This window comes from Crocuta crocuta, unplaced genomic scaffold (genome assembly GCF_008692635.1).
Source record: "Crocuta crocuta isolate KB4526 unplaced genomic scaffold, BGI_CrCroc_1.0 scaffold147, whole genome shotgun sequence".
NCBI classification, from domain to species: domain Eukaryota; kingdom Metazoa; phylum Chordata; class Mammalia; order Carnivora; family Hyaenidae; genus Crocuta; species Crocuta crocuta.
The window spans coordinates 4,070,805-4,180,718 of record NW_027532594.1 but is presented as its reverse complement, the minus strand read 5'-3'; the positions used below and the strand labels follow the sequence as shown (position 1 = coordinate 4,180,718).

The 109,914-nt window shown below is 37.6% G+C and overlaps 1 protein-coding gene and 1 pseudogene across 4 annotated transcripts in view; both read left to right on the top strand.

The window, feature by feature from the left end:
* Window positions 1-3,660, top strand: part of LOC144244632 (ferritin light chain pseudogene) — an 18,926-nt pseudogene extending 15,266 nt beyond the window's left edge. For all 3 annotated transcript variants that reach the window (XR_013339004.1, XR_013339003.1, XR_013339005.1), the window contains exon 2: window positions 2,799-3,660. The product of XR_013339004.1 is annotated as a ferritin light chain pseudogene, transcript variant X2 (transcript). The remainder of the gene's footprint in view (window positions 1-2,798) is intronic.
* A 45,087-nt stretch (window positions 3,661-48,747) lies between these two features.
* Window positions 48,748-107,817, top strand: SEC63 (SEC63 protein translocation regulator). The gene is made up of 20 exons (XM_077779984.1): window positions 48,748-48,863; window positions 53,916-54,030; window positions 55,534-55,646; window positions 62,885-62,946; window positions 63,548-63,606; window positions 65,833-65,883; window positions 66,880-66,988; window positions 69,684-69,778; window positions 69,881-70,013; window positions 71,650-71,742; window positions 72,531-72,685; window positions 74,467-74,614; window positions 77,644-77,726; window positions 80,473-80,532; window positions 80,718-80,891; window positions 85,263-85,421; window positions 89,720-89,821; window positions 93,838-93,936; window positions 105,633-105,737; window positions 106,731-107,817. Exons 1-20 carry the CDS (start codon window positions 48,808-48,810, stop codon window positions 106,872-106,874), a joined length of 2,115 nt encoding a protein of 704 aa, XP_077636110.1. The 5' UTR covers window positions 48,748-48,807; the 3' UTR covers window positions 106,875-107,817.
* The last annotated feature ends 2,097 nt before the right edge of the window (window positions 107,818-109,914 follow it).

The following is a 109,914-nucleotide window of genomic DNA, read 5'->3' as shown; positions in this document are numbered from 1 at the left end:
AACAAGAGAAAAAAAAAAAAAAAAAAAAAAAAAAAAAAAAGAAAGTCATAAAGACCTCTGGGATCATTAATTATGTAAACTCACACTGGCTAGTTAATAATCATAATAGTTAATTGGAAAACTTTGTTTCCAGTCACTTTAGTAACTCAGACTCTTTTTCTTTTTCTGCCTGTTCCCTAAAAGTCCTAAACTATTTCCAAAATGGTATTGCTTAGCTGAAAGGAAAGAAGCCCAAGGGCAGGGATGTACGTATGCATGTATGTGTTGTATGTATATATTTATTAATTCGTAGATTCACTCTGATATTTTTTATTGTGTAAATTGTTTTTTTAAAAATAAACTTTTTTTGGGCACCTGGGTGGCTCAGTTGGTTAAGCATCTGACTTTGGCTCCAGTTACGATCTCACAGTTTGTGGGTTCGAGCCCTGTGTCGGGTTCTGTGCTGACAGCTAGCTCAGGGCCTGGAGCCTGCTTCCAATTCTGTGTCTCCTCTCTCTGACCCTCCCATGCTCACGCTGCTTCTTTCTCTCTCTCTCTCTCTCTCTCTGTCTCTCAGAAATAAATAAAACATTTAAAAAATTTTTAAAAAACGTAAATGAAACTTTTTTGAGGTACACTTCGCACACAATAAAACACCTCCATTTAAGTGTGCAATTTCTGGGGTTTTTTTTCCCCCAATTTTTATTTAAATACTAGTTAATTAACATATAGTGTAATCAATGGGTTTTGACAAATTGCCCCTTATAAACACCACAATCAAAACATAGAGCATTTCCATAATTCTCCCCAATTTTTTCATACCAGCAGCTATCTGACACAAAAATTAAAAGGCTCTAAAATGTCCACTTTCACGGATTTCACTTTCCTTAAAGCCCAATTCTGGCTTCCATGGGCAAATTGAGATAACTATAAAAACATCACTTAGTGGTTTCTTTCCAATAGGTGCCAGACAACACTTACCCAATATGCTGCTTTTAGTTATTGGTGTCAGGAGTATAGGTGTTTTTAGTAACTGCTGTCAGCCTTGCCTTCTGCTGTCATCTTGAGAAATGGCCCAATCACGGTTCCTGCACTACTTCTTCCTACTTCTGGACCCTCAGCCATGGTCGGACAGGATGCGTGACTGCCTTTTAAATGCAACACATATAACACAAAACATAATGCAAACTCCATGCATTTGTTCACATGAAGTCCCAGTCTGTAAAGCCCTTTCCAGGGACTAGCTCAAGCCCTGCCTCTCTGAGAAGCCTTTCCTCACCCACCCACACTTTTGGAGCTCCCCTATATCCAGAGTATCCATACTGTGCACTGTTTAGCACACATGGTTGGTGTCAACAGTTTAGTGTCTAACACATGTCTGTCTCCTCCATAACTGGGTAGTGGACTCCTCAAGGGCAGGGACTTCCTTTCTGAATGGCAATGTCCAATGCCCAATGAAGAGTCACTGAATGACTGAGCTCTTGAGACTTTCTTTGGCAGAATACATTATATTTGAACAGGTCTCAAAACACTTTTTGACTCACAACAGATAATTGGATTTTTATCCCATGCCGTAGCCAATGACCTCAAAGGGACAAAATGGGAGTGCTGGGTTCTACACTCTGATATAGAGGCCATTCTGCCTTAAGGAAACCTGATGTGTGACAATCCAAACTTACAGAGGGTATAAATCATGCATATTTTGTTGGAGAGTAGAAGAGGTTGTAAGAAGGGGAGGGAAAGGAGAATATCCATGATTACTTACGAAATATTGTTTCACTGTAGGGAAAGCAGTCANATGACCTCAAAGGGACAAAATGGGAGTGCTGGGTTCTACACTCTGATATAGAGGCCATTCTGCCTTAAGGAAACCTGATGTGTGACAATCCAAACTTACAGAGGGTATAAATCATGCATATTTTGTTGGAGAGTAGAAGGGGTTGTAAGAAGGGGAGGGAAAGGAGAATATCCATGATTACTTTACTTACGAAATATTGTTTCACTGTAGGGAAAGCAGTCGTCACAGGGTTCCTTGAATGCTTGATTTCTTCCTTCTTTGGTCTCCTATGGGACTTCCCTTCATCATGCATCTTCTCTCTCCCCAATTCCTTCAGATTTCTCCCTTATGCCATGAACAACTCCAGTTTTCTTTAATTAAAAATAAAAAATATATTTATCCTTCTGAGATCCTTGATCACCCACAGCTGTGACTATATCTCTCACCTTCCCTTCTCTTACAGTGTTCAGAGTCACCTACATTCATTATTTTCACTTTCTCTATCTTTTCACTCCTTTTTTGAAATAGGTTATTTATTTATTTTGAGAGAAGGAGAGAGACAGGGAGAGAGAGCAGGGGAGGGGCAGAGAGAGAAGGGGAAAGAGAATCCCAAGTAGGCTCCATGTTGTCAGCAAGGAGCCCAATGCAGGGCTCCCTTCTCATTCTGTGGAGGCTCAAATTATTATATATTAATCATTATATAATTAATATAGGCTGCAAATATAACATACAATATATTCATATTATAAAATATGTATATATTAATCATTACATATTAATATAATCTGTATATACAGCTGCTTTAAGTTGTCCCACAGATTACTGATGCACTGTTCAACTTTATATTTCTTTTTTCTCTATATATTTAATTTTGAATGTTTTCTTCAATCTCACTAATTTGCAATGTCTAATCTGCTATTAATCTCGTCCAGTGTATATTTTATCTCAGACATTGTAGCTTTAATCTCCAGATTTCGGTTTTTAAAGATATCTTCTAGTAGTATGCCTGCCAGTCACAGGGATCTGTCTCTTGCTTCAACAGTGTTTGAATGGGACAGACCCGGGGATGTCTCTTCTACCAGCCTCTGACCACCCTCCAAACTTTTTCTAGTCCCAGCTTTCAGAGTCATCTTCTTGGCCACCCTCTGCCTCTGGGAGCAGCCAATGTCCTATTTTGAACTTAGCTCCTTATTACAGATCAACAATGAGCTGCCACATTCGTCAAAATTATTCCACTGAGGTGGAGACCGCCATCAATTGCCTAGTCAACATGCATCTATGGGCCTCCTACACCTACCTCTCTCTGGGCTTCTATTTCAACCGTGAGGATGTGGCTCTGGAAGGCATGAGCCACTTCTTCTACAAGCTGGCGAAGGAGAAGCACAAGGGTGCTGAGCATCTCTTGAAGATGCAAAACCAACGCGGCGGCCACGCCCTCTTCCAGGACATGAGGAAGCCATCCCAAGATGAGTGGGGTAAAACCCAGGATGCCGTGGAAGCTGCCCTGGTTCTGGAGAAGAACCTGAACCAGGCCCTTTTGAATCTGCATACACTGGGTTCTGCCTGCGCAGACACCCATCTCTGTGACTTCTTGGAGAACCATTTCCTAGATGAGGAGGTGAAACTCATCAAGAAGATGGCTAACCACCTGACTAACCTCTCCAGGCTGGCTGGCTCTCAGGCTGGGCTGGGCGAATATCTCTTCGAAAGGCTCACCCTCAAGCACGATGAGGAGCCTCTGGAGCCCAGCAGCCTTTGAGGGGCCCCTTTGGCATCCCTTTGGCTCCAGGGCTTATGCCTGAGCCTCTCCCTGCAGCACTGGGCAGCTTTGTAACCACCCTGGAGCCCTCCCCCAAGCTGTGGACCAAAAGGAAACAATAAAGCGTTTTGCAGCAGCTGGTGAAAAAAAAGTCTTCCATGTCTCTACTTAACTTTTTGAACATATGGAAAATACCATTTTAATACTGTTTGCTAATTACATCATGTATAGCAGGTCTGGATTGGCTTCAATTAATTGATTGCTGCAAAATGGTACATACTTTCTTGCTTCTTTGTGTACCTAATAATCTTGACTAGATGGCACGCTTTGTGCACTTTACCTTTTAGAGTGATGGATGTTTTTGAATTTTTATAAATATTCTTCAACATTGTTCTGCACTAAAGTTATTTGGAAATCATTTGATCCTTTTGGGCCTTGCATTAAGAGGGTATAGAATAAACTAGAATACTGTTTAGATCAGGGGTAATAATCATTCTCCATTGTTGAGGCGATACCCTTCTGAGGATTCTACAAATGCTGCATGAAATTATGAAGTTTTCTAGCCTGGGTAGTGCGAACAAACACCATTGTTAGCCCTGTGCAAGCATCAGGTATTGTTCTCTGTGATATATTTTTTTTTTATATTTTTATTTATTTCTAGGAGAGAGAGAGACAGCGTGAGTAGGGGAGGGTCAGAGACAGAGGGAGTCACAGACTGAAACAGGCTCCAGGCTCTGAGCTGGCAGTCAGCACAGAGCCCGACGCGGGGCTCGAACCCACGAACCGCGAGATCATGACCTAAGCGAAAGTCAGACGCTTAACCGACTAAGCCACCCAGGCGCCCCTCTCTGTGATATTTTAGATAGTTCTTTCTTGAGCCTGAAGTCATAATTTCACATGCCTGTGCTTATAAATACTCTTGAATATTTGAAGGTGATTTTCTGCAAATCTCTGGAGTGCTCTCTGCACAGTCTCTCTTCTCTGGCACTTTGTCCTATGCACCTTAGCCGCTTGGTCTCCCCAGGTTCTTAGCTCCATGTCCTCAATTCAGGAAGTTCAAAAAGATCCACCTGAGTTCTACTTTTCTTTTCTGTGCCCTGGAAACTTTCAAGGCAGAAAGCTGGAGCAATCTTGGGAATTACTTCATTTGTTTCCTCTCTTATGGATTACTGTCCTTCATTGCCTGATGGCCATCGTTTCATACATGTAATCTGATTCATTGTTATTGCATCAGGTAGGATGGTAAATGTAATCATTGTTACTTCATGATGATTGAAGTCAGAAGTCCTAAAGGCTCCTCTAGATCTGCCTTAAAAAAGCTTAAAAGAAAGGACGGAAAGAATCAAATTCAAATAACTTAGTTACATGTCAGGATGAAGCTCAAACTCTTTAAGAATATAACAAAACCCAGTGTCCAACAATGTAAAATTCACAATGTCTGGCATTTAATAAAAATTACTATGTATACAAAGAACTGGGAAAATATGACCCACAACCAGGAGAAAAATCAAGCAATAGAGACAGATCCAGAAATGACAGAGGTAATAGAATTATCAGACAAAGAATTAAAACATTTATTCTAAATTGTATAAGTGTATTTGAGGATGTAGAGAAAACATGAGCATGATGAGGAGAGAGATATGAAAGATACATATTTTAAAGAGAATCAGAGACTTGGACTGTAGGATTGATGCTTCCACAGGCTGGCTGTATGACCCTAGAAAATACTTCTACCCTCTCTGGGCTAATGACATCTCTAATACTCTCTTCGTCTTCGTCTCTTTCTCATACCATAAGCTCTGCTTCCTAAATGTCTACCTGTCTCCATGTCTACTTCCCAGTCATCTCTCCCCTAGACTATGGCAAACCTCTCATCCCAACTACCACCACACCCAATCTTTTTGTCCCACAACATAGCCAGAGAGATTTCTCCAAAATGAAAAACCATGCCTGTTTTCTGGCCTTTCAGTGTCCTTAGGATAAAGTTCACAGTTTACATTGCAGACTCAAGGCCCTTCTTGGTTTGGTCTCTCCCGGCTTGCTCTCTTGAGCCTTTTGGGAAACCATTCTGGCCTTTCCCTCCTGGCTTCACTCCTACTCTTTCATCCTGGGGCTTCCTGCCTGGAACATTTCCCCCAGTGACATTTCACTCAGTTCATGCCTGATTCTTCATTAAATTCTCAGCTTAAATGCCACCTCCTCAGGACCCTCCTGTAACTCAGGTGCTGCTCCTGCTATATGCTCTCATATTTCTTGGCTTCTATCACAGCACTTATCTCACTTATCATTATTATAATATTATATAATATTATAATCATATCATATTATATTATTCTAATTGCTTAATTGTCTCTCTCCATCCCAACCTCTGTGCCTGGTCCCCGTGGTATCCCAGCACCTAACCCAGTGTTTGGTTCTAAGAAGAACGAATATTTATCCTCTATAACATACTGTAGGTCTGCTCTTTGCATCCCTGTTCTGGCCATGCCCCTGTAACCCTGGATTCCTGACCTAGCCTCAGATCGACCCCCCTGCCCAAGGGTCTCCTTCATTTAATCCACCCTGCTCACAGCAGCAAGAACCATCGTCCTCAAGCATCATTTTGATCATATCACTTCCCTTCTTAGAAGCCTACAATAGCTCCAATTGCCTCTTGAATTAAATTAAAACTCCTAATCATGGGTCTCAAGGGGCTCTACCAATTAGCTGCCTCCCTTCCCCCACACCTAGCTGCTGTCATCTTTTCACAAACCCTCCACCATGGCTTCCCCTGCTGCCCTGCAAATCTGCATCGTGCCCACCTCCTCTGTGAGCTAGTCCTATGGCACTCTCTCCTCCTTCCTGAGCTTTTTCTCTTTCCTTCTGCCGTATCATATCCTTTCCTGCACTTAAACAATATTGTTCAATAATCATTTCTTTCATGACTGTTTCCTAAATCAACTCCAGGTGGCTTTGTCCTTTCTAGCATAATCTATTTTCAGGTATGTAGAATATTTATGCTTATATGTATGCCCTATGGCTTCTGCTAACTTATTTTTGGTACTGTCTTCCCAGTTAGGGTTCAGCAACTCTAAGGACAGGGACGATGTCTTTTCATCCTTTGTAACTCCCTGTAATCCCCAGGCAGGTTCTGTGCCTGAGGTCCCTGCTTACCTTTGCAACAGAGATTGGGGGGGGTGGGGGTGGTGAGGGGAGAGACTGGAAAGTGGGAATTCCTTAAAGAAACCAGTTTTTCTTCAGGTTTGCCAGACCAGACTTTAGTCAGCCTGATGGGTGCAGACCCCCTCTACCCCGGCTAAATAGCAGATAGTTTGTGCTCAGCACCCCCACCATAGGGGGATCTTAGTGTGGTAGTGAGAAAGAGAGACAAAAACAAACTTTCCTGGGTGCCTTGCCCTGTGCCAAACACCGTGCTGGGAGCTTTGTGTATTTTATTTCATGCCTTCCTCCCAATACCCTGACAAATTAGGGATGATTATTCCTGACTTACAAGTATATTAAGAGTCAGAGAGGTGGATATAATCTGCCTGGTCACTGATTCAGGTCTTCCTGATCCCAAACACATGCTCCTGTTTTCATACCAAGAAAGACGTATTTCTGGACAAGTGGACTTTCTGCAGAGTGGCCCTAATCTATTTTTTAAAAAAATTTTTCTTATGTTTTTATTTATTTTTGAGGGAGAGAGAGACAGTGCAAGTGGGGGAGGGTCAGAGAGAGAGGGAGACACAGAATCCAAAGAGAGGCTCCAGGCTCTGAGCTGGCTGTCAGCACAGAGCCCAGTACAGGGCTTCAACCCACAAACTGGGAGATCATGACCTGAGCTGAAGTCAGATGCTTAACCAACTGAGCCACCCACGCGCCCCAGAGTGGCCCTAATCTAAACCACAATTAGAACACACACTCTGACGGGGCACCTGGGTGGCTCAGTTGATTAAGCTTCCAGCTTCAACTCAGGTCATGATCTGGCAGTTCATGGATTCGAGCCCCACATTGGGCTCTGTGCTGACAGCTTAGAGCCTGGAGCCTGTTCGGATTCTGTGTCTCCCTCTCTCTCTATCCCTTCCCTGCTCACTCTCTGTCTCTCTGTCTCTCAAAAATAAATAAAACGTTAAAACACCCACTCACACAAACTCTGACAATGTTGTGTCCATACAACATATACGCAATGTTGTCTATCACTTGATGTCTGAAGAAGATGCTCACCAAGGCTGAACCACACGGGTCTGCTCACCCTGTTTGCTTGTCTAACCCTGTGAAATAAGATTCACCCCATAAATGATGACCTCTTAAGTTCTAGTCAAAGATTCCTTTAAGAATTAGGTAAAAGCCATGGACTCCCTTTCCAGAAAAAATATATAAACGTATAACTTACATATAATATCAGAGTGTTCACAGACACACCTTACTTCTGGCCATAGGTTAGAAGTAAGGCCTCTCTCAGGCCTGAGGAGAAAACTACATGTTCTCCTAATGCCTTTCCTACTCCAGACTCTGAAACCTATTAAAGGTCAATGTGTGAGGACTCTGGGTCAATGTTATTTATGTACATGTTTCAAATGATGTTCTCCAAAAGTCTTGAGTTAAAGATGCAAAGCCTAGCTTTGACATGGAGACCTATGAGAAACCCTAGGGATTGGGAAGTTAGAGAAGGGGATTTTGTGAAAATAAATTTTGGGGCACCTGGGTGGCTCAGTTGGTTGAGCGTCTGACTTCAGCTCAGGTCATGATCTCCTGGTTCATGGGTTCAAGCCCTGCATCAGGCTCTGTACTGACAGCTCAGAGCCTGGAGCCTGCTTTAACTTCTGTATCTCTCTCTCTCTCTTTCTCTCTCTCTCTCTCTCTCTCTCTCACTGCCTCTCTCTCTCAAATATTAAAATATTAAAAAATTTTTTTAAAATTAATTTCATGACCCTGCACAAGGTGGGCTGTGCCTATATTAATCTGTGGTCCCTACTGTTAGGTTTTATTTCCAGATCGGCTTTCATCATGATTGTAGACAACACAATCATTCCATTTCAGCTTAATTTTTTGGAGTTCGTGCCAAAGTCTCCTCTATTTACAAGGGGAAGTTCCTTCCCAAACAGTAAACTCATTTTCCTGAGAAACTCTTCCCTTTGTAGTTGAGGAGAAAGGAAAAAGAAAAAAACTGTAAGTTTTGGGGAGGATGTTTGAGGCTGAAGAGTGACATCTCTCGGTGGAGAGATGGAAGGGATTTCTAATTAGGCCGTTTTTTACTGGGACATGTAGGAAATCGAGTGTGCATAGCTTCAGAGTGTCCATGAAGCCCTTGAAGTCATATGCAAAATTTGAGGTGTAGAATGTGTATTTTTCTGAAAAAATGGTCCAGAGCTTTCATCAGGACCTCAAAGTGTTCTTTGCTTACAAAAATTACAGTCCACTGGGATGGGCCTGTAGTTTCTGTGTTTGAGGTCAGAAGATTACCTGCAGCAGAACCACAGCAGGGTGCTTGTTGAAAAGTCAGATTCTGGGGGCCCCACCCCCAATCTTCTGAATTACAATCTCTAGGGCTATGACCTGAACACTGAATCTTTAACAACCTCCCCAGGTGATTTGGTTAAATTTCTGAATTTTCTAGGAGGTTTCAAATGTTTAACATCACTTTTTAGAATAAGGCCAACAGTTACAGTGTAGGAAGTGATTACATTCACCCAAATAGGCCTGGGTTCAAATCCCAGCTCAGCTACTTACTAAATGTGTAACCTTGGCAAGTTATGAATCTCTCTGAAACTTAGTTTCCCCAACTATAAATATGGGGCTAATTTATCTGTTTTGAGATAATATTGCTTAATACGTAGTAAGAATCCAAAAAGTATTTTTCACTGTTAATAGCTTCTCTTAAACATTGAATATTCCCCCAAACTCTCTAGGTCTAATGTGTATTTTTATATGCTTTGTGAGACTTTTTTCATAAAGATATTGTCAATACACAAAACAAAACAGGTTAATCATTTTCTACTGTATAGAGAGGTGTATAAAGGGGCTCTGTTATACCAGCAAATACTCCTGAACTGTAAACTATAAACTGAAATTTTTTTTGCCTCAACTTAACAAAGTAGCAATATTCATATTTTGCAAGCTCTACCACACTGCAACTCTCTCTGTGGACTTAGTAATTTTAGCAAATGTAAGACATACATATCAGAATTTACCAACAAGGACAAAGTCTTCCAAGCCTAATAGTCACAGTGTTGAGAATATTTGGTTTAATTGAGACTCTACTCACTAGTACATCTCCAGAAGCAAACAGCAAAAAGGAGAAAAGAAGAAATTCCTATTGTACAACCAGTGCTAAAATCCTATTTGGGGGGCGCCTGGGTGGCTCAGTCAGTTAGGCGTCTGACTTCAGCTCATGTCGTGATCTCATGGTTTGTGAGTTCGAGCCCCGCGTCAGGCTCTGGGCTGACAGCTCAGAGCCTAGAACTTGCTTCGGATTCTTGTCTCCCTCTCTCTCTGCTCTCTCCTGCTCACTCTCTGTGTCTCAAAAATAAGTAACTGTTAAAACAATTTTTTTAATCCTATTTGGTAAGAACACCTCCCCAACCCTCCACCCCTGCCCAGCTACACTCCCCCCACAGCCCTCCCACAAACATTGGATTGTTTCAAGCAATTCCTTCCCTTCGGTGATTTTGTAGCTCTGTTGTACTCCAGCTGTATCTCTTTATTTATCATTTGAAAATAATTTACACAAATATCCATTTTTACATACTAAGGAACATTTATCCTCGCTCATGATGTAAACAGAAAATTTAAAGGAAATATACTGTCTCAATAAAAACAACAAATTCTTCTAATTCATTTTCACAAAGAGTAACCAAAGTTCTCATCTGATGAACTAAGAAATCTAAGAATTGGTCCCTGGTGCCTATTTTTGAGGCTAGACATTTATTTCAGTCACTGGTGGAAGAAGACTCGTTTGTCTGGAGCATAAGAAATTATGCCTCTGTAGAGAACTGCTTATCCAAGAGGTGGCCTACAGTGGTCTACTTACCTTAAATTTACCATTTTACCAATCTTAAATCTATCAGAATTTTCTTGTGGAGGACAGGCTTAGGTTTTGTATTCTTTGATTGCCATCTGCTGGTGGCCCTCTGTACTAGAAAATAAAAATTCTCAGAAAGATCAGCAACAACTTGATTTGAGCATTTTTAATGTCCTATGATGGCCATGATGACACCAGAGAGTCATGCCAAAGTTCCAGAGACCACGTCTCTCAGAAACAGACCTTGTGTAGTTGTTTCTTCTTGGAAAGATGGTTGCATAGTGACGAGGCATCACTGTGAAGGGCCAGTTGCTCATTCTTTTAAAAAAAAAAACACGCTTTGGGGACCACAGGGGCTCAGTAACTTGAACATAGCAGTCTTGGTTTCTGCTCAGGTCATGATCTCATGGTTCATGAGTCCCGCATCACTGACAGCGCAGAGCCTGCTTGAGATTCTTTTTCTCCCTCTCTCTGCTCCCTCCCCTCTCCCACTCTCCCTCTAAATAAATAAATAAATATTTTAAAAAACCCACACACTTTAGTTTTGGGGTTCACAGTAAATTGAATACAGAATATAGAGATTTCCCATATATCCCCTGCATCCACATGTGCACAGCCCCTCCCACTATAAACATCTGGCACCACACTGGTACATTTGTTACAACTGATGAACACCAACATGCCATTATCACCCAAAGTCCATAGTTTGCATTAAATTTCACTTGGCGAAACTTGGTGTTGAATATCCTATGAATTTTTGACAAGTGTGTAATGATACGTTTCCACCATTATGGTATCCTACAGAATAGCTTCGCTGCTCTAAAAATCTTCTGTTCTCTGCTTGTTCATCCCTCCCTAACCCCTGGAAACCACTGATCTTTTTACAGTCTCCATAGGTTTGCCTTTTCCAGAATGTCATATAGTTAGAATATTATAGTACATACATAGCCTTTTCAGATTGAGTTCTTGCACTTAGCAACATGCATCTAAGTTTCTTCCTTGTCTTTTCACGGCTTCAAAGCTCATTTCCTTTCAGCATTAAATAATATCCCATTGTCTGAATGTAGCACAATTTATCTATTCACAATTTATCTATTTATCTATTTATCTATTATGGAAAGACATCTTGGTTGCTTCCAAGCTTTGACACTTGTGAATAAAGCTGCTTTAGGCATTCTTGTACAGATTTTTGTGTGCACACACATTTTCAACTTATTTGGGTAAATGCCAAGAAGTGCAGTTGCTGGGTGGTATAGTAAAAGTTGCTCATTTAAAATTTTTAAAAATGTTTTATTTATTTCTGAGAGAGAGAGAGAGACAGAGAGAGAGAGAGAGAGAGAGCGTGAGCAGGGAAGGGTAAGAGAGAGGGAGATATGGAATCCGAAACAGGCTCCAGGCCCTGAGCTAGCTGTCAGCACAGAGCTCTACACGGGGCTCAAACCCACGAACAGTGAGATCGTGACCTGAGCGGAAGTCCGGTGCCTAACCGACTGAGCCACCCAGGCGCCCAAGTTGCTCATTTTTAAAAGGACCAAGTGGGCAGAACTGGCTGTGAACATCTGTGACAAGAATGCTCTGGGTCCGTGGTGGGCTTAATGTGTCCAGGAATCCTGCCAAAATCACACACAAGCTGTTGGGTAATGCACATTTCCTGGGGAGCTAGTTTACTGTTTTCATTAGGTGTTCAAAGCTGGCTGTGGCTCAAGAAATGCAGCTCCCTGGAAACTTTGAAAGGAGTCTAGGTGAGGGGCGCCTGGGTGGCTCAGTCACTTGAGCGACTAACTCTTGATTTAGGCTCATGCCATGATCCCAGGAGCATGGGATTAAGCCTAGCATTGGACTCTGTGCTAGGCATGGAGCCTGCTTAAAATTCTCTATCTGTCTCTCTCATCCCCTCTCCCCAACCTGCACACTCTCACTCTCTCTCTAAAATAAAAAAATAAAAATAAAAAAATAAAAAATTAAATTTAGTTGAGTTGGAGTTAGAAAATAAGAAAACGAGCATTCTTTGAGAACTTAACATGTGCCTAATACGCTTAGACAGCTCTAATTTAAAAAAAAAACAAAAAACAAAAACAAACAAAAAAACCAACATAATGCTATAAATAAGAGCTGGATATATTGAGAATCCACTAAGTTAAATAGTTTATCTTTGTTACTCTATCTCTAAACTTATAATGACCCCATGCTTACAATTTATTTCCATTTTATAAAACTGATGAGGAGGGCACCTAGGTGGTTCAGTTGATTGAGTGCCTGACTTCAGCTCAGGTCATGATATTGAAGTTTGTGAGTTTGAGTCCCATATCGGGCTCTCTGCTGTCAGTGAGTCCACTTCAGATCCTCTGTCCCCCTTTCTCTCTGCCCCTTCCTCTCTCTCTCTCTCATTCTCAGAAATATAAAAACATAAGAAAAAAACAGTTCAAGGATCAGAAGTATTGCATTGCCCATGTTTGTACAGCTAAACATAGGGCTTAAACTCAAACACATACCAGTTTAGACTCCATTCGCCAGTAACAAAGACAAAAAATTTTTCTGCCTCCAGTGTTTTCCATGAGGGAAGACAGAGCTGCACACCATCTGTGGTGAGGAATGGAGACCCCAAAGAGGAAGAAGAGAAATGTCTGAGCTAAGTCTCAAGGGGCAATAAAGACCTGGCTAGGCAGAGAAACTGAGGGCAGAGACAGAATTCCAAGAAGGAAACAGCCCATTCCATGGCATAGAAGATGAGAAAGAGGCTGAGCAAAAAGTTCCAGAGCTGGTGCTGTGATGCTCAGAGAGAGCAAATCCTTGCCAACTCTTGGGGTAATAGGACAAAGACTGATAATCTGGTCTTAAAAAGAAGAAACTTCAAAAGTGAATTTAATTTAGATAAACTGGACTTCATCAGAGTTATAAACGTTTGTGCTCCAAAAGGGCACTATCAAAAAAGTGAAGAGACAGCCCACAGAATGGAAGAAAATACTTTTAACTTCCATATCTAATATAGGACTTTCACCAGAGTATATAAATAACCTTTACAACTCAACAACAAAAAGGCAACTAAATTTTTAAAAGGGCAAAAGTTTTGGATAGACATGTCTCTAAAGGGGACATACAAATGGTCAATAAACATGACAAGATGGTTGACGTTATGAGTCATTAGGGACCTGCAAGTCAAAACTACAATTCAATACCACTTGAAGCCCAGACAGACAACAACAAGACAGACAACAACAAATGTTGATGAGGATGTAAAGAAATTATGACCCTCACACATTGCTGGTGGGAGTGTAAATGGTGCAGCTACTTCAGAAAATAGTTTGGCCATTCCTTAAAATGTTAAACATAGCTACTAGATGACCTAAGAGTTCAACCCCTAGGTACATGCTCGAGAGAGAACTGAAAGCAAACATCCACACAAAAACCCGTCCATGAGTGCTCAGAGCAGCCATTATTCAGTTCAACAGTAGAAACAACTCAAATGTCCGGCATGGCCATATTCCAGAACATTATTCAGCCATGAAAGGGAATGAAGTGCAGATGTGTGCTACAACGTGGATGAACCTTGAAAACATTGTACAAATTGAAAGAAGCCAGTCATAAAGGACCACGTTACATAATCGTATTTATATAAAATATCCAGAATAGGCAAATTCACAAAAACAGAAAATAGATTAGTGGTTGGCACAGGCTAGCGGGAGATGAGGGAAAATACCAGAGGCTGCTACTAGGTACAGGATTTCTTTTGGGGGTGATGAAATGTTCTTAAATTAGGTCATGGTGTTGGTTGCACAACTCCGTGACTATATGAAAATCACTGAATTGTACACTTTAATAAGATGAATTTTATGGTATTAACTAACTTTGTGACCTGCCCAAGGTCAGCAGGTCACAAAGTTACTTAATGGTATTTTCAGAACCAGTTAATGGTATGTGAATTATATCTCAATAGAGCTGTTATTCAAAAGTGGGGAGGGAGGAACCATTCCTGAAGCAAAGTTGTCCTATGCATGGAGCTGTATCAGAGCGGGCAGAGTGAGGGAGGGACCTTAGGTAATGACAACAATAACAATTATAACCCCTAATTTCATTCACTTAACAAATAGTTGTTGAATGCCTACTACAGTCTAGATGTTGGGGATACAGAGAAACAGACAAAATCTCTGTTTTTAGGGAGATCCTATTCTGATGGGGAGATAGCCAGTAAGCAATAAGTTGCTGTGATATCAGATAGTGCTAAGTCTAACTCAGAAAAAGAAAGAAGGGCAAGGGCAAGAAAAGAATGGTAGAAGGAGGCACTATTGTAGATAAGAGGCTTGGGAAGGCCTTTAGGGAGTGACATATGCGCAGAGACATGAACAAAGTGAATTTTGTCAGTATTTCTCCTATCCTCTCAACAACCTCTGAGGTATACCATTATCTTAATTTTACTGATGAGAAAGTTGAAGTAGAGGGAAATGGAGCTGGTGTTCAAATCCAGGTTTGTCCTTTTAGGGCACTTTATAACTTTTCAAAGCTCTTTCATGCAAATGGAATAATATATGCAGAAGTGCTTTGTGGATGATAAAGTACTATGCAAATGTAAGTAATTATAACTCTTTTAATGTAATCTGGTTTGACCTTCACGGCATCACTGTGAGGGAGATAAGGTGTGCAATATTATACCGTTCTTAGACAAAAACAAACACACACAGCTGTGAAGTGCAAAGTAAAGTAACTTGCCCAAGGTCACAAAGTTAGTTAATGGTATATTCAGAACCAGTTAATGGTATTAATGGTACCAAAGTTAATGGTGTATTCAGAACCAGTACCTATGTTTTTAAAGTTTTGTATTTGTATCTCTTGGGATGATAAATTCTAAGTATTTTTCTTGCCAAGGATATTTATAACTATGTTAATTATTAGAGTCAAAAACAGTCTAGGATTCCTAAATAAATCTGTGGATGATCCCTTCTTCTGTATCTTCGATTCCACTCCTTTACAGACTCCTTCCTTTTCCTCCATGTCTTTTCCCATTCCCTAATTTTCCAGACACCAACACCCTCACATACTTACTCCAGGAATTAGGGAGAAGCCATTTAGACTTCCCATATCCCTTAATTAGCACAGGGAAGAGACATTTATCCTCTTAACTGAATGAGACCAAATCACTAGCTCTCAAGATAAAGAGTGTAGTTACTAAGAGAGATATTAGTTTGTTAAGGTGACTACACGGGGTTTCAAAATCACCCTTCAAAGTGATTAAATGTGCTCGATTTTAGATGCTCTAAGGGGTGCCTGGCTGGCTCAGTTGGAAGAGCATGTGACTTTTGATCTCAGGGTTGTGATTTTGAGTCAAATGTTGGGTGTAGGATTGCATAAATAAAACTTAAAAAAAAAATAGATGCTCTAGATCAGAGGGAATTGGAAACATTCTGAAATGTAAGATCTATTAAGAACAGATAGTAGCATTCATCATTCCCTTCATCCATTGGACCAGAAATTGGCCCTTTGCTGGCCATTGAGCCAAAACCGGAAGCTTTGAGACTAAGATTTCAGAAAACTCACATGGGGGATTTGGTTTGTAAATGGTGTCTTGGAGCAAAGTGGCTGGCTAGAGGCCTCAGGATACTTACCATAACTAACCCCCTCCCCAACTCCTATCCTCTGTAAAGCTTAGTTCTGGACTGCTTTCCTAAACTTTTGAATAAATTGCTGCTTAAGCCTTCTGTAGAGATTGGAGATATGGCTGTATCTAAAACTGAGAAGGGCTCAGGCCCCTTCATAGAGGGCATAGGAACCTCATGGCTGACTAGGAGGAGTCCCCAGTGGAGGGCAACAAGAGTAATTTCTATTATGTTCCACTGGGAAAAGCAGCTAGAAGCATCCTATGAGGAAAAGAAAACAGAGGGGCTGAGAGCATGTTATATAAACATGGTAAAGTCATCTATATTTAAAAAGAAAAAAACCCCCACAACCATTGATTCTTCCTTGATGCTGCACACTTCTCCATCCTGTGCCTTTTCTTCCAGCTCTCATTTTCTGTTCCTTTTCTTCCTGAAAGAGTGGTCCAGAGGCTGAGCACCTTCTTTGTCTTTCTTTTCCCTTCTAATCCCTACACACCAGCTTCCCTCACCAGACTATTCCATTGGAACTGCTCTTGGTAAACTCATCCATCAGTGGCAACCATCTTGCTATAAATACTAGACCAGCATTTCCCAAAGAGTGTTTCTGCAGACCCTTGTCATGCTCATTTTTTAAAAGGGGGAAATGGTCAAATACTTTGGGAAACTTTACACCTTCTATTTTGTCTTAGAGATTTACATTCCTATTAACATATCAAGGATTTGGGGCTGTGTTTCAATTCCCTCTCTTCTTCTCTCTTCCTTTCAGATTCCAGTTTAGGACACCTTTACCTGACATTTGCAATTGAGGGGTGGTGGGTCACAGTAGCTACAACACTGTATGTGTGACTGTTGAGAAGACAGCCCAACAGCCCTTAACTTGTTCTTCTAGTCACTTATTGGACATGGAACTCTCCATCTGAAGCGTTGGGGCTTCCCTCATCACTAGCCTTGGAACCCAAATCTGAGTCAGTGACAGCCTGAACAAATGAAACTGAGATTAATTTTTTTTCTTCTGCACTTTTTAAAAATCCTCCTTACCCCCGACATTATGTTAATGATATAGTCTTAGTATTTGACTATAGATTAAAGTACAGATTCCTTATTCTGATCTTCAAAGCCCTTTACAAACTGACTCCAGTATTGTCATCTTAATCCCATAACCAGATGACTTTGCTGGAATAGACCTAAGGTTAAGATGCGCTAGGAGAGTAGATCCTGGTGACCCTCTGTATTTTATGGCTGTTTGCATTTACTCACATGCATCAGAACTAAGAAGCCTGCTGGATAAAACACTTAAATCCTGTCCACAATTGGGGTAAAGACATGTACAAACAAGTCTGCTTGACTGGGATCCCAGGTGGAAGCTGGGAGAGCACATTGGTAAGAAGAGTAATCTGGTGCAGGGAGAAGGGTAGAGAGCAGATGCAGTAAGGGACATCTCTGTCCTCACTCAGACTGCTTGGCTTCCAAACTTGTCTCCACTGCTTACCGTCCATATGTCCCTGAATACATTTCTTCATCTCTCTAAGCCTTCTCTTCCTCATGGTGAAAATGGGTGCAGTTCTGGTACCTAATTCACAGTATTGTTGGGAATGAAGTGAACTAATATGTGTACTCAGCAATTTTTCCTGTTATCAGAAATAAGGCTTTAGCATCAAGGAGTTTGTAGTGAGCAGTTCAGATTAGAGTGCAGTTGACCCTGGGACTGCACTTCATTTGTGTGCTCTGGGGAGAAAACGCCTTTGTGTATGAACAGAAGGTTCTGTGATTCTTTGGCATTCAAAAATCCTTTCTGTGGACTTCTCAATTGCCTCTTCTATCCCCCTATACCCAGTATCAGAAAACAGTCTACTACCATCACCAAGCAACATAGTAATATAATATTAGGGTATAGTCTTTTTGCAAGAGCAATGATGTAGACTTCAACAATCCATGCAAAGGCTCTAGCATTTAAGCAATGGCAAAGGTGGTGAAGGCTGGGCAATGGCCTTCTCTGGGTTCCATTTTAGTCTGAGCCTGCAGGGCTGTAACCTCATTAGCTGTGGCAGAGACCAATTTGCAAGTCCAAAATTGGCACACAGGAGAGCTCCCCTGGTCATTTGAGCAACTTCTGGTGAGGCTGGATTTCCTGCAGCCTGCCAAACAGGGATGGAGAGCCATCAAAATTGAATGAATGAACCTAAATCTGGGGAAGCTGTACACACTTGGGCTACATTTACACACTAGTAGCAATCATTTATTGAGAATCTACTGTTGCCAGGCCCTGGGTTGGGCACCTTTCATTACCAAGCACACATGAAAAAGTTATTCGCATTTTACAGATGAAGTGAAGATATTTGTCAGATGTCACACAGGTAGTAAGTAGTAAAGCCAGGTTTTGAATTGTAAGCTGATTTGAAAGTCCAAACTCTTCTATGCTAGTCTGCTTTTCTCTATCTACACTTTCAGCCATATTTTCCAGTATTGCACACACTCTTTGGATTAACTTTGATTGTCTTAAATCAATCTTGTCAGTTTCATCTATAATTCTTCCTACTTTTGTTTCCTAAAGTACTGCCTTTTATGATGTTCAGCAAGCATGTGGTGTCCCAGGCCCTTCTATCTCAGCCATTGCTCTATACTTTTGTAGCTTTTATCTACAGACAGTGGATTTGGGGGACGATCTACAGCTTTGCTACTCAAAGTGTAGTTCATGGTCCAGCCATGTATGCATCACCTGGAGTTGATTAGAAATGAGGAACCACATATCCCACCCCAGACTTACTGAAATAGAACCTTCATTTTAATAAGGCCCCCAGGGGATTAATATGCACACTAGATTGAGAAAGACACTAGCTATACCTTTGAGCAGAATCTTTGAAGCTACCAAGCTCTGGGGTAGTTCCCAACCCAGTACAGAGCTCTCTAAAGCTAATACACTGCTGGCCTTAGCAGATCAAGAGCCTTCAAAATCGCTTGATGGGGTATCAACTACTCCACTTAAGTCCCCAGCACTTAAGCAGATTTTCATGTAGTTTGGAGGCAACTACAATTGTAAAAGATGGTGAAAGGTGCTTCAACATGAAGAGGGGCTTAAATTTTATAAATTATTGTGGTCATTCTAAGATTTGGCAGCCAATTGGAATCATGGTGGGAGATGGGGAGGAAAAATTCTGATGTAATTAGTAGAGAATGGCCTGTGCATTGGAAATATCTTTTTTTTTTAAGTTTATTTATTTATTTTGAGGGAGACAGAGAGACAGCTTGAGTGAGAAAGAATCCCAAGCAGGCTCTGTGCTGCCAGTTGTGGAACCCGATGTGGGGCTCGAACTCATGAACTGTGAGGTATATCCTGAGCTGAAACCAAGAGTCAGATGCTTAACCGACTGAGCCACCCAGATACCCCTACACTGGAAATTTTGTAAGTTCCCCCAAGTGGTTCTTTTTTTTAAAATTTTAAGTTGACTTATTTATTTATTTAGAGAAAAAAATGCAAGTGGGGGAGAGGCAGAGAGAGAGCATCTCAAGCAGTCTCCACACTCTTAGTGCTGAGCCTGATGTGGGGCTTGATGTGCTCCTTTTCAGAGTTATTTGAGTACCTGTGAGATCATGACCCAAGCTGAAATCAGATACTCAGTGACTGAGCTACCCAGGTGCCCCCCCCCCCCGAAGTGGTTCTTATATGCAGTGAAGTTTGAGGACCACTGAACTACTGTGAATATATTCTTTCAATTAATATAATTTTTGTGGCCTATGTCGAATTCAAAGATGGCTTAACACAGGATTTCCCATACAGTAAAAACTTGGTTTGTGAGCATAACTCATTCTGGAAGCATGGTTGTAATCCAAAGCACTTGTATATCAAAGTGAATTTCAAGAACCATTGGCTCAGTTGTGATCATGTGATGTTCAGCATCACAAACTACTCGTATTGCAAGATATCGCTTGTTTATCAAGTTAAAATTTATTAGAAATGTTTACTCATTTGTAGAACACGAGCAAAACAAGTTACTCACAATCCAAGGTTTTACTGTACTTGATTTTAGGATTTACCTGGAGTAATTGCTAAAAATACAACAATTGGGCCTCATCCCCAACTCAATGAATCAGAATCACCAAGGGCCTGGGAGCTGTAATTTTAACTAGTATCTATGTTCTGTGCTCCTCCTCATAGAGGAGGTTTGGGAAATACTGCTTCCAAAGACCAGTGGATTAGAAGCTCTAAAACCTGCATCAGGGGTGCCTGGGTGGCTCAGTCGGTTAAGCGTACGACTTCAGCTCAGGTCATGATCACACGCTTTGTGGGTTCAAGCCCCGCATTGGGCTCTGTACTGACAGCCAGCTCAGAGCCTGGAGTCTGCTTCCAATTCTGTATCTCCTTCTGACCCTCCCCTGCTCACGCTGTCTCTCTCTCTCTCTCTCAGAAATTAATAAAAACATTAAAAAACTAAAAAAAATAAAACCTGCATCAGTCATATGCTTTTATCATCTTCTTGTTTCTGGAAAGGCACCTGAGCTTCACCCATCAGGAACTAATTGGGTTTAAAAGCACAGAAAAATGGTCTTGGCATCGTTCTACAGCTTTCTAAAGGGAAATATTTTCTTATAAAATGCTCAAGCTGACTGTAATCTAGAGCTTAGCACAGCTTTTGGCAAAGGATCTCAAATACTTGTTAAATAAATGAGTGGTTAAATAACTCCGAAAAAGAGCACCACAGTGGCTGAAAGAAGGAACCAGCAAGCAGACTATCTCTCTTAATTCCTGACTTTAGATCTCCCACTTGTACCCAAATTACACACACATCCAACCAGTACAACATACTTTATATACTTTGCTTCAGTAAACTTGACATACGACAAATGGATAAATTAGGAAGTGGTTATTCAATGCACAAAAAGGTGATTTGATTTACAAATACGATTCATTAGAGCACTGTGGTTCTGAGACTAACAGAATCAGCATCACCTGGGAACTTATGAGACTGCAAATTTTCAGGCCACTCCCTACAGCCTGAATGAGAAACTTTGGGGATGAGGCCTAGAAGCCTGTGTTTTAACAAGCTTTCCAAGTGATTCTCTTTCAACTAAAGTTTGAGAACTGCTGCACCAGAGGAGTTCTTTAAATGAGACATTCTACACCACAAATGAGAAAAATGACACTTATTGTCAAAGGGGACCTTATCCTTATTTGATGATCAAATATCCCTATGCATCTTCAGAAAGCTTCCAGATAGTAGCTGAGTATTTCTTTAAGAAAGCACTTAATGTATAAATAAGTATACCTTGCTTATATTTAATATGAATTAGTATATAGCATAAGATAGAAAAATATCACAGCACGTCGTACACGATGACAGTTAAGTTCTTTTTTGACGTTTTAAGTTCTTTTTTTGATGTTTTTCAATAATCTGCTGAGCCATAATGTAAAATATATTTCTTACTATGAATGATGGTCAAAAACAGTTTGAAAAGCATGGCTGTATATGGTATAAGATTTGGTAGTTTCTCATCCATGTGAACAGAGAATGTCATGTAAATAGGTCTGCAGAAGGGCTCATTATAAGGATCAAGTCAGTAATCCCTGCTAAGCAAGAACATTCCTTACGTTCTAAAAAGGCTTTTTATTTCTGTGGTCCTGCCTCAGATTTCAAGCAGTTAGCTGGGTTCTCAGGTAGGCTGGTTGTTTTTCCCAGAGTGTCCAGGGTTTGGTGAGAGGAGATTCAAGCACTATGCAGATAATTAAGACATGTATGCTAGATTATTAGTATGTGTGAATACTATACCTAACAACTGTTAACAGTAATTCATTTAGGGGCGCCTGGGTGGCTCAGTCGGGTAAGCGTCTGACTTCGGCTCAGGTCATGATCTCAGTTTGTGGGTTCGAGCCCCGCGTCGGGCTCTGTGCTGACAGCTAGCTCAGAGCTTGGAGCCTTCTTCAGATTCTGTGTGTCCCTCTCTCTCTGACCCTCCCCTGCTCATGTTGTCTCTCTCTCTCTCAGAAATAAATAAAACATTAAAAAAAAGTAATTCATTTAGCATTTGCCTAATGCGGAAATGAATGGAGATCATCCAAATGAAGAAAAACAGAGGTTATTTACTCAGAGCTTGCTCTAGCGAGGGATTCTGCCATCATCCCTTGTGATTGGCAGAGACCCAAAGCTAGGCAGAGGAATGGGAAAGCTTTGTAGTGGAAACAGGGGAGGTTTCAGGTATGCTCTGATTATAGGTTGTTGGCATGGAGAAGATGGAGACAGGTTAACTCAGAGCAGGTCATCTTGTGTGATTGGTTTAGCAGCATATTTGGTCGGTTGAACCTGGTTTGAAAATGGGGGCAAAAAGCTGGGAAGCTGTCAGTTGACCTAGTCCGGATGTTCTGGGGTGATTGCTGAAGCGATTGTGTTTTGGCTTCCTAGATTGGTTGCTGTAAGGGTTATATGTTAGAGTTCTACAGTCATATAGATCTAGCCTGTCTCATTACCTATCAAAGCAAGGCAACAACCTCACCTGTTGGGCAAGTTTATTAATTTATTTAACACTTAGGGTTTCCTGCCAACTTGTTCAGTGAATCAGAGTTCGAAATGCAGGTTGAATCTGATTAGCCTATAGGTCAAAGTTTCCCTCCCTCTGTTTGAGTAGTTAGTGTTGGCAGGGATGAACCATACAAATGTGCTTTGGGTGAACTGGAAATGCCCACTGATGCTGAAGCATCTTGGTTCATTATCAATCCGCTCAAGAGTGGCTACTCTGAGTTTGTGCTAATCTGAGTGAACCATGAGAGCTGGGGACCCCATGGTGATCATAAGCACTTATCCCTCTTCAGCCCAGCGACAAAGCAGGCTCCCAAACTAGCTAGGCTGGGTGGCCGTGGATGCTTCCATTTGATTCTAAAGTGACTCAGCACAAGTCTCCACGGTGGGTGGGATTGTTGCAACCTTAGCAACCCACAGAAGTCAAACTTCTACTATCTTCTTCTCTCAATTAAAGGTCTGAGCCAGACCTAACTGCAGCCCAGGAAGTAATGGCTAGAGGATCTCACCATTTAACTGCCCAGCTTCCATGGATCACCAATATTCTTAGTGGCATCTGCACCCCTTCCAAAGTTTGGGAACCTCCCATCTTGTGAGGGAGAACCTTCATCTCACTATAGAAGATACTCACTTTCTTATCTCACCAAACACTCGCTTTCCCAGTCTCCCCTGCAACTATGGCATGGCTGTGACCCATACTCATGGATTGGGCACACCTTTATGATTTAAACTTCCCCTCTATACAAATGCAAAAGTCCCGCCAGTTACACTATTTCTCATTTTCTACCTGTTCAGCTACTCAATAGTGTGAACCGGGTAAAGTGGGAGTAACAGGAAAGGAAGAAAAGGGGGGAAAAGTGGAAGATTTTGACCAGGCTTTTGCTCAAATTTAAGCAGAAGGTACAGTTTTTGAGATTGTAATAATTAACATGAATTTACATAGCAGGTAAGAAGATAGAATATACAGAATATGACTAGTTTAAAACAATTATGGGGTGTCTGGCTGGCTCATTAGAGTATGTGACTCTTGATCTTGGGGTTGTGGGTTCACACCCTACATTGGGTGTAAAGATTACTTAAAAATAAAATCTGAAATAAAAATGGAAAGAAAAACAGTTATAAAATGATATATCAAACAATAGGATAGCATAAACTGAACATTCATTCAACAAATAACTTAATGAGCCTCTCCCATATGTCAGACACTATTTTAGGCACTGGCAGCACAGCAAACAAAACAAGATTCTAACTTTGTGGAGTAGTGGGGAAAGAAATTCAAAAATTAAATCCATATAGAATACATCACTTGGTGACAAATGCTCTGGAGAAAAAGAAAAACAAGTAACAAGACAGAAAATGAAGGAGGGTACTACTTTATAAGATCAGGAAAGGTCTCCCTGAAAGACTAATATTTGAGCAGAGACCAATGATGAGGGCTTCAAAGGGGACCACAGGGAGAGCTGAGGGAAGAATATTCCAGACAGAAAAAACTCACTATGGGTGAAGGCCCCAAGAACAACAAGGAGACCAATGTGGCTGATGTAAGTTAATGAGGAGGCAGTGGTAGCAATGGACTCAGAGAGGTGAGGGGTAGAACACATGACTTAGGACCTTGTAGACCCAAACCCTTGGCTTTCATTCTGAGTGAGATAGGAAGACTACAGAGGGTTTTGAGGAAAGTTAAATGATCTCTCAGAAGCTTTGAAGGATCTTACACACACACGCACACCCAGTTGTGTGTGTATGTAAAACTGGTCAATATGAATAAGATCTATAGATTGTACCAATGTCAATTTTCTTATTTTATTTTATCATAGAGAGGGAAAGAGAGAGAGAGAGCATGAGCTGGGGAGAGGAGCAGAGGGAGAGCACAAGAGAGAGAATCTTAGGTAGGCTACAGGCTCAGCAAGGAACTGGAGGGAGGGCTCAATCTCAGGACCATGACCTGAGCAGAAATCAAGAGTTGGATACTTAACCAACTGAGTCATCCAGCACCCTTCCAATGTTAATTTTTCCTCCTTCCTTCCTTCCTTCCTTCCTTCCTTCCTTCCTTCCTTCCTTCCTTCCTTCCTTCCTTGCTTTCTTGCTTTCTTTCAGGGAACACAAGTGAGTGAGGGGCAGAAAAGAAGAGAGAAAATCCTATGATGGGCAGAGAGAGACAGAGAGAGAGTAGAGGGAGGGAGAGAGAGAGGAAGAGAGAGAGAGAGAAAGAGAGAGAGAGACAGAAGTGGTGCTCACCCCAAGCTGGTCTTGAGCTCATGCCAAGCAGGACACAAGCTCACTGGAAGTGGGACTTGAATGCATGAACCCTAAGATCATGACCTGAGCTGAAAGTCAAATGCTTAACCGACTGAGCCACCCAGGGGTCCCCAATGTCAAATTTCTGCCTTTGATATTGTATTTTAGTTATATAAGATGTTACCATTGGAGGAGACTGAGTGAAGGGTATATGGGCCTCTCTCTACTTTTTGCAACTTCTAGTGAATCTATAATTATTTCAAAATCGAAAGTTAAAAGAAGGGAAAAAAAGGATCACTGGCTGCTGTGTAGAGAACAGATGTGAGGCAGGACAGAGGTGGGTAGCAAGATAGGAAAGAAAGAGCAGAACAGGATGTGAAATATAGGCACCAGCAAAGTGAAGTAAGATATGTCAAACAAGTCTTTTTGGGGACATAACTTTGTATTAGATCTTAAGATTTGATTGATATCAAAGAGTGGAAACTATATTCTGGGTGAAGAAGAAAGAAGAAATAATAGAAATGGTGACCTACTTCACCCTCTTGTTTCCTGCAGGACCATACTTAAACCATACTAGTTCAAACCATTTTTTTTTCTTTCTTTAAGGCCTCCCAAGGGGATTGCAATGTCTCCCACTCATGCGCTCCTTTAACAAAGTTCATTTTAAAAGCAATATTGCCAAAATGTAGCTGGTAACCTGGAAGCTGGACTTAAAAGTCTTTTTTTCAACTCTGTTAGTCCTGTTCACAAACAGACTGAATTTTATGCTATTCTCCAAATGTATTTTGAGCTGATTCTACCTGGATTTTTAAATTCAATTTCTATTTAAGTTTCCAGGCCTAGCTCAATGGTGCCTCTTCCTTGAAGCCCTCCGATTTTCTCTAACTAAACAAATGCTTCTTTCCTATGAACTTGCAAATATTTTTACCAGTATACCTCTTATAGCATTTATCAATTCCTTCCTTGGGTTTTTGCTACTTATTGATAGTATATCATCCTCGTTAGATTGTAGGTGAGTTTCCAGAGGTCAGAGACTCTCTTAAACATTCTTGTACTCCCCACACTGGCTACTAGTGTGTGAACTCTCTGGATGTTAAATGTGGAATGACTGAATTTGTTTTTCAATCCATGTGTTTGGAGGTTAGAGGGTACATTCATTTTGGAGTTAGGGAGGCAATTTTATGCCGTGTAGAGGTACTTCTGTGTATAGTTGTTACCACCTCCAGGAATATTCTTTCTACTTCACCCTCTGGGCAAAGTCACTCAGTATTATAACATGAAAAGAATGACACATCCTAATTTAGGATATGAATATATCCCAGGAGGCCTGGCACCTGCAGTATACAGATAGTGGAGAAACATAGTTTGAAAGGTACAGAGTCAGAAACTACTCTGTGAAAAATTCTTCCACTCAGTAGGTATTAAAATTGTAAGCAGAGGATTGGGTTCTCATTGAGTTTATCAAAAAGGAAAATGTCTCTTAGTAGGAAGACACTCAATATGCAATGTATACAATTATAAATGTACCACAGTTTAAAAAACTACTGATGGAAATCATGCAAAATAGAATTTATCAGATTTCTTCAATTTGTAGAACGCAAACCTATAGCAATTATAATTTTTATAAATATTAACTCTTTTTAGTAGACTTTATTATTTTTTTAAGAGCAGATTTAGGTTCACAGCACAATAGAATGGAAAGTAGAGAGATTTCTGATATAATTTCTGCCGCCACTCATGCATAGCCTCCTCCATTATCAACATCGCCCCTCAAAGTGGTACCTTTGTAACAGCTGATGAACCTACATTGACACATTATTATCACCCAAAGTCTATAGCAAAGGTTAACTTTGTCTTATAATCATAATTTTATATTCTTTTTCCTAGAGTCCCCCAATTTTTTATGCTTAAGTACCCACAAATACTTGTTTTTCAACAAGATTATTTATATTTTTAATGTTTTTTCCTGAAGTTCTGATCTCTAATGAGAATTTTTTTCTTCTTACTCACATATATACCTTTGAAATTGCCAATAGTGCACTCTTCTGTTTATGTATGGCCATTCTTCCAAGCTGTATTTCAATCTGGGTGGGAAATTTTATTAAGTGCTCTTTTATGGCTTCATAGGCAATGTCATTCATTATTTTCTTAATTAAGCAATTTGTTGATGTTACTATTGTCATTACTATGGGGGTAACTCTTCATCTCTATTAAGGACAAATAAAAAAGAATTGGTTAATTTGTATTAGAAGAGATTTAGCTCTTTTAAAAAAGTTTTTTTTTTAATTTTGTTTTTAATGTTCTATCCATTTCTAGGAGAGAGAGAGAGAGAGAGACAACGTGAGCAGGGAAGGGTCAGAGAGAGAGGGAGTCACAGACCGAAACAGGCTCCAGGCCCTGAGCCGGCAGTCAGCACAGAACCCGACACGGGGCCCAAACCCACGAACCGCGAGACCATGACCCAAGCGAAAGTCGGACGCCCAACCGACTAAGCCACCCAGGCGCCCCAAAAAAGTTTTTTTTTAATGTTTATTTATTTTTGAGAGAGAGACAGAGCGTGAGTGGGGGAGAGGCAGAGAGAGAGGGAGACAGAATCCGAAGCGGGCTCCAGGCTCTGAGCTGTCAGCACAGAGTCCAGTGCAGGGATTGGACTCACAAACCATGAGATCAAGACCTGAGCTGAAGTTGGCTGCTTAACCAACTGAGCCACCCAGGCACCCCAAGATTTAGCTTTTAATGGAAGAAAATCCTAACTCTGAAACAAAGTAATAAGGGGTTTAATATTAAAGATGAATTGCTAGGCTTTGTCAGTGAAGATTATTGGGGAGGAGGGGGGAGGGAGTAAAAGACTGGAAATATTGTATGTACCAACCTAATAATTTTGTTCTTTCCAGTCTTGTTGAGGCTAATTCCATTAAACAGAAAATTAAATAATATTGATTATGGCCACACAAATGTATTTTGGTATGTAGAAATGTAAGTCAACCCCATCAGTACAAGAAGGATTTGGAATGAAGCAAAGATTTGCTCTAAGGAAAAAGTAAATTATTAAGAAGAACCTAAAATAGTCAGGCTTTCTATGCTTGAGAGGAATTATCTTCCTAGCAATTGAAATGAAATTGACTAAAATATTCATTTGTAGATACATAGTGAGAATACAAAAATGCCTTTTATAAAGTGCTATTAGATTAAGACAAAATGTGTTTGTAGATCTGGTTCTACCATATTCACTTACTATTACTAAGTATTTCATTAAAATGATCTCTCGAAAGAAACTATTGGGTTAGTTTAAAAACATCAATGAATCAGAAATTATAATTAATTAAGGATATCATTCAGATTTGCTCTGGGGAATATTTTGGTGATCCAAGTTTATCTATGTTCAGTAACATTAAGTTCTAGGATAACTTTAAAAAGAGAGGATATTATGAAAAGAGAGGACCCAGAATACAGACCTATTCTCAATACTAAAGGACAAACCACAGCCCTCAATTTCTCGTTGAAAATTTTCATGATTTTGAAGTTGAGCATAATCAAGCCCTAATGTCTTCCCAATACCTCCTTTCACATTCTTTAATCTGCTTTGATGAGAAAAAAAATTCATGTTTTAGATTGGTCTGGAGTTTAGCAAATGAATGTGATTTGTTCAAAATATTATTTCCTGGTTCAGTTCTGTTCAAGCCATTCTTATTCATGACCCCAAAGCTGCAGTGAAAAGATTACTCCTGCAGAAAAAAGTCGGAAGGGGAATATTTATCATCAATAATTTATATTGTCACAAGGCTATAAAACTGATGTATTATCTTTACACAAATGCTGAGTAAAGTGTATAATCAGAGTAATAAAAAATAACCAGCTCAGCATTATTAAAACCTGGAAAGACTTAATAACAAATTCAACATAAACAAAAGAAACTTCAGGAAACTACTCACTTCAGTTGAGCCAGTTTTATGGTTAATTTGTTTCTGAAGCAAGGCAAATTGCTCTGGGCATATCTGCTTTGGGGAAATCAAAGTGCTGTGCTCACTTCATATTTCAATCCTCTTCCCCTCACTTCTTTTTTATTCCCCCCCCTCCTGTGTAGTCTTTGAAAACTTTATATAGAAAAAAGTGAGGAGGGAAATGTAGGGAAGATGATTTTTTAAAATGTTTTACTTATTTTTTGAGAGAGAGAGAGCAAGCGTAAGCCTGGGACAGGCAGAGAGAGGAGACAGAGGATCCAAGGTGGGTTTTGCACCAACAAGATGACAGCAGCGAGCCCGATATGGGGCTTGAACTCACGAACCTCAAGTTCATGATCTGAGCCAAAATCGGCTGCTCACAGACTGAGCCACCCAGGTGCCCCAAGAAGATGATTTTTAAAAATTTCCTTTCAAAACGGTAGGACATTTGAAAGGGAAGAGACGATACATGTGAACATAATCCATTATGAAGAAAAGCATTACTGATTATGATAAATGCTAATTTTAAGGACATAAAATACAAGTCATGTGGCCAGATTTCTCTTCCAACAATGGAGGACATATTGAAAGGCAGTCAGTAAATAGACTATAGTCTTAAAATGTACTAATTTTTTTTAATGTTTATTTATTTATTTTGAGGGTGCGGAGGAGGAGGGCAGAGAGAAGAGACAGAATCCCAAGCAGGCTCTTCCTCATCATTGCAGAGCCTGATGTGGGGCTGAACTCACCAACTGGGAGATCATGACTTGAGCAGACCTAGATCAAGAGTGGGAGGCTTAACCAATGAGCCACCCAGGCACCCCTTAAAATTCGTTTTAAAAAATAGTGTAAGAAAATGTAGTATGTGGTATTTGGTTATTTCGTAGTTTTTCCTTTGTAAAGCATTTTCATTATAATTCCCTTTAAATCTTCACAACCACTCTGTGAGGTAGGTCAGGTGGGTCTTTCCTTTTGATCCCACCTGGAGGATCAAAAGAGAAATGGAGACACTAGAATAGGCCTCAGCCAGGACTGCAGTGGGACCCTGTGGGTCATTTTCAGATCCGGACACCAGTCCTCTCCACTCCCAGCACAGCTGACTCCGGCCTCTGGGACCTCACAGCCAGCCAAGTTAAGAGTCTCCTGAGAGCGACTGCTTCCCTAGGTATCCCTCCTAGAAACACAGATTCCTGCCCACACTTTGTAAGGAGTGCCAGCGGCTCTCTGGAAAATGTTAAGGTCCACCACAAGGTAGTGGCCAAGGGAATTGGCTTTGTGGCCTCCAGTGATCTGAATTTGAATCTCCGGACCTTTTCTTACTATGCATGACTTTGGGCAATCTCTCTAAGCCTCAATTTCCTCATCTGGAGAGTGAGCATGCTTTGATTTTTTCCCCAGGGGGTTACTGACGATTAAATGATATAAAGCAATAAAAGTGTTGGCCTACAGCCTGGGTTGAAGAAAACACTGGTGACCTGGTGTCCTCAAATATTACCTCTGGGATGTGTAGGCCACCATTTCTATCGGCTTGAAGAATCTCCATCTGCAAAATGGGCACAGCATAAACCACAATCTTTTAATAGCAAACATTACTTTGCAAATAAACCACGACAAAACCCCTACGAACTCCCCTGCGCTGCCCAATTCTGAATGACCCGTGTTTTCAAAATGTGGGGACTGGAGGGACAGGTCTGTAACATAAAGAAACATTATTAACAACCAGGGAAATTAAATAAGCAAGAGGGCAGACAAGGTGAGGTAAGGATGGGAGAAGGGAGAGGCAAGGAAGCCTCAGATCTGCTCCAAATAGCAGCGACTCCAGGGGCAGTCAAGTGAACCGCACGCACTCACTGCTCCGCGAGTGTTTGCTGGGACCCCCTAAAATGACCTCCAGACAGCTACTGGGACGCTGGGTAAGGAGGCGCAGGAGAAAGGGCACGACCGGTGACTGGAAGGCTGGTGGGGCACCAACAAGCGCTCGAGGGGCGGGCTTCTGGTTTGGGGGCGGGATCAAGGGCGGGACCTCGCCGAGTTCTTCGGCTGCGCGCGCCACGTCTCCCTTAGCGAGTGTGCTGGGGAGAGGCAGAGGGAGGGAAAAACCGAGTGGGGCGGGAACTATTTCTTCTCGCGAGAGCTGGCGACGGCAGCGGCGGTNCTCCCTGTCCGGGCTCCTCTCCACCCCTGTTTCATTGTCCTTTTCAGGAGTTTCGCTTCGCACCCTCTTCCCCATTGTTCTGGACGCTCCTTGCAGCCTCCTCCTGCCTCTTTGTCTTCTCTGCCTGTGATTTTATTGGTTATTTTTCTTTATGGAGGGAGCAGAATGTGTTGGGGAGGATGGGTAGTGGAAGGCGAGAGAAGAGTTGGCAAAGGAGGAAGCCGAACGTGCGGGCACAACTCTGAGCCCCCAAGCCACGGCCCTCTTCCCGCACACCCCCGTTTCTCTGCTGCAGCTGTCGTTACAGATGTTTTGGGCACTGTCGGAGCTGGATGGCATGTTTAGGACTCCTGGCTGAGCTCACCGACCGCCCCTCCCCCCGTCCCTTTCCCCCTGTTGCTTTTTCATTTGTTCACTCACACTGTGGGGTTGGAGACGATGCCCGTTATTCCCCTTAACAAAAATAGGCCGTTCTCTGTTTCCTTCCCTTTGGAGCTTCCTGTTTATGGAGGAAAAAGTACAAGAATGAAGGATTAAGTGTTGTAGGTAGTTCATCTCTTAGGTGGTTTTGAGGGAGCTGGTCCATTTGGGTTTAGTTCTGAATCTTTTCACATTAAGCACATGGGATTAGAACACAGAATAATAGAGATTCTTTTCGAGGGATTTTATGTTGCACTGTACTAGGATAGATGCCAACTGGTATTCTTAAAGCTGATGGAACTGCCAGGCCCTAATAGGTTATTTACCTGTAACTAGTAGTTTTTGAGTATTAACATTTAGGGAAAGCTTTGAGTTTCACAGGAGCTATGCTAACTTGTTTAAACCTTTTTTTTTAAGTTCAGTGTGATGGAAGTCTTGGTTGTCCACGTTATATACTGTATTTGGGGGCAGTTGTTAACAGTGAAGCATTTAATCCGCTCAGAACTTTTTATGCTTTAAGACTCACTCTATGTTCTGTAAAATTCTTGAGGTACATAATGGAAATAAGTTGAATTTAGGATAAATAGCAAAGGATTCCATCTTTTTGTACATTTGATGGTAAGTTTAAATAAGTTTAGGTGCAAAATCTGCCCAAAGTTACCAGTTTTCTTACTCAGTGGGTAGTTTATGAAAATTGGATTTTGGACTGTTGTGCCTTCTTTTCCTATGTAAATTGTCTGGGTTCTTTGGACAGTGGTTGTATATAAATGATGAAGTCTTAATACTGTAATGGTTTCCTTTACTTGCAAAACCTAGGCCAATCTATTTTTATTTTGAGTTAAAAGTGCACTTTTGAATATAGTGGTTTATTTTCACTTATTATCCCTATGTGTGTGCAGCTGGTTGTGTGGAAGATGAAAGGGTATTGTGAGAGGTAGGTTTGGTTAAGAATGTGTTTCAAGAAGCTGCTCATTTCAGAAATTGGTCATTTTAATCTACACTGGACTTTGGAAATTTGAAAGTCATGTTTTCGTGGTTGGTTTTGTATTATAAAATTTGCCTGATAACTTACAGGCAAGTTATACTTGAGCTGCTTCAGCAACAGTTAGTTGGTCTTTGGGAAAGTGGTATGGAATTAATAGTGACTAAGTTATGGATTTCGGATGTCACTTTATTTAATCCTCTTGAAAATACAACGAAGTAGGTACTGTTATTATCATCTCTATCCTTTGTGAAGAAACTGGAGTTTAGAGAGCTTAAGTAACTTTCTCCTTTGTGGCGGATCCTGGTCTGCTTAGCTTTAAAGTCCTCTGTTGTCTCCAGGTTGCTAGAGAGAAAGGGGTTGATTTGCCCCTTCTTTACATCTGGCTCTCTGCCTCAGGCCTGCCTTAGTCAGTAAATGTGCACATGTTAATGTATTTGTTTGGTCTTGCTCAAAATTGCACTGTGAAAATTAAGGTGGATACTTAAAATGCTGTTATAATCATTCTGAAAATTGGTGGACATCACTTGGACTATTTTTTATTTTTGTATTTCTATCATAATTGAGTTGCTTCTCTAGAACTACAGTGATATTAAAAGGATGTTTTCATTATAGTGACTTTTTTCCTGAAGTTCAATTTGCAGTGTCTTGAATATCAAAGAGAAATCTTGGAATTACAGGTTCACCCAAAGCTCTGGAAGTTTTTCTTCAAATGTTTGCAGCAAAATAATTTGGTGACTTGTATCAACAGGTGGCTACTTACGATCTTTATTCTTTTCACTTAGCAATAGTTATGTTGATATGGCATGTTAATTTGGAATAATTTGCTTGATGATTGGTGCTATTATACATCCTCAAGGGCTTGTAAGGGTAGAAACAACTGTACTGTCTTTCTGAAAGCTGAAAAATTCTGAAATATGTACTTCCTCAAGGGTTTTGAATAAAGGATATTGACCTGTAGTAATATTTTTGATTAACACAACAGCATATTTTAATATTTAATTTTGAAGCTTACTGTATTTCATTTTCCTGTGAAACTACAAGTAGACAAATATAAAAATGTAGAGATAGAAGTTTGAATTTCAGAGTTCTTACAGCCTTTTTGACTTTTCAAGGGTACTTTCAGCAGGAAAGCATGAAAATGTGTTCTTTGCCAGCATTTATACATTAAAGTTCAGTTTAATCTTTGTTTAGTTTTTCAAGAAGATGACACGTGTGGGTTTCTTACGGTTGTTTCAGTGTTGCTCTTGAATTATTGGGCTCTTGAGTCCATTAGAAATTATGGCACCATTTCACAGATGGTAAAATCTAGGGTTTGAGAGATAGAAGTAGCTTGATCATTAGCATATTTGATGTTAATTGAAGTTACTCTGTGCTCCAAAACACTAATGGGATCATTTAGCCTTTATTTTTGTCTATTCTATTGGGCTAAGTACACTCATAATTAACACCCCTTTTAGTAGTTGAGGGGTCATATTTATTTTACTCTCCTGGTTGTTTGGAAATTGGTTGAATAAGTTGACTGAATACTTTTTCAGACCATTATGGACAAAACCTCTGGATGAAGTAGTAACAGAGGGTTTAGATTTCCTTAGAACAGTGGTCCTCAACCCTGGCTACACATTAAAATCACTTGGGGGAACTTTAAAAAACAAAACAAAACACTTATTCCCACCCCCAGATATCCTGATTTAATTGGTCTGGAGTGGGTGCTGTGTGTTGGGTTTTTTTTTTTGTTGTTTTGTTTTTTTTTAAAGGTCCCTCTATGATTGTAAACTGTAGCTAGCAAAGTGGAGAGCTTCCTTAGTACTGGTCTTTTGCTGGAGTTGTCATTTTGGGAGATGGTGTATTTCTTTTGATATGTGCTCTTGCTAAAAAACAAAAACCACTAATGTTTTAGCCCTTTTTATTTTACATAGCTAAGAAGCACTTACTGTAGAACAATGCTGTAAAGTTCTTGTAGTTGAAAGCCGAAATATTTGTTAAAACAATGTTAATGATACAGGTTTACAATGGTATTTGACAAGAGAAAATAACTGCTTGTAATTATTAGAATTTCAAATAATCAAGAACATACTTTTATTTATTCGGTAGGTGAATGAAGGTTTATTGATCCTATGAATTGAGATAAAATATATCATCTTTTCCAAGTTATTGTTTTTTAACTTCTTTTTTTAAACTTATTTGACTTTGTTTCTTGATCTTACTTTTTCAAAAGTGCCTGGTTTTGAAACCTGAATCTGCTGCTTTACTAACAGTGTGATCTTAGGCNCTTCTGAGTTCTCAATTCTGTTCCATTGGTCTATGTGTCTGTTTTTGTGTTAGGCAAGTTATTTAACTTCTATGTATTTTAGTTTACTCATCTGTAAAATAGAGACAGTAATTATTTATTTTACAGAATTAAAGTGAGTAGTAAACAGGTATACTGTACTTAGTTTTTTTCCCATGGTTTGAAAGGATTAATGAAACTTTTTAAAAAGTTACATTTCTTTATTTTTCTTTGCTTGCTCCCTTTCAGACAGTGTACAAGTGATTCAGCTCTCTCATTTAGGAATGTAAGTAAGAGTCCACTTTTAGTGCTCGGTAGTGTAGTAAGAAAACTGTGAATTTGGAAAGTTAGAAGTTCTGGTTTTAAGTTCTAGCCTCGTTCCTATTTTGTTATTTCTGAACTCAGCCTCATTTTCTAGACATGATAATATGCCCTGTAAGAAGTGATTCTCAGAAGCAAAGAAATAAAATGCATATAAACATGCTTACAAAACTAAACACACTGTAGAAATTCCTTCATTTAGTAGAGATTTATAGAGGATTAACTATATGCTAGATACTGCTTCTAGGTGATGGATTAGATTTTTAAGTGTATATAACTTTTTTCTTAATAGGTTGTATATACCCAGTACAGAACAGCGCGCGCGCGCGTACATACACACATGCGCACGCGCAGAACAAAAATTGCTTGTAATCTCATCACCCAAAGGTAATTAAACATTTTGGTGTGCGCACCTCTCCTTTTTCCCCCCCCGTGGGGATGACTGTAGACATGGTCCTTCCTCTTGTTGGGGAAGGCCCTATACCCCCCTTCACCCTGAGACAGATCATTGTGATTCTCCACATCTCAGCTCTGCTGCTGTTCATTTGAATGTTTGCTAGCCCAAGGTGGGTAGTGCTGAATGCACTCACAATAGCGCTTTGTGTTGGACTTAGGTTTTATCCCAGTTTTACTAATGGGAAAGCTAAGTCCTAGAGGAGGAAAATTTGCCTAAAGCCATAGAGCTTCTAGTTAGAAGGTGTTGGATCCAAAACTGTCTAGAGCTTCTTTTGTTAGCTATTAATTTTGTACTGCCTCCTGTAATTAATATAACATATCATAGTAAGTATTGAAATGGTAAGTGGAAAGTTCTGTGGGAGCACAGAGGAAGGAATGGATAATTCTGTTTCTGGATTTGGGTATTTCATGCAGAGGAGGTTATTTAAGATAGGTCAAAAGGTAAGTGGGGGAAGTGTATTCCTTATGTGGAGAAAGTACATGCAAAAGCATGGAGATGTTTAATAAGTGGTAGAGATTTAGTGTGCACTTAAAAGTAAATCAACCACTTTAGAAACCTTATACTTTATTTTGTAATTTTTTAGGTAAACAGTGGAAATTTTTAAGTAGTTCATGATATGGTCAGTTTTGCTATTTTAGGAAGCTTATACTTTATCCTGTAAGTTATTGGGTAAACAGTGGGGTTTTTAAAGTAGGGTAATGCCTTGGTCAATTTCGCTTTTGTGGAGCATTGGGTGGAGAATGATTTGCCAGAAGAGGGTGGGAGGTGGTGGTTGCTGGGTGGGGAAGAACTAGATAGAGAAGGAGACCGTTTCAGAGGCTAATTAGTCCCTTGCAGTGTCAGGATGTAGGGAATGGGCAGATTAGAAAGAGAACTCTAAGAACAGTTGGACTATTTATGGAATGTTAAAGTACCTTGGAGAGAATGAGAATGGAGTACAGATTTTGAATTTTGACTTATTTCTGTCTTTAGTTATTTCTCCCTCTCCCTCTCTTTTTTTTAAGCTTAATTTATTTATTTTGGGAGAGACAGAGACAGCACGAGGAGGGGCAGAGAGAGGGAGAGAGAGAATCTCAAGCAGGCTCTGCACTGTCAGCACAGAGCGGGACTTAGGGCTCAAACCCAGGAACTGTGAGATCATGCCCTGAGCCGAAACCAAGAGTCAGACACTTAAGTGACTGAGCCACCCAGGTCCCCCTGTTTCTCCCTCTCTTAAAAGCTGTTTGGTGGGCTGCCTGGCTGGCTCAGTTGGTTAAGCGTCTGACTTCCACTCAGGTCATGATCTTCCAGCTCATGAGTTCAGGCCCCGTGTCGGGCTCTGCTGACAGCTCAGAGCCTGGAGCCTGCTTCTGATTCTATGTCTCCCTCTCTCTCTGCCTCTCCCTGGTTCATGGTCTGTCTCTCTGTCAAAAATAAACATTAAAAAAAAGAAACTGTTTGGTGATTGGCCCAATAATAACCTACTTTTTCAGTTCAGTTTTGAGATTGAATGCAGGGAAAAGGGTGGGGGAGGTGATCATTTTTATTAAAATGAAATATTGGCCATATATATTGATTTATCTAGGTTTCTAATTACAGTTGAGCTGATTGAGTGTCTTGAGTGGATTTATTTATTTATTTATTTATTTATTTATTTTTTAAATGTCTTATTTATTTCTGACAGAGAGAGAGAGAGAGACAGCATGAGCAGGGGAGGGTTAGTGAGAGAGGGAGACATAGAATCCGAAACAAGCTCCAGGCTCTGAGCTTTCAGCACAAAGCCCAACGCGGGGCTCGAACCCATGAACCATGACATCATGACCTGAGCCGAAGCCGGACACTTAACCAACTGAGCCATCCAGTGCCCCTGTCTTGAGTGGATTTTAACAAAAAACTCGCTAATATCAGCTTTGTGTTCAGAGGAGTACATTTTATTTTCAAGTATTCATACTTAATTTAGAGCATAGAGTCTTTTTAAGACTTTAGATCTTGAAGAGATATTAGACATTTGGGAAGTTTGAGTCATTTTAAAATGAAGTCATTGCCTTCTGTTCTATCCTGACAGAAAGGGGAATCAGACATGTATGGTTAAGTCCTACACAGTAGAGGAAACCAGCTGGGACCTTGGCAGTATGAATTATAGGACAGCATTTAGGTTTGTAGATACGGAGACAAACATTGGATTAGTAAATGCATTGTGTTACAGTTGTTTTTATTTAAAGGTCATATTGCATACTTGCTTGATCTTGGAAGAACCTGAAGAACAAAGTCTTATTTTCATTTTCTCAAATTGTTTGTTCCCTTAGTCATACTATTTATTCAAACATAAAGGAAGTCACAACAAATATATCCATACTGTATTTGGACTTCCTTTTAGAAAAGGTTTTCTATTATCAGACTTTATCAATAGGAAATGTTACACATTCTCATCATCACACTTTCTTTGAAAGATGTTGTTGGCTCATTCTCTTAAAAAGGCGTTCCTTATACATTTTGAGATTGTGTTTGTGTCAGTATGGAGGAAGGGATTTTCATTTGGAATGTAGGTTTTTTGCTTGTTTACTTAAATCCAGTAGTTACTGATTGAGCCTTCACTGCTTCACTATTTGCCTGTACCAGGAGGGCAGAAGATAGGTATGAATGCAATATAAATATAGTCTTGTTTTGATGGAGTTTGTAATCTGGGTGGGAGGATTAGGATTAGACAAATCATGAATTATTACATCCATAGCACAACAAAGGAAATGTAAGAGAAGTGAAAACAAGTGCTTTGGAAGTTAGGTGGATAAATTATTTGCACTTAGTTGGTAATGATAGTGGGGATCTAGAGGTCAGGAAAGGCTCTTGCGAGTAGATCGATTTTGACTAAACTATTAAAGGATGAGAAAGATTCAATAGGTGGAATGGTGGGGGCGGGGGTCCGAAGAAGAAATCACATGAGGTGGCTCCTGACTGGCTCAGTTGGTGGACTGTGCGACTCTTGATCTTGAGATTGTGAGTTTGAGCCCCACACTAGGTATAGAGATTACTTAAAAATAAAATCTTTAATAATAATTTAAAAAGGAAATCACATGAGCAAAAAGTACTGAGGCTGGAAAGCCTGGGGCATGTTAAAAATACAGATCAGATAAAGCAGAAATCATTCATTGAGTAAGTGTGAGAAAAGGCCTGAAAAGTTGATTTAAGTCATATGGAAAATCTTGTATGCCTAGCTGAAGAGTTCATACGTTATTTGGTTGACAGCATGTCATTTTTGGACGTTTTAGAACGTATTTTTCAGTTGTATGCAAATTAATGTGATAACATTTCATAGAATGAGAAAGAACAGAGGTTAAGAAGCAGACTGGATAATGTGGGCCTGAACAATGGTGGTGGCAATAGGAAGAAGCAGGACATTCTTCAGGTATTGGTGAAGTGGAACCCTTCCTTCCTTCCTTCCTTCCTTCCTTCCGAAAATTTTATATTATGTAAATTACATACATTTATATTATGTAATTATATACTTTGGTAAAGTATATATAATGTAAAATTGATAGTTTTAGCCATTTTAAATGAATAATTGAGTAGCATTAATTACATTTACAACATTGTGCATTCATCACCACTGTTTACAATATTTTTCATCACCCTAGACAAATTCTATGTCAATTGAGCAATAACTCCCCATTTTCTCTTTCCTCTAGCCCTTGAAAAATTCTTAACTTACTCTGTCTCTATAAATTTGCCTGTTTGAGATATTTCATGTAAGTGGAATCCTATAGTATTTGTCTTCTTGTGTCTAGCTTATTTCGTTTAGCATAATGTTTTCAGACTCATCCGTGTTGTAGCATGTATCCGAACTTCACATTCTTTTTATGGCTGAATAATATTCCATTGTATGGATATACCACATTTTTATTCATCTGTTGATGAACACTTTTTGTTTCATTTTTAACTAGAGAGAGCACAAGCATGAACAGGGGAAAGGGTGGGGACAGAGAGAGAGAGAAATATTGAGCAGGTTCTGTGCTTAGCATGGAGCCTGATGTGGGGATTGATTCCATGACCCTGGGATCATGCATGACCTGAGTCAAAAATCAGAGTCGGACAGTCAACCAACTGAGCCACCCAGGTGCCCCTGTTGATGAATACTTGGGTTGTTTCTTCTCTTTGTCTATTGTGAATAATGGTGTAGTGAATATTGCCATATAAGTATCTGTTTAAGTCCTTATTTTTAGTTCTTTTGGGTATATATTACTAGGAGTAGAATTGCTGGGTCATAGGGTAATACCATGTTTAGCTTTTTGAGGAACTGCCAAACTGTTTGCCACAGAGCTGCACCATTTTACATTTCTTCCAGCAGTGTACACAAGTTCTAATTTCTGTATATCCTCTTCATTTGTTTTTCGTTCTTTTAAATTATAGCCATTGTAATAGATGTGAAGTAGTATTTTGTTATGGTTTTGATTTGCATTTTCCTAGTGGCTAATGATTTTGAGCATCATTTCATTTGTCTGTTGGCCATTTGTATATCTTTGGAGAAAGGCCCCTTCATATCTTTTGTGCAGAGCTTGATGTGTTGTTTAATCTTTTTTATTTTTTGTTAACTTTTAGGAGTTCTTCATACATTCTGGATATGAATCCTTGCTAGATGTATAGTTTGAAAAGATTTTCTTCCATTCTGTAGATTGTCTTTTCACTTTCTTATGTCCTTTGATGCACAAAAGTTTTTAATTTTGATGAAGTCCAATTTGTTTTGTATTTCATTGCTTGTGTTTTTGTTGTCATGTCTAAGAATCCATTGGCAAGTCCACGGTCATGAAAATCTATCCCTACATTTTCTTGTAAGAGAATTATGGTTTTGGTGTTGAGTTGCATAAATTCTTTTTTTTTTTTTTTCTTTTTTTAAGTTTTGAGAGAGACAGAGAGACAGTGTGAGCAGGGGAGGAGCAGAGAGAGAAGAGACACAGAATCGGAAGCAGGGTCCAGGCCCAGAGCTGTCTGACAGAGCCTTACATGGGGCTTGAACCTGCAAACCAGGATATCATCACCTGAGCTGAAGTCAGATGCTTAACTGACTGAGCCACCAGGCACCCCAAGTTGTGTAAATTATTTATATTTGGATATTAACCTCTTGTTGGGTATATCATTTGCAGATATCTTCTCCCATTCAGTAGGTTACTTTTCTTTTTTGTTGATTTCCTTTGCTGTGCAAAAGCTTTTTATTTTGGTGTAGTCCTAATAGTTTATTTTTGCTTTCATTTTATTTTCACACACACAGAGAGAGAGAGAGGGAGGCAGGGGCAGCGAGAAGGGGAGAGAGAGAATCTCAAGCAGGTTTGCATCAGTGCAGAGCTAGATGTGGGGCTCAGTTTCACAAACTGTGAGATCATGACCTGAGCTGAAATTAAGAGTTAGACACTTAACCTACTGATGAAGCCATCCAGGCCCCCCTCAAATTTTTTTTTAAGTATAATCCATACATACATGCCCTCGGGGAATTATTGGGAGGTCTAAATGAGAAAATTCATACATTCAACAAATATTTGTTAGGCACCTAATATTTGCCAGGCATTGTGTTAGGAAGAGGGATGTGGGGTAAGCAGTGTAGGCAGGATCCCTATTTTCTTGAAGCTTACATCCGAGTGTGGGGGAGATGAGTGACATACTACATGTAAACAATAAAGTCTCAGATAGTGATATGTACTGTGTAGAGAAGTATTCAGAGAAAGTCTTCCCAAGAATATCCCTTCATGCTGTGACAAAAGGAAGCCAGTGTTTAGAGGTCTGAATTGGGCGGGAAAAGCCTGTTATAGGCTGGATCAACAGTTGTGTGTGTATGAGGGCCTTTAAGGTAAGAAAGAGTTGGACATATTCCATGAACAACCAGAAGACCAAAGTGGCAAGAGTATGTCAGATGAGGAGAATAATCTGGGATAAAGTCAGAGAGGGAGCTGGGAAAGAAGCTTGGATTTTAAGTTTGATGGGAAGGCTGTTGAAGGTTTTTAAGCAAAGAAGTGGCAAGATCTTGACTATTTTATTTCTTAATGAGAGGAAAATTGGTTTTGGCCACTATATATATCCTTCCCCGGATAATGTCTTTTCTACTTAAAATGTTTACTTAAAAAATTTTAGTTGCATATTTAAAAAGTCTCATACTGAGAGTACTTGGGTGGTTCAGTCAGTTAAGTATCTGGCTCTTGATATTGGCTCAGGTCATGCTCTCATGGTTCATGAGATAGAGCCCCCAAGCAAGTCCTGCAGTTCAGACAGAGCCTTCGTGGAATATTCTCTCTCTCCCTCTCTCTCTGCTCCTGCCCTGATTGTGCTCTCTCCCTCTCCCCTCTCCCCTCAAAATAAATAAATAGACATTTAAAAAAAATTGAAAATCACATACTATAAGATATCCTGCAGATGCTCCCTGGTTATAATGGTTTGACTTAGAATTTTTGAATGTAAGGTATGAAATTGATACACATTCAGTGGAAACTTTGCTTCACATTTTGAATTTTGATCTTTTTCTGGGCTAGTGATATGTGGTACAGTGCTGTCATGGTACTGGGCAGCAACAGTGAACCACAGCTCCCAGCTGTGATCATGAGGGTAAGCAACTGATGCACTTAAAACAACTGATGCACTTAAAACAACTGATGCACCTAAAACCATTCTGTACCATACATCCATTCTCTTTTTTTACTTGCAGTACAGAATTTAATAAATGGGTTTTCTTCTTCATTAACAAAGTATGCATGGGATGTAGGTGGCAGATGAACCCAAGTTTATGAACTCTTCCAAGATAGATAAACTGTGATGACGAGTAGTGTTTAGTCAGTCCTCTGTCTGTCCCCAATTCCAAGATGGTTTTGAACTGGCTTTGAAAATGACACACTTGGCTACCTATTCAGATTCAAGTTAAGATCATACAGAAGCTTTAGTTTTTCTTAGTCTATTTTGGGATTAGGATGATTTAGGTGGGCTATAGTTTTGGTGGTGAAGAGCAGTGATTCCTAGTTTTTCACTAACAAATTATCATTCTCGTGCCTTTCCTAATTCGAAGCATTCTGGGAACCAAATTGCATTGTTATAGTAAAATGTGTTTTCTTATTTTTTTTTAGTTAATAAAAGAGCAAAATTGGTTGTCCCAAGGGTCAGTCTCATCATGGTGAGGTAGTATATTCTCAACTAGCTGTAGAATGGGTTTGGGTAGCTAGGAAACTGATGTATAATGTCTTTTAGACTTTTTGGATTGTTGAATATAAGCTTCTGACTCTTGGTACTGTTTTCTTGTACCCCTGAGGGATTTAGGAACCCTTTTAGGAGTCAACTGAATTTTTGATAGAGAAGTGTGTTACTTTTTTTTTTTATAAATAAATCATGCCATCTCTGTATCATTTAGCTTTATTAATTTCAGTGGTCTATATTATAATTCATGATCTAAAATGTATTTCTCAGTGATTTTTATATTATTCAGAATATCAAAATATGTATTGATACATTTATTTCAACTGAAAAATGAAGTCATACTTTTTTTTGTAACCAAGTTTGATTTGCCTAATTGATTTAACAATGAAGGCTGCTTTTGCCAGTTTGTTTGCATAGGTTATATTTTCTATAAATTGAATTATTCAAGGTAATCTGCAAGTATATTTTAACAAAATATACTTAAATTAGAAGATAAAGCTCTTTTGTCTAAAACTGTGTCCTTTTGGCAAAAATCTGCTTTTATTTTTATTGATTTTTTCTACCTAATTTTTTAAGTTTATTTTTTTAAATTTACATCCAAGTTAGTTAGCATATAGTGCAACAGTGATTTCAGGAGTAGATTCCTTAATGCCCTTTATCCATTTAGCCCATCCCCCCTCCCACAACCCCTCCAGTAATCCTCTGTTTTCCATATTTAAGAGTCTCTTATGTTTTTATCCGTCTCCCTGTTTTTATATTATTTTTGCTTTCCTTCCCTTATGTTCATCTGTTTTGTATCTTAAAGTCCTCATATGAGTGAAGTCATATATTATCTTTCTCTGACTAATTTCATTTAGCATAATACCCTCTAGTTCCATCCAGCTTTTATTTTTAAAAATAAGTTTTAGTATTTAGAGTTTTAACTTTCTTTGAACATATGGGATATTTACAAACTTATAAGTGGAAGCATAGCTGATATTTTATTCAAATTTTAGTAATTTATCAAATTATAGTATTTCTGTTGCCTTAATACCAAAAAATGTAGCATCAAATTTTAAAACATAAAAGCTTGTAGGTGTTAACCCTGAGTGTGTTAAACGTACTGATTTTTTTGGCAACATGAGCAAAAGGATTTATAGGTGAAGCATCTTGATATCTGCGTTTACTGGAAGATAGTTCAGATAACAAAGAATGGTTGGGGGGGCCTGGGTGGCTTAGTTGGTTAAGCATCTTACTCTTGATCTTGCTTGAGATCATGATCTCACTGTTCCTGAAATCAAGCCCCTGAGTCTGGCTCTGTGCTAACAGTGGGAGCCTACTTGAGATTCTCTCTCTCTCTCTCTCTCTCTCTCTCTCTCTCTCTCTCTCTCTCTCCCCTCCGCCCCCCCCCACTCATGGAAGCACACATTTTCTGTCTCTCTTTTCCCTGCCCCCAAATAAATAAATAAATAAATAAACTTCGGGAAAAAAAAGTGGGAGGAGAAAGAGGAAACTAGAGATAAAGACAAGAGTTGCAAAATGTTAACGTTTGGTGAATTTAGATGAAGGATGTTCATTGTAATATTCTTTCAACTTTTCTGAAGGTTTGTAAATTTTCAAAATAAAAAGTTGGGAAAAACAGTAGTCCAGGGAATAAAAAAATTAATATTTAGAGGTATATGTCAGTATTATAAGAAATGACTTAATATAAAAATATATTACATTAGGATAAAACTGTGGGGGAAGTAAAATGAAGGGCTGACTTGTTCATGAAGTTTTGTAAGTGAAAATTTTGTAACTGGTTAATGTATGAAATTGCTATGGTTTTTAGATTTCACTGGTGTGTTTAAAACTGATGGAACTATTTTATTTTAAAACGTCAACTTTGGGGTGCCTGGGTGGCTCAGTCAGTTAAGCATCCAACTGGCTCAGTTTATGATCTCGTAGTTCGTGGGTTCGAACCCCGTGTTGGGCTGTGTGCTGATAGCTCGGAGCCTGGAGCCTGCTCCGGATTCTGTGTCTCCCTTTCTCTCTTCCCTTTTCCAACTTGCGTGCGCTCTCTCTCTCTCTCTCTCTCAGAAATAAACATACATTAAAAAAATACTTAAAAAGATAAAACGTCAACTTCATGTCAGAAATGATCTCTTTTGTATGTACCTCTTCAGACTTCTGGTGAAAAATTTGAGATGCCAAATCAGAAATTTCCAAGTAGGTACATGAGTTTAAAAAATTCTTTTGTGGTAATCAAGCAAGCAGGTTTGAAGATTTAAGATCTGGCTAATACTCTTTCAGCTCTTTGTGTTCTAGGAATATGGTGCTAAGAGTTCATTCAGTTACACTGTACCCTGGCAGATCATCCTGGCATGGACAGATGGATGTGACTATTTTAGCAAAGGCATTGTATAGCTTATGAAGCACAACCATATTAACTCTCCCCCAAACCTGTACTGTTCCCACAGACGTAAAAACTTTATGTTCAGCTGCTGAGAGCAATCATAATATGTAATTATATAGTTTTTTAAGTCACAGAATTGTTTTATGACTTTGTAATTTCCCTTTTCTGTAAATGTGTATTGATTTTTTTTAATGTTTTATTTATTTCTGAGAGAGAGACCATGTGAGCAGGGAAGGGTCAGAGAGAGAGGGAGACACAGAATCTGAAACAGTCTCCAGGCTCTGAGCTAGCTGTCTACACAGAGCCCAACGCAGGGCTCGAACCCAGGAACCATGAGATCATGACCTGAGCTGAAGTCGGCGCTCAACCGACTGAGCCACCTGGGCGCCCCATGTATTGATTTCTTTAAAAACTGTATAAGTTAATGGTATTACTAACGTAATTTTTACTAGCTAGAACACTAGTATTTTTAAAAGAACTTAAAAAAAAAAATTCTATTGTTAGTTTCCTGAGGNTAAAAAAAAAAAATTCTAAGTGTCTTCTAAAAACCTACCTGAAGGACCTCATGTGTGGTAGTTACTTACTTTCACTTGAGGTCATTCATCTAGAGATTTGGAATATGTGCTTTGAATATTTAGTTGTGCTAGAAATGTAAATGCCAGTGTGTTACTGTGTAAACCATAGCTTGTAGTACTTATTGATTGACTTCAGTATTCTCCTGCAAGGTTAAGATTTAATTTTTGGATTGGAAGAGTGAGGCATACAAGGTACATGTATACGTTGTGTAAAACTGTGTAACTGAAAACCATGTATACTTTTTTTGGCCAGAGACATTGGGAGAATGTCATTGCTTTGAATAGATCAAGCTGTCTGGTTAATAAAGTGACTTCAGCATTGTTCATATAACCTTATCAAGCATTTCCCTGGCTTTATAGTTGAAAATGAGTGTGGAGGCTTAATGAAATACAGATTAAAAAATCACCAGTGGTATTTTCAGAAGTGTCTATAACTTAACCATGAAAATCAGGAAATTAACATTACTAGCATTTCATCCTCAGACCCCATTTAAGTTTTGTCATTTGTGTCAGTGAAGTTCTTTATAGCAAAAGATCCAGCTCAGATTCATACATGACATTTAGTTGACATGTTTCTTTAATCTTTAGTCTGATACAGTTCTTCAGCTTTTTGACTTTGAAGATTACAGGCCAGTAATTTTGTAGAATGAACCTGGATTTGACTGGTGTTTTCTCATGATTAGATTCAGATTTATATCTTAGGCAGGAATTTCACAAAACTGATTCTGTGTTCCTCTTATTGCATTCTGTCAGATGGAATATGATTGCGTTTTGTCCCATTGCTGGTGATGTTCATTGAGCACCTGATTAAGATAATGTCTGCCAGGCTTTTTGTATTTCTTATTGGTGCTGTAACAAATTACAACATAAATTTATTCTCTTACAGTTTAGGAGGCTAGAAGTCCAAAATCAGTTTCACTAGGCTAGTCATGGTGTTGGTAGAGCTGGTTCTTCCTGGAAGCTCTCAAGTAGAGTCTTATTTCCTTGCCTTTTCCAGCTTCTAGAGATAGCCTGGGCTGCTTGGCTTATGATTCCCCCCCCCCCCATCTTCAGAGGATATCACTCCAGCATCTCCTGCTGTTGTCATTTCATCTTCTTTGTCTTTGACCCTCCTGCCTTCTCCTTGTAAGGACCCCTGTGATTATATTGTAACCATCCGGATAACATAGAATAGTCTCCTCTCTCCAGATCTTTAATTTAGGGGTGCCTGGTGGCTCAGTCGGTTAAGCGTCTGGCTTCAACTTGGGTCGTGATCTCACGGTTCATGGGTTTGAGCCCCATGCCGGGCTCTGTGCTGACAGCTAGCTCAGAGCCTGGAGCCTGATTCAGATTCTGTATCTCCCTCTCTCTGACCCTCCCCTGCTCGCACTGTTTCTCTTTCTTTTTTGGAAATAGATAAAACATTAAAAAAAATTTTTTTTTAAAGATCTTTAATTTAGTTGGATCTGTAGTCTTTTTTGCTATGTAAGATAACGTATTCACTGGTTCTGAGTATCAGGATGTGGACTTCTTGGGTGGCAATTATTCAGCCTACCATACTTTCCCGCTGTAAAATTATTTTTTCCCTTTTGTAATTTGTGGGAAGACCCTTGGATCCCTTGCTCTTAGTGGAGAACGGTACTTAGAAACTAGATCTGGGTGCTGCTGCCCGTAGGCTTACTTAATAGACAGTGCTAAGGAATATATATGTCTATGTATAGGTCTGCATCTGTAATTCTATATTTAAAGATACTAGTTTATAGCAATATATTCAATTCCAGTTCAGTACCACAGGATTCATGCTTATTTTTTATTTTTTCATATACATAACTCCCTTCTGACTCCAGATATCCTTTGTATGTTAACTTATTTGATCAATCCCTTTGCATGCTACCAGTCTCCTTTTCTGTCACCACCCTTTTCCTATCTGGATCCCTCTTTACCACACCTGGTTCTGATACCTCCTGCTACATAGCTCTCTGCGTGGATGCTTTCCTCAAAGCATGGTGGTAACAGGGTAGCTGGACTTCTTACATGGAAGAAGCATGCAGCATTCTGTTGGAGCATTCTGTTATTGGCAGAGTTCTTTTACTTATTTAACATCTCATTTAAGGACTGTAGTTTTGTAGTTTTTTTTAGTATTGTGAAAAAATTTATATTTAGTATTAGCCAGCTAGACTCCGTTTAGATGATCTCAATTTTGTTGGCAACATCCAAAGCATTATAGTCAGGAGCCAGTGGACCATATGCCTTCTTAATCAGGCCTGATCAGAGTGTGAACCATGGCCCTTATCAATGTCATACAGCTTCTTCATAGTCTGTCTGATTTGGTGCCTGCTGGCCTTGACATCCATAATGAACATGAGTGTATTGTCTTCTGTCTTCTTCATGGCTGACTCATTGCTCAGGGGCAACTTGATGATGGCATAGTGGTCAAGCTTGTTGCTCTTCCAGAGAAAATATATGGGCTGCCTTTGGNGTTTTTTTTTTTTTTTTTTTTTTTTTTTTTTTTTGGTGGCTGTGATTGGTTGCCTTTTAGCACTGCCTTCTTGGCCTTACAAGCCTTTGTTTTGGCTTTGGCATTGGGAGGGGCAGGGTATTTTTTCCTTTGCTTTCTGCATGCCATCTTTGTGAAGAGGTACATTTTTATTTCAAATCTCAATTTGTTTTTCACTTGGGAGAGTTATTCAAGTGATTGGTAGTGAGTTTATTAGTAAAACAATATGTGATATTTTGGCTTGGTTTAATTCCTTTTTCATTGAATCGCAGATTTTTTTCTGAGGACTAAAATAATGCCTTTTATAACTCTTATATGAACATATTTAACTTCTTATGGGTTTGGGTGACTTTTAATTTAACATAATTATTTTCATGATTGAATAATACCATTTCTGCTTAGCTTCCTTAATAAGCTGCATGTTTCAACTGCTTTATACTTTTGGTACCTACTATAGCAGAAGGGAAAGAAAGAGAGCATTTCTCAGAAATTACTGATTACGTGACTAAGTGTTTTGGATTCAAGTCAGTTTTTTATATTTTTCGATTAGAAGTTATTTAAGTCTCACATGAAAGTGGTTGCCTTGTAGTTGAACAAAATTTTCCAGATAGATCATTTGTTCGGAGTGGCAGAAAAATTAACCTATTTTGTGACTTTTTCTTAAAGGTTATTTGAGTGGGTAATACTTTGGTGTTCCAACAAAATTTTAGCATGGCAATGAAGGTTAGTATGTTATTAACTGGTTTTGCCTTCACTGTGAAAAATGCTTTTTAACTGATCACCTTATTTATTTATTGTTTTAACAGAGCAAATTCGATTAAAGAATATCAGAAAAGTATATGGAAGATGTATGTGGTATCGTTTACGGTTATTAAAACCCCAGCCAAATATTATTCCTACTGTGAAGTAAGTAATTGGTTTCAGTTTAAAAAAATACTGCTTATTCTTTGGTAGGTATCATATAAAATATGGATATGATGATGAATAAGACATGTTTAAAGAAATTGTAGCCTTAGTAGGGGTAAGATATGAATTTGAGAGTTGTCTGAACAGAATGATTTAGGAGAGAGAATGTACTCTTTGTTAATGTTTATTTACTTTTGAGAGACAGAGCATGAGCAGGGGAGGGGCAGAGAGAAAGAGGCAGACACAGAATCTAAAAGAGGCTCCAGGCTCTGAGCTGTCAGCACACAACCCGATGCGGGGCTCAAACCCATGAACTGTGAGATCGTGACCTGAGCCGAAGTCGGCTTAACTGAGCTACCCAGGTGCCCTGAGAATGTACTTCTGACTTGAGGGAGGATGGGAGAAAGGGAAGTCAGATCTTGAAGGAAGACCTTGTGCCTCTTGCCAGGATTTGAATTTTGCCTTGAAGACTATGGGGAATCTTTAAAAGATTATCAAAAACAGGGAGGCGACATGATCACGTTTGCATTTCATATGTGATAATTAGGGTTTATTGAGCACATACTGTATGCCAGATGCTGTGCTAAGGCTTTATGTGTTAATTTCCTAATTTTATTATTATTAACTTTAAAGTAGATGTTTTTGTTGTTTTCTTAGATGAAGAACCTGATGAGACTAAGAAGAGGTAACTTTACCAAGGTCCTGGAGCTAGAAGTGGTGGAGCAGGGACCTAGTCACCTTTTATTTTGTACACCAATCTGATTAAACAGGCCATTAGAATGTTTAATTAGAGCAGGCTTGTTTGATTTTGTGAGGCTATGGGATCTGGGGTCTGCTGGTTTAGAGCCTAGACTTTGGACCTTTACCCTGAGTGGTCAGTTTTGAGGTAGTAGATGAATCTGATAGATGATGAATGACTTGCCATTATCGGAGGACTGTATCTTGTGAATTACTTATATCTGTTTATCCAGTAGATAGGAGGGGAAGAACTAGCAGAGGAAATTAGTAAAAGTAGAACCATGTATTTTTTGATTTTGGTTTAAATGATGATAATTTTCAACATACCGAACTTCAGGGATTTTATTTATTTATTTATTTATTTATTTATTTTTACAAATAGTTTATTGTCAAATTAGTTTCCACATAACAGTGCTCATCCCCACAAGTGTCCTCCTCCATGCCCATCCCCCCCTCCCCCCCACATCAGTCAGTCCTCAGTTTTTGTCAGCATTCAAGAGTCTCTCATGGTTTGCCTCTCTCCCTTTGAACTTCAGGGATTTTAAATAGTTTTTCTTTGTAAGGTTTGACTTTCCCTGGTTTAGTTCCTTTACAGAGGAAGGGAAATCTTGGCTTTGGTGTTAAGAGCTCTTCAGTGATGTAAAACTAAACCGCAAAGTTAGCATTTACAAGAGTAGTTTTATGTTCACTGTTGACTCTTTGCTTTTGCTTCTCATAAAGTTTTATGAGGCAGCAAGGCGAATATTTTTGGTCTCCCACTCTCTTCTTTTTTGGGCTTTGGTCCATACTTTGTTAGTATCTGAACCTCAGTTTTCAAGGAAAAAGCCCAACTGTGTGAAGTTCTCTTCAGTGATTAGTAAACTGATTTACTTAAATGGAAGTACGGATTAAAGGATGTTTATATAAGGAAGAATTAAATAGATAACTGGTAACAATTTAGATAAGGTCAGAAACCATCAAAACCTTTTTGCTACATAACTTTAAAGCATTCTTTCAAAATTATGCAGTCATTGTATAGTGTTCTAACTTCCGGAAGTTGGTTCCAAAATGACTTTTAAAATATGCTTAAAGAAAAAGCACAAGACGTCACAAGTTGATCACTGACCCTATATGTAGGGGAAAATGCTTATCTTTTCACAGGCTATGTTTATAAAATTTGGGTGTGGATCATGATGACATCCATTATGTTTCCACCTTTGCTTTGGCCTTTAGGAAATTAGAGCATAGTTTTATTGGTTGTTATAGGTTTCATCAGCCTGAGAGATTCTGTTATGAGCCTGTCTTCTTTTCCCTTTATATTTTGTCTCAGAGAGCCAGGTGCTACATGTAAAGCTATCATGGGGTATACATATCCTCGGTGTTTTGTGTCATTTTCCTTCTGTCCTTGCTTTTAAATCTTTGTTTTGGTTTTTAGTGGTTTTAATTTTACTTTTTATCCTTGTTTTCTGAGCTTTCGTAGTTGGCAGAACAAGATGTGGAATTACTAACTTGTGTGGGAATGAAGTAGGTTTTCAAGTGTTCTTTAGCCAATTGAGGGTATGGCAGACTTTGGGTTTAAAGTAAAAATTACTATTTAGTGGTACTTGCGTGGCTAAGTTAGTAGTGTCCAACTTCAGCTCAGGTCATGATCTCACGGTTCATGAGTTTGAGCCTGGCATTGGGCTCCCTGCTGTCAATGCAGAGTCCACTTCAGATCCTCTGTCCCCCTGTCTGCCCCTCCCCTGCTCACACTCTGTCTCAGAAATGAATAAACATTTATTTTTTAAAAATTGCTATTTAAATTATTTTCATTATTCATTAAATAAGTAATTATTGTGCCTATTGTGTATGTATCAGGTATGATACCAAGAGCTGATATATTGTGATTAACAAATAGATGTGGTTCAAGAACTTAAAAGTTGTGAGAAGTACAAGTAAACAGGTAATGGTAATAATAAGGGCTGTGAGAGAGGTAAGAGCAGAGGAAGGGCTCTCAACTCTGGCCTAGACAGAGAAGGCTTCTCTGAGTGAGGTCAGAGCTGAGATTTGGGTCAGAGATACTAAGAACAGCTAACAGGAACTGATTGTTTACTATCAGTGAGGCACCTTCTAGGTGTCTTAACATACCTAATCTCATTTAATTATTAAACCCACCCTAAAAATTGGAAACTGAAGTGTAAAGGAGAAAGCAACTAACTTTCCAAGATCTCTAAATTCATAAGTAGTGAAGTTGGGATTTGACCTCAGGTAGTTTTGTTCCAGAGCCTGTGTTCTTAATTACCTCTCCCTACATAGCTAGGTAAGAGTGAATGTTCCAGTTATGGCACCCTCTTTGTCTTTGAGCATTTAGGTAGTATGGAAAGTCCTTTGCAGTACTATATTTTGCCCTTAATAAGAATTAGAACATTATTTTGGCCAAGTGGAAAGAAATTTGCATTTGAATGCCATCTGCGATTAAGCTGCACTGGGATTAGTCAAAACTGAGTGAGATCCTGTCTACTGCTCAAGGAGCTTGCAGTGAGTTAGAGGAGCAGAGACTTGGTTTCTGCTTCTTTGTGACTGTTTCCTCATTGATCACCTTGGCAAAGATAAGGATTGCTTTGAGGTATGAGTCTGGAAGGATGTGTAGAGTTTGGAAAGGCACAGATGGAGAATGGGAATTCTAGGTAGAAAGATTCAAGAGCAAAAGCATGATGGTGGGGAAAGCTTAGGGAACTTGAGGAGATGGTGTGTTTTGAAAAATACGGGTGATAAAGGTCATTAGGTAGGTTGGAAGTTGATCCTAGAGGCTCATTCCAAATAAACATATTTAAGCTAGATTTCTACCAAGTGAACTTAAACACGTGGAATGTTTTCTGTCTTTGAAAACTGGTCACTCCAATTTTGTTTAATTAGGTTTCCTGTGGTTCATTTTGTGTGTTTAACAGTTCTACTCAGCGTAACAAATTGATATAAAGGATATAAAAAAAAACTTTTATTCAGTTTCACCACTTAAAGATAGCCATTATTAAGATGATTTACCTTCTATATTTTTATTTATAATAAACTTTTATCTGTAAAATAGCATTATATTATACATATATCTTCGAAAGTTGTTTTTTTTTAATTAAAAGTTTTTTAAGTTTATTTATTTTGAGAGAGACAGAGACAGTGTGAGTTGAGGAGGGGCAGAGATAGAGGAGAGAGAATCCCAAGTAGACTCTACACTGTCAGCACAGAGCCTGACGTGGGACTTGAACCCACAAAACCACGAGACTTACCTGAGCCGAAACCAAGAGCTTATGCTTAACTGACTGAGCCACTCAGGAGTCCCTCTTTTTAAAATTTAACAACAGATAATCTTCCACAGCAAATACCGTCTTTATTGGCTAAATGACATTTCACTTTTATGAATATACTGTTAATTTATTTGTCTACTATGTTGATGGACATCTGTGTGTTTTCTGCTGTTATATCTGTGGCCAGATTTTTATACTTTGTATACTTAATTCTAGTTTATTTCCTTCTAAATTTCTTGGAGTAGATGGTTAAAGGGTATGTACTTTAGGGTTTTTGATACCTTATTGCCAGATATTCCTTCAGAGTATGGAGTGTATGGGTGTTCCTTTTTTCTTTAGCCTCTCCAACACTAATACCAGTCTTTTAAATATTTGTACTAAATAAAACATTTTGCAGAGGAGGAATTAGTTTTTTTTCAAACCATATATTCCTTTATATCCTTTTTTAACCTATTATGTACACCTTTCTATATCTGTATTGGCTAATTATTTGGTTGTATCTTGGTTTATTTAGTCTCCTATAAATGATTTATTTAATTACTTCCATATAAATGGACATTTAGTTTGTTTCTAAAGTTTTACTGTTATAAACAGTGCTATTCATCATTGCATAATTGACCCATTTTTTTTTTTTGTAGTTTATCATAGTAAAAGTGTAATTGCAAGGGTAAGAGCAGCTCTTTTTTTTACATTACATGGTTTACTGAGTACTTAGTATTGATATATTTTGGTCTAATGTAATGAGACCAATAAGTTAGTAAGTTGAATTAAGTTCTATACATAAAATTCTGCAAATAGTAATTGAGGGAATATCACATGCAAGATTCTAGATGTAAGGCTATACTAGATTCTAGAGAATTCAGAGGTAAAAAAAAGACACTTTTTTCTGTAACAGGAGTTTACAACCCAGAGATTATAGACTTGAGTCCATAGCATAGTGATATAGGACACTTCACATTGTTTTATTGCCTTGATCTGCCATAACGTCTTACAGACTCTTAAAGGAAAACAATATAGATGTATGTATTTATACTTAATTTATCTTTTTCCTAAACAGGAAAATAGTTCTGCTTGCAGGATGGGCATTGTTCTTATTCCTTGCATACAAAGTTTCCAAAACAGACCGAGAATATCAAGAATACAATCCTTATGAAGTATTAAATTTGGATCCTGTAAGTAGTACTTTTATATAATGCACATTAGTTTATTGATATCACGAAAATACTGAATGTCTGTATCCTAAAAGAAAATGGATTGTGCCTAAAGGAATGAGGCTTTGGATATCTAATCTATTATTATTCTAATGTATGTATGTTTTTTAAGCTACAAATGTTGATTGCCATTCTAGTAAGGTTTCGTTTGTAATTGCTAAAATGTAAGAATATTTGAAGATGAGATGAGAAGTTAGTATATTTTTTAAAGACTTATGTAAGATTGGTTTAATGCAGAGTTAAAACCAGGAGGTTCATTTATGTTAGTTGGATGATAAAAACCTTATGACCCTTTGTTAGTTGACGCAAAGGCAGTGTGTTGTCTTTGTGTTACAAGGAGCTGGTTTCATTGTAACCTTGGATATCTGTGTTCTTTGGGTGACTTCTTGATTGAACCTGATGGATGGATCCCAGTAGAAAATTAGTCCTTTAGGTATATCAGTGGAAAGTTAGAACTGAAATGAATGCTAAAGATCCTCTGGCCTTTTTTCTCCAGTGGAAAAAACGAGGCCTGGAAAACTATGTCTTGCCTAGAGTCCTATAGCTTCTTAGTAGCCAAGCTGAATCTAGTGCTCTTTGTATTTTTCCCCCAAATCACTTTCTTTACTTCTAGTATTTGCTCAGTAGATGGTTTGATCCAGAGGTTCATATAATATAATATAAATGCAAAACATATCTTCTAGTTTTCTGGTTTGGAAAAGCAAAATTTGCTTTCAGATTAAAAGATTTGTGGGCAATTTAATGCCATAAAAATTAATATGAAAAATTTATTAATAGAAATTGAATCTGATTAGGAAACAGCTAAGGTAATGTTCTTAAGTGTTTATTTAATATTAAAGTATTGATAAGCAGATGAAACCACGTATTCTTCAGAGTATTTCTTAGAAGGAAAGTTAACCTTTGATTTGAGGGTTTCTTCAGACAGATTTAATTTACTGTGGTCATTCTTTGATATTTAAATGTTACTATCCTTTTATTTCAATGTGGCATTATGTGGTTTTACTCTTAAATCATTGGTGCCTAGCGTACTGCATGGCACATAGTAGGTGCTCAATAGAATAAATATATTGGACATAAGAAGTATATTTTTATTTAAAAAATACATGGGATGAAATTTAAGGGACAAGTATATAGGATGAAAGCATTTCCTTTTTCTGAAAATACTAAAAAAATTTTTTAAAATATTTTTTGAGAAAAAGAATGAGAGAACGTTTAGGAGAGGGGCAGAGAAGGAGACACTGAATTTGAAGCAGGCTCCAGACTCTGAGCTGTCTGCACAGAGCCTGATGTGGGGCTTGAAACCATGAACCACGAAGTCATGACCTGAGCCGAAGTTGGACCCTTAACCAACTGAGCCACCCAGTGGCCCCTCTGAAAATACTGAATAGTTAATATTTTAAGTTTAAAATGGGATGAATTTACAACATTGTGCTTACTTTTACTAAAACAAAGCTTTTCTTTTAGGGGGCAACAGTAGCAGAAATTAAGAAACAGTATCGTTTGCTGTCACTTAAATATCATCCAGATAAAGGAGGTGATGAAGTTATGTTCATGAGGATAGCAAAAGCTTATGCAGCGTAAGTATCATAGGACCCATTACACATTTTTAGAAGTGGTAAAGATTGTTCTTTATTTGAATGAAATAGTAAATTGTCAGGCACTTTTAAATGCTAAAAACCTCATATGTTGAATCTGTTATTTATGGAACTGCGTGACAGTCCTAAAGTGCTGATTTAACTAGAATTTTAAGTAAGTTAGAGTGGCTTTTGCCCTGTGAAGTTAGTTAAATTAAGTAGTAAGTTAATTAAGCTAATTTCTGCGTATCCTGATTAGAAGAGGATATGCTTACACCTGGTTTTCATTTCTAGGCTTTTGGTAAGCTAGATCTATTTCTCTTGTTTTGGAAATGTAGCTTGTCTCATTAAATTGTGTAAAGACTAGTTTAATTTTTGGGAAATAGGATAGAGTTTATAAAATTAGAGGTAGCTCTTCCTTGAGTGTTAATATTATGAGAGGTAACAGTTAGTTGGATTCTTCAGGACTCATAGGCATATTCCCATATAGCTCTTGTGTTGAATTATAGAGTAAAATATGGACAAGAGACAAGATATTGTCTGTTTTTAGAGAGCTCAGGGATGTATCATTTTGTAAGCTGATTTTAAAAATAGAAGTAATAGTATACTCAGATAAAATAGCAAACTGTGAATGAGGCATGTGAATTACAGAAGTTTGGGAAATATTCATTTTATGCTTAATGAAAGTATATTGACTGTGTCTCCTGTCCCCTCTTTTTTGTGAGTTGCATGTTATATATGTGAATATGATTCTGCAATAAAGCAATGCCATTAGGAGCTTCTGCAGTGTATACTACATTTTCTATAGAGCAGACGTCCTGCAGATTACAGTCTTTCAGTTGGTGTCTCCCTCTTTTTTTTATTTTGTCTCCTCCAGCCATTTACTCTTACTGCACAAGTGTTTCAGTGCCTTAGTTGCTGTTTTCAGGTAATTTAAGAAGAATTAAAGATACCCAGAGGAAGTCAGATAGCTAAGATTATTTAGTGAGTAGTTTTAATTTTAGATTAAGTTTAGTTTTCAGGTCTTGTAACATTTTTTTTTAAAGTTTATTTCTTTATTTTGAGAGAGAGAGAGCTGGGGAGGGGCACAGAGAGAGCGGGAGAGAGAGAAAAGCCCAAGCAGGCTCTGAACTATCAGCACAGAGCCCAGTGTGGGGCTCGAACTCACAACCGTGAGATCATGACATGAGCCAGAATTAAGTTGGATGATTAACTGAGCCACCCAGGTGCCCCAGGTATTATAACATTTTTAAGTTCATGATTTTGTCCTCAGGTTACTGGAAATCTGACTTTATGATGTATGGTCACTATTCTGAAAAAGTACAGAAGAATAATATATGGCCTTTGGTTTTAACTCAGTTACATGATAAAGATATAGGATGTTTTGTATGTAAAATGTCTTAAATAGTTGATGGTCCATTGCGCAAATGATGTAAAATGATTATGCGACCCAGAACTTTGAGATCTTGTAGCTTGTATAAGTATAAATGGGTTAGATAAAAGTACATTTTACTAAATACAAGTTCTGAGTGATTGAAGTTCCCATTTTATGCAAAGCTGTAGCAACCCAAGTATAACTCAGGCAGCAGTCTTTGATCTGCAAAGTTTTTTAGAATTTGCTTTGGTTATTCAGGAGATTTTCTTTTCCCTTATGTGTCCATTATATTCATAGGCTGGTTGATTCCTGTTTCTTCACACCAGTTTCTAACTTAAAGGAAAGGAGGTCTGGTTATTTTTGAGGAGTTAGACTGACTATTGAATTTTCTGGTTCATAGTTTCTGGTTTTTTTCCTGGTTATAGTTGAGATTTGGTTTTTGGGTGTAAAACCTGTTTTTAAGCTACTTTATAGCAAGTGGACAACATAAATGTTACTTTATTTATTTTAAAGGACCATTTTTTTAAGTTAATTTATTTTTGAGAGAGAGAGACAGAGCATGAGCAGGGGAGGGCCAGAGAGAGAGGGAGACACAGAATCAGAAGCAGGCTCTAGGCTCCGAGCTGCCAGCACAGAGCCCAACACAGGGTTCTAACCCATGAACCATGAGATTATGAGCTGAGCTGAAGTTGGATGCTCAACTGACTAAACCACCCACACACCCCTAGAGGTTACTTTAAAACTATTTTAATTTTTAAAAACGTGTTTTCATGTGTTCCTATGTATGAATATGTAATTTAGCTTTACATAGTCAACTTAGGGTCATTCACCTATAATTTATTGAAAGCGTTCTCTAGATTAGGATGTATAATCTGGGGTCCCTGAAACTCTACAGAATATATGTGTATTTGTAACTGCATTTTTCTAAGGCAGAAGGGTTATAGATCTTACCAGATTCATAATAGAATCTATGACACAACCTCACACCTCCAAAGTTAAGGGATATAATCATGTTTAGGAAACCTTATACTCCCTGAATTTTTGAAAATTACGTTAATATCATTGGTTTTGTTTAAGCACGTTATATATGACATATTAAGTTTACATAACTTTTACGTGCTTTAAGTCTTAGAAATGGTATTCTACTGAAGCACTAATAAGTAGCCAAAAATTAGTTGCTTTCTAACAGTTTTTACAAATTTGATGATTCCTTTAATTTGAATATCGAACTTGGTGCCTGTCTCACACCAGTTGTACATCGCAGCGTAATGAATGAGTTAATCAGCTGTGTGTACAGTTTGAAAAAATCAAGTGCTTCTATGATGTGAGCTTTGCTTTATTTTGTGAAATCTGAGAGCATTATATAGAGAACAGAGCAGTTTATTAGGTTGTCATCATCAGAAAGGTAGAGGGGACAGACAGTTATTTTTGGGAAAAAAAAATCTAGTTAGAAGACTGAATAGCTGAAGCCCTAGTGAGTGGACACTTGTACAGGGAAACCAGGGCAAAATTTAAAAAAAAAATTTTTTTTCATGTTTTATTTATTTCTGAGAGAGAGAGACAGGGTGAGCAGGGGAGGGTCAGAGAGAGAGGGAAACACAGAATCTGAAACAGGCTCCAGGCTCTGAGCTAGCTGTCAGCACAGAGCCCGATGCAGGGCTGGAACCCACGAACTGTGAGATCATGACCTGAGCCAAAGTCGGACGCTTCACTGACTGAGCCACCAAGGAGCCCCCAAAATTTTTTGAGAGACATCCCTCCCTCGGCAAAAAAGAAGCACCATATGCACCCCTCCTTAGGAACTTGCAGTCTCTGTAGTGCTTTTTGTTGACTTCTTTTATTTTACTCTGGCCTTGGTCAGCTAGTGTAAATGGAGTTAAAGAGGGACTGAAGGTGTCAACATACTTGTTTTCATTAATGACCAGATTGATAAGTTTAAAAATATTTGCAATCCCTGATGAACATGGAAGCAAAAATTCTCAACAAGGTATTACCAAATCACATTCAACAATACATTAAAAAGGATCATTCACTACAATCAAGGAGAATTTATTCTGGTGCAAGAATGGCTCAGTATTTGCAAAATCAGCCAGTATGATACACCACATTAACAGAATGAAAAATAAAAATCAGATGATTATTTCTATAATAATAATAGATGCAGAAAAAGTATTTCACAAAATTCATATGTTTATGATAAAACTCTCAATAAAGTAGATTTAGAAGGAACATACCTCAACATAATAGAAGCTATATATGAAAAACCCACAGCTAACATCATACTCAGGTGGAAAACTAAGCAGGAATAAGATTAGGATGTCCTCTCTCACCATGTTTATTCAACACAGTACTAGAACTGCTAGCCACAGCAGTCAGACAAGAAAAAGAAGAAAAAGACCTCCATGCTGGTAAGGAAGAAGTTAAATTGTCATCATTTGTAGATGGCATGATACTCTACATAGAAAACCCTAGAGGCGCTTGGGTGGCTCAGTGGGTTAAGTGTCTTGACTTTGGCTCAGGTCATGATCTCGCCATTCCCAAGTTTGAGCCACACGTTGGGCTCTGTGCTGACAGCTCAGAGCCTGGAGCCTGCTTTGGATTCTGAGTCTCCCTCTTTTTTTCTCTGCCCTTTCCCAACTTGCACTCTCTTCTTTCTCTCTTTCTCAAAAATAAACGTTTAAAAAAATAAAAAAAGAAAGAAAACCCTAAAGATCTCCAAAAAACTATTAAAAGTAATAAATGAATTCAGTAAAGTTGCAGGATACAAAATTAATACCTAGAAGTAGGTTGCATTTTTACTCACTAATAGTGAAGTAGCAGAAAGAGAATTTAAGAAAAACAGTTCCATTTACAATTGTATTAAAAAGAGTAAAATATTTGGAAATAAACTTAAGGAGGTGAAAAATCTATACTCTGAATTCTATAAAATACTGATGAAAGAAATTAAAGATGACACATCCAAATGGAAAGATATTTTATGCTCATGGGTTAGAACAATTAATATTGTTAAAATGTCTGTAACAAGTGTCTGCAGATTCCATGCAGTCCCTATCAAAATACCAACAGCATTTTTCACAGAACTAGAACAAATAATTCTAAAATTTGTATGGAGCCACAAAAGACCCTGAATAGCCAAAGCAATCTTGAGAAAGAACAAAGCAGATATAATTCCAGATTTCAAGATATATATACTACAGAGCTGTAGTAATCAAACTGTATAGGAGTGGCACAAAAATAGAAACACAGATTATTGGAACAAAATAGCCCAAAAATAAACCTGCATTTATATGGTCATTTAATCTATGACGAAGGAGGCAAGACTGGGGAGGGGCAGTCTTTTCAGTAAATGGTGCTGGGAAGACTAGACAGTTACATGAGAAAGAATGGAACTGGACCACTTTCTTACTTCATACACAAAAATAAACCAAAATAGATTAAGACCTAATTATGAGATCTGAAACCATAAAACACCTAGAAGAATATAGGCAGTAATTTCTTAGACATCCACCATAGCAGCCTTTTTCTAGATAAAGATCATAAGGCAGGGGTACCTGGTTGGCTCAGTCAGAGCATTTACTCTTGATCTCAAGGTCGTACCCCCACATTGGACATGGAGTCTACTTAGAAAAAAGTAATATTAAAATCATAAGACAAGGGAAACAAGTGAAAATGAACTTTTGGGACTACAAAATAAAAAGATTTTGCACAGCAGAGGAAACCAACAAAAAGGCACCTTCTTGAATGAGAGAAGATATTTACAAATAGCATCTTCAGTAAGGGGTTAATATCTGAAATATGTAAAGAACTTATGCAACTCCACACCAAAAAACCCAACAATATGATTTTTAAAAATGGGCAGAGGACCTTAATAGATATTTTCCTAAAGAATATATATAGATGATCAACTGACACATGAAAATATGCTCAGCTGCACTAATCACTAGGGAAATGCAATCATAACCACAATGAGGTATCTCCTTAAACCTGTCAAAATGGCTAAAATCAAAAGGACAAGAAATAACAAATTATTGGCGAGGATGTAGAGAAAAAGAAATCCTCGTGCACTGTTGGTGGGATGTTAATTGGTATAGACGCTACAGAAGCCATTATGGAGCATTTTCAAAAAAGTAAAAATAGGGGTGTCTGGGTGGCTCATTTGGTTAAGTGTTGACTTTGGCTCAGGTCAAGATCTCACCACTTGTGGGCTTGAGCCCCGCATCGGGCTCTGTGCTGACAGCTCAGAGCCTGGAGCCTGCTTCGGATTCTGTGTCTCCCTCTCTCTCTGCCCCTCCCCCACTCGCACTCTATCTCCCTCTCTCAAAAATGAATAAATGTTAAAAAAAAAATTTTTTTTTTAAAGTAAAAATAGAAATACCATATGAACCCATAATTCCATTACTGGGTTTTTACCCATAGGGTACAAAGACATTCATTCAAAAAAGATACATACACTCCTGTGTTTATTGCAATATTATTTACAAGAGCTGAGGTATGGAAGCAGCCCAACTGTCCATTGATACCTGAATGGATGGATGAAGATGTGGTATCTATTTATACAATGAAATATTATGATGCAGCCGTAAAAAGGGATGTGATTTTTGCCGTTTGTGACAACATGGTTGGACCTAGAGGGTATTATGCTAAGTGAAATAAGGCAGAGAAAGATAGGATGTGATTTCACTTATATGTGAGACTTAAAAAACAAAGGAATAACCAAAAAGCAGAAACAGACCCATTAATATAGAGAACAAACAGGTTGCCAGAGGGGAATGGGATGGGAAAATGGGCAAAATGGGTGAAGAGGAATGGGAGATACAGACTTACAGTTATAGAAAGAATAAGTCATGGGAATAAAAGGTACAATGTAGAGAATATAGTCAATGTTATTATAGCATTGTGTAGTGACAGATGGTAGCTATGCTTGTGGTGAGCATAGCATAACATAAACCTGTCAAATAGCTATCTTGTATACCTGAAACTAATGTAACATCGTGTGTCAACTATACTTCAACTTAAAAAAATAAAAATAGGGGGGCACCTGGCTGGCTCATTTGGTAGAACATGCAACTCTTGATCTCAGGGTTATGGGTCCAAGCCCTAGGTTGGGTATAGAGCTTACCTAAAAAAAATAATAATGAAAAACAGAAATTACGGTTTAGGTGAAAAAAATTGAAATCATTGAAAATTATTGCTATTTTTTAAAGGTACTTCTGCATTCTCTAATTGTGGAGCTTTGTTGAATAGAAAACTACATTGTATCCTATGTGCATATGTTCTGGGAAATAGAAATATGGTTAAAATTAGATTAGGACATAAACATAATCTTTTGCCACTTCAAAAATGCCTTTCTTATGATCTTACTAGTCATTTTTGTGTGTGTGTGCCTTGTTTCCTTAACTACGTAAAGTTTTTGAAAGAATTGAAATTTTCTTTCAGTGTTTTTTTTTTAACATCTATTTTGGGATCTGAAATAGAACCACTCTCATTCTGTGCCTTGAGCCACTGCCCAGGTCGAGGGTTATATTTCTCTTTAGGTGTTTAAAGAAATCACTCTAGGGGCACCTGGGTTGACTTAAGTGTCTGACATTTCTTAGAAAATGTGTAAAGTTTTATCTCCCACCTTGAACAGGCAAAACTTCAGAACCCATCGGCCAACCAGGAATTTCTCTAAAGGCTCAATAGTTGGCATTTTCTTTAATGTAGAATTCCTTGCTATCTTTTTTTTTCTGTTTTCAGAGAGGCTTTTCTTGATTTTCTGAAATTAATATCTATGAGAAATGAGTTGGTTGGCTAATAGAGTTTGTGTATGTGAGTACTTTTCAGATGTGGTTTTTCTAAGTTTGCAATTTTGTTCTTTTGATGCTAGTTTAACTGATGAAGAGTCCCGGAAAAACTGGGAAGAATTTGGAAATCCAGATGGCCCCCAAGGTGTGGTAAATAATAATTAAAAATTACTAGTGATATAGTATATGTGTGGGTGTGTGTTTGTGTGCTTAAGTGAAAATATTAATAGATTGAAAGGAATATTTTGATTCTTAGTTTGTGAATAGGAAAATTATAACCTCAAGGAGTTAAATAGATATGTAAATTGGGTTCCCTTTAGCTAATTTTTACTGTATTTTTCTTTCTAGCAGCCAGTTTGAAAGATAAGAGTTTAGATTGTTCTGATGAGAAGAGTAATCATTGTCATTATTCATCATTTCCAAGTAGTAGTTGATAAAAGTTGGATGAAAACAATCTGTTTATCTTTATTGACTTTAAACATTTTCTTATGTATTCATAGTGTCTACATAACTCAGGATATATAAAAGAATTTACATTTACTAAGAGGGAATTCATATACTTTGGTTGAGTCCCCCTGTCACCCCTTATGGAAAAATCCATTAACTTTTATGTAATGGGAACACACATAATATAATCTTTCTGAAAGGTTTTATTTGGGGTGGGGAGGGGCTGAGGTACAGAATTTTGAAATATATATAAATAAAATTGGAAGTGGAGGTTCTTCAGAAATACTCTTCTATTTTAGCCACAAGCTTTGGAATTGCCCTGCCAGCTTGGATAGTGGACCAGAAAAACTCAATTTTGGTGAGTACATGTAAATAAGACACATTATAATATGCTAGATATATCTTAGTAATATAGAGAGCTACATCAAAATATTGTTATGTTGTCTTTAATTTTCTTTTCCAATTTGAAGTATTTTTTAATATCATTTATTGTGAAGTTGGTTTGCAAGTAACTAACACCCAATACTCATCCCAACAAGTGCCCTCCTCCATGCCCATCACCCATTTTCTCCTCTCTCCCACCCCCATCAACCCTCAGTTTGTTCTCAGTATTTAAGACTCTCTTATGGTTTGCCTCCCTCCCTCTCCTTAAATATTTTTTCCCCTTCCCCTCCTCTACGGTCCTCTGTTAAGTTTCTCCTGTTCCACATATGAGTGGAAACATGGTATCTGTATTTCTCTTCCTGACTTATTTCACTTTGCATAATACCCTAGAGTTCCATCCACATTGCTGCAAATGGCCAGATTTCATTCTTTCTCATTGCCATGTAGTATTCTATTGTATAGATAAACCACATCTTCTTGATCCATTCATCAGTTGATGGACATTTAGGCTCTTTCCATGATTTGGCTATTGTTGAGAGTGCTGCTATGAACATTGGGGTACATGTGTGCCTATGCATTAGCACTCCTGTATCCCTTGGGTAAATTCCAGGCGTGCAGTTGCTGGGTCATAGGGGAGTTCTAATGTTAATTTTTTGAGGAACCTCCACACTGTTTTCCAGAGCGACTGTACCAGTTTACGTTCCCACCAACAGTGTAGGAGGGTGCCTGTTTCTCCACATCCTTGCCATATGCTGTCTTTAATTTAACTGTATTTTGAAAACTGTTTTTACGCAATAGAGAAAAGAATTGGTTCCCATTATTAGATTGTTGTTTGGGGCAGTGTGGATTTTTTTTTTTTTTTTTTTTTTTTTTTTTTTTTGTGCTTGTTTTTCTTAAGAGGAAGAGCAGTATGTTCTAAATATGTTTTAAAACCTTAAAGTGGTGATTCCTTTTCTTTTGGAGGTAGTTTCAGGTTGGTTTGGGGAACTGTGGTTTTATATGGTATCTGTCCTAAGTAGTGCTCAAAATTTAAATTATCCTTCATTTCACATTTCACCCAGGCTAAATGAATGTTAGTATATGTTAAATTAATGATGTATATTCCATATGGTGCTTAGGGAGGCAGTAGGGTATCAGACTTTTGATAGATGCTACAACTCTGAAACATCAGGAATTATCTTAACTTACTGTTCAGGAATAGATGTTCCTTATTTCACATTTATTAAAAATGATTAAGAGCTATCTTTGAAGCAATAAAAATCAAAATTCGTATAGTCTGTAATTTGTTTTGAAAATGACTATTTAATGTTATTTTATGGCTGACAAATGTTTGTTATCTTCAGGGATATATGCTTTCTGTATGTAAGCGTGTCTGTCATGCTTAGGATAGCTGGGAATACTGGAAAAGAGGGAGATAGTTAGCTACCAGATTTGGAATCAAGCAATAGGAGAAAGATCTAAGACCAACAGACAGAAATTACTTGTAAACAGGATATTATGAAGTTGTTCCTTGATAAGGAACCAGGATTCTGTCATTTATTTCCAAGGCACTGCTTACTAATGTGTAGAGCTATTAAGTATCTGACTGGGAGGAAAATATAATTTATAAAGCTGTTTTGCTGGTATTATCTACAGAGCAAATTAAAAGGCAGTTTATTATAGTGGATAAAAGGCAGTTTATTACAGTGGATAAGAGCATGAGTTTTAGAGTTGAAATGCCTGGATTCTAATCCCGGCCCTACCACTTACTAGCTGTGGGACCTAGGACAAGTCCTGTAACCTGTGTGTGCTGCAGGTTTTCTGTTTGCAAGAGAAAAATAATAATGGTACTTTTCTCATAAGGTTTGAAAATAAAATAAGAATGAAATGAAATAATATATGAGGAGTACTTTTTTTTTGTTTTTAAGAGTTCATTTTTATTTTGAGAGATAGCAAACAGCGAGGGGGAAAGAGAGAGGCAGACAGAATCCCAAAAAGGCTATGTGCTGTCAGCACAGAGCCCGATGTAGGGCTCAAACTCAACAAAGTGTGAGGTCATGTTAGCTGAAATCAAGAGTCAAATGCTTAACCCACTGAGCAACCCGTGCTCCCTGAGGAGTGCTTTTGATAGTGCCTCCCCCATGTAAGCCTTAAAATAAGTCTTCATGGGTGTTTTTATAATTTACCTGTGAAAGCCATAATTTTCTTCTTTTAATTCTAGGTTTTACTTGTATATGGATTGGCATTCATGGTTATCCTTCCAGTTGTTGTGGTAAGTTCTGGCTCTTTTTATTACCTTTTTTTGGGAAGGGAATTGGTGACATGCTTTGGGGTAATTTTTATTAGAATATAATCCATTGATCCTTGAATTTTAAGAATCTTATATTCAACTATACTGTAAAGGTCTTCTAAAGGTGTATCATTTAAGTATGTTCAAGTATATTTCCTCCCAATACAAAAGTTACACATAAGTGAAATAATCCAGGTATATTTAGAGTTTGGAATATCTTCCTTTACTGCCTCCCTCAACTTCATTTCTTTTTTAGAGATAATCACTGCTAAGTTTGGTGTTCTCCCTTTCAGATATTTTTCTATGGATTATGTTTACATACACACTTTGAAAAAAATGTGATCTTTCTATTGTTCTGTCACATTTTTTGCATCCTGTGTTGGAGGTACAACATAGAGCAACCTCATTTTTAAAAACAGCTGCATAATATGTCAATATGGAAATACCATACAGTTCATGATGTTACTGTTACTTTTGTGATTGGTGGTTTTCCTTCTGATCTTACAGTTCCTCTGAGTCCCCATAGTGAGACTAATAATTAACCTGTCTTGCCTTCTTCATAGGTTTGTTGTGTGAGGATCCAGCTGTTTGGAGTCATGTGAATGAAAGTAGTGTATCAACTATAAATGGCTCCTGCACTCACTTATCAAATATTTATTGAATACATACTACGTGTCAGGAACCAGCTTGTTGCTTTTATAGTGATGGGTTGTTTCATTTCTGTTTTGTGTTCAGTTTCTAGGTGAAACTTAAATGTTTTAATCATATAATGTAGTGAGGTAGGTTGGTGTTTAGGTGTTGGGCAATTTAAATACTTGCTAAAATATTTGAAATATGTAACAAAGACATTTGCTCTAAAGCTCGAGTATTGTTATTGGTTTTATGAACGTTTAGGAAATTTGACTATAACATTCTGCACTAAATTTAATATTTATTGTGGTTTTGTTGCTTTATCATTTGATTTTATTTACATTTTAGGGCTCTTGGTGGTATCGCTCAATACGGTATAGTGGAGACCAGATTCTAATACGCACAACACAGATTTATACATATTTTGTTTATAAAACCCGAAATATGGATATGAAACGTAAGTAAATTTAAGTAACTGTGATATTAGATTATTTTCTGAGTCATTTATGTGGAGTTAATACATACTCAACTGTAAAGCTTTCATTTCATAGTTTTATACTCAGTTCATGTAACTAAAGCTGGAGGAGAGTGACTAGTTCCTTTATCACATGTATTTTTGTTATTCCCATTTACTCAGCTATACATATATTTTTTTCTCCCAGAAATTTTATGGTAAAGCTTCATGTGGGTAAACTTTGTGATAATACTAGCTAGTATTTCTTGAGTATTTGTGGTATGCCAGGTATTACTATGGATTATGTAGATTAACTCATTGAATCTTTCCTGTTTTTAAGCACATTGTATAGATGGGGAAACTGAGCTTAAGGATACAGTAAGTGGTAGAGTCAGGATCGAACTCAAGCAGTCTGGTTCCTAAGTCTTAAATCAGTACATTATACTGTATTAATATCAGTAAAATAAGTTGAGGTCTTGCGTGTGTTGAAAGAAAACTGCCAGAATATTTCATTCCCAGAGTCTTATTTCAGAATTTCTTTCTGAAAAAAAAAATTCCATTTAAAATACTTTCTTTGATTCCATAAAGCTAACATTTAAAATTTTATCCTTGAAATAGATAGTGTTGCCTNGAAGGGAAGAGATGATACATGTTTTAAATTATGTCTTACTGGAGAATACATTTTTGTTCCAAAACCTAAATGGACTTTTCTGTACTTTGGATTTGCCAAGTTAATTTTTTTGGTAATGAGAAAGCGACTCCTCAGGGTCATGTGACTGTGTGAACAAATTTTTTAATTTCTGAGGAATGAGTGAAGGTTACTCTCCATTATGCACACATGTCATTCTTCCTTATGTTGGATTGAAATATTAATATGGAAACTTAACCCCTTATGAAAATGTTTCATGTTTATAATGTGTTTTAATGTGTTTTTTGCATCAGTGAACTTGATTTCTGTTTTATTCCTGACGGTGGTACTTAGCCTTATTCAGTACTATCAGAAAAGCATTGTTTAGCTGGTGGGCTTGATTATATATTCTTCGTTACTTTAGTGTTGGTATCATTTATATAGTTGCTTAGGAATAGTTGTTTTCATGAAAACATTTGAGGGTAGTGATAGTGGTAGCTTACACATATTACTGTGCTTATTGTGTGTCAGGCACGTTGGGAGAAACTGAGGCCCATAGAGAGGTGAAGAATATTGTCCTAGGTCATTTAGTTAGTGAAAACTCCAGGGTCTATGCCCTTAAGCTGTATATTGTCCTGCTTTTTGTGGGCACATTGTATGTATTTTCTGCTGGAAGGTGAGATTGATGACTATAGCTGACTGTAGTGCCAGTCATTAAAGAGCTTGAATAGGGGCTCCTGGGTGACTCACAGTTGATAAGCATCTGACTCTTGATTTCAGCTCAGGTCATGATGTCATAGTTCTGCAACGGGCTCTGTGCTGACATTGTAGAGCCTGCTTGGGATTCTCTCTCTCTCTTTCTCTCTCTGTCTCTCTGTCTCTCTTCTCTCCCCTCTCCTGCTCCTCTCCTGCTTGTGCTTTCTCTCTCTCTCTCTCTCTCAAAATAAATAAACTTAAAAAATTATTTAAAAAATAAAGACCTTCTATAGACTAACAAGAGCAATGCTAATAGTGTATGTAGCTGCCCATCATGTGTATTTCAAAGAACACTTCCTGCAAACCCTCCAGGGTGATAAAAATTTCTGTATATTGTAGAGTATTTCAGGTTACTTAAGGTTCTGAGAAGTCACAAAGTAAAGAAACCTAAAGCTCTTTTTAACTCATTGTTTCTCAGTCTTGTTTAACCATAGTACCTTCTTTGTTCACATAATAGTTATTAACATCACATGGGATACTTAATAATTACTCTGTAGNTAGAGATCACCTGTAATAAAAGAATACTTAAATTAAAAAAAAATTAAAAAATAAAAAATAAAAAAATAATAAAAAAAGAAAAAAAAAGAAAGACAAATACCATATGATTTCACGCATATGGAATTTAAGAAAGAAATCAACAAGCAGAAAAAGACAAACAAACAAATAGATTCTTAAATACAAAGAACAAACTGGTGGTTGCCAGAGGAGAAGGGAGATAGGTGAGATAGATAAAGAGCATTAAGAAGTACGAACTTCTGATTATAAAATAAATAAGTCATGGAAATGAAAAGTACAGCATAGGGAATATAGTCAATAAGATTATAATTGCATTGTTTGGTGACAGATGGTGACTACACTTATCATGGTGAGCACTGGGTAATGTATAGAATTGTTGAATCATTATGTTGTACACCTGAAACTACTATAACACCATGTGTTAATTATACTTCAATTAAAAAATAATAAAATAAAAAGAGCAGTCAATAAGATAGTTAAAAAAAAAAGTTTCTGTGGAAAACAGAAGCTTAAGTCTAGAAACAGATGCTATTTGAAGTAATTTTAATGTGTTCAGTTCTGGGGCCCTTAATTTGATGTATGTTTCTATTCACTTGTGATAGGTAAAACTATACACATTTAAAAAAGTGAAATGTTTCCTTTTTATTGGAGGAATGAATACTTAGTAGTGAAGTTCAGATGATTTTTGGCTTTGTGCACAATTGGAAAACTGCCTCACTTTACAATAATAAAGTTTCCTAGGAGAGGAAATTAATAGATGAGCGAATTTATACCTTTATATTTCTTTTGTTTTCTTAGGTCTTATCATGGTTTTGGCTGGAGCTTCTGAATTTGATCCTCAGTATAATAAAGATGCCACAAGCAGACCAACAGATAATATTCTAATACCTCAGGTTAGACCTGTCTCCTAAATTCCTTGATATAAGCATTTAGGTATTAAAGTTAATGCTTTTAAGTATTTATATATTTTTTAACAATTATTTTATTTACTGTAGCTAATCAGAGAAATTGGCAGCATTAATTTAAAGAAGAATGAGCCTCCACTTACCTGCCCATATAGCCTGAAAGCCAGAGTTCTTTTACTGTCTCATCTTGCTAGAATGAAAATTCCTGAAACCCTTGAAGAAGGTATTTATGATTCTAATATCTGCAGGGTTTTGATGGTACAAAAGCAGTGGATTTAATTAGACCTCATGGTGCAATGTTTTTGTTGTTATTCTTTTTTGCTCAATCAAATAATTGCTCAAGGACCTTTTAAAAAGAAATCTTTATGCTACATAATTACTTCACAAATATTTTGAAGGTCTAAGTAAGTCGGATGTTTTGGCAAATGTTAAAATTTGGTATTTCAAGGTGAGAGAATACTCTGAAAAATGTTTAGTTAGTTTCAGATTATACAATAATTCCTAATGACTTTTTAAAAAAGATTTTGTAAGCTTTTTGGGGGAATTAAAAATGGATTTCACAATAACTATCTCAGTTAGCTCCACAACTACCACCACCACTTCTAGCTGTGGTTGCTGATAAAGTGTTTAATCTTTGTTTAAAGCTTCCTAAGTATTTGAAGTCACTTCTCTATTTAAAAGAGAAGCAGTGGGGCACCTGAGTGGCTCAGTTGGTTAAGCATCCAGCTTTGGCCCAGGTCATGCATGATCTTGCAGTTTGTGAGTTCGAGCCCTGGGTCAAGCTCTGTGCTGACAGCTCAGAGTGTAGCGCCTGCTTTGGATTCTGTGTCTCCCTCTCTCTCTGATCCTCCCCTGCTCATATTCTGTCTCTCTCTGTCTCAAAAATAAATAAACGTTAAAAAAATAAAAAAAAAAAGGAAATGAACAAACATAGATAGATGGATAGGTAGGTAGTAGGTAGATAGATAAAAGAGAAGCAGTGGATTGGGACAGTGGTGTTTCCAGGAATATCATGAATTTGTCATTTTTTTTCTTGTATTGTTTTATTTGAAGTTTAAAAAGAAAGTTATTATCCTTAGGGAATAAATGTTCTTTCTGAATGAAGCTAGTCCTCTGTCCTTTTTAAGCTAATAATATAATCAAATGCCTCTGAAAACAAGTCCAGTTGATGATCAGTGATTGGTGATAGGATACTTAAGATGGAATGAAGGATCCCTATTTAGGCATTGTTATTAGAGTTGCAAGTTAACTGGCAGTTCTCATGTTCCTGATGTTCTTTACGGATACAAAACTATCTCCCTTTTTGCCAATTATCTAAGAAATCGGGAACAGATTTTTTTTTTAGGTTGAGTACCAACCCCATTGGATGATCTTAATAGTTAACTATTATTAGGTGCAGTAAAAATGAGTCTGTCTCGTTCCTTTTCTTCCTCCTGTTCATCCTCCCCCTCCTCTTTCTGCATGGAATTGACATTCATTCTCAATCTTAGTCTTTGGACTTACTCATCGTTATAGAAACTTAGGTGTACAAGGAGAAAATTTTTAAGCTTCTTAAATATAGTAAGATTAAAATTAAGCTTAAGACTGTTCCCTCCAAAAAAGGGAGTTAACTTACAAAGCACAACACCATAATATTAAAAATTTGCCTTTGAAACATCAAATCTGAGCTAGAATTTGCTGACTGATTTTTGGCAGTGCTGCTAAGGAGAAACTTTTGTGTTTAACTTGCAAAATTCTTAGGTCATGTGAAATAGTTGTGAGATAACTTGGACTTAGTATTAGTCTTGGACTATAGATGATAAAGATGTGATAACTGTAAAAGTAGAATGATTCATTTCAGGTTTTCTTTTGTTTTGCAGATCAGCAATTTATGCTGAAAAAATGCCCTTCTCTACTTCAAGAAATGGTTAATGTAATCTGCCAACTAATAATAATGGCCCGGAGCCGTGAAGGTGAGGTGGAAATGTAATTAATTATGTTGTACTTTTTCTTGCAAGTATATGTAGATTATACTTCATAATTTTAAGATTTTGAGTACCTACAGTAATTCTGCCCATAGGTTGAGTCAGCTTTCCCACTTTTGTTTGTGGTTTTTCTTAATTCTTTCCTATGTTTTCCATTATGTAAAGTCTTTATCACAACTCATGTTTTTGAATTTAATTTATGGTTTTATTGTTTGTTGTCACTTATTGTTTGCACATATTTAATATACCTCTTCTTTCCTTTGAATATTTTTAGAGTTAGGTTATTCTGTATTTTAACAGTGAGTTTGAAATAATTCTTTAAGTGACGTAACAATGATTTATCTGACACGTAGTATTTTTCACATGAAGGGAAAGAAGAGTGAGGGAGAAGAAAAAGAATGAGGGAGTTTGTGGTCAGTAATGGAAAGGGAGACCCTTAAGAAAGGAGACAGTGTGGTTTGTTGTTATGGCTGAATGGCTGATGTCAGTTCTTGGCATGGTGTCTATATTTGATACCGGTAATTTGCTGTTTTTGGAGGTGATAGAAAGGATTTTTCTGTTAAATCAGTGCTTCTGGCTGGATAATGATTGTTGCATTTGGACAGATTTGTGTATTTTTGGTACCTTAAAATTTTTAAAGGAAAGTCAACACTATGATCTTAAAATACGAGGTGTTGAGGATAGTCACATGAATCTTGTTATTGTGATGACTTGTATACTCCTGAACGTATAAAAACTCCAGCCTTGTTTTTTCTTTTCCTCCTGTTCTTTCTAAGAAAGGGAGTTTCGTGCTCCAACTTTGGCATCCCTAGAAAACTGCATGAAGCTTTCCCAGATGGCTGTGCAGGGCCTTCAGCAGTTTAAGTCTCCCCTTCTGCAGCTGCCTCACATTGAAGAGGACAATCTTAGAAGGGTTTCAAATCATAAAAAGGTAATTCTCTGCCACTTTAAAATCAGTTTTAAGCAGTGTGTCATGTTACTTAAAAGTAACACAAAAAGTGTTCTAGAAGTTTTTACTATGAATTTCTTAGATTTAGAATGTCCTAAACACTCTAAAACTATCCCTGAAGTGGTTCTGTTAGCAATTTCTTGATTAGGTGGATGTTTTACAATCTTTTACCTATTGTAAGTTTTGTAATGTACTTTGGGGTTCAGTACATTTTAGCAGTTAGCACTTTATTCCTTATGTTATCAGAAATAAATAAACAAAGTAGAAGTGCAGTGTATGCTTTCCAGTCATTTAATGCCTGGCTTAGAGGTTGGGTGATGGTTTATTGGTTGAATAGGAACAAAAAAATTAAGCTTTCAAAAAATAAGTAGATGAAATAAAGAGGCTTCTTATTTAGAAAATGCAATCTGTAGTAAAGATCAACAGTGAATCTTAAGATGTAGCAAAAATATGTATAAATGAAAAAACTTGGAAATACAGGGAAAAAATTATAATTCTGATAGGAGATTTTAAACATTATATACACTAGACAAAATAGGCAGAAGATAGACATTGGATTTGATAGTATATTAAGGTAGAACTAATAAATGTATATTAGAAATTTGCATTTGAGTTCTCTGTCCTTTCAGGTAATTGTATTACACTTATAAATTTGTTCACATTTTTAATAGAAAATTTTGTAATAGAAAAGTGGGCATTGCACACACCTCATGGTCTAATCCCTGTCTGTGAAAGTAAAAATTAACTAGTACCAAATGCCTGGAAATTAACACTCTCCTAAGTATTCCTTTAGCCTAGATGGTTATTAGTGCCATAAGGTATATTTAGAGAAAAACAAAAATGAGAAAATTGCATAGTCAAACCATAAGGATGCACTGTACTTGGAGATAAATTCATACTCTTAAAGGTTTTTTATCATTAAAATTGAAAATATGGATCAGCAAACTGAGCATAGAAGATGACAGTCATTCTTGCTTGGGTCAAGAGTCTTTGAATGTTACTGTTTTTTTCTCCTAACTTTATTTTTCCTAAAATTAAAAAATTACTCTGTTTTAACTTTATAATAAAAAAATTCTTAATTTCAATTTCCTTGGATAAAAGGCCATGAAATGCTATAAAGTTGTATTTTTTGCTTTGAAATGTGTATACAGATCTTACTCAGCTTTCAGTGGGGTTACATCCTCATAAAGCCATCGATTGTAAGTTGAAAATATCCTAAGTCAAAAATGCATTGAATACACCTAACCTACCAAATACCATAGCTTAGCCTAGCCTACCTTAAATATGCTCAGAACACTTACATTAACCTACAGTTGGGCAAAATCCTCTAACACAAAGCCTGTTTTATAGTAAAATGTTGAATATCTGTCTCATGTAATTTATGGAATACGGTACTGAAAGTTGTATGGGTACAGAATGGTTGTAAGTGTATGGATTATTTACTCTTGTGATCACGTGCTGACTGGGAGCTACTGCTCACTGCTGCTGCCCAGCATCCTGATGATACTGTAGTAAATATCACTAGTCCTGGAAAAGATCAAAACTAAAGAGTATGGTTTCTGCTGAGTGCATATTGCTTTGGCAGTATTGTAAAGTTGAAAAGTTTTAAGTAGAACCATTGTAAGTTGAGGACCCTGTGTAATCTTAACATTTTTTTAAAAGTTGTTGGATTTGGTTTTAGTAAACATGCTAATTTTCCTTTTGTGAAAAATTCTATGACTTTGGGATTTATTTTCTTTTCCCTTCTCTCTTTTAAAATTCAGTACAAAATTAAGACTATCCAGGATTTGGTGAGTTTAAAAGAATCAGATCGTCATAGTCTACTGCACTTCCTTGAAGATGAAAAATATGAAGAGGTTATGGCTGTCCTTGGGAGTTTCCCATATGTGACTATGGACATAAAATCACAGGGTAAGTGTGAGGTTTCACTGTTGAACATTGTTTCCCTTTTGATAGATTGGTTCCTGTTTATTTGGGTTAAGGTTCTCAAAACATTTTATATCATGTGTAATTAGACTTTCCATAACTATGGTTTATGTGTCACATTTGGTGTAATGGAATATGACGTATGCTTAATAGTTTTGAGAACACTGATATAATCCCATAGAATCATATTTCTATGATCCTCAAAATGGGACTAAGCTTGAGGACTCTCTGTTCTGTAGTTCAAGTTTTAGGAATATCTTTTTAAAGAAAGAAAGAGATTTTCAGATGCAATGAAAGACCTTTGAAATACATATATTGTTAGTGTGAAAGAAATAGCTGCTTAGTTCTAAAATTCATTTTAAGAAGCCCAATTATGTTAAACAGCCTTGGAAATTACTGTGTTCTGTGCCACATTTCACGTGTTTTTCTCAACCTGTCTCTATGTTTGTGTCTGTTAGGATGAAAATCTAGAGATTATTTTTCTACCTACACAGTGGCCAGTGAGTGTCCATTATAATAATTAAATAATAGTATTTTACAATGGTAACAGAATTAAGAGGTTATCTGCTCCATCCCTTCATTGTGACATTATTCTGAGTTTTGACATTTACTCAGTTACTGTTGTAAGAACATTTTTGTGGGACCAAGAATACAAGGATTTGTTAGGAGTGGTTTCTGTCTGTAAGGGGCTTATAGTCTAGTTGAGGAAATAGGATATAAATATAGGATTAAAAACAAGGAATCATAAGGCAAGTGTGAAATGAATGACATAGACATTGTGTCATTATTCAACAAGTGCCACTCATTTTTCTGGGTGTTGGGGAGGCAGTGATGAGTAAGACTGCCTCTACCTTACTGAGTTTGTATTCTAATGGAATTGAAAAGAGATAAATGACTGTCAAAGACCGGGGTGTTTGAGAAAGTAGTATGAAACTACAGTCTGGTTTCAAATCGGCTGGAGTCTAGGGTACATGTAGGACTGTTTTGGTGAGGAGTTTGGATTTCCTTGTGGGTCTGAGTTTTCAAACACTTAAAAACAGTAAAAGTTTCATTTAGGACCAATTTAAATCAAACTATTCAAGTAAAAAAAGAAAAAAGAAAGTATTCAAGTAAAATCTAATTTGGTACTTAAGAGATACTCTGATATAATCAAGAGTTACAAAAAGTACATGCTGCTTAGAAAAATGAATGTCAGATTTTCTTATTAGAAGTAAGGTAAAAATATTTATTCTCATTGGGAAACTTCAGATTGTATTTCATTCCATAGCCTCTTGTATAGACAATTTACTATATTTTCACAGGGCTATACAAATGTATATTAAGAGTAATATAGTTAATGGAGGGAGAGGAGAAGAATTTTAGAAGCAGGAAAGGGACATCTGCATGATCTAGTGCTGGAGATGGTGGATCTCTTCCCCACATTGCCTAGAGGCTATAGAGAATCTCCTGTAGGCTTTTTCTCCACCTTAAAGCATCAGATGGCAGGTAGATACTGTTACAGCTGTTATTTCCTGTGCAGTGTTCATGCACTTACAACTGTGCAGTGGTGAGAATGTGCAGCCCAACTGTGATGATGGAATGATAATGGAGACTTCCAGCTTGAAGAAAGCGTATTGTATCCTTCTTGATTCCCAGCTGTTGCACCTCACAGCCAGCAGTGGAGGAGATAACTGTTATAGTTTGTTGGAGGCCATTCTTTTCCAACTGGTAGTGTGTTAGTGTAAGCCACAACAGAGTATGCTAATCTAAATCTGTGTAAAATAAACATAACATGCTTAGAAAAAAAATCTCTAGTCAGAAATACATAGTGAAGAAAAGTCTTAGGGATAAGACTTGCAGGAAAAAATGAATAATATACACATTTGAATAAGATCTGTTTGATAAGTATAGTAGTTTTATTTATTAATTTTAACATTTGTTTTAATGTTATTTAATATTAAGCTTATTTTATTAGCTTTTGGCAATATGGGTGGCAAGTGTAGGGTTTTTTTTCCAGCAAATGTGGTTTTAAAAAATTAAACAATTGCAAAAACATGAAAACTTTAAAGGTGTTTTTTAATATAAACAAATCTTGGAAGTTCCTGCCTTAAAAAATGAATTTAATGTGACTTGGAATACTGCTTCTAATTGTTTTATTTCTGACAGGCAGGCTGGCATTGATCATATAGTTAAAATCTTGTGAATACAAGGTTTGCACAGTTTAACAGAGTGACAGAACCCTTTGAAAGAAAGGTGTGGTATAGGAATCCTCAGATTATACTTTGTTTTAAAAGACCTCGGTTTGAAATTTGGCAGCGCCAGTATAGCCATTATGTGACCTCAGGCATTTTAATTTTATGTTACTTTTGAATCTCAGTTTCTTCTTTATTTTTTTAAATTATCTTTTTTTTTATTTTAGAGAGAGAGTGCGAGTTGGAGTGAGGGGCAGAGAGAAGGAGAGAGAGAGAGTCAGAGAGAGAGATAAGCAGGGTCCATGCTCCAGCACAGAGCCCTTCTCAGGGCTTGATCCCATGACCCTGGGATCATGACCTGAGCTGAAATCAAGAGTAGGATGCTCAACTGACTGAGCCACCCAGGTGCCCCCTCAGTTTCTTCTTTAAAATGGAAATAATAATAATGCTTCATAGGGCTATTTTATTTTTTAATTTTAACTTTAATTTTTAAAATTTTATTTTACAGCGAGTGAGTGTGAGCAGGGGAGAGAGGCAGAGGAAGAGAGAGAGAGAGAGAGAGAGAGACAGTCTTAAGCAGGCTCCGCAGTCAAGACTGACATAGGGCTTGATCCCATAATCCTGGGACCATGACCAGAGCTGAAATCAAGAGTCTGACACTCAACTGATTGAGCCACCCAGCTGCCCCTTCATAGGGCTCTTTTAAAGATTAAATGATTACATTGTTGAAGGCATCTAGTGGAGCATTTTATACAGAGTAGACAGTCATATTGTAAGTTTAAAATGTGTCTATGAGATATTGAAGTACCAAATTGAATTTTATTTTTTACTTCCATCTTCTAGTATTGGATGATGAAGATAGCAACAACATCACAGTAGGATCCCTAGTTACCGTGTTGGTTAAATTGACAAGGCAAACAATGGCAGTAAGTAATCTCTTCTTATTTTTATGCTTTAAAAGAAAGGGTTCTGTGTTAAGTGGTGAAGGGGAATAGGAGGTATAGACGTCCTTAGTTACGGAATAAATCATGGGACTCAAGGTACAGCATAGGGAATATAGTTAAAGCATCGTAATAGTGTTGTATGGTGACATAGCATAATGTATAGAGTTGGTGATTCACTATGTAGTATGCCTGAAGCTAATGTAACATTGTGTGTCAACTATACTTCAGTGGGAAAAAAGGGGGGAAAAGTTGTATGTTAAAGTTCTTGTATTTATTTTCTCATTTCAAGTGATATATTTTCAGTCAAACTATTAAAGTCATAAAACCTAATTTTGCAAATCCTGTTAACTGTTTTGACATTTTAAATAAATTTTCAGTTTTTCACATTAGTTTTTACATTCAGAAAACCCTTGGAAAATGGATTAATTCTTCATGTGATGATTTGTTAATTCCCTGTAAAACATAATAACAAGGTAATGTGTGTATAGTATTTAAACTTTAAAGTATCATACAAAGATTACTTACTGATTATTGTTGAGAATTTCATTACCTATTCCTTAGTTCTTTAGAGAATTTATTCTTTCAATTTTTTTATTTAAAAAATGTTAAATAACAGTGAAAATTTTTTTTCTATTTAAAAAATTCATGCTGTCTGGGAAAAAAGTTCAGATGATACAGAAAAGTAGAAGAAATTAAAATCACCTAAAGTCCTACCACTCTGAGATTACTGATTTTGAAGCTCATTACTTTAGATATCCTAATGCATGAATGCCTGTGGGATTAAATGATGTTTTTACTATCATGGGTTCCTTCTCTCACCCACTTCCCTCAGGAAAGCCCTTGTCAGCCCCAGACTAGAATTTAGTGTTATGTGTATCTTTTCATGTCTTCTTCATGCTTGTATTTACTCCTTGGGCCTTTACAGTGTATGTGTAGATACACACTGGTACTTTTCTCATTCCCTTTCATTAAATCCAGTCACAATGTATATGTTTCCTGTATCTTGTTTTTCTCAGTTTCTCTTACAAATTTGCATTACCTCCCAAGTTAGAACTCGTTTTTAATTATACTATTTCAACTCCACTTATTCAACTAATGGTAGATCTTAGCCTCTTCTGTTCTGGGTTCTGTGAACATCTATAGGAAACCTGCTCTGCATTTAAATACCATGTGTAAAACCTCTCGTTGGGAGCCTGGGTGGCTCAGTCAGTGAAGCGTCCAACTTCGGCTCAGGTCATGATCTCATGGTTCATGGGTTCAAGCCCTGCGTTGGGCTCTGACGGCTCAGAGTCTGGAGACTGCTTCGGATTCTGTGACTCCCTCTCTTTCTGTTTCTGCCCCGTTCGCACTGTCTCTTTCTCTCTCAAAAGTAAACATTAAGAAAAATTTAAAAAACAAAGCCCAAAAACCTTTGGTAGGAAAAGCATATTTTGTAGTAGGATATATCAAATTAAAGATGTTGATTTTATGGTAGCAAGTGGTAAAGAAGCATTTGTGTCATGGACTCTGGATGAGAGGTGCCCTCTGGGAGAAGAGGAAACTCTAAGCCAGTGGCTAGGATTGGGTTAGAATCCAAATTTAAACCACCCACATATTTTGGAATTCCCAGCCTGAAAAATGAGCAAAAGTTGGCCTTGGGCCCTTGACACTTCTGGGATAATTGGTAGAAGAAAAAGCAAACTTGCCCTGGAAGAAGGGAAAGAGTGAAGTACTTATCTTCCAGTTCTTGTATGACAGTATCTGAGAGTAATTTAAGTGTTAGAATCCAGCTAAGAAATGAAAAAAAAAAAAAAAATGATGAAACAGAGATGATATAATTAGACAACGGACTGGCACACTTTTTCTATAAAGGTCTAGTTAGTAAATGTTTGAGGTTTTATAGGCCACATAGTTTCTGTAGTAACTACTGAATCACACATGGGCATGGTTGGGTTGTAATAAAACTTTATTTAAAAACAAGGAAATGGGCCATGGTTTGTGGACGGACCCCTGAATTAGGCTAATAGTTTAGAGCCTAAGTTATCATTGTTTTTATTTGTTGGCTTTAGTAATTCCAGAGAGTTTATAAGTACAACGAATATCACCTATTATCTTCTAGTATAGATTCTCACTGAAATCTTGTTGGAATTTAAATCCTAAATGTATGGGTTTTGTACTGATCCTAAGTGGATTATATAGTGGGTATGTCTTTAGGTTATATAGATTTTCTTGGTGATCCACTCCTTAGTCATTTAATTTAATTATTTAAAGTTTTTAAACAGTGTTTGTTTGTTTGTTTTAAAGTAGACTCTATCCCCAGTGTGGCACTTGAACTCACGACCTTGAGATCAAGAGTTACACTCTCTACTGACCCAGCCAGCCAGGCACCCATCTTTAGTTATTTAAACTATGGAATATTTTAGACTTTATAATGAGTTTACATTTCTTAAGGCATTGCATTTGTAAATTTAAGTAGATTGTACTTTTCAAAATGTATTTAAGACAAAGCAAACAAAAAAAACCAAAATGTATTTAAGACAGATGTGAGATATTTCAGAAGGTAACTTCCAAAGTGTCATTTAGCAAATTGCTAAATTTGTACTGATTGCTAAAAATCTGTTCTCCCCCTACCCACCAGTTGTCACCAGGTAAAAAACCTATTGGTCATCTATTTTGAGAGATTGCTTTGTTTACCTGAAAGATAAATATAAGTTGATAGACTTCATATTCTTCCTCTCTCCGTCTCTAGGAAGTGTTTGAAAAGGAGCAGTCCATCTGTGCTGCCGAGGAACAGCCAGCAGAAGACGGGGTAAACGCTTGGTGTTTCTTACCTGTCTTTCCTTGGTTTATTTCTGATTGATTTATATTGCTGTGGGAGAGTAATTCAGTTCATGAAAACATTTAGTTTAGCCATTTTCATCTAAAAATGACTATGACTCCCAAATGAAACTATTGCTGTAACTCCTGAGTGTGTATGTGTGTTGTGATTTACAGCAGGGTGATACCAACAAGAATAGGACAAAAGGAGGATGGCAACAGAAGAGTAAAGGACCTAAGAAAGCTGCTAAATCAAAAAAAAAGAAACCTTTAAAAAAAAAACCTACACCTGTGCCCTTACCACAGTCAAAGCAACAGAAACAAAAGCAGGCAAATGGAGTTGTTGGGAGTGTAAGTTCATACTGTTATTATCATTATCTTTATTTTCATGTAACATATACTGAAATGTTCAAATCCTATGTGTATAGGTCATGAAATTTTGCATATGTATGCACCCGTGATACCCAGATTAAGATGTAAAACTTTAGCACCCTAGAAAGCTCACTTGTGTCCCTTCTCAGTGACCCCTCCATCTACCTCCATCCCTTCCTGTTCTGGCTCTTGTTACCATAGATGAGTTTTGCCTATTCTTTTTTACTTTTGTTTTTTTTTATGTTTATTCTTGAGAGAGGGGGAGTGCATGTGTATGCATGTGAATGCGAGCACAAGTTGGGGAGGGGCAGAAGGGGGGGGGGGGACCAGATGATCCGAAGCTGACAGCAGAGAATCTGACATGGGGCTTGAACTCACAAACTGTGAGATTATGACTTGAGCTGAAGTCAGGCACTTAACCAACTGAACCATGCAGGTGCCCCAGTTTTGCTTGTTCTTAAGCTTCATATAACTGGAAATGTTTGCTTTCATTCAGCATTATGTCCATGACATTCATCTGTATTGTGGGTAGCAGCTGTCCATTCTTTGTGTGTATGTGACACTCCATTTTATAAATATACAATTTATCTATCTGTTCTCTGGTTGATGGACATTTTGGTTGTGTCTAGTTTTTGCCTGATAGGAGTAAAAGTGCTGTATGTATTCATGCACATGTCATTTTGTGGATGTTCATTTTTCTTGGGCATGTAGAATCTAGCAGTGGAATTGCTGGGTCATAAATAGGTGTATGTTGAGCTTGTTGAAAAGAGCCTATTTTCCAAAGTTGTACTATTCTGTGTTCATACTAGGAAAACACAAGTCCAGTGGTTCTACATCCTCATTAATATATAGTTCTACCATTCTTTTTCATTTTAACCACTATGGTAGATTTGTAACCGTATCTCTGTGTGGTTCTTAATATTTACCTGATAACTAATGATAATGAGCATCTTTTCATATATTTACTGGCCATTTGGATATCCTCTTTTTCTGTTGGGTTGTCTTATGGATTTGTAGAGTTCCCTTTCTATATTCTGGATGTGAGTCCTTTTTTACTCTCTTAATGGTAGCTTTTGATGGTACTTAATTTTAAGGAAGTCTGTTTTATCAGTTTTATGGTTAGTGTTTTTATTTCCTGTTGAAGACACTTCTGCCTGTCACAAGAACATGGAGATATTTTTCTGTTTTCTCCTAGAAACATTATTATACTTACTATAGTTAGCTTTTGATGCATCTTGAATTAATTATGGTGAATAGTGTGAGATAGGGATTATGTACCACTTATTCTAGCATCACTTTTTGACCAGGTCGTCCTTTTCTTAGAATTGCAGTGACGGTTTGTCATAAAACAAGTGATCCTAACTATTTATGTGCAGATCTGTTTATGGACTCGCTAGTCCATTCCATTGATTATTTGTCTGTTCCTGTGCCAAGCCACATGGTCTTAATTATATTAAGTTTTGAAATATGTCAGTGTAAGTCCTCAAATTCTTCTTTACGATTGTCTTGCCTATTTTAGATTCTTTGTATTTCCCTCAACATTTTTAAAATAAGCTTGACAGTTTCCACCAAAAAAAAAGCTGCTGAAGTTTAGATGAGGATTGCATTGAATCTGTACTTCAGTGTAGGAAGAATTCACATCAACAGTATTGAGTCTCTTTATTCATAATCATGGTTTATCTTTATTAATTTGGATCTTCCTTAATTTTTTCTCAGCAGTGTTTTATAATTTCCAGTGGCAGAGGTATGGCACATCTTTCATCAGATTTACTTACCCTTATGCATTTGATACTTTCTGGTATTGTTGCATATAACATTTAAAAAAATCCATTCTTTGGTGTTTACTGCTGGTGAATAGAGATACAGTTGCCTTCTAAATATTGACCTTGTATTAAGGAACATACCTTCACAATATGGGCATACCTTGTTTTATTGCACTTTGGTTTATTGCACTTAGCAGATACTGCATTTTTTACAAATTGAAGGTTTGTGGCAACCCTGTGTTGAGCAAATCTATCAGCACCATTTTTCTAGCAGCATTTGCTCACTTTGTGTTTCTGTCATATTTTGGTAATTCCCTCACTATTTTAAACTGTTTATTATTATTATATTCACTATGATGATCTGTGATCAGCGATTACAACTCTCTGACAGCTCATATGAAAGCATTTTTTAGCAGTAAACTATTTTTAATTAAGGCATGCACTTTTTTTTTTTTTTTTTTTTTTTAATTTCTAGCAGAGAGAGAGAGACAGCGTGAGCAGGGGAGGGTCAGAGAGAGAGGGAGTCACAGACTGAAACAGGCTCCAGGCTCTGAGCTGGCAGTCAGCACAGAGCCCGACACGGGGCTCGAACCCACGAACCGCGAGATCATGACCTAAGCGAAAGTCGGACGCTTAACCGACTAAGCCACCCAGGCGCCCCAAGGCATGCACATTTTTTAAGACATAATGCTGTTTGCACACTTAACATACTACAGTATAGTGTAAACATAACTTTTATATGTAATGGGGAACAAAAAAAGTCATTTGACTTCATTGCGATAATTGCTTTACTGTCTGGAATCGAACCTGCAGTATCTCCAAGGTATGCCTGTAATTCTAACCTTTTGTAGGTACTTTTTAGAATATTTTCTATGTACACAATCATGGCATCTGGGAGTAATGATAGTTCTACTTTTTTCTTTTTAATTTTTACACCTTTTCTTCCTTTTTGTCTTAACTGTTCTAGCTAGAACTTTCAGTGTGATGCTGATTAAGGATGGGGACAGTGGTCATCCTTATCATCTTATCTCCAGGAGAAGGGAAACAAACTATTCAGTATGATGTTAGCTGTAGTGTTTTTATAGATATTCTTTATCAGGTTAAGGAAGCGTTCCCTTCTGTTCCCACTTGGCTGAGAATTTTTATCATGAGCAATACTGAATTAATTATTAAGTGTCGTTTCTCTGTTTGTTGGGGTGACTGTGATTTTTCTCCTTCTTGTAATGTAGTGAGTTATGTTGATGGCTTTAAAAATTTTAAGCTATCCATGCATTCCTGGAACAAATTCATTTGGTCATAACATAGTATCCTTTTTCATATTTATTTGGGCTTGATAATGTTTTATTTAGGATTTCTGCATTTATTTTTATGAGAGAATAATGGTTTGCCTTTCTCCTTTCTTGTAATATCCTTGCCGGGTTTTGTGTCAGGTTTATGCTGGCCTCATTAAACAAGTTAAGAAGTATTCTTTTTTTTTTCCTGGAAGAGTTTGTGTAAGATTGGATTTGTTATTTGGAAGAAGTATCTAGAAAAGCCATCTGGGCTTGGGGTTTTAAAAAGGGTTTATAGTTATAGAATCCTTTTCTTTAGCAAATTCTTTTTTCCTTATGTCAATTTTAGTGTATTATGTTTTTCAAGGAACTTGTCCATTTCTTGTAAGTTACAAATATTGACAGAGTTATTCATAATATCCTTTATATGTAATGTCCTTTGGATCCTTAGTTATGTTTCTTTTATTCCTAATATTGGTAATTTGTATTCTTTTTTTGCTTTGATTAGTCTTGCCTAATGGAAGTCTTCAATTTTATTAATCTTTTCAAAGAACCAATTTTTTTAAAATGTTTATTTTATTCTTGAGAGAGAGAGAGCACGCATGCACAGGTGGGGAAGGGGCAGAGAGGGGGAGACAGGATCCTAAGCAGGCTCTGTACTGATAGCAGAGAACTTGATGCTGAGCTCTAACTCATGAACTCTGAGATCATGACCTGAGCCACCCAGGTGTCCCTCAAAGAACCAACTTTTGGCTTTATTTAGGTTTTTCTTTTGTGTATCTGCCTTCTCTTTAATTGATTTCTAGTCTGTATTATTTACTTTGACTTTTTTTTGCATTTAATTTGCTGTTCTCTTTCTTGCTTCTTGAAATGGATCAGTAAGTATCTTGTCTGGGATATTGGCTTTCCTTACTACATTATACTCTAACAGCTATAGAAGATAATATTAAACTCTCAAAGCAGTACTTTTCTGTAAACTTCCCATTTCCTCATCCTAAATAAAATATATTGTATGATTGGTGTTTTGAAAGATGAGCCATCTTTGCCGTTGTGGTAGTATACTTTGCAAATAAAGTATTTTTTATTTTACAAACATGAAAATAAAATAACAGTAGACAAATAAACCAACTGTTAAAGTCTTTAGTCTGACTACCACATATTTATAAGTGAGTTTATAATTCTCTAAAATTCTGTATGAATAGTGAAATTATAATCTCAAGCCAATTTAATTATAATGACAATAAGTTCATTCAGGGACTCAGAATGATGTATTTACTGAGGTATTCAAAACTTTTGTGGTTGCTTTTTCCTTTTAGGAAGCTGCAGTAAAGGAAGATGAAGAAGAAGTGTCTGACAAAGGCAGTGATTCTGAAGAAGAAGAAACGAATAGAGAATCCCAAAGTGAAAAAGATGATGGTAGTGATAGAGACTCTGATAGAGAGCAAGATGAAAAACAAAACAAAGATGACGAAGCAGTAAGACTTATAGGTTTAAATAATTTGGAGTTATATACCTCTGATAGTTTTGGGTTTTGTTGTTTTTTAATTTGCTTGTTTTGTTTGGTTGTCTTAAATAATATCAGTATATTTTATAATCTTATTTTGTAAGAATATTTTTGTGGGATGGGGGTCAGAATTACAAAGAATAATAGTTTCTAAAAGGGATTGTGCTGCTTAATTTTCTTTTTTTTAATTAGTTAATTAGTCTGTTTAGAGAGAGCACATGTGAGCAGGGGAGGGGCAGAGAGAGAATCTGAAGCAGGTTCTGCACTGTCAGCATAGAGCTCAACGTGGTGCTCCATCCCATGAGCCATGAGATTATGACCTGAGTCAAGAGTCCACCACCTAACTGACTAAGCTACCCAGGCACCTCAGACTTCTTAATTTTCTGAAATCTTAAGTTGCTAGGTAGTATAGGATATGTATCTGAAGCAAAGTCAGTTTGGTGTCTTACAGTGTTTTCATTGTTAGAGTTGAGTCTGCAAATGTATTAGGAAAGGTGGGTTATGGTCTAAGCAGTTACTTAGAACCGAGTCTTTCCAGAGTTTCAGGTAATTTTTAGAGTAAGGAAACATTACTGTGAACTCTAATGTCTAGAGGTTGGTTAAGGGAAAAATTAACATTTACAGAATTCCACCTTGTTTCAAGAAGACCTTAAGGAAAAGAGAGGTCTCTAAGGAACTTAATTAAGATTGCAAGGGTAGAAAATAGAAACAAATCTCATGGTATGGCATTGGTTTGCATCTGATTTATGGATGGGCTATAGAAAAGAGAGTTTGTTGGACAAATAATGGGTCCTTAGAGGCTTACTGCAAATGAACCATAAACTAATCAGCCATTCCTTTATGTTTGTGTTCTCTTCTTTCTGACTGGGCCATTGACCTGAAAGTTACCCTTGTAGTTTAGGAGAGAAAAAGATTTTCCAAATAGTCTGTGAGGCTCAAATAGAGAGGAATAAGAGGAAAAGGTAAAGGATAAAAGTATGAGGAATTGCAGGCATACCTTGGAGATACTACAGGCTTATTTCCAGACCACCACAATAAAACTAACATCATAATATAGCGAATCAAGTGGATTTTTCTGTTTCCTAGTGGATATGAAAGTTATGTTTAACACTATATTGTAGTGTAGTTTATAGAATATGCAATAGTATTCTCTCAAACAATATACATGCCTTAATGAAAACATTCTTTATTGGTTAAAAATCCTAACCATCATGTCAGCCTTCAGCAAGTTGTCATCTTTTTGCTGGTGGAAGCTCTTGATTAGGTGTTGACAGCTACTGACTATTCAGAGTGGTGGTTGCTGAAGGTTGCAGTGGCTGGGGCAGATTTTTAAATAAGACAACAGTAAAGTTTGCTGCATTGACTGACTATTCTTTCACAAATGATTTCTCATTTCTCTATAAACATGCATCGCTGTTTATAGCATTTTACCCACAATAGAACTTCTTTCAAAATTGGTGTCAAACCTCTCAAACCCTGTTGCTGCTTTGTTAACTAAGTTCATATCATCTTTTAAGTTCTTTGTTGTTATTTCAACAATCTTCACAGCATCTTCTCTGGGAGTAGATTCCATCTCTGGAAACTACTTTCTTTGCTCCTCCCTAAGAAGGAACTCCTCATCTGCTCAAGTTCTCTCATGAGAGTGCAGCAATTCAGTTCCATTTTTGGGCTCCACTTCTAATTATCTTGCTATCTCCATCCCATCTGTAGTACTTCCTTCACTGAAGTCTTGAACCCCTCAAAGTTATCCATCAGGATTGGAATCAGCTTCTTTCAAACTCCTGTGAATGTTAACATTTTGACTCTTCCTATGACTCATAAATGTACTTACTGGCTTGTAAAAGGGTGAATCAGAAGATTTTCAATGTACTTTGCCCAGATCCACCAGAGGCATCACTCACTATCTGTGGCAGCTATCGCCTTAAAAAATGTATTTCTAGAATAATAAGACTTGAAAGTGAAAATTACTCCTTGATCCATGGGCTACAGAATGGATGTTGTGTTAGCAGGCATGAAAACAACATTAATTTTACTGTATGTCTCCATCAGAGCTCTTGGGTGACCAGTTGCATTGTCATTGAACAGTAATATTTTGAAAGGATTTTTTTTTTTTTTTTTTTTTGAGTAGTTGATCTCAACAGTGTGCTTAAAATATTCAACAAACCATATGCTATCATTCAGGTTTGTTGTTCCATTTAGAGAGCACAGGCAGGGTAGATTTAGCGTAATTCTTAAGGGCCCTAGGATTTTCAGAATGGTAAATGAGTATTGGCTTCAACTGAATGTCACCAGTTGCATGAGCTCCTAACGGAAGAGTCAACCTGTCTTTTTAAGCCAGGCATGGACTTCTCTCTAGGTCTGAAAGTCTTAGATGGCATCTTCTTCCAGTGTAAGGCTGTTTCATTAGTGTGAAAAATCCGCTATTTACTGTAGCCATCTTCATTAATTGTCCCAGCTAGATCTTGTGGATAGCTTGCTGCAGCTTCTCTACAAGCACTTGCTGCTTCCCCTATTACTTTGATGGTTAGGGAGATGTCTTCTTTCCTTAAACCTCGTGAAGCAAACTCTCCTAGCTTTGAATTTTACTTCTGCACCTTCCTCACTTCTCTCAGCCTTTATAGAATTGAAGAGGCAAGTCCTTGCTCTGGATTAAGGTTTGGCTTAAAGAAATATTGTGGCAGGTTTGATCTTCTGTCCAGACTGCTAAAACTTTCTCCATATCAGCAATAAGGCTGTTTCATTTTCTTGTCATTTGTGTTTTCACTGGAGTAGCACTTTTAATTTCCTTCAAGAATTTTTCCTGTGCATTCACACCTTGGCTATTTGGCACAAGAGTCCTAGCTTTCAGCAGATCTCGGCTTTCAGCTTCTTTCTTCACTAAGCTTAATCATTTCTAGCTTTTGATTTAGAGTGAGAGACATGTGGCTCTTCCTTTCACATGACCACATAGAAGTCACTGTAGGGTTATTAATTGGCCTAATTTCAGTATTGTTGTGTCTCTGGGAATAGGCTAAGGAGAGGGGAAGAGATGGAGGAACAGCTCATTGGTGGAGCTGTTGGAATACACACAACATTGATTAAGTTTACCATCTTATGTGGGCATGGTTCGTGGTGCCCGAAAACAATTACTGTAGTAATATCAAAGATCAGTGATCACAGATCACCATAACAAATATAATCAGAAAAAAGTTTAAAACATTGCAAGAATTACCAGAATGTGACAGAGACACGAAATAAGCAAATGCTATTGGAGAAGTGGCGACAATAGACTTGCTTGACACAGGGTTGCCACAAACCTTCAGTTTGTAAAAATCACAGTATTTGTAAAGCACACATGTGCAAAGTTCAGTTAAATGAGGTATGCCTGTAATGTACCTGCCCTTGGGAGTGGTGGGAAAAATAAGGATGACTTTTTAGCAGTTGTTGGCCCTTGACTGTTTTTGTACTTTGGGAATTAAATTGATTGCCAGGAAGTTAAAGCCTATCAAAAAAATTATTTCCCCGGTCATGCCTGAGAAAGAGTTGACATATTCTTTTCTGAGTACCGTATTAGGGTTAGTAGAGTTGACAGACTAGTTTCTTGAGATACCAAAAATACTTTCTTTCAGTTGTCAAATAATTATACAAACAATTATTCATTATCTGCCACATTGCAAGCACTGTGTTAGATGACAGAAATGAAAGCCAAATGTAAAACAGTTTCTGCCCTTGAATGACAAGCTAGTGAGGAAGGCAGACTTGTAAGTAAACATTGAAGTACAAAAGAGATTATGCACATTTTTGCCAGGTACAGTGATAACACAGAGGAGGGAGTGATCAACTAAAGTTGAGGGAAGTTGCTGGTATTTGGGAGCTCATGGTTTAGGCTTTAGCAGTTCCTGAAGGAATAATAGTAGGAATTTGCCAGGCTAAAGAAAGAGGGAGAAAACAAAATCCAAACAGGGTTTAGGAGGCGTGAAATAGCTTGGTGAATTCAGAGAAGTCAAGATAGTTCGAAATGACCAGAATAGAAAGTGCAAAGAGAAAGGCATTGATAGGAGACTGGAGAGAGTGGCCCAGATCACATCATGACCCATGTAGTTCATGCTAAAGGGCTTAGATTTGATTTATGAAATGATGTATTGTAAGTTTAGAGCAGGGAAATGAGCAGGTCTGTGGGACTGAACTCAGTAGTAGTTAGCATTGTCAGGAATAATAGCTGGAAGAAGATGGAAAACTTTAAAATGATTGAAACATATTTGATTTCAAAATGTTTTTTACTTTACCTAGGAGTGGCAAGAATTACAACAAAGTATACAGCGAAAAGAGAGAGCTCTACTGGAAACCAAATCAAAGATAACACACCCTGTTTATAGTCTTTACTTTCCTGAGGTGAGTTATTCATGGCTCAGTGTTTTCCTTATTCCATCTACTTTCTCTTTAGGTATTTTTCAGTTACGTTTTATCCCTCCCTGGTGTGTACTGGCCCAAATGTGCTGATATGGTCTGTTCTTAATAGGTGACAGTTTGAAGAATCCATTTCAGTATGAATTAGATTTAGTGAAGGTGTTATATAATGGGAGAAGTGTTAACTTTTTACGTATTTATATGGTTTCCTATGCTTCTGTCTTTTCTGTGCCTGGATTACTGAAGGTTGTGCCGACTGCTGATTTCTCTTTAGTAGTTCAGGCAGTCTGTCAGACGAATGCATATTTTGCCTATGATTGCACAGCTTTTGTGAATCCCTCACTTCTATCAAATTTTATTTTTTTATTTTTTATTTTTTTAAAGATTTTTTTTTTAACGTTTATTTATTTATGAGAGACAGAGAGACAGAGTATGAGCAGGGGAGATGCAGAGAGAGGAGACACCAGAATCGGAAGCAACGTCCAGGCTCTGTGCTATCAGCACAGAGCCCGATGCTGAGCTTGAACTCATGAACTGCGAGATCATGACCTGAGTCGAAGTTGGCCGCTTGACCAACTGAGCCACCCAGGCGCCCCATCAAGTTTTAAATAAGATGAAAAAAGTTCTTAAGTGTTTCCCATGGGTTTTCTCTGATGGCCCTATACTGGCCACCTAGAGTCATTACACTTGCTCCGGCTCTAGTAATTGCCCCAGTCCCTGGGAATAGGCAAGCCCATGGCTGTGGGACCAGCTGAGTTCAGTAAGAGTTCAGAATGGCTGAGTACCAAGCTTAGGACATATTGTTGCAGTGCTGTTTGTTCTCCTGTCTTTGTTTACTTTGTGGTTGGGGCTTGCTCATCTTTTAGTCTCCTTAAGTTGTTTGTCTTTCAAATGAATTTGGAATTTGCACGATGCTTTGCTTTTGAGATGATTCTGTCTCTGGCCAGAGGTCGGGAACTGGTTGCCTCTTAGTTCAAGGAAGCTGTTCCACCAACTGCCTCACAGCTTGGCCACAGAATCTTCTGCTCGGCGCTCATGTTTGGCAGGTGATTTCATGTATAAATCTGCTTTCTGCTTCATAATGTCAATGCAGAGTTGTTGGGGGCTGCTGAAGGCAAATTCCCAAGTAATTTGGCTTTCCTAATAATAAATGAGTGGCTCTGCACAGACTGTGGTCTTGACTTGGAAAGAAGTCAGCCCAGGACTCCATGTTAATGTGCTTGCTGATCTCCTGGCGTGTCCTGAGCACTAGCCCATCTGTTAGGGGCGTTTTTGCCCATTGCAGTCATAGTCTGCCAACTCCAAGACTCCCGAAATCAAGCGAGTAAATTTCACTCATTGATTGGTTTTAAAAGTGCCATGGGATGTTATAAGCTGCATAATTTGTACCCCTGTAATAGACAGTTCATTTTAGATCATGCTTAGTTAATAAGCAAAACATCCATTCACTCCCTTAAAACATTTTAGCCTTGAAAATACCTTTTTCTGATTTAATCTACAACTGCACAGTAAGCATCTCAAAAAGTACCATTTATCAGACAAAATTTATTTAGGATTTTGCTAACATCTACCCATCTACCTTCCCATGTACCTGCAGAACTACCCTAACTACCACACTACCCATTTAAATTGCTTAAAATTGTATGTTTGTAATTGACTTACATGTAACTGAAACTCATTCATTATGCTTAATATGTTAAGAATGGTGGGGAATCTCACACAGTAGACAAGCGATTGTGTTGAAAATGTAAATAAGTTGTGTTAGAACATCTTTTCCACTTTCACCATGTGCATCAGAGAGTCTGGGCACAGGTACGACAGGTACGGTGCCATGGATTCATATTCACTAGCTTCTTAATAAGTATTTTTGAATGAATCACATTTTAATCAATTAGCCTGAGAGAGGGGAGGGAAAGGCATTCTCTTAGTGGAGAGGTAAAGAAGATACGCACATTTTTAAACATATCCCTGTGCTGCTAATATTACATATGTGTTCTAGTAATGAGATCATTTCATTAATAATCATGATTATCATTTGTCACACTCAGTGTGCTAGACATTCTAATATATATTTTACTTGTATTATATCAGTTCATCTTCACAACACAGCCTGAGGTAGATGCTCCTCATTTAATAGAAGAAAAGCAAGGTTTTAGGGAAATGAAAAAATCTGGTCTGTGTGGCTTTAAATCAGGCATTGACAAAAACCACAGCCTGCAGACAAGTCTGCCTCCCTGCCTGTTTTATGAATGAAGTTTTTTTGGAACACAGTCACATGTATTCTTTTCATGTTACAGTGGCAGAATCGAGCAATTGTGACTGAGACTCTGGCCCACAAGTTGCAGAAATTGATACTGCATTTTGAGTCCATTATACTGTTTTTACCCACTTTGTGTGTGCTACACACACATAGACAAACATACATATATGTATATACATATACCTGTTGTCCACTTTGGGTTAAGCAGAAGTTGGATTAATTATATACTTGTGATTTATTTTGCTTATTAATGTGCTTTGTAGTTTACAAGAATTTTTAGTCAACCTTAGTGTAACATTATTAGAAAATCACATTTCAGTGTCTTGTGGTTACAATAAAATAGAAAGTACAAGTGATTTTGGCTTAAAAAGACATTTTCCCTATGATACTGTTCTCAGTAAAAAGTTTTTTTTTAACTTTCTTTTGGATAATTGAGAATTTAGAACAGTATAGTGTTGTTTTGGCTAAGTGAGTATTTTGAATATCCTAGAGTTTATTTTTTAGCTCCAAAACATTTTTCTTTGAGCTGTTTAAAGAAGATCTCTTCCCTGACCAATTCTTAAGCAGAGGATACTGAGACATGACTAAACAGTTACTGATGTGTCCTGTACAGCAGTGCTCACTGAGTACACTGAAGTTTGGTGCCTCCAGACTGCGGGGTCTTCTAATTGTTTGTTTAAAATATTTTTCTGTCTCCCGTCAGTTCTTCTGCTGTCATTGTACATTTTGGTGTCAGTTTCTTTTCTGGGCTCTTTTTCTGTTCCTAATCTTTTATGAGGTACAACTAAAAATGCTGTGCTTATTAAAATCATATGCAGTGAAAGGCATAGATAGGCTCTTAAATCTGAGATGATCTTTTTTTTAATTAATTAATTTATTTAGAGAGAGAGAAAGCACAAGCAAGAGAGGGGCAGAGGGAGAGAAAGAATCCTAAGCAGGCTCTGCACCATCAGCACAGAGCTTAATGCAGGACTCGAACTCAAGAACTCAAGCTCACCTGAGCTGAGATCAAGAGTCAGATGCTTAACCCACCGAACCACCCAGGTGCCCCTGAGATGATCTCTTAAAAAGTCGTATATTTTAATGATTTCTGATTTGGTTGACCAAGTCCCTTCTACTCTTACTTTCTGGCTTTTGCTTATTACTTGGTAAGATGACTAAGATTATTTGCTGGATTATACTGTAACAGTTTGTAATGTTTTATTGTTTTTTATATTTTTTGTCATTTAAGGTTAATTAGGGGTTTTGGCGTTTTTTTTTAATGTTTATTTTGAGAAATAGTGTGTGAGCAGGGGAAGGGCAGAGAGAGAGGGAGACATAGAATCTGAAGCAGGTTCCAGGCTCTGAGCTGTCAGCACAGAGCCTGACGCAGGGCTCAAGCTCATGAGCCGTGAGATCATGACCTGAGCCGAAGTCAGATGCTCAACCACCGAGCCACCCAGGCAACCCTCAGGGGTTTTTACTACAGAGGCCCATCACTATGGTTTTTTAAGGGCCGTTTGAAACCCCCAAATTACATGCAGAATTTTTTTGGACAGCAGATCCACAAGTGGTTAAGAACAATTTATTCATTCAGTAAACATTTATTGAATATCTATTTTGTACCAGGCACTGTGTTTGTGCTGGAGGTGCTGCAGTGAACAAAACCAGAACAATACCTCTAGAATGAGACAAGGCAGACAGTTATTTCTCTAGTTCTTTCTGATAACATACTCTTTTCCTTTTTTTTTTCTCTTTGCAGGAGAAACAAGAATGGTGGTGGCTTTATATCGCAGATAGAAAAGAACAGACATTAATATCTATGCCATATCATGTGTGTACACTAAAAGATACAGAAGAGGTAATTATCCAGCAACATTATTTCAGTTTTTACAAATGTATGACATCTCACCGTCAAGCTGCTTCATAAAATCTTTTTTAGGAATCAGTTTATCACATTTGCCTTCTTGTATTTTTTGGTTAAGGCACATTTTATAACTTCTCTGGTGTTTTTGGGGGCAACTAATTGGAAGTTTATATAGTATTGTTAAAAGTAGGCAACTTTCTTAGTCTTAAAAACTTGTTTTCAACGTACTTTGGGAAGTTTTTCCTATCAGTGTCTTAAGAACATAACACCTTTTGTTCTCTTGTCCAGAATTTAATTATATTTTACAAAAATTTACAATTTTTATCTTCACTAATTTAGTGCTAAGATATATACCTTTGGTCTTAAAAACAAATGTAAGAATTGCTAATTAGATTTTTAGAGTGGAATTTTTGATTATATAGCATTATTCATTGTTAATGACATCATTAATGTACTATCATGATAAATATATTTTACCCTTGGCAACTCCTTTCTATTTTTCTTGTTTTTCTTGATTTTTTTTCATGTTACTTTTCTAGAAAGAAGGTTCTTTTCACCTGGACTTGGTAGACAAGAGCAAGATTTTTTTTTAAATTTCAAGATAGTTCTGTAATGTTGAGTTTTCAAAAATATTTTTAAAATATTTTTTTAAATGTTTATTTACTGAGAGAGAGAGAGAGACAGAGTGCAAGTGGGGGAGAAGCAGATAGAGAGAGGAGACATAGAATCCTAAACAGTCTCTAGGTTCCAAGCTCTGAGGTGTTAGCATGGAACCTGATGCCGGACTCGAACCCATGAACTGTGAGATCGTGACCTGAGCTGAAGTCAGCCACTTAACCAACTAAGCCACCCCCGTGCCCCTGATTTTAATACAGAAAGTAAATTTCCCCCTTTATTACCAAGTAGTAAATGTATGAAGTAGGTCGTCGTTGTTTATTTGACACTTAGATCTAACTTAAGGTTATTTCTTTGATAGAACAGTTTTATTATCTTTTAAATATAAGTTTTACCAGGGTACCATAAGAACAAAGGCCATCTCATACATAAGCACAATAAAATTACTATGTTCAGGAAATTTAACATCGATATGGTATTTATCTAATATGCAGTCCATATTCAGATTTCCTTAAATAGGCACTAGTGCCTGATACAGTTTTTGTTTTGTTTTTAAATTATTTTTTATTTTTGAGACAGAGAGCATGCATGTGCACACGTGTGGGAGGAGCAGGGGGAGAGAGGAAGAGAGAATCTTAAGTAGGCTCTGTGCTAATGCAGTGCTCAGTCCCATGACCCTGAGATCATGACCTGAGCCAAAATGAGTTGGATGCTCAACTGATTGAGCCACCCAGACATCCTTTTTTTTTTTAATTAGTTTTTATTTTGTTTTAAAATTCAGGATCCAGTCACAGATCATGCATTACATTTGGTTGTCATTCGTCATTATTCTAGAACTCTTTCTTGGCCTTTTTAAAAAAAATTTTTCATGCCATTAACATTTTTGAAGACTCCAGGCAAAGTATTTTGTAGACTCTCCCTCAGTTTTAATTTGTCTCATTGGTTACACGTAGTTGTATTTATCTTATAATTTTTGGTAACAATACTACGTAAGTGATGTAACCTTCTTAGTGCATCAACTGGGGGTACATTGTATCAATTTGCCCCCCATTGGTGATAACATGGTTGAACATTTAGTTAAGGCTTCTTTACTGTAAAAGGTATTTTTTCTTCTAATCTTTGGGATGATACTTGGGCACTGTGTTAATTCCTGTTCTCTAACAGTCTTTCCCACTTGTTTTAATGTAATTGGTGATTCTTAACTGAATCAGTTTTTACTAGTTATACTCAGTGTAGTTTCAGTTTTGTATTTCTCTTAAGAATGAAACTAAACATGTTTCAGTGTATTTGAATTGTACTTTTCTTTGTGTCCGTTTGTGACCATTGTTCATTTTTATTGGTCTTTTAAATTAGTTTTGGCAATTGTTTTGTTGTTTTAAATATCATGAAATCAGCCTGTTGTGATATCTGTTGCAAACATTTCTCCCCACTTTGTTTTACCATTATGGTGGTTTTTACTAGGTGAAAATATAAACATTTATTTATTTATTTGGAGTTTTTTTACAGTGTGATTTAGTAATTTTTTCTTTTGTTTCTCTTGGTTTTCTGGTGACTTACAAAGGTCAAACTGTGAGAATAATTAAAAGATTCTCCCATGATTTTTCTAGGTTTTTTTTTTAATGTTTTTTATTTATTTCTAGGAGAGAGAGAGACAGCGTGAGCAGGGGAGGGTCAGAGAGAGAGGGAGATACAGACTCTGAAATTGGCTCCAGCCTCTGAGCTGGCAGTCAGCACAGAGCCCGATGCGGGGCTCGAACCCACAAACCGCGAGATCATGACCTAAACGAAAATCGGACGCTTAACTGACTAAGCCACCCAGGCGCCCCTCTAGTTTGTTTTAATATATAATCTTGCCTACAAAATCTGGGTTTTGGAGATTGGAGGCAGATTGCCAAAACTTCCAAATGACATCTTAATAATTTATTCTTCCTTTGTCAAAATAAAACTTAAAATTTTTTTTAACATTTATCTATTAATTGAGAAACAGAGAGAGACAGAGCATGAGCAGGGAGGGGCAGAGAGAAAGGGAGACACAGAATCTGAAGCAGGCTCCAGGCTCTGAGCTGTCGGCACAGAGCCCTATGCGGGGCTTGAACCCACAAGCGGTGAGATCATGACCTGAGCCAAAGTCAGATGCGCAACCGACTGAGCCACTCAGGCACCCCTGAAACTTTTTTAAAAAGTTACTGTAAATCACCTGGTGCTCATCACAACAAATGCACCTTTTAATACCCATCACCTGTTTCACCCATTCCCCACCCATCTCCACTCTGGTAACCATCTGTTTGTTCTCTATAGTTAAAAAGTCAGTTGCTTGGTTTCTTTCTCTCTTTTTTCTCTTTTTTCTTATTTATTTTATTCCTTATATGAATGAAATTATATGGTATTTGTCTTTCTCGGACTGACTTATTGCACTTAGCATTATACATTCCAGTTCCATCCATGTTGTTGCAGGTGACAAGATTTCATTTCTTTTTTTACGGCTAATTTTCCATTGTGTGTATATATCACATCTTCTTTATCCATTCATCAATTGACAGACGCTTGGGCTGCTTCCATCATTTGGCTATGGTAAATAATGCTGCTGTAAACATAGGGATGCACATATTCCTTTGAATTAGTGTTTTGTATTTTGGCGGTAAATACCCAGTGTGTGATTGCTGGATTGTAGGGTACTTCTGTTTTTAATTTTTTGAAGAACCTCCATGCTGTTTTCCACAGTGGCTGCACCAGTTTGTATTTCCACCAAGAGTGGAAGAGGGTTCTGTTTTCTACACATCCTCACCCACACTGGTTGTTTCTTATGTTTTTTATTTTAGCCAGAATTCTGACAGGTATAAGATGATGCCTAATTGTAGTTCTGATTTGCATTTCTCTGATGGTAAGTTATGATGCACATCTTTTCATGTGTCTGTTGGCCATCTGTAGGTCTTCTTTGGCCAAATGTCTGTTCATGCCTTGCCCATTTTTTAATTGTATTATTTGTTTTTTGGGTGTTGAGTTTTATAAGTTCTTTATATATTTGGATATTAACCCTTTATTAGATTACTTGTAAATATCTTCTTCATTCCATAGGTTGCCTTTTAGTTTCGTTAATTGTCTCCTTCAGTGTGCAGAAGCTTTTTATTTTGATGGAGTCCCAGTAGTTTATTTTTGCTTTTGTTCCTCGTGCCTCAGGAGACCTATCTAGGAAAAAAATTTCTACGGCCAGTGTCAAAAAAGATACTACCTGTGTTCTCTTCTAGGATTTTTATGGTTTCATAAAAACCTGGCTTAGGCCCTTAACCAGTTTTGACTTTATTTTTGTACATGGTGTAAGAAAGTGGTCCAGTTTCTTTCTTTCTTTCTTTCTTTCTTTCTTTCTTTCTTTCTTTCTTTCTTTCTTTCTTTCTTTCTTTCTTTCTTTCTTTCTTCTTTCTTTCTCCTTTCTTTCTTTCTTTCTTTCTTTCTTTCTTTCTTTCTTTCTTTCTTTCTTTCTTAGTTTTTATTAAAAAAATATTTTTTAACTTTATTTGAGAGAGAGCATGCACACAAGTGGGGGAGGGGCAGAGAGAGAGGGAGAAGAAGAAGCCCCAGTAGGCTCTGCTCTGTCAGCGCAGAGACTGATGTGGGGCTCAGTCTCAGGAACTGTGAGACTGTGAGATCATGACCTGAGCCAAAATCAAGAGTGAGATGCTTAACCGACTGAGCCACCCAGATGCCCCCAGTTTCTTTCTTTCTCATTTGCTGTCCAGTTTTTCAAACACCATTTGCTGAAGAGACTATCTTTTTTCCACCGGATATTCTTTCCTGCTTTGTCGAAGATTAATTGACCACATAATTGTGTGTTTATTTCTGGATTTTCTGTTCTGTTCCATTAATCTACATGTCTGTTTTTGTGCCATTACCATACTGTTTTGATCACTGTAGCTTTGTAATATAACTTGCAGTCTAAAATTGTGATGCCTCAGTTTTGCTTTACTCTTTTAAGGTTCTTTTGGCTATTCAGGATCTTTTCTGGTTTCATATAAATTTTAGGATAATTTATTCTAGTTCTGGAAAAATGCTGTTGGCATTTTGGTATAGAGATTGCATTGAATGTGTAGATTGCTTTGGGTAGTATAGACATTTTTACAATATTTGCTCTTCCAATCCATGAGCATGGAATGTCTCCATTTGTTCGTGTCATTTTCAATTTATTTCATAATCGTTTTATAGTTTTCAGAGATCTCTTCTTTGATTAGGTTTATTTGTAGGTATCTTACTGTTTTTGGTGCAGTTGTAGGTGGGATTGATTTTTTAATTTCTCTTTCTGCTGCTTCATTATTGGTGTATATAAACGCAACAGATTTCTATACATTGATTTTGTATCCTGTGACTTTACTGAGTTATTTTATTCTGGAAGTTTTTTGGCAGAGTCTTTTGGGTTTTCTATATATAGTATCATGTCATCTGCAAATATGAAAAATGTTTTTCCTTATCAATTTAGATCCTTTTTATTTTTTTTCTGTTGTCTGATTGCTGTGGCTAGGACTTGCAGTACTATGTTGAATAAAACTGAGAGTCAACATCCTTGGCTTGTTCCTGACCTTAAGAGAAACGCTCTTAGCTTTATCCCATTGAGGATGTTAGTTGTGGTGTTTTTCATGTATGACCTTTATATGTTGAGGTATGTTCCTTCTACACCTACATTATTGAGGGTTTTTATCATGAGTGGATGTTATACTTTGTCAAATGCTTTTTTTTTTTTTTTTGCATCTCTTGGAATGATCATATGGTTCTTATCCTCACTCTTCTTGATGTGATGTATCATGTTGGTTGATTTGTGAATATTGAACCACCCTTGCAATGCAGGAATAAATACCACTTCATCATGGTGAATGATTTTTTTTTAATGTATCACTGGTTTTGGTTTGTTAGGATTTTTGCATCTATTTTCATCAGGTATATTGGTCTGTAGTTCTCTTTTTCTGTGATGTCATTATCTGGTTTCATATCAGGGTAATGCTGACTTCATAGAATGAATTTGGAAGTTTCCCTTCCTTTTCTATATTTTGGAATAGTTTGAGAAGGATAGGTATTAAATCTTCTTTAAATACTTAGTAGGAGTACCTGGGCGGCTCAGTCAGTTGAGCGTCCAACTCTTGATTTCAGCTCAGGTCATGGTCCCAGGGTTGTGGGATCAAGCCATACCTTGAGCTCTGCACTGAGCATGGAGCCTGCTTGAGATTCATTCTCTCTCTCCCTCCCCCCTCCTTCCACTTTCCCCTCAACCCCTACCCCTAGCTTGCACGCTCTCTCTCACACACACAAATTAAAAAGTAAATATTTGTTAGAATTCACTTGTGAAGCCATCTGCTCCTGGACTTTTGTTTGTTGGGAGTTTTTTGATTACTGATTCAGTTTCTTTGCTGGTTATCAGTCTGTTTATGTTTTCTGTTTTTTCCTGTTTCAGTTTTGGTAGGTTATATGTTCCTTATCCATTTCTTCTAGGTTGTCTATAATTTGTTGGCATATAGTTTTTCATAATAGTCTCTTATAATTGTATTTCTGTAGTGCTTGTCATTATTTCTCGTCTCTCATTTATGATTTTATTTGGGTCTTTTTTCTTCTTTAACTTTGGCTACAGGTTTATCAATTTTATTGACTTTTTTCAAAGAACCAAATCCTGGTTTCATTGATCTGTTGTATTGGTCATTTTTAGTTTCTATATCACTAATTTGTGTTCTATCTTTATTATTTTCTTCTTTCTGCTAGTTTTAGGTTTTTTTGTTCTTTTCCTAGCTCCTTTAGATGTAAGGTTAGGTTATTTATTTTTCTTGCTTCCTGAGGCATACCTATATTGTGATAAATTTCCCTCTTAGAACCTGNCATCCATCAGTCCTCAGTTTTTGTCAGCATTCAAGAGTCTCTCATGGTTTGCCTCTCTCCCTTTCCCCCGCATCCCAAAGGTTTTTGACTGTTGTGTTTTCATTTTCTTTTGTTCGTTCTTTTATTTCCTGTTTGACACGTTCATTGTTTAGTAACATGTTATTTAATCTCCATGCATTTGTGATTAATCCAGAATTTTTCTTGTGGTTAACTTTTTTTTTTTTAAGTTTATTTATTTTGAGAGAGACAGAGACAGTGTGAATTGGGGAGACACAGAAAAAGAGAGAGAGAGAGTGAGCAGGGGAGGGTAAGAGAGAGGGAGACACAGAATCTGAAACAGGCTCTAGGCTCTGAGCTGGCTGTCAGCACAGAGCCCGACGCGGGGCTCAAACCCACAAACCGTGTGATCAAGACCTGAGCCATAGTCAGACGCTTAACCAACTGAACCACCCAGGCGCCCTTCCTTATGTTTGTTATTAAGTGGTTTATGAATGTGGGTGCTTTCATGTCAGGTGCATAAATATTTAACAATTGTTATATCTTGTTGAATTGTCCCCTTAATTCTTATATAGTGACCTTTTGTGTCTCCTGTCACAGTCTTTGTTTTAAAATCTGTTTTGTCTGATACAAGTATTTTTACTCTGGCTTTCTTTTGACGTTCGTTTGCATGATACAAGTTTCTCTATCCCCTCAGTTTCAGTGTGCAGTTGTCTTTTGGTATGAATTGAGTCTCTTCTAGGCAGCATATAGATAGGTCTTGTCTTTTTATCCATTCTGTTACCCTGTCTTTTGACTTACATTCAGAGTGATGATGATGATGATTTTTTAGTGAAGGAGAGTGGCAGAGAGAGAGAATCTTAAGTCGGCTCAATGCTTAGCATGAAGCTAGATGCGGGGCTCATTCCCACAATTTTAGGATCATGACCTGAACCTAAATCAAGAGTCAGACACTCAACTGACTGAGTCACCCAGAAGCCTCACACATTCAGAGTAATTATTGATAGATGTCGATTTATTGCCCTTTTATTACATGTTTTGTGGTTTCTAAAGATTTTCTCTGACCCTTTCTTTCATGGTTTGCAGGTTTTCTTTAGTGATATATTTGGATTTTTCTTTACTCTCTACGTATTTATTAGTGATTTCTGATTTGTGGTTACCATTAGGTTTGTACATAACATCATTTGCATATAACAGCCTATATTAAGTTGGTGGTGGTTTAAGTTTGAACCCATTCTTTGCTCCTCTTTTCCCCACATTTTCGGTATATATTGTTATAGTTTATATCCTTTTATTTTGTGAGTTCCTTGACTGATTTTTTACAGAAGTATTCAGTTTTACAGCTTTTGTCTATCTTACCTTCATAGTGTCATTTTTGATCTTTCCACTCAGAGTCCCCTTTAATATTTTTTTGCAGGGCTGGTTTAGTAGTCATGAACTCCTTTACTTTTTGTTTGAGAGACTCGTTGATCTCTCCTATTCTGATTGATAATGTTACTGGATAGTGTTTCTTGGATGCAGTTTTCCCCATTCTGCACTTTGAATATATCATGCTACTCCTTTCTGGCTTAGAAAGTTTCTGCTGAAAAATCTACTGATAGCCTTATAGGGTTTCCTTTGTATGTAATTGTCTTTTTTTTTTTTTTAATGCAGCTTTTAATATTTTTTCTTTATATTTTACATTTTAATTACAATATGTCTTGGTGTGGATCTGCTTTTGTTCATTTTTTTGATGGTTCTCTGTGCCTCCTGGATCTGGATATCTGTTTCCTTCCCAGATTAGGGAAATTTTCAGCTATTATTTCTTCAAATAAATTCTGTCTCCTTTTTCTCTTTTCTTCTGAGACTCCTATAATGTGAATGTTACCTTTTAATGTCACTGAGTCACTGAGTTCCCAGGTTTATTCTCATTTTGCATAATCCTCCTTTCTTTTGTTTGTTCAGCTTGATTACTTTCCATTGCTCTGTCTTCTGGGCCATTAATTCGTTCCTCTGCATCTTCCAGCCTGCTGTTTATTCCATCAGGTGTGTTTCTTATTTTGTTTATTGAGCCCTTTATCTCTGCTGTTAGTCCTTATCTCGGTGTTAATGATCTCACTGAGGTCCTCTCCTCTTTTCTCACGTCCAGTGAGCATCCTTATGATCATTGCTTTAAGTTCTCAGTCAGGCATTACTTCTGTCTGTTTTGCTTAGATCTCCTGCTATGGCCTTGTCCTGTTATTTGATTTGGAAGAGATTCCTCTGTCTTCTCATTTTGTCTAAGTCCCTGTGCCTGTCTCCATGTTAGGAAAGTCAGCTATGTCTCCTCTTCTTGAGGATAATGGCTTTATATTTAGAAGAGGTCCTGTAGTGCCCTGCAGTGTAGTATCTTTTGTTCCCCAGGGTCTGGAGCTTCAAGGGATGTCTTCAATGTGTGCTGTTTGCACTTTGCTTTTGTGTCCTGGCTGCTTTATTTTTCAGGCCAGTCATCTGCAGAGGGTCTCTTTGTTGGTGGGCAGTGTTTGGTCCCTAGCCTGAACGTGACTTAGTTTTAATTAGGTGTATTCTGGTCTGCTTGTGAAATGAGTCCTTCTGCCACCGCCAAGGGAGCCAGGGCCCTGCTAATCTTGGGGCTTTGCTGTGCTGGGACTGAAGCAAGTGTGACTGGGAGGGGCAGTTGCACTGGAGCGCAGGGCCTGGGGGCTTATTGGAAGCAAGTTAGGTGGTATCAATGATGCTGCTGCTTCCCGCAGGTGGCCCTGTGCTTGTGCTGAAGGGGAGAGGAGGGAAGGGCAGTGGCCAGGGATCTCCGTGAATGCTATCTGTCAACAACGATGCACTGTGAGATGAACAGATACCCTCCGCACTGTGTGCCCCCTGCACTCTTCAGGTCACTGTTTCCACACTGTATTTCTGTGGACTGTTTGCCCTGCCTTTTCTCCAAGAGCAGCCCCAATGTCCTCTAAGCTCTCCCAGAGCCAAGCATGCTTATGTTTCAAACTCCAGGCTAAAAGCTCTGCTGGTTCCAAGAACTCAAGTAATTCAGGCCCTTGTGCTCTCCAAGCCAGTTACTATGGGGATTCCTTTTCCCCAGGCACTCTCCTGTGGCTCCTTCACGACCACAGCTCCCTACCCACCACAGTGGTCATAATCCATTTCTTGCCCAAGCCACATCTCTACACTTCCTTCCTTTGACATGGCCTCTTTTCTGCCCTTAGTTGTGGAGTTTCTTCTGCCAGTTTTCAGGTCAACTTCTAGGGTATGTAGAATGATGTGATAGTTATCCAGTTATATTTGTGGGATTATGAGAGCATAGGGTCCTCCGACTCCCCCGGCATCTTCCTTCCCCTGGAATTGAACGTTAAAGAGTTTCTAACTCTTTGTATATGAAGTTTCTGATTTGATAGGAAATAAGTATCTTCTCAACCTTTTAAGGCATTCGGCATGTTCAAAAAAAATTTTTTTTGAGTATAGTTGACATACGATGTTATATTAGTTTCGGGTGTTTAACATAGTGACTCAACTTCTCTGTATGTTACACTGTGCTAACGATGAATGTAGCTACCATCTGTCACCGTACAGTGCTATTAGAGTACTATTTACTAGATTTTCTAGGCTGTACCTTATGTTTATGTGAATTAACTCGTTCTGTAACTAGAAGCCTGTATCTCCTCCTCCCTCTCACCCATTTTGCCCATCCCCTCATCCCCTCCCCGTCAGTTCTCTCTGGCAACCGTTAGTTTCTTCTCTGTATTTATAGGTTAGATTCTGGTTTTGATTTATTCATTTGTCTTTTAGATTCCACATATGAGTGAAAGTATATGGTATTTTCAGCATTGAGCATTTGTAAAGGAAAAAGTCACTTCCCTTGTGTGTTTCTCATTAACTCACACTATTATCACACTCAGCACTTTTGACACCAGGTTTTACCCCACACCAAGTAATTTTCTGTGACACCAGCTAAGTGTCCTGCAATTTAATTTAATACTGACTCTGTTTATCTGGAGTTGGGATCAGATACCGCACGGTAAGGACTCAGCCCCATAAGACTGCCCCTCTCCCTCCACGTGCTTCAGATGCCACTTGCAAGTCTCAAGTTGTCACCTGTATTTCTGACCAGCTGTCTATCAATTGGGGTTCCCATGAACCCCTCCTTGGGTTTGACAGTTTGCTAGAATGGCTCATAGNGACCTGAGCTGAAGTCGGACGCTCAACCGACTGAGCCACCCAGGCGCCCTTTAGGGAAACATGTTTACTAGTTTATTATAAAATAATGCAAAAAGGATACAGAGGACTATTCAGATGGAAGAGATAACATAGGACATGGTATGTGGCAAAGGGCATGGAGTTTCCATGCTCTTTTGAGGACACCGTTCTCCCAGCATCTCCATGTACTCACCAACTTGGCAGCTCCTTGAACCACCCCCTTAACTCTGAGGATTTTTATGGAGACTTCATCACATAGGCATGAGGGATCATTAACTCAATTTCTAGTCCGTCTCTGGAGAATGGCTGGATGTGGCTCAGAGCTCCAAACTTCTAATCATGGCTTGGTCTTCCTGGTGACGAGACCTCATCTAGATGCACATCAAGGGTCACCTCATTTGAACAAAACACATTTCTGTTACCCAGGTAATTCTGCAGGATTACAAGCTCATTGTCACAAACCAGGGTCACAGACCAAATACGAAAACAAAAGATGTTCTTAGTGCTCTTATCACTTAGGAAATTATAGGGGTTTAGCTCTGTCCCACGAACTGGGGGTAGAGACCAATATATATATTTTCTATTATCTCATTGCATTTATCTTAGAAATAAGAAAATTACATGAGAATTACCTATATGGTGAAGCCTATGTTATTTTTACATTTCATTTATTTTCCTTTATTAACTACTTCATTTCTTCAAGTTGTCAAGGTGTGATGGTCAACATAGAACTTGGTTTGCTCCAAATATGCTTTCTTGAATTGCAGAGATACAAGTTAGCCCCATAAATCCTACCTAATTTGGTTTCCTTTTTGCATAGTGTATATAATAAATGACATAAATATGTGTATATATACATACATATACACACACACACATGTTGGGGTTCCAACTTTTGTAACATTTGTTAGGACTTCCTCTGTCATCCGAATACATACTTAACCTGTTAAATACTCTTATCTAGGAATTTTAATTTAAGAGTGAACTGTTGTTTCTTCCATTTCTCAAAATACGGATTTTAAGTGCTGTTTTTTTTCTTCTAGGTAGAACTGAAGTTTCCTGCACCAGGCAAGCCTGGAAATTATCAGTATACAGTGTTTCTGAGATCAGATTCCTATATGGGTTTGGATCAGATTAAACCCTTGAAGGTAATAATAGTGATTCTTCAATAAATACGGTTTCCTGTTTGAAGAAGTGCTTAATATACTAGGGAAGCATTGCTGGTTTGGAGTAATAGAGGGAAAAAGATGTCATCTTATACTTTATATATGATATTCTTAACGGCCTGCTCTTTCCATAATAAAGTTGTTGAGTTAAAGGAGTATAATGCTTTAGAACCTTGAAAATACTAGATTTAGAATGTTAAGTATAAATTACTTAAGGGATACTCTTAATGTGCTTTTATATGCTATAGCTTTATAAGGCCTCACCAACCGGATTCTTTTTTTTTTTTTTTTTTTTAAGAAAAGCACATGTATTTTCCCCACAGATTCTGTTGGAGTGTTTATTAATTTCTGAAACTAATTTGTTTTTTTATCATATTAGAGTATACACTTTGTGTAAGTATCATTTGAAGCACATTCCTGTCAGTGTTTACCAGTATCACTTGAGGTTTTATAAAAGGTGTTCTCTTGTGTAAAAGCTGTACTGAAGTCTTGCACCGTATGCTGGAGTCTCAGAGCATAGGGAGCCAGTACAGGCATGCCTGTGTTTTCCCATGACGATCTCCTGTTTCTTTCCATTGTCAATAGAATTTTATTTCATGAGGCTGGAGGCTGCAAAATACCTTTTTAAAAGTCACATTTGAGCTTTTCTTCCCTCAGCAGACTTACTGAGACATATCTCAGTGCTGTTGTTCCAGAATCACAATTATTAATCTTTCATGCTACAGAGTAAATAGCATAGTTTCTGTAAAATTAAAATGTCAGATTGCATTAGAAATTTAACGACATTTGTGTGTTATTAGATTACCTTTTTGTTTCTGGGATGAATGTTTATTATAAGTAAGTATGTTAAATTTAGAGTTACAACCATAAAATCTATTTCTTTATAATCGTTGTGGTCAAAGAAAATCTTTTATCAGATATTTCTTCTATTATTCTTCCCCAAATTTCTCATGTCTATTTAATTCTTCTTTATAGTTGGAAGTTCACGAGGCCAAGCCTGTACCAGAAAACCACCCGCAGTGGGATACAGCAGTAGAAGGGGATGAAGACCAGGAAGACAGCGAGGGCTTTGAAGATAGCTTTGAGGAAGAGGAAGAAGAGGAGGAAGATGATGACTAACAGTACTATGAATGAACCACAATATTTGCACATATTTGCAAATTTTTGCTGTTTTGGAAGTGTATAATAAACCAGAAACAGTGCAGAACTGATGTTGAGGGAGATATTAGTTCTTTACTAGAAATGGGTGCATATTACAACTAGGCAGTGGTAGTGCCTTGGTACAGTCTGAAAAACACTTAAGGCTTGTTAAAGCCTTTCAAGTATGGATGGGATGGTGCATTTATTTCATCTGCAAATGATAATAAACCCTTTGTTATAACTGTCCAGAAGTGTGGGTTATGTATTATCTGATCATTTTATGGTCCCAGTAAAAGTAAAGGTACATGAAAACCAATCTATAAGTGAGCAACTTTTCTTTGTTTAGCTTTAGTTTGTAGCAAACATTAAAGTATGATAAACACCACACATATGTTTTAAGTAACATCTGCTCAAGTTTTAATTTTTTGATAAGCTTTATCATTCATTTTATTGACATTTTGCAGTGATACAGGACTATTTATAACAGCTCTATTCATAGCTTTAAACTTTTTGTTTTTATCTATCTTGGTCATAAGTTGGCATTCTGTCACATTCCGCATAATACAGAGGGCTACATTTGGGGATTTTCCTTTTCTTAATTGCCCAGAGTTACTATACAGACTATAAAAATGGCTTTTCATGGCTTAAAACATTTTTAAGCCTCTATTTTAGCAGATCAGTGCAGGATCTAATTCTTTTTATAAGCTATAGGTCTAAAAATGATTGTGGGACCATATGATGTTGGTGACTTCATGTTATTAAACCTTTTTTAAAAGGTTCACTATGAAAGCTAAAATACATTCTTAGCTTTTAATCTACCTGACTCAGAAACCTTTTAAGGAAAAAAATAGATAACATGCAAAGGAGGCATTTTTTTGTATTCATTTTGGACTCCTGTCAATAAAATAGAAATTTGACTCATTTTATGTTTGTAATGGTGTGTCTTTTTACTCCCAGAGAAAGCATATAATAGGAGAATTCATTTATTTTTCAACTAAAAGTTTAATAGTGTACGCTACTGCTGAAGTGACCACTATATCTGTATGGTATTGAAAAATCCATGAGTGGGAGGAATTTCCCCTCACACATTGCAACCCAGAAGGATAGTGCTTATAGAGAGTAGAAATGTATATACATGATGAATCATTGAGGTAGGATGAATATTTTTATTACTAGATACTGAGGAAGCATATGTCTGATAATAATATAGGACTGATTGTAATAATCCTCTTCTATCAAAATCTCCATAGGCCCAAGTACTGTTGGAATACTGATTGTGACCTTATTGATTTAAAAGGTTGCCACTTGCCATTCAGAATTACCACTGGTATTTTGTTACTGCAGTAGTTGGAAATAAAATTTGGAAATTACCAAAAACATGAATGGTTTTTCTGGTTCTAAATTTAAAATATAATATTTTCTACAATATGCTCAAAGCAGTTTTTTCACTAGAAACTCCATCACCTATTTTTCTTTTTAAAGGTGCCTCAGTCGTGCCACTGAGGAGCTGTTTCACTTTACAAGTAGAGGGTTTAATTTTTGAGTAAGGTTTTGCTGGGAAGCTCCAGTGTCAGATGAGCCAGCTGCTGGTCACTTAAGTGTGGTAGAAGGCAGAGAGCCCCTCCTGGAGCATCAAGCAAGAGGAGTTGTTCGAGAAAACGTGAACAAACCAAACAATGTGTAATGTGCACATATCCTGGTTTTCTTAAAAGAAAATTTTCAAGAAAGTATTTCTATTCTAGTAGCTATTTTGTCTTAAAGAAGCTTTCTGTGTTTAGAGAGGAGGATTTCACAACCTAGTAACCCACCACAGTACTTAAAAAAACAGCAACACCTTGACCTTGGAAAAATCCCACTAGTCTGTTTTCCTTTGCCCTTTGGGTGATATATATGTACTTCCCAACCACGTAAGTACATTATCCTCTAATAAGTGCTTTAGGTAAAAACTCCATATTGCAGTAGTGAAAAAACTGAGCCTTCGGTTTATGGTTCCCATCTCTTCAGCAAACCTCTAAACTCCCTATCGCTTCTCCTGATCAAGATTTGATACCTAACCCTGGTTTGCATTAATCTAATGGTAACTTAGTGTAGTTTCAGTTTTGTTTTCATCAAGAAACTATTTTGTCAGTAATTGAACATACAGATGAAATCAGTGTGTATACACAAAGTGAAACATTATGAAATTAAGTTATTTAAATTGTGCAATATTTCTCTCTAAATTGGTGCGGCACCTATTAGAAGAGAACTCTTCCATGAGACCACACTTGAAAGTCTAGCAGTTGTAAATTTTAGTGTTAACAAAACTTGATTGAGTCCCTGTGGTGTTTGTCATGTGTGTATCTCAATCTCAAAAGTCAGATATTCCTGTCCTTGCTACGAAAATTTTTAAGTTTTCATGAATACTTTTTTAAATTAAGGAGCACTTTGAATAAGGTTCTCTGTATGGGAAATACTCTTCTATTTCTCCCAGCTTGCACTGAGGGCTGGAGAAAGACGAGCCTGGCTCACTGTACTCCACTGCATGGCTGGAAGCCCAGACCTTGGGTAGAAGCAGTGTGGGTTGTGGGATGCCGAAGGACTGACTGATGGGGAAAAGAGGTGGGATGATGTTGAGAAATGTAATGCAACTCTTGAGTGTATTGCTGACCATGACGTTTGTCTAGTTCTTTGCTTCAAAAAATCACAACCAGATGCTGAAGTGTTCTTTAGCAAGTTATTTCAAATGTAACTCAGCACTCTACATGTTTGAGGGGTTGTTCATCAGTTCATCGTTTGTCATCTACTCACTGAGTTTCTATGTTTTCAGGTCTATAATTCGTTACTGGGGCTATAGAAGTCAAAGAATTCACGTTTTAAGGACTCACTGGTTTTAGGACAGGCAGATGTGTGGCAATCTATTCTCAACCATTTGTGCTGGATAATGGCCGTTGTTTGGAATGCCCCTCCCCTTTTTTTTTAAAGTCTTTTCCACTATAGGCAGAGGAATTATTTTTTTAGGTACTAGCTTTTTTTTTTTTAA

Excerpts from the sequence above, each read along its gene's own strand:
- SEC63 (XM_077779984.1), top strand. The coding sequence starts at position 48,808 with ATGTGGTATCGTTTACGGTTATTAAAACCCCAGCCAAATATTATTCCT. Across the intron at positions 71,743-72,530 it reads AATGGCCCGGAGCCGTGAAG|AAAGGGAGTTTCGTGCTCCA; the intron begins GTGAGGTGGAAA and ends GTTCTTTCTAAG. Across the intron at positions 80,533-80,717 it reads AACAGCCAGCAGAAGACGGG|CAGGGTGATACCAACAAGAA; the intron begins GTAAACGCTTGG and ends TGTGATTTACAG.